At 39.8% G+C, this 144,179-nt stretch overlaps 12 protein-coding genes across 20 annotated transcripts in view; 7 read left to right on the forward strand and 5 right to left on the reverse strand.

Annotated features, from left to right (window-relative positions):
- Nucleotides 1-13,260: 13,260 nt before the first annotated feature.
- RB195_004937 (uncharacterized protein) lies at nucleotides 13,261-14,258 on the reverse strand (the record flags this gene model as incomplete). Its single annotated transcript, XM_064177171.1, has 3 exons — nucleotides 13,261-13,316; nucleotides 13,368-13,445; nucleotides 14,192-14,258. 3 exons carry the CDS (start codon nucleotides 14,256-14,258, stop codon nucleotides 13,261-13,263), a joined length of 201 nt encoding a protein of 66 aa, XP_064034296.1.
- Nucleotides 14,259-37,286: 23,028 nt separating this feature from the next.
- Nucleotides 37,287-48,216, forward strand: RB195_004938 (uncharacterized protein; the record flags this gene model as incomplete). Its single annotated transcript, XM_064177172.1, has 23 exons — nucleotides 37,287-37,383; nucleotides 37,467-37,601; nucleotides 37,661-37,771; nucleotides 37,928-38,001; nucleotides 38,070-38,198; nucleotides 38,284-38,442; nucleotides 38,508-38,639; nucleotides 39,819-39,891; nucleotides 41,440-41,519; nucleotides 41,652-41,781; nucleotides 43,054-43,145; nucleotides 43,216-43,291; nucleotides 44,761-44,900; nucleotides 44,960-45,167; nucleotides 45,572-45,694; nucleotides 45,759-45,957; nucleotides 46,036-46,137; nucleotides 46,196-46,280; nucleotides 46,347-46,462; nucleotides 46,518-46,626; nucleotides 46,683-46,841; nucleotides 47,323-47,418; nucleotides 48,103-48,216. The coding sequence occupies 23 exons, from the start codon at nucleotides 37,287-37,289 to the stop codon at nucleotides 48,214-48,216; spliced, it is 2,739 nt and encodes a 912-aa protein (XP_064034297.1).
- A 2,164-nt stretch (nucleotides 48,217-50,380) lies between these two features.
- On the reverse strand, nucleotides 50,381-64,472 carry RB195_004939 (uncharacterized protein; the record flags this gene model as incomplete). 3 transcript variants are annotated; one of them, XM_064177175.1, is made up of 26 exons in its annotated part: nucleotides 50,381-50,411; nucleotides 50,471-50,524; nucleotides 52,220-52,229; nucleotides 52,288-52,483; nucleotides 52,543-52,668; nucleotides 52,728-52,845; nucleotides 52,913-52,968; nucleotides 53,178-53,275; nucleotides 53,841-53,961; nucleotides 54,013-54,120; nucleotides 54,744-54,861; nucleotides 54,922-55,028; nucleotides 56,679-56,750; nucleotides 57,228-57,305; nucleotides 57,381-57,509; nucleotides 57,562-57,902; nucleotides 58,035-58,241; nucleotides 58,321-58,533; nucleotides 60,042-60,099; nucleotides 60,163-60,251; nucleotides 60,319-60,543; nucleotides 61,407-61,514; nucleotides 61,937-62,047; nucleotides 63,547-63,626; nucleotides 64,378-64,394; nucleotides 64,470-64,472. In XM_064177175.1, the coding sequence occupies 26 exons, from the start codon at nucleotides 64,470-64,472 to the stop codon at nucleotides 50,381-50,383; spliced, it is 2,874 nt and encodes a 957-aa protein (XP_064034298.1). The 3 variants fall into 3 exon arrangements, with proteins under 3 accessions (XP_064034298.1, XP_064034299.1, XP_064034300.1); XM_064177174.1 differs by lacking the exons at nucleotides 64,378-64,394; nucleotides 64,470-64,472 and adding an exon at nucleotides 63,711-63,733; XM_064177173.1 differs by lacking the exons at nucleotides 50,381-50,411; nucleotides 50,471-50,524; nucleotides 52,220-52,229; nucleotides 64,378-64,394; nucleotides 64,470-64,472 and adding an exon at nucleotides 63,711-63,733 and having other exon boundaries at nucleotides 52,253-52,483; nucleotides 60,042-60,251.
- Nucleotides 64,473-65,881: 1,409 nt separating this feature from the next.
- RB195_004940 (uncharacterized protein) lies at nucleotides 65,882-70,778 on the forward strand (the record flags this gene model as incomplete). The annotated part of the gene is made up of 5 exons (XM_064177176.1): nucleotides 65,882-65,948; nucleotides 66,051-66,141; nucleotides 66,371-66,483; nucleotides 70,439-70,564; nucleotides 70,708-70,778. The coding sequence occupies 5 exons, from the start codon at nucleotides 65,882-65,884 to the stop codon at nucleotides 70,776-70,778; spliced, it is 468 nt and encodes a 155-aa protein (XP_064034301.1).
- Nucleotides 70,779-71,078: 300 nt separating this feature from the next.
- RB195_004941 (uncharacterized protein) lies at nucleotides 71,079-74,710 on the reverse strand (the record flags this gene model as incomplete). Of its 2 annotated transcripts, none has more annotated exons than XM_064177177.1 (6): nucleotides 71,079-71,151; nucleotides 72,231-72,340; nucleotides 72,603-72,674; nucleotides 72,910-72,998; nucleotides 73,092-73,352; nucleotides 74,200-74,710. In XM_064177177.1, the coding sequence occupies 6 exons, from the start codon at nucleotides 74,708-74,710 to the stop codon at nucleotides 71,079-71,081; spliced, it is 1,116 nt and encodes a 371-aa protein (XP_064034302.1). The 2 variants fall into 2 exon arrangements, with proteins under 2 accessions (XP_064034302.1, XP_013298331.2); XM_013442877.2 differs by lacking the exon at nucleotides 71,079-71,151 and adding an exon at nucleotides 71,770-72,139.
- A 1,901-nt stretch (nucleotides 74,711-76,611) lies between these two features.
- On the reverse strand, nucleotides 76,612-78,456 carry RB195_004942 (uncharacterized protein; the record flags this gene model as incomplete). The annotated part of the gene is made up of 1 exon (XM_013442878.2): nucleotides 76,612-78,456. One exon carries the CDS (start codon nucleotides 78,454-78,456, stop codon nucleotides 76,612-76,614), a length of 1,845 nt encoding a protein of 614 aa, XP_013298332.2.
- Nucleotides 78,457-79,510: 1,054 nt separating this feature from the next.
- RB195_004943 (uncharacterized protein) lies at nucleotides 79,511-83,600 on the reverse strand (the record flags this gene model as incomplete). 2 transcript variants are annotated; one of them, XM_064177178.1, is made up of 6 exons in its annotated part: nucleotides 79,511-79,527; nucleotides 82,274-82,349; nucleotides 82,446-82,498; nucleotides 82,563-82,784; nucleotides 83,176-83,515; nucleotides 83,583-83,600. In XM_064177178.1, the coding sequence occupies 6 exons, from the start codon at nucleotides 83,598-83,600 to the stop codon at nucleotides 79,511-79,513; spliced, it is 726 nt and encodes a 241-aa protein (XP_064034303.1). The 2 variants fall into 2 exon arrangements, with proteins under 2 accessions (XP_064034303.1, XP_013298333.2); XM_013442879.2 differs by lacking the exon at nucleotides 83,583-83,600 and having other exon boundaries at nucleotides 83,176-83,290.
- An 818-nt stretch (nucleotides 83,601-84,418) lies between these two features.
- On the forward strand, nucleotides 84,419-86,747 carry RB195_004944 (uncharacterized protein; the record flags this gene model as incomplete). Its single annotated transcript, XM_013442880.1, has 5 exons — nucleotides 84,419-84,444; nucleotides 84,574-84,655; nucleotides 86,064-86,129; nucleotides 86,189-86,251; nucleotides 86,676-86,747. The coding sequence occupies 5 exons, from the start codon at nucleotides 84,419-84,421 to the stop codon at nucleotides 86,745-86,747; spliced, it is 309 nt and encodes a 102-aa protein (XP_013298334.1).
- Nucleotides 86,748-95,208: 8,461 nt separating this feature from the next.
- On the forward strand, nucleotides 95,209-103,471 carry RB195_004945 (uncharacterized protein; the record flags this gene model as incomplete). The annotated part of the gene is made up of 14 exons (XM_064177179.1): nucleotides 95,209-95,256; nucleotides 95,339-95,457; nucleotides 95,697-95,823; nucleotides 95,888-96,030; nucleotides 97,727-97,875; nucleotides 97,942-98,020; nucleotides 99,135-99,303; nucleotides 99,785-99,862; nucleotides 101,087-101,162; nucleotides 101,299-101,474; nucleotides 101,685-101,820; nucleotides 101,883-101,981; nucleotides 103,078-103,222; nucleotides 103,300-103,471. 14 exons carry the CDS (start codon nucleotides 95,209-95,211, stop codon nucleotides 103,469-103,471), a joined length of 1,716 nt encoding a protein of 571 aa, XP_064034304.1.
- A 13,124-nt stretch (nucleotides 103,472-116,595) lies between these two features.
- Nucleotides 116,596-130,746, forward strand: RB195_004946 (uncharacterized protein; the record flags this gene model as incomplete). Of its 3 annotated transcripts, XM_064177180.1 has the most annotated exons (6): nucleotides 116,596-116,652; nucleotides 117,497-117,642; nucleotides 119,369-119,879; nucleotides 130,007-130,101; nucleotides 130,497-130,617; nucleotides 130,711-130,746. In XM_064177180.1, 6 exons carry the CDS (start codon nucleotides 116,596-116,598, stop codon nucleotides 130,744-130,746), a joined length of 966 nt encoding a protein of 321 aa, XP_064034305.1. The 3 variants fall into 3 exon arrangements, with proteins under 3 accessions (XP_064034305.1, XP_064034306.1, XP_064034307.1); XM_064177181.1 differs by lacking the exons at nucleotides 116,596-116,652; nucleotides 130,007-130,101; nucleotides 130,497-130,617; nucleotides 130,711-130,746 and adding an exon at nucleotides 117,308-117,319 and having other exon boundaries at nucleotides 119,369-119,891; XM_064177182.1 differs by lacking the exons at nucleotides 116,596-116,652; nucleotides 117,497-117,642; nucleotides 119,369-119,879; nucleotides 130,711-130,746 and adding an exon at nucleotides 128,311-128,313 and having other exon boundaries at nucleotides 130,497-130,626.
- A 7,621-nt stretch (nucleotides 130,747-138,367) lies between these two features.
- RB195_004947 (uncharacterized protein) lies at nucleotides 138,368-138,616 on the forward strand (the record flags this gene model as incomplete). Its single annotated transcript, XM_064177183.1, has 1 exon — nucleotides 138,368-138,616. The coding sequence occupies one exon, from the start codon at nucleotides 138,368-138,370 to the stop codon at nucleotides 138,614-138,616; it is 249 nt and encodes an 82-aa protein (XP_064034308.1).
- Nucleotides 138,617-139,534: 918 nt separating this feature from the next.
- The window catches only part of RB195_004948 (uncharacterized protein), a gene marked incomplete at both ends in the record, with an annotated part of 8,331 nt that continues 3,686 nt past the window's right edge, over nucleotides 139,535-144,179 (forward strand). Inside the window, 4 exons of one of the 3 annotated variants that reach the window (XM_064177184.1) lie at nucleotides 139,535-139,662; nucleotides 140,169-140,250; nucleotides 140,308-140,754; nucleotides 140,932-142,699. In XM_064177184.1, coding sequence (XP_064034309.1) covers nucleotides 139,535-139,662; nucleotides 140,169-140,250; nucleotides 140,308-140,754; nucleotides 140,932-142,699 — 2,425 coding nt within the window. Of the gene's footprint in view, nucleotides 139,663-139,876; nucleotides 139,929-140,092; nucleotides 140,251-140,307; nucleotides 140,821-140,931; nucleotides 142,789-144,179 lie in introns of those variants that run through there. The other 2 variants (XM_064177186.1, XM_064177185.1) reach the window with 2 other exon arrangements.

Genomic DNA, 144,179 nt, shown 5'->3' on the forward strand with positions numbered 1-144,179 from the left:
GAGACAACCAAAGAAATATCCACAAAAATATAGAAGCATTTATGTACGATTATTTATTTATTTATCGAACGTAGATAAAGTAGACAACAAAAAGGCAGATAGAAAACATTTCAAAAACGCTTAACCAAGCAATATCGCTGGGAAATAATCCTTTGAGATTTTCTCCGAGGGAAGAATTATGTTCTTATTGCAGTTAAAGAGTGAAAATCAATCAATATACTGAATGACTTCCACGGAAATATAAATGTGGATTTTACATGTGAATAGCACGTGGATTAGATTCGCGTTCATTTCGACTCTCATTTCAACTTAGTTCACCTCAAACAAGCCTCAAAAACCGTGATGAATTCTCAAAACTTCACATGTTCGCACTTTTTGTCCTTATGTTTTCCTGGTTAATCACACCACTCGGAATTGATTTTCTCGTTAAAGGCAGCGTATCAAGCGAAACTGACGATGTTAGGGTTTCAGAGGATAAATATAGAGTTCGGAGTGTAGATTACGAATAGGATTACCGTAGCCTCGCTCAATTCCCTCTAATCATCCTAGAAAACGGCATGGAAATGGCGTTCTTTCGCTACGAATTACGTTAGAACACACTCTCTTGCACACGACCTCCTCAGCAGCTTATTCATTGAATTTACTTAAGAGTAGAAGCTGCTGAGGAGACGTCATCGATTTTCGACCGTTCCCTCGTAGATGCGGCGCGTGTTACAATTGTGGTGCGTTTTTACGTATCTCGTAGGAACAAATGTCGTTTCTCACACGGTTTTTAAGGACGTACCCTTTCGAGCTGAACTCGGCTCAATCCCTCCATCAAGCAACGGAACAACATCGTCACATTTCCCTACGCTGTTCTTACTTACTGGTATCCCAGACTCGGAAATTACATCCTCATAGAATCTGAAGAGAAAAAAAAACCCTCCCTCACTCTCTAACACAAAGCTACCATTCAACGAATGGAAAAATTCATCAAATAATACACCTACGCATTTTTTTCAATGGAAACATCAATCCTAGAAAATGAGAAAAAAAACAGTCCATGAGCAACGGGTAGGATTTCCAACATGAACAGACGAACATTCCAAGGTATTGTGAATAAAAAGACGTGACAAAGCTGCCGCTATTCGTCTAACAGAAATACTGTTCCGGGAATGTAAACCATTGATGGCTTAAAAATAGACTCCAAGTTTCAGCACTGCTCGTTTTTGACTTGAGATAGTTTCTACAGTGAATCGGATTTATTTTTTTACCTTTATTTTTATTTTTACCGAATCACTTCTACGTTTCCTACGAAGCCGATTATTTGCGTGGTGAATATATCTAAAAGGGCTTGGGTTTGCGTGTAATTTTAAGTAGTCGTTCACTGGAATAGTTGGTTGGACGAAAATTTATGAGCACTACGTAACTGAAGTGCTCCGAAAATTATGGGGCATGTGAACGTCCCATTTCAGCTTTATGGAGACCGAGTTCCGTTGCTTGATGGAGGGATTGAGCCGAGTTCACCTCGAAGGGGTACAATTTGATGCTTTTAAGTCTGTGTTCCTAAGTTTTTCGTTTTTTTAAATCCTAGAGTAGCAAGATTTGTCCATAAAGCTATAAAGAGCAGCAGGAGAAGATCCCACTATAATCTGTTAGTAACATCGTTGACACCAGAGAATTCGCTTTTGAAGAAATATTTGAAGAAATTTATGATAACAGGTGCACATACTTCTGTGCGATGCCTAATCATTGATCAATATCCATCAATATCTTTCAATATTAAAGTAATCTTTGTTTGGTTGGTTTCCACTCCATTGGAGGAATTCTGTCGTTTGATCTATTCTAAAAGAAAAAGGAGAAAGGGACTTGCTCACACGTTGTGCCGAAATCCTATACGATGTTTCCAAGCTTGTTGACTTACTTTGCAGTTACTAGTACAGTAGTTACGGTTATTCTCTCGAGAATACAAAAAACAAATCCGTTCTTTCCCCCATTTTCTGGTGAAGAATTATCGTGGCTGCTGTAGCTAGAAGCAGTTACTAGTAACTGCAGTACATGCCGAATGGTGTATGCGCCGCTCCAACAATGATGATGATAACGATGTGGTTAGGATGAGTACATCATAGTCTTGAGTACAATGTGTTCCACATATATAATGTATGATTCAACAGCAAATGTGCACTTTGTACAAATATTACCAATAAGTGTGCATGTATGGCGCAGTCGGTTAGGGGTCCGTTGTAGCCAGACTGTCGATGGTTCGAAAGTCGCCTAGTGTCAACCAAGCCCCTCATCTCCCCGGGATCGATAAAACAGACCTTTATTTGGTACCAGACTTGTCTGAGAGGAGAAAAGCTGACTTGATCATCGGCTGGGTCCCATTGTATAGGCTAACATGCGTTCCAAAACCTCAACGATTACGAATTGCGGTAAAAAGCGTTGGCGGATCCTAAGTGGATTGATATCATACTGACTTTATCCTTTATCCTTTTAATGATGATGGAGTGAGGAGAAGCAAAATCCATTGCTCCTTCCATATCTTCCATGCGCTCTCAGCTGGAGTAAAATCAATAATAGATTGAAGACTTCGTGGATTATTGAGATGCGCTTATAAACAATCAGTCCAATCCGCCATCATTTCGCTGTACGAGGAGATAGGCAGCACGACAGCAAATGTTTCAAGTTTGTCGTCGTGCGTCCATTTTACGCGCGTGCGTTGTTGATCGAGGGACTCGTTCTGCAACCGACCGTTGCATCACATCTTATCACTATCTTCATACATGTTTTTCTTTTCACCACATCTCTTCGTTCAGACTTGTCCGAAAGCGGAAAACCCGCCCAGCATCCACCATCTGTTGAAGCATAGACTTCCACGATAAGACTTCCACGTTCTCCCCTTTGTGAAATTCCCAAAAAAAAAATTCATTTCATTTTTTTTTCAAATTTTGCGTTGCATTTGTATTATCCATTTTTTATTTCTATTTTTTATGATTTATTTTTGATTTTTGTCTAATTTTTCTACCTCTTTTATTTTTTGGAGATATTCTATACCAGTAGATCCTACAACTCACGCACTATACAATAAAGTTGCTAATCTCATAGTAATTTTACATAACTTTCACAACTGCGTGACCCACAGGTGAACCATGCTTCAGACTGTTTCTACATATAAGCAGGTTACACGCAATTTTTCTATCATTTATTCAAGTACGCCATTACGTTGTAGTAAAACACATGGCCAATTTATTACTATAGCAGTTGTACTACACTTGATAGCAGGATAAGGATGCTACAGTAATCCATGGTCAAACAAAAATTTAGCAGTATATTAGAAAAAAAACGCATTGGTGATATCATAAAACACTTTCTTAACAAAGTTCCTTTTATCATTTTCTTTTCACTTAGTGGGCCATTAAAAATTAAAATAATAGAATTAAAATTAAAGAATTAAATTAAAAAGCAATACAGCTTGTTTACTGTCGACGAAATGGCATTTCTTTGATGAGATTTCGAGTAGCCATATACAAGTCCAAAACAATAAATAAAATATAATTGGGAAAAAAAGATAAGAGATTTATAAAAGATAAGATAATCATAAGTAGTTTCCCTTAAGTACTTAGAGGTGAGTTCACGATCGATCGTGTGCAAGTTCGAATCCGGCCTAGTACTCACCAAGCTGTTCATCTCTCCGGGGTCGATAAATTGGTACCAGACTCGCCTGGGAGAATAAAAACAGTTTTTTTTTGAATTGGGACATCGGCTAGCCCCCGCTGGTCATTGTATGGGCCAGTTACACGTTCGTAAACCTCAAGTGATTCTGAATTGGAGTGAACGTGGTGGCGCATCCCAAGCGGATTGATTAACGCCAGACACTTTATCCTTTATCCTTTGCCTTATTTTCAATATCGATTTTATCGATTTTATGAACGCTTCTGCACTTCTGGAGTGAAACTTCTCTGCAAAACTTTTTCTGCTCTCTCATGACAGCTCTGCCATTGAACTATTTGAAGGACTTTTTAGCGTTCTCATCCTTCATATTAAAAAAGTATATTTGTTATGTATTTCCGTTCCGTCGTTTCACTTCTGTAACAAACTTCAAACTTCAATCCATTCATCAAACTTTTTAAGGTAGATGATGATGAATTCTTTTGTGGAAGTTGTTTTGCAAATGTTCACCAAATTTTGAACTTTTCCGGCCAAAGTGATAAAAAAAAATTTGCAAAAAAAAAGCAATATTCTTCTCATCTACGCTTTCCTTCATTCGTTTCACTGAACTCCTCACTCAAACAGGAAATAAAATGTGGAGATAGGCTTCCTATCAACGAACTTGAACGCACTTGCGGGCTGCCTCAAAAGCATCTTCGCGAATCTGGGGTGGTGCGGATTTCAGGTGGGGCGTTCTTATACGGGGTCGTAGATTATGGAAAGGAGGGTGATTCCGTCCATTTCTTCTTAATTGCCGTAAAAAAAAACGGCTCGGAAGATGCGGCGCACTCCAATCGAACTCGTTGTAGAAGATAGCGCGCCAGAACGCTCGAAGCCGTATCTTCCGGGTCGTTTTTTACGGCAAATAGGAAGAAATAGACGGAATCACCCTTCTCTGCATAATCTACGACTCCGTATAGACATAACCCACCTGAAACCCTCACCACCCCAGATGCCTCTAAGGACAGCACCGGTGAAAATCTAAATAGGCACGAATGTCGTAATTTTAGAAGATTCTCATTAAGTTAGTAACGGGATCCTCGAAAAAATGCATGTGATGCCAGTTAGGCCTCGTGCCTCGCTTTAGATTGCGTGATAAGCATGCTGAGCAGTCGACACTACATACTTGTATACATATGTCATTCCTCGAAATTCCTCGCTTTCTCATTGTGGAGAAGTAGAATCTGTTTGAGGAACGATCGGTGTTACTAGGCATCGGTGGCACAGCTGCTCGAGCTTGCATATGGCCATCTAAAGTGATCCTCATGTATCGGGTTTTCCTTTGTTTCACCTGTTTCATGTGTGCTCCCGTTGTTCGTCGATATGCTCGAGCGGGCGCAGTAATACCTCCTTTTATGCTGATTTTACTCATATAAAATACAGTTAAGTGCCAATCTTTGGGCTTTGAGTATTTTCTCCTAATTTTCTCCGAAATGCGGCAGAGGCCGACTACTTCTCTGCTACACTGGTGAGCAGAAATTGCAGATTTCATGCTGTTGCTAGAGTCTCGTTCAGCATCCGTTTCTAATGGGAGCATTCGTCCAGATTGCATACAAATTGTACATTGATTGCATACAATTACAAAGGTTGCCCCCTAGGCTTCTGTTCTCTCGAGGGACTCGAGAAACATCGTATCTTTCCTTGAAGGATTTCGTTGACAGGTCTGAAAATCGGTGGTTTTGCTGCAGTGTATTTGATATCGCGTGGTATCCAGCCGCTCACAGCTCTGGGCTAGTGATTGTCGTTAAAACGCATCGTGTGTCCGGCTCAACTTACTCCACGTTTCCACGCTAATGCGACGGCGTCTCTAATCTTCGATCGCTGACGTAGAATAGAACTTGTGTGATGAAACGGGATACTCTTAGCATCAACCTTTCAATTGAGCATTCTATGACGCTGATCGCACCTTCTTCCTTCTTGCAAAACGCCCTGATTTTCAAGGCATTTGTTAAAACAGGAAGGGTGATGGTGTTGAATAGATGAGCACGGTGCCAGATGTTCTTTGTCCTCTTTACTACACCCTCGATGCTCCTGTATTACATTATTCGGTCAGTTCCAGAGAAATCTCTGCAACTGTTATTTCTTTAGAGTGGTGAACCAAACTTTCTGCAAGCAAAGAATCAGTCCTAATATTTCAAGATAAGCTGATATTGCAAAACCCTCAGCTAGTACACAGTAGCTGAGCATGCGGCCATGTTCATATCCACTCCACGAAATTTGTATATAATCTGGACGAATTTTTCCATTAGTGCAAATGTGAGCAACTATGCATTAAACGGATCCTGAATGAGATTCTGGCAACAGCATGAGATTGGCAAGTTTTGCTCATCACACTGTAGCAGAAAAAACAGTAAGTCTCTACTGCGTTTCGGAGAAAACTAGGAGAAAATACTCAAAGCCCAAAACTTGGCGCTTAACTGTATTTTATCTTGAGAAGTTCGACTTTCAATGATCCTCGGCATAGTTAGATGTCATACTGATCTTTGAAGAGCTGTACACGAGGTTGTTAAATAATTCGATTGGCTAACGTCTCGGCACAATCGCTTTTTTCAGAGCCTGAAATGGGCGATTCAGTTCACATTTTAAAGGCATCACACCACGAATCTGAGGTGGTGCAGATTTCAGGTGGAGTATTCGTATACGGGATGGGAGACTACGAAGAGGGGGTGATTCCGTCCATTTCTTCCCAATTGCCGTAATAAACGGTAGATGCGGGGCCGCACAAGGCTGGCGCGCTTCAGTCGAACTCCTTGTAGGAAATAGTGCGCCAGAACGCCTGAAACCGCATCTTCCGGGCCGTTTTTTACGGCAATTAGGAAGAAATGGACGGAATCACCCCCCTCTCCATAATCTCCCATCCCGCATATCAATACTCCACCTGAAATCCGTACCACCTCAGATTCGTGGGGTGATGCCTTTAAACGGCCAAATCTCTCCACACTTCATACCTATTTTTTCAATCATCAACTAAGCGACTACAGTTGTGGGGAGGTTTGGTTGTTTAAATTGTAAATTGAATCGCTTATTTCAGGTTCTGAAGAATGTGATTTTGCCGAAACGTTAGCCAATAAAATTATTTAACAAGCTTGTGTGTTTTATCTGACTAAAACTATGTTCACTGATAGATCGAACAAACTCACGGTTCAAACAATAATCTATCTCCCTACCTATCCATTTCCGATGCTGACTCTTGAATAAGTCCCTCTCAAACTTTTTCCATCACTTTCCACTTTCCAGTATTCACTTCTCACGTCGCACGCGGTATTTTTCTAGCCATAACGTGGCAGATCTCACTTTCTCGACGACACGCAATCGGTCATTTCTTGTTTCGATCTCGTTCATCATTTCTCGACTGGTTGTCATCATCTCACCGCAGCACCTCAACTCGCGTCTGTTATGAAAATTCCATAGGCTGTGGTTGTAAAGTGCGGTGCATGTCATAGTCGTTGAATTCATAAAATTTTTCTCAGTATCCTTCTCAATTCCGTGTTCAGTAGGACAACTGTTTCATTATGCTCCTGACCATAACCTCTTTTTCCCACGACTCGTGGAGTACAGCTCGTCGATCATGTCCAATTTTCTTTTCATTTTCGTTTTTTTCGGTTTTTCTTCTTAAGCTTGCATCTTGATAATTTCAGAGGAACATATGTCAGTCATGAACATTCAACAAATTCTCTTGTTTTGCTTCAGATGGCAACTGTTTGCTAATAGAAATTCAACGTAACGTAGAGCTCAATTAAACTACGTATCGTAGACAGCAATAACGTTGACGGAACCGGTTCTAAGAATTGATATCACCGGTAAAGGGCATTTATCCTATTTTTATCATCTAGGTGAAATATATTATTTTTCTAGTACACCTGATCTAAAGACATAAAGGATAAAGTGCACTGGGTTGATCAATTACTGTGGGAAGGTGCCTTTGCGTTCGACTTCAATTTAGAAACCGTTTGAGGTTTATGGACCCCAGTGCAGGCTTTCATTGACTTGCGAATGCTTTTATCCTCCAGACAACTCTGGTACCAATTCATCGACTCCAAATGGATGAAAGGCTTGGTTGGCACCGAGGCGGTTTCGAACCAACGATCATGCAGTCTTACCGACTGGAACCACTTACCGACTGCGCTAGATCGCCATATCAAAAGACATATCTCACGTATTTTCACCTAGTATTGGGCCGCCTACCTACACGTTCCTGCAATTTTTCGCTCCAAATCTAACATATTGATGGATTAACCACCAAAAATGCCATAGATCGCCGTGATTTTTACCTATTCCAGAAAATGTACTATCTGCATTGGATAGAACTAGCTCGACGTGAAGAGGTTGCTAGCAATGTAATTAATAACATACTGCTTAGCTGCATTCCTTTTTTCCACAAATAACCCCTTTTACCTTCTTTTTGAAAACATTAAAAGTGCCTTTCCATTTTAAAAAAATGGGATTTATGACGGAAATTTTGAAAAACTATATTGTCAAAGTACTGCTCGGCTAAAAGCGGCAAACTTCACGATCTTCTACTTCTAGGAAAGTGGGTTTCTTCTTTCCTGAATAAGCACTTCCTTAATAAAATAAACGATTACCATCTGCAAAATAACTAACGTCATTTCGCAGATGGTAATCGTTTCGCCCATCAGTCAGTCATTTGTGAATCCAGTCGTGTTTTCCGCCTCTAATTTTCGCCGTGAAAGCTTCGCTTCAGTCTAGAATTGGTACAATTGACTTTCGTGTTCGAAGAAAACACGTCTGCCAACCCAATCAGTGTGGTTGTTGTTTGTTCAGCTTGAATCCGACGCAAGTGAAAAAAGAAAAAACTGGTTGGAATTAGCAGCGAGAATTTGTCTTTGTGGTCAGTAGAAATGATTTTCGCTCTCTCTTTTCTACACGTATCTCCTTGTTGCTATTTTGGTTCTTAATTAAAAAAAAAACAATCCTTGAAAAATTAATTCAAACCGCTTTGTTTTGATAACGTCACAATCAATAAACTGTAGAAATCGATTATTTGTGGATGTAACCCCGCTTTTTTCTCTTCTAAAAGACTTCCTTTACATAAATTATTTTTCTAAGAGCTTTGTTCACCTAAATAAGTCAAATTAGAACCGGTAGAACCCGAACATCGATAGCATTCTACACACATCAATTGTGTGTGTCTTCAATGATAAAATGTCCTGTGATTTAATTCAATTAAATGACGTTAATCTAATTGAACATCTCTCACGAAATTAAGTACAACACATCCATCGATCGCATCTTTGAAAAAAAAAATCGCGTCAGCGAGAAAGTTAACTTTGTGAATTGTGAATGAAAGATTTGAACTCTCTTGACGACTCTTGACGACTCTGACTAACGACAGTTCCGGCTCATTCTTGTACTTCTTTCCATTTCATCTTGACTGCAACACATCAATAGGTGAAAAATTCCCCATTTCCGTGTTCTCTACAGTTGAATCACTCCAATATTTAGTTTCTCGCAATTTCCGTCATCCATCTCGGCACTGTATCATCAATATTCTGCTCATCATAGGGAGTCTTTCTGTCTCATAAAACATTCACTGAACCATCCACTCTAGAAATATTCTTTTAAAAAAATGCAAATATGGTGGAAATTGTCGTGGAATCTTTGTCGTGAATACGGAGAACTGAAAAAAAATGTGCAATTTTCTTTCGGAAAATTTGGAAGGAAGAATTGAAAATTGGAAGATATTGGAACTTGTCGTGAATAAAGAGAACTTTTGCAGTGAATATTTCTGAAAAAAAAACGAGTAAATGGATGATTAGACGAGAAATTTTGCATTTTAACGCCTACTGGAAATCATTAAATTGGACTAATGCTGCAACGAATCTGAAAATCCAGCCAGAATCTGAGTCGTTTTCAGCGATACCGTAAAAAAATCGGCCTCAACGTCCTCTTTAGAAGTACTATATGTATTTGTTCAGAACCCCCGCTAATTTACAGTAACCCCTGAGGGTTTTCGGTGCCACAGGGGGCTGGGGATCGTTGGCTGGCGATTTGCAACGTGTTTAACCGAGGTTAACCGGTTCTTCATTTGTGACGGCCAGCCTCCTTCGCCCAATCAACCACATCATCGAACATAATTTCGATCGATCTCACTCTTTATCACCATCATCACAATCATTTTAATGGAAATTTCCGGGAATTTCACTGCTTTTTCGATGATTTCCTAGCCCATTGAGTATATTTCCTTAATTTTATCCACGAATAGAAAATAAGGAAATAAATTTGGACAGGTATGTCAACAGTAAACACGTTGTTGACGTCGCCACGTTCTTCAATGTGATTTGTTCAGAAAAGCCTGACCATCTTTATTTTAGGGTGTTCTCAACCGCTATTTCTAGCCATACTATAAATCTTTGAATTAAAAAATCCATTTTCATTCACTTCTACCGTACTATCGCCTCTATCGTATGTATTATTTATACATATGTGTTCATTATGTGTCCTGTTTTATCATCGTAATATTTTTTTTTGTGAAGGAACAAGAATTATACAACAAATGACTCATTGAGGTTCTGCTGAAAACTCTTTTTGTTTACCTTTCTACAGCCGAAATCTCATTCGTTCACCATTGAGAAAAAAAAGAGTTCGCGCAGAAAAAGAAAAAAAAATTCCGCGATAGAAAATTGAACAGTGGTTGTTCTCTTCCGCACTTCCTCTCCGTTAACAGGATTACAAATCGCATCAAAGCATTAAGAAACTACGGTAATTTCCGCTCTTCCAATTGTTCTGCTATTTTTTTTTATTATTTGTTTTTATTTCTTTACACAGAAATACTTTGAACATCCTCTAAATATGTTTTCTAAGGGAACTTCAAGATTTTGTTGAATATTCCTTGGTTTCGCATATGAAACTGTGAAATAGAGGGAAATTCAAAATTTATTCAAAACTTTCCCTTCTTCTACTCATTAATTTCAAATAAAGTGAATTAGATCCGGAAAGAAAGAAACAGAAGTTGGAAGGAGCAGGTCTCGGTAGAATTAATACTGCCAAATTTTTAGTGCACTTCACTCCTTTAGCGCTGCTCATCTACTTACACACAAATAAATTTTAAAAAAATTAAAATTTAAAATAAAAGTTGGATAAGATTGAAAAAATAAAAGTAAAATTTTAAAATGGGTTTTTAAGTTAGTATTAGATCTAAATAATAAAATTAAAGTTCTAATCCAATACTAACCTAAAAACCCATTTTATTGTTTATTTCAACATTATTCTCGTTTCTTTTCTGGCTGTAGGTATGCGGCACTCATGGCAACATCCTTGAAAGGTTAGCCTCCATTGAAACGCTTTCAATTTTCCATGACCGAAAAAAAAATGAGCAGAGAAATTTCCCTCTAGCTACTGAATAATGCAGTTTGAAAAATCCGAAAAACTGTCTGGAAATCAGATCCCTCTTCAGCCCATTTGCAACGTTTTGCACGGAAATTTCTGTGGTCTTGAAATGCATCAAATATCCGTATGTTTTCATGCGTCTCCTACTTATGTACATAGATGTTTTGTGGGAATTTCTGCAAAAATCTACCCAGCAACGTGTCCAGAAGAGGAAATGCGTGTTATGTGCGATTGCTGCAGATATATGATACATATATAACAAAATGAATAGCTTTTGCTGCAAAAAATAGAAGAAATATTGTGTCGGTCAAAATTGACAGCTTTTTTTTAGATAAACAAAGCAATGTCGAAGCAATTTTTTTTACACTGTCAAATACATTATTAGTACTGTAGTAGTAATAGTCAAAGTTTAAGCTTGACCGGAAAAAATTAGTAAATAAAATTATAAAATAAATAACAATAATAATACAAATATAATAATGTAAATAAATAAATTACAAAAAAGAATAGTGAAAAAGAAGAAAATTGGAAAAATTTCTTATGGAAAAATTGTATCCTTGTCTCGGACAAGGTCTGCACCAACTGGTCGCCATGATTTTTAACGTCTGCATATAACGAACGAAATGAAACTATATGATAAATATTTCACATATTATTATAATTGAATATGCTTAAATAATGTAGTATTTGTAACAAAATGTAATAACATAATAATATAATATAATACATAATTGAAAATAATGAACTGAATATTATTGAAAATAAAAAAGAAAAAAGTATTGACATTTGACTGTTGGCTAAATTACATATTATATACATAGAAACGAAGAGATAAGCTTATTTTGAGATCTAAACGCTCCATATTTTTTTTATAAAGAGTAGTATTTTTATGCTTAAAATTATGTCGAATTCTGCGTAATTATTATTCAATTATTCTGTTATGCACCTAAAATTATGCTTTTCCTTCGTAAAAACGTGGAAAAAAAACATTAAATAAATGTACATAGGTTAAACTAAAGTACAGACTACAATACGAATTCTATGCGAATTTTAACGTTTGTTTGAAAAGGTTGGAAACAACAAAAAAAAGACATTTCCACCTGAGAACTTGGATGCCTGCGGCGATTCAGCGTGAAATATACAGTAACGAAGCTAAAGAACTACATATTATGCCGAATACTTATTTTTATGGAGATATCACGGATAATTGCAGTAAATCAACTGCTATTAAGCACTTTATAATCGCTTCACCACTGTAATGCCAACTATTCTTAGTAAAGGTACTTCTCCGGGTATCCTACTATTCTGAATTTTTCTGAATAGTCGGAATTTTTCTGAATTAATGATACATTCGGATTTTTTTCATTCGCTTCCAATTCCTTCAGCGAAATTGAAGGAACTAAGCAGCTAGCTGGCTGTCAACCGGTTCAACCTACCGCCTTCGCCGACAGCTTCATGCTTTCCTCCATAACTGGCTGGGTCTCATTATGGGAGGCTAAATCCTACTAGAATCGATTTTCTTCGGTCGGCTCATACTAATCCGTACCTTCATCGACGCTACGCTCTACCTTTTGTTCCACATTGTAAACAGCTCTCCTTTTTGTGGATTTGATGGGCGTAGGAGAGTGAGAGATTTGCGTATGTTGTCGCTGGAACTCCGTTAGACATAGGGTAGCGTAGAGAGCGGAGCCAATTTAATTAATAGGGTCTCCACACTCACACCCCTTCCCTCCTACCTAATTCAAATGTATCCAACGACACATTAATTCGCTTCCGCTTCGTGAACAGATGAAAAATTTCTAAATTAAGTGCCCATCAAATTCTATAGAAGCCGAATTCTGCAAAGCAACATTGCCACCAGTCTTCAATTTTTTCCTCCGTCGTTCGCGATTCCTCTAACCTCTCTGTTCCCTCCGTGTGCCTCTCTGCTATCTCACGTGTTTATTCAATGGGTCAGAAATCAATTTAACTGGACAATCCCTTGACGCATCGGTCACAGTTCGCAAACACTGGTTTCCCACATTTTTTTGAAAACGTTTCTACTCAGTTCTCAACACTAACTACTTATCATCACAAGTAAATCTTAATTTATTTTTTAGTTTTAAATTCCTAATCTTAAATTTCTGAACTTGCCTTGTCATTATTGATATTTCCTCGCTTATATGGTAGATCAAAGCTGATTTTGATCACTGTCAAGAGATCCATAGGATTCTTCACTATCCTCTCTTAGTCAGGAAGAACCCCACTCCAACATGGTGTGCTGTAAAATCCTAGAAGTACACCTAAAAATTAAAATTGTAATTGAAAAACGAACCAGTAGAGGCCAAACTTACCGATCGTGAAATTCTGATTAGAATGATTAAGGATTAGGAAGTGTTGCAAATCCTTTTCCAATAATTTTTGGGCTACTTCTTAAATCATAGCGTTTTCCATACTCGTCATCGTGGACACCTCTTCGAACCAAAACGCTGCGGCCCTTGTTGACACATGATCAATAGCCTGGAAAGTGTCAGGCTGGTGGTTCCAGAAAATGTTGAAGCGATATTCATTGAAGCTTTCTGTTAAATTCTATATATTTTTTAGTTCTATTATTCTATTATTTTATTCAAGATACTTTCACTGTTTTGAACATCAGCTCTAAACCACGGAATTTTCTTCACAAAAATTCCAAAAAAAGTTGATATCAATATTAGTTTACTCTTAGTATCTTTTATTTTTAGTATTTATTTTGAAAATTTTAATGACTAAGCATTCAACCTCTCCAAAATCGAGCCTCTACCCATTTATTGAACGATCGGCTGCTCACTACATAACACGTCGATATGGGAAGATTTTTTCCTCAACGTCTATTATAGCCACCATCCAGTTGGCCAGCCATTAAGTGGTTCAAGCGCCTACCAACCACCGACCAGATGGGCGCGTGCCCTCATTATTGATCGATCGATCTAACAGCTGATCGGTGGTACCTGGCATCGATGACGTCAAGCCATGTATACAAATGCAATCATTGCGTGCTATCATTTTGTTACATATGTTTGCTTAATTGCGTTCATCATCACGTCATCGGTTGGTTTACACTTCATCACAACACATCGTTTTTGTAAATGGCTATCGATTGATTGTGATGTGAATGATTTTGGCGGTGTCCGCTCGATACTTGTTACGTTGATAGCTGGATGCGAGTCGAGGACAATTATCGAACCAGTCCTCGCATCGCCTTCCATTTGTTGCCGCAGAGGACGGCGCCGAGTTGGTGGATTTCATCCTAGCGACCACCTCATCTCATCCGACCTCATCCTCTTCCTCCGAACACTAATTCATGCTTGTCGAATCGAATTCTACGCAGTTTATAACCAGCCTTTGTTTTTCGTTGTCATTTCTCATCGTAAACAATGGTTTTTTTTTGTGCCGAATATAGAATTTGCACGTTCCATACATTATTTAGTTTTTAGGATATTTTTTAAAAAAATTCTGCAAGCCGTTATGAACCTATTATTTTCTGCTATATCTGTGACCGCCAGAAAAAGTTAAACATATCGTCGCAACAGCGCATTTTTTTAAACAATGATTTGATACGTCGCCCTACAAATCAAATTATAGGTGCTATACGTACATGCGCGCCCCAAAACCTCAATCAACACCAATCTTTGGTGAAAAATCTCTAAATGAACTAGCAACGTTCAGCTAATTCAATCGCTTCACATTTCCTGTGGAAACGGAAGTCCTTGGATTAGAAAAAAGGCGGATTTAAAAAAAAGCGCATGTCTTCAGTGTCAAGGTCAGACAAATGTCACATGTCAAGCAAAGAGATAAAACTAGGGGAACTTTTTCAATCCTAGCCTACTTCCTCAATTTGAAATATTTCGGCAACGAAGACAAATGTATCTTCAAATTTACTATTTCTTTTTCTTTCTTTCTTTTTTCTTTTCCTGGCAGCTGAAACTTAAAAACTGTAGAAGATAAAGTGCTTGCTGTTGAATAATTCATTTAGAATACGCCCCTGCGTTCGATTTTAATTCAGAATCGTTTGAGGATTGTGTAGGTGGCTCGGACGTGTTTAGGTCAGTCTATGTATTGAGCAGGTGTTTTCATTGTCCGAAGCAACGCTGGGACCAATTTATCGACTCCGGGGAATAAAAGACTTGATTGGTCCAACGGGGTTTCCAGCCACAGATTTAAATTAAAAACTTTTTTCACTTAGAAGGCTCAAATAGAAGAAATTTGTATATTATTTTTCTTGTGCTCGTTCACCTCGTGCAACTAGATGTCCACGTTTTTCAAATTTCGCACGAGTACGAGGGATAATCCAAGGAAATTGAGTTAGACGAGGCTTTTCGTTGCTAACGAACATACATTTCAGCTATCGTCTAGAATTTCAAAAAATCTTATCCTCAACTCTTCACTGAAATGTTATTGCCGTACAGGAGTGATCACAAGGATTTCAAATCTCATTTTCCTCTGCCGTTTTGACTTTTCAGACTCACAGATTTCATCAAGATCGCCTAATAATAAAGGATCACCTGATTACCATTTATTCTGCTCATTCCACAGGATTTGATTTGACTCATACTGGTTCATTTTCCTCTATGCCCGAAAACTCAAGAAAAAAAATAATCCCCAGATTTATTTCCTACGAGAGATTTCCGTTATCATGGATGATGGATGATGGTTGTATATGAATCATAGCGTTCTATACGAATCAAAAAGGGAAGCACGGAAAAAGGCTTCCAGAGATCCTCGAACGTTGTCACAGGACCTGAGCTTAGGGTCTACGAGAGGTTCTCGAGCATAGCGCGATCATTTTTCGCGAAAGCGACTTGTGTTGCCTGGACAGAACCGCTACGGGTCCTGGATAGTAGAGACCTGGTTCCCGTTTCCCAATCCAAACAGTAAAGAGTTTCTTTTTTTCAGAAAAGTTTATCAGACGATTTGTGATAGTGATGGCCTTTTTAGCGCACAGAAATGCCGTATTTATATCATATTTCTGGACAATCGAATGCTATCCCTGGGGTCCGCCTATTCGCTTTCTCATTATCCTCATCCTTCAAGCTCACTAGTTCATTCAGTCACTCCTAAATATGTTAGTAAAATTTTGTTCTAGTAATAATATCAATTTTAATTTGAAGAATAATTATGTGACGCATGTAGATTTCGATTGAAAATGATTCATTCATGGTACTACAAAGTGTCCCACGTCCCACGATTCTCACAGTAGTTCCTAATTGTATTTCTTTCATCGCACACGTAGACAAATTTTTCGTGACCGTACGCGACTCAAAGAAAAATTCAACTGGTTTTCGTCGCCTACTGTGGAGTGTGAAAGCGAACTCCAAATCTGGGGCTGAGGTTAAGAGAGTCGTCTTGCCGTGCAGATGTCCAAAAAAAAAGAAATTTTACACGAATTTTTTTTTAAAATTCCAATTGAATTTTTAATTTTTTTAATTGAAATTTTACACGAAAAATTTTACACGAAATTTTACAGAGCTTGAAATTTCTAGTCAACTGCAGAAATTTCTACGAATATCACAAACAGAACCATCACATTTATATCACTCCGGTGCCGGATATTTAAATTGATCGAAATTTCCCGAACCATTTTCCAGGAAATTCCAGTGAAGTAGGACTTTTATCGGTTTTCCTATTGTTCCCTCCTGTGAATCAAATAGTGTTTCACGGTGTTTTTCATTCTTTATCTGTTTTTAAACGAAATTTGAGAAGAACAAACAAGCGAACAAACAAGCAAACAGATAAACAAGAACACACACTGTGTCCCGGAACCAGTTAATGTTAATCCCGTATCTATATGCATTCCCGGTGCTGCCGTAACGTAATCAATGAAGGAACATTAGAGATTGCTCAATACAGATAATACTCTTTATGCAGGATTTATTCATTTATTTTTCAGTGCTTATCAGCTTAGCCATGCGCGTTCCATAATCCTAAGTTATGGATCACAAGTAGAACGTATGTGAACACCATGAAACGTGAGAATTTCGATGATGATCGAAGTTCGAGACATCACCAAGAATTTTCACGTTTTCTCAGGGCAATAAGCTTTGTAATCCAGTTAAAATGTCTAGACGACTGTGAAGGCGTCTGTCGTTACAAGACGGGTCCCTAGGGTCCCTTTGGACTGACTGGGTTATTCCCTGTGTTTATAAAACAGCCTCGTCCAGTTTACTTCTATTCTATTTTCTATTTTTATTCCTTTAAATTTTTTTTCGCTGTGATTGATCTTCAAAATTTGGTCCTTTTCATTATAGACACGACAAAAGTAGATGACAAAATATTTCTCTGCAGATTTCGAATTGAGCATTGATCTCTACATTGGCTGTTTCAGCCACAGAGAAGTTATGAGGAAACCTCGAATCTTTCCCATTCTCATTTCGGAAAAACACAGAAGGAGGACCTTTTTCCTCGAAAAGCTTAGGTTGATTAGGGCTTGTTGTTCCACGCACTTTGCGTAACTTTCTCAACCTCTTTTTTTCTTGGAGCTCATTTATGAACCTGCTTCGGCGATTCATCTTTCATCCCAGGAATGTCCTTAATGTTTTGTAACCCGAGCGATGGCGACGATGTGATTTCATTTTTCTCATCGCCACAAAAGTTAAATTAAAATTTACAAATATCAAACCCAATTTGTCCACTTGTCTCGGTGTTCATGGAGACAAGTCCATAGCTGAAAATGAATGCAGTAGGTTCCATTCATACAGTCATTTGCGGAGGTATTCACGAATTCATAGTTCGTACTTCTTGTTTCTGGCGTTAATCGATCCGCTTGGGATGCGCCCCAACGTTCACTTCCATTCAGAATCCTTTGAGATTTACGAACGCGTGTAGGGCCCATACAATGATTTGCGGGGCTAGCCGATGTGTCAAGTCAGTGTTTTTATCCTCCCAGACAACTCTGGTACCAATTTATCGACCCCGGAGGGATGAAAGGCTTGACTGGCACTGGAGGGGTTTCGAACCATCGACCGATCGCGATGTCGCAGCGAAACCTCTTACTGACTGCGCCACACCTGCCCAAACCGAAGAATTAAAATGTCTGATCAAATCAGGTGTGTTTCCTCGAAGCCTCCTCATGTCTAGTATTTACACACAGAGGTCATTGTTATTCATGGGACCTCAGTTTAACACTGAATCCATCTTCCAATCCAGTACTTCTGGACTGCCGTTTAAAATCATGAAAAACACAAGATTATCACGTGACTTTCTTCTAAGAAGATCCTCAATAGCCCCTATTAGGAACTCGAAATTTGAGACGCGTCCTACTGCAAATCCAGAAACAGAAATTCAAATCGAAAGAAAAATCCAGAAACAGATTCATCCAGAAACACTGGGGGGAAATTCGATATATCGCTAAGCAATGGGCAAACTATAAGAAATAATAAAAAAAAAAGAAAACAGCTGCATTCAGCTCTCTGATGATGTATGTATGCGACTACATGTTAACGTATATTTCATCATTTGTTTCCCAGCATTCGTGCGTGAATCCGTCTATTATTGATTCGTTACCTCAACACATACGTAATAGTTGTGTGTTTATGTTTACAACGCGATAACGGTAGTTCTCACGCCGATGAAAACGTCGCGTCAACTCGTTTGCTCACAACGCAACGCTCGTTGTCGTATGTAGTTTGTAGTTTGCCGATGCAGTCTGGACGTAACCACGGTAAGAGCACTGATCGTTGGTATGAACAAGTTTTTTTCCTTGAAACGCATCAAAGATGCAGTTTTCTTGCAAAGTAATTGCATTAAACCAAAAAAATTTTTTATTTTATACGCAATTTTTTTCCTTTTGTTTGACTCGAAATGAATGATCCTACTGTAGCTACTAGAAGCACTATTAATGTAATCTTTTACATATTTTCATTTTTCTGATTTCCACTAGAGTTGTTCGGCAGAAAAGAATTACAGTATAACGTATGTATAACGAATTACTTACTACTATTTTGTATTTTATTATTATTTCGTAAATTATTATCATTTTTGCTTTTGTTCCAATCCAGAAAAACCATAATCCCTCCTAGAAGACGCCTCCTCAATTGTAATAACAGCAATTAACAGGGATTAAAGAAATTCCCTTAAAGCGTTATTCTTTTTCCAAGTGTTTTCCTATCCTTAAAATATGAGGATCCGCACGTACAATGTACTCAGCCTTGTCTATTGCGGTAGTACCGAACGAATATCCCTTCACTTCTCATCTGGAGATACAGTAGATTTTCCGAAGCAAGACGTTACACAGATATCATATCAAGCGCTTACGCTGCATCTCGAATATCTTCCGTTCGCACCCAGTTCACGAGTCCTTCTTCTCTTCTAAGCCTTTCCTTCGAGGAAAATAGCGCCAGCCTTCCCAGGGATCATATTCATGGAAAGTTTTTCTCTCTTTTCATTTCTATCATCTCTATTCATTCTCCATTTCACTGCGTACGCTTGATTTCATTGATCTTTATTGTATTTTTTTGTGTTTTAAATTATATATTTTATGTTATCCTATACTTTTTATTCTATATTTTATTTTGTTTTTTCTTGTATTTTTTTATCATTATGAACTCGTCATCTACTATTGTATTGACCGAATTCAATGAGATCTGGCAGATGTGTAAATAGAATCTCCTAATAAACCGATGAGATAATAGAACAGTCACATGCGCTCATCAACAATCAAGCTGAGAATTGTCGTTCTGGGGAATCATGTGACCTTTTTCATCTCGGGATTCCATACAAAAAAGGAAACGTTCTAATTCCACCCCATTCATAGGAATGCATTCGAACAATCCCACACGATTTCATCCTTATTGTTATGTCAAACATTGTTTTTCGCTCGAAATCGTTCATAGTTCAAACAACCTCTCTATATCCTCCTCTCTTATTCGACAACATCGACAGCTTCGACAAACTACTCCGTTCAACGATTATTTGCTCGGAATTGTTTACCGATAGGTACTTGCGTACCGATTCAAAAGTTTTTCGCTCGTTTTTTTTTCACGTGTTGCGTTGAACATACAGTACGTATGTATTTTTACGTAATTTTTACAATCGAGCCGCATAAAATCATTTTTATAGTATTTTGTGTGGGCGACAGGCCGTTATTTTATTATCTTCCTCATCATTTCGTGGCCATACGATGTGTTTCTATATGTTGGGTTGTTTCCTCCGAAAGCGTTAGGTGCCGTGAGTGAACTGAAGCCAGCCGTGTAGCGTTATTTTTGCAGAAAAGAACCTCATTAACTTGGCGATGACGTTGTAATTGGGTTCCTTCACGGAAAACGCTTGTTGACAACCCTGTTTCAGTCTGTAGCATTGGTCTGATTCACAGTCCTCCTCCTCCTCCTCCTCCTTTCCCTCCTCCTAGTGTCTCGCTAACTCTGTCTACATTGAGCCTTGTCCTTGGTGACATTTCCATGTGTTGCCGCTGCTGCTGGTGCACATCCGCGTTGCCCTTCTAGGGAAAGCGCATCATTCGCAGCGGTATTTGTCTCGTCGTTGAAAAAAAAAACGCTGATGCGCGCACAGCTGAGCATCGTCGCTGCTGCCCACACACACACACACACAGCCTTTTCAGCCAGCGATAAGCTCTCTTGCGTCCGCCGGCGGTCTTTCTTGCATATCTTTTTCTCTTCCAAGTGTTTTATTCGAAAGAAAACCGCTAAGTCTGATATGTAGCAAAGTCTTATCAGAGTACCGGAAATTTCACCGCTTTGCCATTAATTTACTATGTTTATTATGCCATAATTTCAATAATACTGATTTTGCTTTTATTGTCAAATTTTGCATAAAAATTCAGTGAATAAGTAAAGCCGGTCATTATGAGTGATACTTCCTTCTTCCGACGCACATTACACCAAACATTAAGTTTTCAGTTTTATTGTTCCTTATTTTTTTGAAATAAATTTTGAAAATATTTTTTGAAATTTTTGAAAATTTTGAAGATTGAAATACGAATTCATATCAATTCCCAAATATAATTTCCGTAATTAAAGTCAATTCGTTGAAAATATAGCAAAAACATGGAGGGACGTTCACTTCCTGTCATATCCTCTAACGATTATCTCCATCCGGAGGCCAACTAATCAAAAGTACAAAATTGCTTCAGAGATAATGTATAAGCTAGAAAGTGCTCGAAAGAAGGACAGTGCAGAAAAATTAGGGAAAAGTTAGTTTCGGCCCATATTTTTCATCAAAAATTGTTGAACAGAGGATTTTTCCGGGCGTGTGACCTCCCAACGAATTCTTAAAAGGTTGTTGAAAGGAATAGAAATGATAAACAAATTTCCAGACGTCGTTTCCAATGTCCACAATCGTGTTGTGGACTCAGAGGGCAAATAAAAGTGCAAAAAAGTGTTGTGAAAAGTACTTCAGCAATGCAAATCTTGCTCGTTTGCTTTTGTACAAAGAAATGTTTGTTGTTCGCTGATTTTGAGTTTCTGTAGCGAAAAAAGTGAACATGTGCTGGGTGAACTCGCTATAACTTCTGGCATCAGTCACTCGTCTTCGCGGTCTCATAGATCAAGAAATTTCTCCACAAGAAAAAAAAAGAAATTCATGAATTTTCAACCATACGGATGCAATATGCTCGAAAATGCATCTTCAATTCGTTTTAATGCATCTTAGATGAAATGTCCGCAATTTTTCCACGATCACGTTCAAAAAGAGCATTGCACGTTCAGCAGCTGGTCACCGCTAGTCAGCCGCCGTTTCCTGCGAATCGCCACGATTTGATAAGCTTGATAGGCCTTCTTCAAACAATGACATGCTACCTTATCGTAAAAAACCAATGGACGATTTATTTGCCGTCCTACAACTTTTCTACGACCTTCCTTACAGCCTTTCTTTGGCAAGTTTGCAAAGCATTTCAAGCGTCGCACGGAAAGAAAAGTATAAATACCAGAGAATCCGCTTTTACATGAAGTATCCTGCTCTTCCAGACTTAAAGTTTTTCCTCGAATTTCCTCCCATTCCTGACCCAATTAAAATTTGGATTACACCAAAATGTAAGATCCAAATACTCTTTCGGAACTCCATTTTCATCTCATGTTCTTCGTATGAAGCATACAAATGGCGAAAATTGGTCCCCAGAGACATTTGCGATGCGGACAAGACATGTTGCTAAGTTTCCTTCGTAAAACCTCCTGAGTTTTGCCTTCAGCTTCCTCCTGGAAGGTAGGATGCGTTTAGCGAAATGGTAAGGAATCCGCATGCTCGGTATCAAGATGGTTTGATGTCATCCAAGATCAACCAATCTACTCGCTACGGGTCCCACAAATAAATTCGGTATTTGTGAGACAGCATCAAAACATTGTCCTCATACATCGGTCGGCCCCAAAAGTAAATGTATTTGACAGACAGACAGCCGTTCGTAAACTTTCACGAAGTCTGAACCTTCTGAAAACGAACGTGTTGGTGGATCCCGAATGGATTGATCAACACATTCACCAACACTTTGTCTTCTGCGAGGAATCGGGCGAAAGCGAAACCAGTACTTTTCGATTAACCCTGCCAAGATTTTCGTAAAAGCCATGCACTTACAATAAGTACGTTGGCACAAATGTAGCTCTATCGCGTTCGTCCACAGCAAATTATGCCAGTCCCTTTTCTTCTAGCGACGCTAGGAGATTTTTCTCACGTTAACTATTCCTTCATATCTTTATTTATAAGCAACGTTATCAGAAGTGTCCGAAGAAGCGAAAGGAATGCCGATGAGAAAACCATTCATACTTTGTCAACGTCGGTCGAACGCTCTTATCTCGCTACCATCATCTGTTTAACTCTTTATCACTTCTCTGATGGCTTCTTTTCCAGGTGTGCGAACAACTGCCACCAACATTTTGCCGACAGCTGATTCCAACAAAGCTTGACATTGGGGTTTTTCGCAAATTTTGTGTACTGCACTCTTTGACTTCTGAGGAGTACAATTTTACGGTTTCCCGTCCGGTTCGTTGTTGTGTTAGTCGTCGACTGTTTAGTACGATTTCAGATGCAGTTGGAACTGTTCATACCCAAATCCAGATCTTTCTTCTGTTGAGACTGATCCAATGTCAAAACAACGATTTAATTTGTATGATGAGTGGACGTGACGCTTGCCTTTTTTAACAGTATGAGGCCGAAAAAAACGGAAACAAACATGAGTGCTTCAGCCTCCTCTTCCTTTCTTTCCGTCTTTTTTTTGTTTCGTCACCCACTTCTATAAACATCATCCCGTCTCCATAATTTCGACGTCCCACTGAACTCACCTTCAGAATTTGTTGCTTCAAATTTACGCATTTTACGTTCTCTAGTTTCTAACACAGAATTTTAGTCCAGTCCGAGGATGTCCGTATAAAACAACGAATAAATTGAAATAACCACCGACAAACCATGGACTAAAAATTTAGAGAAAAAATCCTTTTTTTTTTCAGGGAAGAGATGCTTTGAAATGGATCAAATCCTCTTAACACGTCCTCCATCCTCTTAGTAGTATTCTGTTTTTATACCGATAGCTTATTGTTCTTTTTTTCTCTTGTTTCTCGATTTTCATCCGTCTATCGACGTTCTGATCATATGCTCTCTCCTTCATTGCTTCTTCATTTTTTTTTTCAGTTCCCTTCAGACAACTGCTCTTTCCCATGACTAATTTACACATGCCCTTTTCGAATCGTTCGTGATTTTTTTTTCTGGCGCACACTTTTTGGGTATTTTCGCTTACATATTGTTCTCCACCGGAAAAAAAATAGGAGGATTTGGGACTATTTCACCCTTATCTTTGTTCCCCCCTTCTCCTCCTGTATAGAATTCAGTGTGTTTGGTTTGTTTTTTGTATGGTAGAACCTGTTTCATTTTTTTAAATTGCCTTTTCATATCTATTTGAGGATTTCTTGTTTTCAACGTTATGTCTATTTCCATTTCATATTAAATTCGTCGTGACATATGTCATCATATATCTCACGTTATTTGTGGTTGGCTGAATGGTGCACTGATTCAGGTGCTTTTTCCCAGATCATTGCATCATCCATCATTCTACGAAATCAGTTCCCACCAACTTTGTTCTTAGTAGATTCGAGCACCAGAAAATGATTTTAAACAAAAAAAACTTTTCAATGAAATATTAATATTTATATGCATTCCTTTGGATCTGGGCGAGCCGTATTGTATAAAAAGCGAATAGAAACGGAATCTGCATGACGTTCGTTTAATTTGGCTAATGATGCTTGATAATACCAAAGTAAAATATGTATGAAATATAAAAAGAATAAAAGATAAAGTCTCAGGATCAATTTACTTAGGATCCGCCAACGCGTTTTACTGCAATTCGTAATTGTTGAAGTTTTGGAACTTTTGTTTTTGTTGGGCTAGGCAATGACTTGCGGGGCCAAGCCCGTGTTTTTATGCTTCCAGAAAAGTCTGATACCAATTTGTCGACCCCGAAGGGAAGAAAGGCTCGGTTGGCACTAAGGCGGTTTCGAACCCTCGACCGTGTGGCTACAACGGAGCTCTAACAGATTGCATGAAATATAACTAATAATAGTAAAATATAAATACTGTGTAGTATATAAATGTAAGCAAAAATACTGGTATAACGAAGTAAATGTATGTATAATGGAATATAGACAACTTTAACTAAATATGAGAAGTTCAGGTATCACTATTCACATTTTTATGAAATAAAAATTGCTTAGAGATCAGCAAAGCTTTCTTTGGTCCGTCCATTAAGGACAGCGTCAGTTTACTTTAACAGTTTCTTTAAGAAGCGTAGAATTATCAAGTCGTCTTAAGTGTTTTTCTCTTCGATGAGGGATCTTCGCCCTCTGCGCTCGGACTCAACATTTCTTTCGCGATATTTAAACATTGCTAACGCGATAAGTGCTCTTCTGTAGTCCCGTTTATAGAAACGTTCTTAACTGAACACTACAGTGACCACTTAACGGCATTGAGGATTTTAAAGCACAGCCTAGTGGCCACCATTTTTTTAAGAACGGAACTACAGTCATCGAATCAGAACGATCACAAGCCGAGTGCAACTACGCAAGCGGTTGAGAAATGACCTTAAACATGGGACCTTAAAGGCATCACCCCACGAATCTGAGGTGGTGCAGATTTCAGGTGGAGTATTCGTATACGGGATCGTAGGTTATGGGTAATTCCGTCCATTTCTTCCTAATTGCTGTAAAAAACGGCCCGGAAGATGCGGCGCCGCACAAGGCTAGCGCGCTCCAGTCGAACTCCTTGTAGAAAATAGTGCGCCAGAACGCCTGAAGCCGTATCTTCCGGGCCGTTTTTTACGGCAATTAGGAAGAAATGGACGGAATCATCTCCCTCTCCATAGTCTCCCGTCCCGTATACGAATACTCCACCTGAAATCTGCACCACCTCAGATTCGTGGAGTGATGCCTTTAACTCATCCCCTATAGCTCCTCTGAAGCTATGGAAGGTCCCAGTTCTACCACAACAGTTTGCGTAATTGCAACAGGGTTCATTAGGTTGTTTTGACACAATTGTATCTGTTGGATGTGTATTTACCTCAATGTCGTGAAAAAGATAAAGTGATAAAGTGTCCGGATGTACAAATCACCTAAGCGTAAGTGAATTATTTAATAGAACTTCTGTTCAAATTAGCCTTCAATGACTCGGATATCGGCTTTGAAAACGCTTGATGAGCTGCCAAGTGGCCCGCAAGTAATCCCTGTCAACCTTCTTCCACTATCGTGCACTCCAATATTTAGTGATATGAGAGACTCGATGCTCCAAATATGAGTCCGTCTGAGGAAAAGGGCGAAGAATAAAGTATCTGGCGTTAATCAATCCGCTCGGGATGCCCCAAACGCTTTCACCTCAATTTAAAATCTTTTTTTAACGAACGCGCGCCTAACCCATATAACGACTTGAAAATGAGAGCTAGCCGATGTGTCAAGTCAATGTTTTATCCTCCCCGAGAAGTCTGGTACCAATTTATCGACGGCGGAAGAGTTGAAAGGCTTGGTTGGCTCTGGGGTGGTTTCGAACCACCAATCGATCGTGCAATCACAGCTGAACCTCTTGCCAACTACGCTACACCCATCACCCCTTGCGTTGTTCTTTTGTAAGGTTTCTAAGGTCCTCGATTTATCTGTTTGTCTGTCTTTATCCGAAGTGTTAATAAAATCACTGGCACAGACATTTCACATTTGAAGAAATATTGCTGTGTTGTTCTTTGGACAAATTGAGAGATCCTAATAAAACCGGTCCTTAGGTGGCTCTAAATAGAAATCGATCAATTTTTGTCGAAACAGATATGGGCTCAGAGCAATGCACTCGCATTGAATTCAGTATGTATAGAATAACACATCGGACAGAGAACCGATCTATTCCCATTCGAGAAAAGACGTTTCATGAGAAAAAAAAAGTTTTGCGCAAACAACACAACAAAATCTCTGCAATCAAATCGAAACCCTTTGTCGTCCTCCTTGATCGTCCTTGATGTGTTACCGCGAAGGTAAAAGATAAAAGTTTACGAAGCGAATAACGCGTAATGACATTCTGGATGAAATGATCTTTGTTTTTTCTTTGTAACCATACATTTCAATCTTATTTATGGTGAGAATTCCAGTTGTATTATTCGTTTTGTTATCATACATGTTACTATATTAAAGGCATCACTCCACGGATCTGAGGTGGTACGGATTTCAGGTGGAGTATTCGTATACGGGATGGGAGACTATGGAGAGGGTGGTGATTCCGTCCATTTCTTCCTAATTGCCGTAAAAAACGGCCCCCCTCTCCGTAACCTCCCATCCCGTATACGAATACTCCACCTGAAATCTGCACCACCTCAGATTCGTGGGGTGATGCCTTTAAAGTTGTCTTGGTAACATAACATTTCCGCGAAAATTAGAGGATGTGAGCAACACCATGTAATCGCTATCGGAATACTAGCCATGGTGGTCAGTGGAAGACCGGCTTTTCCGAGAAAAAACCTCACTATTATCGTATTTGTTGACCGTACGTACCACGAGTCATCGGTACTATCGACTGACTCGTACGTCGTAAAAGAAAAGCTGTAAAACATTTCACTCATTTTCCTGAGGAAAAAACATACTTTTAAAATAAATAATAAATAATAAATAAAGTAAATCTATGCATGATAGAATGTTATTTTAAATATTTATCCGTAGATTTCTAGATGGCAATCCTCCTCTCGCACCTCATAAATCCCCTCACATTCCGCTCATTCCTGTTCCGGATACAACGAACAAATTAATACTAGAGAAGATGATGGCGTGTAGCTAGTCCGCATGGCGTTCGTCTAAAACGTCCGACTACAATGCCGTAACGTTCGTAATTACGTACGCTCGTACAACGGCTAAGTACACGTTTCGAAGTCCTAAAATCCGTGTAATAGATCCTAAACTCCGCCGTAATACGATCATCGACGGTCAGCCGCCAGATTCCTCACAGCTGAACCTCTTCAACTTCAAAAACCGGATTCGAGTTTTTTTTTCTCGTTGTCGAACGCTTTGTTGAACCGCCTTTTGGAACCAACAAATTTTAGCCGGAACGGCTGTGTTCGATCCAGAGAATGTTTCTATTCATGTTCTGATGTACGAGAACCAGATAGGTGAATCAGACAACTTGAAACGCACCCCCTAGAATCGTTATTTCTGCAAAATTTTTCCCAAACAACCGCTTTTTATTGCTGTCCACTCTTTGATTTCAGCATTTGATGAAAAATTCCATTCAGCAAATGGATTTCCTCTTTGCTGACGTTTATGGCTAACTGTTTACATATTCTACTTCCCTTTTTTCCCACGACTAATCCAGCAGTCAAAGGGCAAAATGGAAGGTCGGACAATAGAATGTGCCAACTTCTAGCAATTCTCCACTCGCTCTCGGTTTGTCAACAAATCGGACTATTCCCAAAACGACTTAGTACATATTGCTGTAGTCCTTCTAGACTTAGTCTTTTGCCTTCATCCGAATGTCCAGAGTAGTCATATGGTCAACTCTACATTTCTCTTCAATTTTTTGTATATTTTTCTGCACTCGCACAGTATTTCGTACTCACTCCCGTTCCCACTTTGATAATAAATCTTTGGTAAAGATTTCTCAGAGAAATGTACATTTCCCGAGTTTCTTTTTTCTTGTTTTCTGCACCCTGCTCCTTTGCTCTCTCCCAACGAGTATCATATGTCGTTCTTGGTTGAACACTACAAATTCCTCAAGCAATGTCTTTTCTTATCGTCTTTTCTTATATATTCTTTTTTTCCTATTTTTTCAAAGCGACAACAGCATGCATTTGGACAAATTTTTAAGAAATACGAGTACTATGTGCGTGCAAATAACTGTAGTTAGCTATTTTAACAGTTTTTCAAATCAAACTTTCCGATGATATGATTGATGAAGACTTCTTTTTCGCCATTGGTAAGGGTCCCGTGATCATGCCGTCCTCTTTACTACCGTACTACAAACAGTTTCGTAACGGAAATTGATTCTGTACATTTTTTGACTTTTCTGTTTTTCATTGCATGTTATTTACTTGCTTTCCGCACTTCCTTTTCATAATGTCTTATCAAAGCGTCTTAATATTGGGGTACGAGCGGCATCATGCTCAATTCTTTTTAATAATCCAGAAAAGAATGTGCGTATTAGCCACCTGTGACTTCATCGCCCAACGATGCAACTTATTACGCGACAGAAGGTCAACGTACTGCCTTTAGAGTAGATATTGGGGGTGCGTACGAGCTCGAATAGACATACTATTTAAGCTATATCCACAAATTTAACTAAAAACAGCTGCAGTTTCGAAATGCCGGTAAGGCAAATTCGATTTTTTCCACTATTTTGTAGCAGTCACACAGGCACGCTGACCAAACCGGCACCGTAACCATGACATTCGTTAAAACATCAGCAGAACTGGACAGCTAAGCAAATGTTTTCACCGTTGTCGGCGGCCGTTATGTATCCGCGCAATCCCGCAATTACACGATTTCCGGTTTATAAATTACGTGTGTTTTTAGGAAAAAAAGAGAGGTGAGTGACATATGGATTAACTTGTTATGTGAGGATATTCGCTGCGTTTTTTGCGTATCGTGCGAAGATTCCCCCGGCTCTGTGACATCGAAAATTGCTGTTCTGATTCTTTTTCCAGTATTTTTCACTTTTTTTGTTAATTGCTTGCTTTCCTTAATTTGCTTAGTTGCTCAACCAATTATTGACGAAACTGACGATACTTGCTTCTCCTCAAATCTCAACCCCTTAGGATTCTTGCTAGCTTCTCCATTTCATTTTTGAAGACGATTACTAAGGCTTTCGGAAATTTTTGATCTGTTCACATATGGATTTGGTCGTTGGTTACTTATCTGTCTTTTTTTGTTGTCGATTTGCTTCAGTTGTAGTCAAGATTGATATTGAAATTCCAATATTAGTAGCTAACGTTTCGGCATTATCGTCTTATTTATTATTATTATTCATCTATTTGTTACTATTCATCCATAGTAGAAGACCACTGTTTGAAATACGATTCTGAGGGCTTCAAAATGTATCCGGCTACGAACTACAAAAAATTCTCGCTGCTTCAAAGAAGGCGTTTTCGCTTTTCTAAGCCTCCTCCTATTCTAGTCCATTTTATTGATTTCTTTGGCTGCCGTATGATACTCCTTTATCATTTTCTAACTATATATTCGGATTCTACAGGTTTCATGTTGAAATATTTGGAGCATCCTAATAGTTTCCATTTCGCATTCTCAGCAAAAAAAAAATCGAAAAAATAACATTTTCATTAGAAGAATTAGCATTCTCATGAATACACTTTTCCAACTATAACTTTCTAGCATTTAGAGAAGAAAAAATATCTTGGATTGATCAGAAGAAATTATTATGGACCGAATTATTGCATATGTACTCTACGCAATAATAATATAACAAATAATAATTTAATTACTTATAACTTATTAATAATAATTTTAAATACATACTACATATATACATAGCAATATTACACACTGCTGTTTTAAGCTGGTACTTTTTGAAAAATCAGAAACGAGAAACGATCAGAATGCCTTAGGGTGTGAAGATTAATTAAATAATTGAGCCCTCATGACAACATGAAATTAATTAATTAATTTCTAAGATATGTAGTCAAGATACAATCGCAGACGAAGAAAAGCCAAGAAATACTTCTCGGCTAATTTTTACATTTGTTTATCTGCGACTGCTACGTTTTGTTACTTAAAATTGAAACAAAACTAAGACTAAAAACTAAATTCAAGGATATTTATTATAGGATATAGGAATTTGGAAAAAAAAAACAGGCGGGTCAAGATTACTGAATAAAACTAGTGCTGAATATGTACAAACCCTGTAAAAATTGTACACTGTATTGATAATGTTAAGAGTTGACGTATTGCAAGGAAATACTAGGATTCCACTAATCGAAGTTCTGAATATCGTAAAAAAAAAAGAAAGGCAAAAGAATCTCGTGTGAGAATTTCTCATCTTCTACAGCAGAAAAATCCGCCTTTCAATTCACCACCGAAATGTCCTTGGAAGGGCCAACTTTGCTGTATGAAAACTTGGCAAATTCTAATTCCATTCTTTCCTGTTTTTGTTTTTCTTTTAGGACACACCTATGGGTGTTTTCAAATAAACAAAATTAAGATGCCACTAAGTTGTTTTGCTTTTAGAATAAACAAATCGTTTTGCAAAGAGTAAGAGATGACTAATTGTAATCGCTTCCCTCTACGTGGCTGAAAATTGATCGTTGATTTTTTTTCGGCGATCAAGAAGCAGCAGAGATTTACAATTCCGAGTTTTTCCCGGTGGTCTTGAAGTTTTGTTCTTTTTTTTTTAAAGAACAACTAAAAAAGCTGAAGAATAACAGTAGATTACATATAGGTTGAACTTTTCTGCACACGACATTTATAGATATTTTAGAGATTCTGAGATTTCGCTGTGCGACTCCAAATCTTTCAATTCGACGGGGGAAAAATCGGCGATAGAATCAAACTGAATGTGCGAATATTGAAAATATTCGAACGCATTTTCAGAAGAATAGAACGAGTCATAACGCCAAAATTATCCTGCACTTTATTCTTCAATGCATAAGAAATTCGAACGATCAATGAGTCATACGACGAGGACTCGTACATTTGGATGAGTCAGAATATCACTAAACTGTAAACTATGATGTACTCCAGTGTTGATCGTTTAAAGGCATCACCCCACGAATCTGAGGTGGTACGGATTTCAGGTGGAGTATTCGTATACGGGATGGGAGACTACGGAGAGGGGGGTGATTCCGTCCATTTCTTCCTAATTGCCGTAAAAAACGGCCCGGAAGATACGGCTTCAGGGGTTTTGGCGCACTATTTCGTACAGGGAGTTCGACTGGAGCGCGCCATTCGAGGGGTGATGCCCTTAAAACACCAGATGACGGAATTTTAGTCCACTGTAATTGGTAGAACATTGATCAATGGAATTTGATTGTTTTCGTCCCTCTTACCTCCTCAGATGGCCTCAGATTCCCTTCAGATGGCGGAATTCTAGTCCACCATCCATCCGAATTGGTACGAATCAATGGAATTTGACTGGTTTCATCTCCTCTATCCTTTTCTGGCCTTATCTTCTCAAAATAGGAGGATTTTTAGGAATTAATTGAAAATTCAGTGCGTAGTTCGTTAATAGGGCCCCTTTTCTCCCTTTCCATTCTCCTCACTGTTCAGAAAAGAACTGAACAAGAAACAAAATGGAGCCGAAAAGTATTTTCCTCTTCTTTTTTCTATGTTATTTCGTGACGCGTCATCCACTTCCATCTTCTCAAACATTTTCATCTAATTTTTCTTAGTTTGTACCACATTCCTTCAAAGCATTCTTGGTATTGTCTGTTATTTTATCTTTTTAAAATCATTTCTATTATTGTGCTAAAGAGTCAAGCTCTTTTTCTGCAAAAAAAAAATGCTCCACTTAGCATTTCTTTCATGTAAACAAATATAAGATCTTCGTAATAACTTCATATTCATATAGATGGTGTTTTCTGGTTCGGTGTGAACACACCGCCACTTCTTGTTTTCGACGACGACTACATCTGATTCAGAGGATTTGTTTTCAACTACCTCTTGACTATTTTTGTCGATCTCCTTATTAGTGGGGCCGCTTCTTTTTATTGCGACTTCGAGCATTCTCTCGTTTTTCCAGTTCAGTGCTTGTCTTTGTTCTCTGTGAGTAGCACGAGACCTACGATTGCTAATAATGCAATTAGAGATTAGCCTCAGCAGTTTTTTCTTCACACTTTCAAAAATCAGCATCGTTGATAGAGGGTTAGAAGTGGGCGTGACCGCCCGGAGGCCAGTGATCGGAAAGTCCAAACGCTCATCCGCAAGTGATTACAACGCTGTTACCTATTTTTAGCATAAGTGACAGAGTAGTAATAGTTAACTCTTTGGATTCCAACAATCCACTGATTGTGCTCGCAATTTAACAGCAGTAACCCTCCTTCATACCTCTTCACTCCTTAACCCTTCATAAAGGTTAAGAAGTGAAGAGGGTAAAGAGTCATAGGCAATGACCGTATACGAAAAAGTTAGCAGAAATGAACAAGACTTCGAAAGCCCAGTGCAGCATGCCCTTGAAGCCGAGAAATTACTGATTTTAATGGCCTCCTTCCTCAGTTTTTTGATCAATTTTTATTTAATTTTAATTAGAAACGTACATCCCAGTACACCTTCTCCATTTTCTTGCGATGGTAAAGGGAGTTTGTTTGAAAAATCACCACATCTCGCTGACTCACTGAAATCTATATCGGTTAAGAAAGAAACTGGAAGGGGACAGCAGAAAAGGTCACGAGGTGGACCCAACTTTCTTCACACTTTTATTTTATTCGATTCCAAGAATAGAACTGTATACGAACAAGAAAAAGATCTTTTGTTGTGAGTGCTGTCTTTAATACTCCATTACTTTCTCTTCCTATTCTGTTATCACCTTCTAGTTCCTTTCTTAACTAGTAAAGAATTCAGTAAGTCAGTGGAAAGTGAGCTTTTTTTTCAAACGAATTCGCGAAATCATAAGAGAATAGCAGAAAGTGCACAACGATACTTTTAATTATTTAAAAAAGCTATAAAAAACAGTGATTTCTCGCCTTCAAATGCGCGTGAAATGAGAGCAGTGCTTGATCCATTTATATTGCTTAACTACAACAATTAATTTAGGACAGTTGCTCTCTTAGGAAAAAAAAATTTATACTCACACCCTTCTAAACTATCACGTACTGTTTTCTGCGTGCCTTAAAAGGAAATCCCATTTCGCGCTTTTGTTTGTTGCTTCGAAACAAAAGCTACAATATTAAAATTATATTAAATAATTTCACATGCATACGTTAGATCTTTGCCAAAGCCAGGGGTTTTCTATTTTGTTTTTTTCTTTTGGAAATTAGAATGCAAAGTAATTCTAGAACAACAATGTGAATTTATCTATTTCCTATTATTACAAACTATTTTTTGCTCCACGAAAAAGAAAGAAAAGAAAGAAAAAGTTCATCCGATAATTCCCGAAAAGCAGTCTATTCTATGCATAAGGAAAAGATAGCGGATGAGTTTTTTCTATCCATCCATCTCGTTTTCTGCTTAATTTCACTCTTTGAAGCAATTTCTGCATATTCTACTTCATTTTGGAATCATTTCTGAACCAGGAATTTGGACGTTGACCTCTTGTTTTCCTCTCCAATCACTCTCATGCATGGTGATTATATTCTTCGTCACCCTTTTCAATTTCTTCCCAGTGAATCGTATTCAAAACCGTCTCACAGCGGATTCAGCAAAATACGAATCACATGATTACGTTGAAAAGATTTTTTCCACGTGACCTTCACAGGCGGGCACGTGGAAGAAGTCATTTCTACTTGGTAGAATTCTATAGAACTAGCTGCAGCGGGTATTTTTTATGGAATGAGATTACGATAACATGAAGTTAACTGAGGCAATGCTCTTGCGCCGTGAATGCTTAACTCCTCAGTCAGCAAATCCGGATAATCCAAAAGAAATCGTCTTCACATTTTCGTTTATTTGCGTATTTCCTCAAAACGAGAGCTGTACACTACACTCGGGTGATGAGTTGCAGGTAGAGCGAAGAGGGCTTCTGACTCTGAGGTTGTACTGACGCATTCTTGGTGTTTTTTTTTAATTTGAAGTCGTCATCGACCCGAGAAATCTCGTGAATGAGTGCTTTTCCTTTATCTTTTTTCTGAGATTCAACCTTTCTTCTGACAAAGGTCCCGCAATCATTAAAGTGATTCAGGCCTCAATCCTCATTTTCCGTTCACTTCCATTCCAAATTTGCTTTTTTTTTAAGCGAACCGAAGTTCAATGCTCCGTTTAACATTCGTCGTACAATATCGTATGCTACGTTGCTAAATGTCGCTACACCTCTTCGGCCTCGCTCATAAATCTTCAACGTGATTTCTCCGATTTTCTCCACACTTCTTTTTTTTCTCACTCTCACACTTCTACGTTGTAATAATTACAGCAGTAAATGTTAGTGCGAAGACTCGCATTGCGTTTCGTCTTTTTCTAGAACGGATCGATCAATCACCTGCTGATAGGCTTGATCAGTTCAGGCTCTTTTTCCTTTTTTTTGTTGTTTTGTTTGCAAGAATCACAGAACAATCTTAAGTCCATATGTGTTTTTGGTGAAACTCCTGAGCAATTGCAGTTGGTTAGTCAGTCCTTTTCCATATGAAAGGAACCCAGGAACATGACAACATCTTCCATAAACTTCCATTTTCACACCAAATTAATGTCCTCATGGCACTATTTTTGAATCAGTTTGATAAAAAAAAGGACAGGGTATAGGAACAAGATCGAAATAAACCAGCACGAGAATCTCTCTCACATTAGTTTGCACTATTATGCTTACAGGACGAGTTTCCTGTGGAAGAAATGTTCGTATTTCCTATTCATAACACTAACATGCTTGCGCTTGGCAGAATTAAACTCATTCTGATTGAAATGCATAGGGAACTTTAGAATTCCATTGAAAGCATGTATTTAATAACACTGATGAAAACTAGGGAAGGTCGTAGCCAGTTTTCAGGACAGATCATAAAAAAGCATTTGCTTAGAAATTAATTCCCTCATATGTATATTTTCCATTTTCTTCCACGAAAAGAGAGTGAACACATCCAATTCAAGGCTGACGGAAATTTTGAATTTCTCTCGTTGAGTGCGACTGACATTCTAAGAATTCTTCTTCAAGAAACCGCTCTAATTAATAGTTTATTTTCGTCCCAAAATCCGCGCTGTGCCTAGTTAGGTTGATTTGTCAAGACGTTCTCGATTTTTTTTCCCATATGACAAGTTTCATGCGCGAATTCTGGGACACTTGTCCTGTCCGAGAATTTTTCGACGATTTACGGTGAAAAGTTACATGTTTTCTGCTTCTATCAAATCTTCCAACTTCAAGTCAGTGCATGTTGTAGCTGATTACCATAAACCTTGCTTTTCTGACGCTGTTGGAAACCGTTCGGTGCCGTTCTACAACAAAGGCGAAGGCGCATTTGAAGGAACTGCCCATTGAAACGAAACGAATCGCTAATCTGCGGTCCAGAGGTCATCCGCTTTTTAGAGCGGTCATCACGGGTTCGTCGGGACAATCTTTGCTCACGAAAGGTCTCGAACGCCATAGGCGGTGGTTTCGTACGCAGCCGCAACGATCGTATAGACAACAGTTGTCTAGTCGCTCTTGTTCTCTCCACATCATTTGTTGATGTTTCGTGTACGACCAATTGTTAATGTTACTATCTTCAAAATTCCAAATCCAAATCGCTGCCATCGTCATCGTACACAAAAACTGCCTCTAAGACGAGTTGTAGCGGCGGAACGGCGGCGATGCGAACAACCTATTTGTGGTTTTTCCACATGTCGTGACTGTTACACGTTTATGCTCGGCAATAAACTGATCGGCAAAAACAGGCGAAGGATGCTCTGCAGCAAGATCTTCAGTCTCCCTTTGGATCCCATAGTATAATTCTTGCCTTTTTCAATAGATTAGCTATTTGTACAATATTTGAAGAACCAAAATCTTTTTCTGGATGTCACAGAATTTGCGCTCGCTTCTCAGCGAATTCTGGGAAGGACAATTATGCCCATCATGGAAATTACACTGTTTTCTCACTATTTCCATGCACTCCTCCCGTGAAATTCTTACAGTCCGGATCTTACCTTTCATAGAGTGTTATGTCCATGTTCATTCTCTCTCCTCAATCAATATTTCAAATCCAAGCAATTTTTCACCTGAACTTCTCCCAGTGATAGAGAAATTTGCCTTTTCTTCACTTCTTTCTTTTACGCATATATTCTTGAAAACATATACAATTATCTGGTTCCTCTCTTCTCAGGGAGATTAATCTTTTTTCTCTTTTTTTTCTCGTCTTTCTCCGAACTATGTTACCGTTTTTGCTTACTGTATTAACTCCCTTTATTTTTTCTTCCTTTTTGCCATTCGCTATCCATTCACGTCCTTTATTTTACATAATTGATCAAGAGAAAGCTTGGCTCTTGTTGCTCTCACATATCCATGTATTACCTTATTTTCTTCTTTTTCTCCAGTTTCTTTCCTTCTTTTGGTTCTCTTTCCTTCCATTCCTAGACGTTGCAATTCCCGCTACTCATTAGTGGCTCGCCTGTGAAAGGCAATTGGTTTATCCTCGCATTTCTGATATTTTTCCGTTATTTTCCAAGTTATTCATGCATTTTACTCATTTAACTATTCTTCATCAAGTGAGTAATTTATCTCTTCATCCACATTTCAACCGATTTGTGAGGAAAAAACCAGGAATCAGATCCAATGGTTCAACTTTAAGCTATAAATTGTCACAAGCGTCACTAATCCTCATTTTTTTCCTAGTTTTTCCTTTTCTCTATCAACATTGTTGCCTTTTCTTATCGTTCAGATATTCTAACAGTCATTTGAAGTTCGTTTAAATCGTTTGTTTATTTACTTGCAAGCCATTCATCTATTCATTCATTCGACCATTCATTCATTTGAAGTTTGTTCAAATCAGTACTACTCATTTACTCGTTGAATGAGGAACGTAGGAGAAGCACCGGAGAATCAACCAATGCGCTTTTCTATTCATCTGTGGAATAGAAAAGCGCAATGTGGTTGAGTAATCTCCATGTGATCAGCGCTTTTCGTAGGTCCTGAAACATTCCATGTTTTTCGCCGTTCATTTCGCCGCGCCCCGTTGTCGATGACGTCAGATTCAAACCGAGTACCTCACACTTTAAGGCGCCCTCATCCGTGACATGTCTTCTGAGGAGGGCAGGGCGCCGTTATGCAACAACACAAAGCGGGAACAAACACATCCAGTCATTAATCCACATTCAATACTAACGCAACCGAGTAAGTTGGTGGTTAAAAATTCTTTTAAAACGTTCAAGGGGCAATCGAAAGAATTCTCCCACTAATTCTTCTCTTTTTTCCAGGAACGAAAACAAATGAATTTCTCTTCATGATGAAATCAGTATCCTTAAAGGGTTTTTTTCGACTATGGGGCACATTTATTGGGCAGTTTCCTCTTGCATTTCTTATATCGGGTATTATTCTCTGTTCATTATCATGTAAGTCCACTATTTCTTATTTCATGAACGATTTCTGAAATGTTATACCAAATTCTTAGGCGGGATTGTAAAATTGCATTTACGGGATAATGTAAGAGACGGTTATACACCACGTACGTCACGGTCTCGGCTGGAAACCGATTTGTACAGGGAATTCCTTGGATCAGAAGGTATCTATTCTGTTTCCTTCCAATTTTCCGTGAAATTTTCTTTTTTTTTTATTATTTTTATATTTTTCCTTTCTTATTTTTCCAAAAAGAATGATCCCCTAAAAAAACACCACAATTTCAACGCAAGATCTCATATAAAGTAAGCACGTCTTACAGGAGATCCTGCGATGACTACAGTGTTAATGCTTGCCAAAGATAAGGGATCGATGCATCGATTAGATTACCTACAGGTACTGTAGTCGCACTGCTCATACATTTATCATTGCTGTAGTTTTTCTCACTTTTTTTGCAACTGTAGGAAGCCGTACAAACAATGGTGCGTATATCGAAAAATCTCTCCGCTACCTTACCCGATGGTCATACGGTCGGATACGGTAACTTCTGCGGTCATTACTGCGACTCGAATGTGGTTGTTGGATATTTTCTAGTAAGTTCACTTGCGATAAAATGCTATAAGTACATTTTTTTACTATGCTTCGAATTTCTATGCGTTACTCTATTGCTATTTTCAGCAAGCCCTCTATCAAAAGACATTAAATCCCGATTCAATGTCACTGCAATTGACATATCCCATAGCCGATCTCCGCGGCATTAAATTGCACTTGGAACGCAATTTCTACGGTGTAAAAACCTTAGAGAACTACAATGTAACGAATATAGAATACGTTAAGGTAAGAAATCTAATCATTTCGGTTCCTCGTGATCCCCCATTACTCTAATTATATTCTTTTTTCAGCTTATCTCCATGTCATTTATGGCCGAAATGAAAACGGCAGCAGACACGGAAAGCCTTGGCGCATGGGAGCTGGCGCTCTTTGATTACTGTTCCAACTATACGTCAAACCCGGACAATATGCTAGAATTATTAGTAAGTTTCGCAGCTCTCTCATGAATTTTCCCTTTCTCCTACATTATTTCTTTGTTTTTTTCTATAAAATAATTATGAGAATGCTAACATTACGACGACAAGAGTACTGAGATAGGCACAACAATTATATTTGCCCATATTCGACCGTCCTTGAATTCTGGCACGTAGAATGCATAGCTGTTTTACTCAAGGACGCTTTTTAAATTTAACCTATTGGGAATCCCTAGCTTTCCATTTGCTTTCCTAAAAACTACTACTGGTATCAAAAAATATGTGAGGAAATACTAATGAATAGCCTCTTCCTGAGGTTATTCCTATTTTTCTGCAACTGCTACGAAAAGGGAACTCAAACGTAATACCACAGTCTTACCAGGCACATGTGCAAAATTGAAATCATTCACTTGAATAAGAATTCTGTGATTTTTTATTGATTTGCTTGAGCTGTAGCCAATACTCATATTGAACGTTCTTTACTAATCACTTCACTTTATTAATCGCCATCGTCAGAGCTTGAAAACCCCAGAGCCATCAGTGATTTATCTTCACAAGCGCCTCATCGCCCTACAGAAAACATTCAGAGTATAGGGAAACTCGAAGCGCAATACAATGGCTAGTACTCTGCTAAATCTAGTAACGTAACAGACCACCACGTACCCCAAATATTATTCACAAGGGTTTTTCTTTATCAAGGGCCTGAAAAATTTTGTTTCCACTTTTTGATTTTGGTTAAGAATGTGTTCTGTGAGATGGAAACGTTTGACAATAGGGAAACATTACCCATCATAAAAGCCGTTAACATTCCCGGCCTTTTTCCGCAAAACTCATCGATAAATGATAGAATCAAGTCTTATTGTGGATTTTTACCTAGAACTACGTATAGAAGCTCCACGAAAATGAAGTAGAGCGAAAACTGATCCCTCTGACAAGCGACGATTTCTGCACGTACAGTTCCCGTCACAGGATCTGAAGCGGTGGAGGCAGTAGTGCAACTATCGCTTCAATATGATCTAATTGACACGAAACTGTGCCTGGACATTCCGCCAACAGAAACCCTAGTCCGGCTGAGAGTGCAGAGGTTTAGCAGGATAGGGTCAAGAATCACCGACCAACTAACACAAGAAAAAACCACGGTGGAGATCATCCGTTTCCGATCAACCATCGCAAAATTCGCAAATTCAGGTGATTGGCGCCGAAATCGTTGATACCGAAATGAACAAGGACGCACAGCGAATGTCGCCGTACTTTGCTACAGGTAATTTAGTTCAATTCGATTCTTTTTTGTTTGAATTCATTTTTCCAATCTTAGATCTTGTTCCAATATACTCAGAAAATCTAGAAACGAGGGCTTCCATGGAATAAAACATATATCTGGGCGGGACGAAACTGCAAATCTCACAAAGAAACCATGTACACCCTGGGCCCGAACGAAGTTCTGCACGGCACCTCAATTGATTCTTCATGAGAAAGTGGATTTTTCATGTGGTCATTTGTATTCTCTCCAGATTGTTTACGAGTATCAATTTCAGTGTTTCGGGGTCCGCTTAGTGGCTGGAATAAAATTCCCGCATTACATTGCTGCTGGTAGATCGTGGAATTCACCCATCATTTGTAGAAATTCCTTTGAGCTCACTCCTACCCCTTAGCATTTACATACCCGCAATGGTGCGTCAAAGCCGATCCATGTTTGGATTCACACACAAGTGCGATGTGATTCGATCCTTTAAAAAAAGATCGAAAGTTTTTCTTTTCTAACTCCTTTCCTATGATGAAAATAGGGTCTTATACCATTTAAAAGCACCGTATCATGAAATTGACACGGTACGGAAACGCCAGGAAAACGTAGCGTTCAGGTTGTAGATTACGGAAACGAGCGTGGCTCCATATAAAAAACCTGCCATCTTGCCACAATCTTGCCCTAATCATTAAAAAAAAAACGGCGTGGAAGACAGCGCTCTTTCCTACGAAATCAGTTGCAAAGCGACACTCGTGTACAGGGGTTCCGTCTACGTGCAAACGTTCAAAGATTAATGAAGTTTCCTCACTACACTATTTAAGTAGAACCTGTGGAAGGGCCGCTGAAAGGGATAGTAGCTTTATGGGGAGGAGGGTGATTCCGTCCATTTCTCCTAACTGCCGTAAAAAACGGCCCGGAAAATCGGCTTCCCGTTAATCTGCACTATTTTCTGCAGGGAGTTCGACTGGAGCGCGCCAGTCTTGTGGGCGCTATCTTTTTTTTACGCAATTAGGAAGAAATGAACGGAATTCTCTCCTCATCCTATCCCTTATAAGATATTTGAATATCCGTCCCTTTAGATTCGTGGTGTGTTGCCGGGTTTAAGTATCCTGGAAGGGATGATGACTTGTTCTGGATGAGGCATTTGAGAGGATATATTGCAAATGTTCTTACTTTCCAGGCTCTGACGAAGGCGACAACGCCGAAACGTTATCCGTAATAAATTTTGTTAACAATCTTGGCTGTTGCTTAAATTCGACTATCAACGAAGTTCGATAGTTCATAGTTCTAAGAACTGCGCAGAATCCATGCAATGCGTTGCCGAACAGCAGCACTTTGCCTTCTCATACAAATCCCATTGATATCCCTCCCAGAACGCATGGATATATTTAATCCCACCTCATGCAGAACCAAGGTCTAAAATTTCCTGAGCAACTTCGGCATTTCTTTAACGATCATTCTACTTGCAACTCGAAAAAAGAATTGTTCTACTATGAAATGTTGTGAACTGAAAGAATTGTTTTACCATTAGTGAATCGTAATTCGTTACGCTGAGTTAAATTTCAGGATTCTCAATAATGTTTGCCTTTGTCTGCATCACTGTATGCGGATCGTCGCTGTATTTTAACCGGCTTCGGTGGAGTACGGTAGGTAATTCATTCTTAAAATGCTTCTGTTAGTTTTTGTTTCTCGTTTCTACCTTTCACCATGCATAATTTATTTCTTTTTCGACCACATGTTCCGTCGTTTTTCATCCCAATGCGAAAGTGTTGATTCAGATAGTTGTGGCTGTCAGCTGCGCCATTGTGCCGGTACTGGCGATCATCACCACCTTAGGCCTTAGTTCGCTTATTGGGAACAGAACGAACTCGTTGATGCTCATCATGCCATTCTTGATCATGGGCATAGGTACGTGTTTTCGAAGATGTGATACGCCCCATATTTCGTTCATCTACCAACTCCCAACTTGATAAACCCCTCCACAACACTTTTTAAGGGTTATTTTTATGATTTGTTAATTTCACGAGTTTTTTTTTGTACTCAACTGGGTTATTATTTCGAATTACACACAACATGAACCAGGAAAAAGCAAAGTCCCACTCTCCAGATACGCAAAAAAAGCTCGCTGTCATCAATCGGCTAATAAATCGAATCAAATGGAATTTGTTCATATTCTATTTGCAAAAAGTAGTAGTTCCTGGCTTTAATCTGTGGTGACAAATTGTACACGACCCACTAATTCCCTTCGTTGATCGCCTAGAATGGGTCGTTACGATATAGTAACATGTACAGGTAAAAAAAAAAAACACATTTACTACCTCTGATAGTGGATCTGACAATTATGATAGTAGGAGTTATGACCGTAAAAATGCGTATTGTCGTCAAAACGTACGAAATATTACAAAACCAATGAATATTGTAAATTGAAATACTGTAGGCTATTACTTACTATACTATAATATTATTTAATATTTACTATAATATTATTTACAATAGATATAGTAAATTGAAATACTGTAGGTTGGGTATCTTACTATCCTTTAAACACTATCAACTGCTTAAAATAAATAAAAAAAATAATGCTATCTTCTTAGTTCACGAATTTAGGTCTTTTTTCTTTCAGCTCTGACACTAAGTACATGGAATTCTGCCTTGATAAGCAGTTCTTAAAAGTTTCTCCCTATAATTGGCCCCTATTCTATTCTGGTTGTGGTGGTTAGTCGTTAGCTAAGTTCGTGATCCCCTTCGCTTGAAGTTCCCCCACCCGGTTTCCTGACGGACTCGTCCGTTCGAGGTAAAGTACGTCACCCAAACCCAACTGTAGCGTTCTAGGCGGGGGAAAATAACCTCGCGTGAGGATTTTTCACCTTCTGCAGCAGAAGAATGAAGTGTAAACCCACCATGAGCTAAAAAGGTCCATCTTTCCTGTATAAAATTTTGCCGATATTCTAAAGAGCTCTGTTCCTTACTGTTCTTGTTTTGTGACATATCTATGAGTGTTCTCAGAAAAATAAGTAAATAAATACCAAACAAAGAGTGTGCAGAGTGAATTTGAACTACAGACATCGAGTATGGACCCAGAAAACGTGACATAACGCCACAGTTGCCTGTTCCACTCTAAACCCAACCGAAGTTACCGATGTCGTACATCTGACTACGGGTTTGATTCTACTGGTTCAGGCGTAAACGACTCATTTTTGACCGTTCACGCCTGGTTGCGACAACCACTACGACAGTCACCCGCCGCACGATTGGGAAAAGTCCTAGAAGAGGTTTGTCTGAGTCTACTGCTTGTCTTCTTAACTGATTTCTCAAGATTTCTTTTCTTCTGCTGTTTTTCAGGTTGGTCCATCTATCACCACAACAACTCTCACGAACGTTGTCACTTTTCTCATTGGGTGGTTAACGCCAACAGAAGGTAGTTAATAATGTTTTTTGGTCACTTCAGATTGTTTCTATTTGTTAATAATGTTTTTTGGCCATTTTACTGTTTTTTTATTCATTCATGCATTCATTCAAAACCATCCTTTTTTTGTCTTGTCGATCTATTCATTATATTATATTTTATATACAATATTTTATATCATTGTATTTATATTTATTCTATTTATTTGCTTATTAGTGGCTCTTTTAATTAGTAAACTATCGATAGAAAGATCATGCAAATAAATTGATGTTATCTTCACTTTTCATCCGCTATCAAACATTTTCTCTCCGCCCTTCCTCTCACCTTTTCCAAAATTCTATACAGCAAAGGATTTTCGCTTCTGCTATCTCTTATTTTAGCTTGTAAATTAACAAAACAACAATGCAGTTCTTAACGTTAGGTGAATAGAAAGAGTTTTTGGTAACAGCATCGACAGGTCATAAGATCACTCCCCATTCGACAAAAACAACGCTGCGTAGAGATCCAAACAAAAAGGCTTTACTGACAATTTCTCGCAAACAATGGATGAAGAAAGGGCGTTGTTCGCGCAATTGGTGTCATAGAGTGCCAGGCAGTGTTCACCGAGACCTTTTCTTTCGAACATGGTAACCAGTGATCTGCGTACTTACTGCTATTTGAAAGATCGAGTTCCGATTCGATGACATTGGTGTGGCTTTAAAATGACGACTTATTAGGATTTCACTACGATGAGGGAACTGTATCGAACTCCAATTAAAGGCAGCGTATCACGAAATTGACGGTGGTACGGAAACCAAGGAAAACTTAGACTTTGGGTTGACGATTACGGAAACGTGGCTTCGCTCAACTTTCTCCATACGTCGTGAAGACAAAAAAAACGGCGCTTTTTCCTACTGAAATCAGCTGCAACATGCCATTCTTGTGCATCCACGAGCGAGGGGTCGAAGATTAATGAGGTCTCTTCGCCAGCCTATTCAAGTAAAACCAATGGGTGCTGAGAAGACCGAAGCGTGTAAAAAAAGAGGGGGGTTCTAACGTACCTTGTAGGAACTAAAGCGGTTCTCATGACGTTTTTTTAGAACGTCTAGAGGAATTGAGCCTGGCCACCGGAATCAAGCAGAACATCGGAAGTTGCCGTAATCTACAATCCAAACTCTATGTTTTCCTTCTGGTTTCTCTATCATGTCAATTTCGTGATACGCTACCTTCAAGAAAAATTTATTCGAAATAACAAAAGCCGCACTGGCAATATTTCTCCTTCATACCCGGTACACCAGCCCGAAGGCCCCAAACGAGTGATCTGGTGATCAACTAATGTGGTTACTCGGTCCTTTCTCGCTTAATTAACTATCACAAATATAATCAGAGATCAGTCCTCTGGTATCCCTGCGAAATTATACAAGAAACTTCAGATTTTTCACACAATTTTCCTCTGTTCCACATCTCAAATCTATCATACCTTATGTGCAGAAAAATTTCAGAAATATCAATTTTCTGCTTTGGCAGTGCAATGGCGCTGGGTTTCGCCTATATTTATACAGTAATTATATTCTGTCCAATTCTCTACTACTGTTCACTCGAGGAGACCAAAGAAATCCAAGAAGGCTGTTTGAAGGCAAAAGTTTGTAGTAAAATTTATTAACAACTTTGTTTCTTTGTTCATATAACGCTGTTTTCCAGGGGAAGCACTTCTTCCATGCTATTCTGCACGGTTACAGTCGAGTGCTATCTGATCATCGTGTGGCGCTGGTGCTTTTCGTTGGTACCTTGGTCTATTGGTATTTCGGCATTATGGGTACAATAAGTATTACTGCCAAACTGGACACGGAAAAAATCCTACCCAAGGACACCCCTATTCATCGACCCAATCGACTGGTTGAAAATATAGGTGAGTTTACGTTTTGCAGCACTTGGCCAAACTATCGCTGAGACCTAATTGAGGATCAATCCGACAAACCAATCGATCTCAGATCATTTCGTATCTGGATATTCGGTGAAGGCTCTCCATAAAGTAAATAAATCGTTGAATAAATTAGCCTCAATTGTAGTCGGATCAATACGAAATGATATCTGGTGCAGTTACGTGAGTGGGATGCGTTACGGAGCGGTGCGGTGTCACGTAACAGTTAGAATCGAGGAGGACCCTTGCTAGCCTCGCTCATGGTTTCAGTTCGAGATGATCTCACCTCGATAAAAGCCAATAACTACACCGCGCCGCTTCAAACGCAACCGCTTACGTAACTCCGCCAAGCTTTACGTCGTTTTGACTCGACTATACAATTCATTTTTCAGTTTGGGCCGAATATTATCCAGTCACCATCATAGTTAACAATCCTGTGGACATTCGTGATCCCGATCGACTGCACGAAATACACTCATTTGTAGGCGAATTTGAATCGCTACCGACTTGTCGAGGTTACCGAATATTGGTCATTCTCTCATCAAGGTTCCATATTCAGAAATAAAATTCTCGTTCCAGGCGCAAATTTCACAATGTTCTGGCTGCGTGACTATATCAACTACTACTGGGGTGTCGGCGTTAACGACTTCGACTTCTACTTCGATGCAGACGAATATCCGGACGAAAAAGAGTTCGGATACAAGAAATTGGCTGGTTTCCTAGGAAATCCACTCTATAAACATCATAAGGCGTTTCTGAAACTCGACTACAATCAAAGGTGAGCTTTTTTTCAGAAATCACCTGCGAAACTATACCCATCGTTAATACTATCGCAGTAAGATGCCATTATTTTCAGTGTCTCCGTCCGTAAATTCTCATTGGTTGTCGTGTACGAGAACAACACATCGTGGGATGATAGGATCGCTTTGATGCTCAAATGGAGAGCTATCGTTGACAAGTACAACAAAAACCTCGCAGGAATTACTATTACGATGAAAAAATCCACAAATCTTCAGGTACCCTAAACTTAATGCCAGCGTATGGAACGTTAACGCTATGTTCGTGGATCAGATGCTCAGCCTGAAATCGTTAACCTGGCAGGTGAGTAAACGACTGACTTTCGTCTGACGAGAAAGATGTCCTGAAAATAGCACCTTGGTTTTTCAGACCTGTATGTGGACACTGTTCTGTATGGCTATAGTGTGCACAATTTTTATCCAAAATCCTGTCTCCGTTATCATGGCCACCTCCGCGATTGCATCCATAAGTCTCGGCGTTATGGGGTTTGTTTTCACGTATGTAGTAATGGTTTTAGTCACAACTTCGTTCCTTCTCCAGATATCTCTCTTTCTGGCATCTGGATCTCGACCCAGTATCTCTTTGTGCCATCTTGATCAGCATCGGCATGGCAGTTGACTTCGTCGCTCACACCACCTACCACTATCAAGTATTATTTCTTCACGATTTGTCTCAGCTCAGACCAAAAGAAAAATCCGAATTCAGTTATCATATCGCGAAGCACTTCGAGGCGGGCGTGAAGTGCGAATCGACCTTGTCACACCTTACGACCGAATACGAAACACGATAAGTAATGTGGCTTGGCCAATGTCACAAGCTGGGATCTCTACAGTCATCTGTATACTTCCAATTGTTGTGTTGCAGGTAGGTCATCCTTCAAGGCAACGTGACATAAAATTGACGCGTTTGGAAACCTGATGGAAAAGATAAAGTTTGGGGTGTAGATTACGAATATGAGCGGGGCTAAACCCAATTTCCCCTAATCGTCCTAACAAACGATGTCTGTTTTTACGAGGTTAGCGCCATCCTTCTACTCATTTCGGTCCCCTCGGTGGTTCGACTCGAATGGGCTCCTAAGGACCACTCATTTGTTTTCGACCGCTCGTGCGTGTACGCGACGTGCGCATCGGGATGGGGGATTCCACCCTTACATTGTAGGAACGAACACCATTTCCCAATCCATTTTTTAAAAGGACAATTATTGGAAATTGAACGGTGCCACGTTCATATTTATAATCTACACCCTGAACTCTGTTTTCCATCACGTTTCCACACTACGTCAATTTCATGATACGGTGCCTTTAAACCTTCCGGAATAGTCGCCGCCTAACTTCGCTTCTTTCAGAACTACATTCCATTAGTGTTCGTGAAGACTATCACCTTAGTAGTGATCTGGGGCTTATGGCACGGTTTAGTGTTGCTACCCTCATTTCTATCTCAGGTATGTTAATCAACTAGTTTCTATAGCATTTATTCATTGAAGTATCAACCAGTTTCTACAGCATTTATTCATTGAATGATTTGACCGGAATGAATAGGTTAGTTTGCGCTATCATATGGCGTAAGTTTTCCAGACTTTGCAAAAACCTGTTGCTGGTGAGCGCACTGGCCAAGTCCAAAACTTGATTAGTGGAATGTCTGAAGGGAGCATGGAATCTTTGGCAAAAACTATCCATGTCGTCACGCTCAGCTGCCGGCTACTGACGACTAAAATCCAACGATCTGTGTTGGCCAGATTACTGCGACATCCCCCTGCGCCGGTCGCTACAGTACAGAAAATCTGAGACCGTACGGTCATCAGCGTCGAATACTACACCATTCACTACTGTGATCCTGATTAAAAGAAAAGCAGGAGGCGAATAGTTGTAAAGACTTAACGTGTTGAAAGGATTGAGGCACAACGTCGTCTGGATGCGCCTTAATAAGACAGCGGAAGATTCCGCAAAAGATTCAAGCTAAGGGTCACAAGTGAAGGGTCTACGGAAGCCACAACAAAGACGAATTCTACGAAGAATTCAACACGCTACCCAACAAACATGGGTGATCATTGTGAGAATGAGCGCGAACCAGAAAAATGCTAATTAACACTGTAAAACTATTCGCTCTCAAAGTTTTAGAATTACAGATTCCTCTACCACTGCTCAACTTCAATTGCTACCGGATGCTGGTCAGCGTTCGGGTGGACAGCACTGGCCAGGAGATGTCACTTTTAGAAGCGGACTCTATTCGCACCACATAGATCTAAATTCATTTTGATCAAATTTTCGAACGCTTCTGTTTTCCTCTCATCAACCAGCATTCTATACTGCTAGCTCTTACTGTACAAAACGTTATGTTTCATTTTCCCGCAGTGAACTCTGGGCCCGCACCAATACACACGTGTCCTTGGAAGGATGAACAGGGTGCAAGCGTACCATTCAACACCACACAGTTGATACCTAGCGCAAAATCAGTGGTCTCGTACTTCGTTGCAGGACCTAACCTTCGGTCGGACAAACATATCCAGTGCTAAAACATCTGGATATATGTCCTCATCGTAAATTTTATTGGATAGGACTGTACACAACATGAGTTCACTCTCCAGAACGTGTTTTATCCTACCGGATAAAATATGTTGGATGCGGGCCTTGCGATAGCTGCGATACAACTTGCAACATCTCTTAGTCACCGTAGCATGTAGACGTAATGTCGCCTCAGTGGGGTTCAGTCCCGTCCAGGCAATGCTACATCCACGTCCCATCAATATCACCCATTCAAGCCTCACCTCTAACTCGAATCCCCCTCTTTCTTGTTGAAAACGGCCTTTTAATATCAGGGACTACAATGGGCATGCCCTACTTACAAACTTCGGATGCAGAGTATTATTTTATGATTCAATTTTTTTCGAAAAAAAAAATTCTTGCCTGCCTGTAGTTAGTTATTCAATTGTTGTAAACATTGAGATAGACGCTCGAAAACCTTTGCTTTGTTCACTTTTACATCGCATAATCCGTGAGAAAACATTATGTAAACACTAAATAGTTATACTCACTCCAAGAGACGAATTTCTCCATGAAGCGTTACCGTTTCACATCTTTCTTTCTCAGGGACTATGCGAGTGACCCTTTGAGGGCTTTCATTACAAGTATATTCGTTCGAGCGTTGTCACTAGTGTACTACACCAAAGTACGGGTATTGTACATTCATGTTGCATTATGTTTGTATTGGATTTCTATTAGACGCTCACAGAATGCTTGATGAACGAATATGATGGCATTTAGACAAGGGGTTACGCTACGCCAAGTCCATACAAGCATTCTTGTGAGATAGTCAGCTTTAGTACCAGTTACGATCTTGTCAACGTTGCCATACAAGGCACGGCTAATGTGCACAGGATATAAATAAAAGGTTGTAAATCTTTAAGTGTGATATTGTATACAAAAAAAGGTAAAGCAACAGCTCGTTGACTTTTTATCGAGCTAGGTGACCGCAGAATGTTTCGCTGAACCTAACAAGTAACCCTTCACCTTCCTTACTTTTCGGAAGAGCACGGATGCCAACAGTTACCCACCTCTCTTTACTCTCTGTTGATGACAGACTCACATTGCGTGGTGCACCTTACATTGCATGAGTTACCCTCAGTTTAAACATAATTAAATATTAAATGCCTTGGAAACGTCCTCATAAATTCAATCATAATTGTTCATTCCTGTGCGGACACAAAGGTGGAATTAATCGCCTTAATTTTAATAAAACGACGCATAGCTACCTCTCCTAACTCGAAGGTAATAAGACTTAAGTGTAAGTGAAAGTAACTACACTACCAACGAAACATCAGATCACCAAAAAATTCTACGAGTGATGTTGCTAAGTAACAAAAGAAAAGCAAAGGAAAGAAGAGAAGAAAATAAAATATGTCTCACCTCATCTCAAGCTGTTGTTGTGGGTTCACCACAAATTGTTGAAAATCCTTTTCGGTCAAGTCCATCACGTTAAAGGACAAGACAAACGTCACTATACCAAATAGCCTTTTCCAATAACTAAGAACACATCAGTTCTCTCTTAAAATGTGTTACACCTTTTTTCAAACATTTTACGTGTAAATTTCTTATCTTCTGGATATTTCTCAAGCACGATGACACGGCGGCAAAAACGCTATTCAAAAAATAAGCTATTCTCTTGAAAAGCTTTATTATGAATAACATCAAAAACAGAACTAGGAAGCACAACCTTCCTAGAGTATACATTCGTAACAAAATATCTAATATATAAACAGAAACTATAAGTGATGACTACATCCTAACTCGTTCGCCTCTTTCCTTCCAATCGCTTCCGCGTTGTGATTTCATCTTCTACGAACTCTACTATACCACTCCCGAGCTCTACCCGAGAAGGAACCATCAGAATCGGCAAAACTCAAGTATTCATACAAAAACGAGCTCGTGCCAAGCAAGACTTAAATAATTTTACATGAGTCAACTGTCCTCAAAGCGGATTCATTCAAAATTACGCACAATGCAATGCATATTCCTGCGAGTGCAGCTGAGCTAATATATTGAAGAAAACCTCTGATCATTAGGGAAACGTCCCAGGCGTCGACGAATCTCACATCATGTTAAGAGCCATCTGAATCTCACGCTATAGTAGAGTCAAAACGACGTGAAGCACGTACGCAACTGCGTAAACTGATTGCCTCTAGGCGCTTCGGTGAAGCGTAGCGGCTAGGAGAGTAGTGAAACACTTGCTGGTACCACCCATCGCCGCAGTTTGCACCTCGGTTCTAACTGCTGCCTCCACTGCGCCGTTTCGAGTGCGTACGCAAATGCACCGCAACTACACTCGTGATTCATGCCGTTTTGACCCGACTATACATCGTTACTCTTCCATTGAAATTGCCAATATTAATTTCTAGTGAAGTTTCCCAAGAATTCCAATTATTTACAACTTCAAATCTGTCGTAAACTTACAAGAAGATAGCTCCTTAATAGGTCTTCCACTACAGCAGTTAAAATATAAAGTAGGGTCAAAACGACATAAAGCACGTACGCAATTGCGTACGCAGCTAGGAGCGTGGTGAAACCCTAGCTGGCACCACCCATCGCTCCAGTTTGCGGCGGTCCCACATCAGTTCCAACTGCTGCCTGCACCGCACCGTTTCGAGCGCGTACGCAAATGCACCGCAACTACACTCGTGATTCAAGTCGTTTAGACCCGACTATAGCAGCTGCTTGTATTGTGAACAAGTTAGGACCGACGCAACGATTAGGTGAAATGAGCTCAGAAGTGTGGGTCTGAAGAGTTTGAATGAAGCCATAGCCGATAGTGTATAAAACGGCATTAAACTATTACGCACACAAAAGCAACAAAAATGGCCACTTCAACTTTTAAAAAATTGTATACAGAGTGGTCCACATGAAGTGTGACGGGCTCTGGAAAAATTCTTGCCCTCGAAGCGGTGTGGTGCAGCGCGATGGCCTCACTTCGATTCGAGCCGCTATCTTCACCGCGCCGCTTCGAGGGCAACCGCTAACGCAGCTGCATCCTGCTTCATGTCGCTCTGACTCTACTATACATAGCGTTTTAAGGCGCTTCAAAAAAATGAAATGGTCGAGGAAAAATGAACCGGAAATGATCGCACATCTTTAAGAATTTCCGGAAGAGACTGGATACTTGTGCTGAAGCATGAATGTGTTGTGTGAGACCTCACGTAGAATTTTGTGATTATTGAATTTGAAAAAAGATTGTTATTTGGATTGACTGGTGCAAAGCTGGGGATAGTTTTGCGTCACACTTTATGTGGACTACCTTGCATGTACTAGAAATTTGGAATATACTGAAGCAATAAGAAAGGAATTGTAGATTCAAAGTGAAAGGGACATTTAAACCATGAGGTTAGCCAAACAGGAGGAGGCAAAATAAGCAAAAGTGTGAGCGATTACTGATCAGCTTATCAAGTACGAAGTAGAAAAAAATATGACATTTCTAAGCAAACTCTAGGCACACTAAATGCACCTATTCTAGCAATTCACAAATAGTTATGGGATTTTTAAACGAGGTCTACAGCTAATGAGCAAAAATAAACTAAAATAGAACATCAATGAGAGCTCATGTAGAGATCAAGTATTACTTCAACGTAAATCAAAGCTTGAGGTGGTGAGAACGAGAATAGAATCAGTACATGACATCTAACGAAGACATATACATAAGAATAGGTCTTTAGATGTTGGTATGTGAAATTTCAAAAAAAAAAAGCCGTAGCAAACCCGGAGAGTACTGCAAACGAATACGGACTGTCATTAGTCGTCGTCAGAATCCTCAGATGAAAACGCACTTGCATCTGCATCATCGTAGACTCGATCCTTAATATCGGATCGGTGTTGTGCGGCCAACGCACGCTCTCTCTCCGTCTGTGCCGCGTTCTTCTGCGCAAATGCTTTTCGTGTTATTAACGCATCATAGTCAGCTCTTAGAGCCTCCAGCCTGTATCTGAGCATTTCAGCTTCTTTATATAGCTCTACCAAACGTTGCTGAAAAAGGAACGTCTCCAGATAAGAAAGACAAATTCGGACAGAAACTAGAAGAGTACCTCTTCTGGACTTCTTTTGAGAAGATCATCCACAACTTCGAAATCAAACGGCGTATCTTCATCCGCAACGCCACCAAAAACCTTGTACAATGCAAGCAGTCTAGTAAACAGTGCACGGAAATCCAACTGAAAAATTTAATAAGCGGAAGAATGTGATGCAGTAGTATCAAGCTTGAACAACTCACTATAGAAACTGTTGCTCCTCCGCGGATACCATCAAGAAGGAGATAGTCGTCCTGGCGTCGTAGCTTGCTTACATCGATAGCCTGCGCTCGGCGAACTATTTTCCAGTAATCGATTAGACTGGAGATCATCATACGACCAAAAGACATCACCGCAAAGGTATTAACTCAAAAGAAGAAGAACTAACGGGACCGGTAGCTGCTTTCGATTCTGCTCGACAAATCCTTCTTTGTGTTTCGTAGTCTGAACATTATTAAGTTAAGTCGAGCTTTTTTTTTTGAGATCTAGTTACTAAAAATCTTTGATGGTACACATCGCACACACTGCACAACTGTTATTGTGCGCTTAACACCTCCCACTTCCGATTTAATTAACCTTTTACAGTGTGAGAGCCGTTAAATGAAGAAAAAACAGTTACATCAACCTTCTCCTTAAAACTCTGACACCCTCACCTGATGATTGTCCAATCCACGCCATGTAAGCAAACCCAACATATCCACCATTATGTAAAACAAAACTTCAGCGCAGTCGGCTACTCGCATGATACTCTCTGAAATAGCCAAGAGAACCATGTAGTCGTGAGCAACGAGATTGACAACGGCAATTCTGGCTACACTCCACCATTTAAAGACAGCGTAATCTGACGCGGTGAAGAAATTCGCGGGAAAATTTAGAGCTAGATTTGTAAATTGCGGGATCAGCGGTGATTCTGCTCATCTCTCCTTGGTCGTCGTAAGAGACGGCGTGGAAGACAACGTTTTTAAAGAAGATTTCAGTTGCAACCCGTCACCCTTGTACACGCGCCGCATCCAAAGGCGATCGGTCGAAGACCAGTGATGTCTTCTCACCGGCCCATTCAAATAAAACCAATGAATAAGCTGCTAAGGAGACCGGAACGTGTGCATAGAGGGGCGCTCTAACGTACTTCTTAACAACCAAAGTGGTTCCCACGCCGTTTCTTACGACGATCAGCAAGAGATGAGCGGAACCACCTCTGATCCAGCAATCTACCATCCCATCTCTAGCTCTTCACACTGATAGATTCATGGTATGCTGTCTTCAAGCACGAATCAAAGAAACTGTGTAGACAAAATCATAACCAGAGCTCCACTCACCACGACCCTTGTAATGCCAACTGAGCGGTGCATACTCAATAGAACCCCGCCAATAGTTGTGATATACATATTCACCACTTGCCAAACGTAAAGGTTCCCTCAGTTCTGTGCTGACAACCACCTGAAAATTATCGAGAGTTACGTTTCTCCTAATACTTTCACATTGGCTAACCTCACTAGCATTGTCCAAGTACAGTCTGCGCGTTCTCATATCCAGGTGAAAGTGACACATGTCGATGTTTCGGAAAGTATACCCTGCCTCATATGTCACTTCAATTATCTAAAGCAACTTATTAGCATAGAATATTTTTAATCTATCTATTGGTATATATGAATAACAGGAGGACTACGAAGAAAGAAGAGAAGTGAAGAGACCGACGGAAACAGTCACGCAGGGTGCTGCCAAACATTCCAGACTACGAGATACGAAAGAGCATTGTTCTAAGAAGCGAAAACATTTCGAAAGAAACTAGATGAGAAAGAGAAAAAAAAAGAAAAAACCTCCTATACCTTCAGAAGACGTTTCTAACTACAGTAAGCACTTTTTTGCTCCAAATACTATTCTAGTTACATCGACATGCGCAGCGCGCTAGTACTTATCTTTGCAGATAAAATGTAGATGTATTCACTTAGATTCCGCAACATTCAGTGTGTGCTAAGTAGTAGACTTCGAGTAATAATTAATAAATAATGGTAAATTGTCTTTTGGATTAAGAAAGAGAATTAATTGACACTGATGCGGTAACGAGAATGAAAATCCTGCACATCTTTGTCACCTAAAAGAAGCCCTAAGATAACGATACGTGCAGTTTAGAAAGAGAAATAGATATGCTATTCAACTGATCAATAAAAATAGACAAGAAAAGAGAAAAAAACGACTAAAAACTAGCCAACTCCACCCACTGATAATATATCAGCGGCCAGACGTCCTACTGTACCGAGACTCCACGCCTTCTTTTCATTCTTTTCGGCCGAAGGTTCAGGATAATGTGTCCATATATCTTTTAAAGATGCTGACTCACTGGAAATGACACAGAATATCTTAACTTCGTGCAGTTTTCAAATACAAATGCTCAGCTACCGCAATATAACAACATAGTAGAAGAAAGTGGGAGACTGTGCAGTGGATGAGACAAAACGAGCGTCTGTGATCGTTTGGAACATACAGCTCCGACCTCTTTCCGACTGCTGAAAGAGTAGTTGTATGACTACGTTACCTAACTAGTGATTTGTTTCCCATGCAAATGCATGAAACTTCGTTTCTGGAGGAAAACTTTGGTTCTACACTGATACACGTGCACCACTGAAAATTGAGTTAGAACAAATCTCCACTAGTTTGGAGTGGGTTAAAGTTTAAGCTTAAGTCAACGAGCTCAAACTGGCCGAGAAAAACATCTAAAGTGAGAAAATTGGGCTTGATGGGTTTTTGACTGCAAGTAATAAAGTCACCTATTCTTACAAGTAATCATTCTTGCTATTGAGTTTCATAGGTATTTCCCTTCAACCGTGTCTGCACGATCGATCGATGATTCGAAACCGCCCCAGTCCCAACGAACCATTTCATCCATCTGAGGACGATAGTTTGGTATGTCATGTTTGAAAGGATAACAACACTGACGTGATGCATCGGGTAGACCCCGCAAGTCACTATATAGACTAGACACACGCTCGTGAACCTGGAAAAATTCTGAACCGAAGTGAATGCGTTGGCGCATCCCAAGCGGATTGATTAACACCAAACACTTTACTTTAGTTATATCTCTTCAGTACACAGGCCGTTATGGCGAAACATGAGGTTTAGTATAGTAAGACCGGTTCAAAAATCCCAGAACCTGAACAAAGAGGGCCACGAATCCTTTACAAGCCAGGATTCTCACTTAACCTCTCGCTATTCGCGCATACTTTCTCATCGACTATTAAGTAGAAAGAGTTGAGAAGAAAAAAGGTTGTTCCGCACAACTTAAATACACTTTTTAATAACTGGAAATAAAATAACGCATTACACATACAATTAGTAGATTAGTAAGTGGGAGATGTGAAAATAGCAATCAATAACTGATTCATTACGTGATATAAAGCAGACTAGAACTTTTCCTCTATCTGTGAACAAGAATGGTGTTGAGGTTGGGGCGTTTCATCCCCAACTGAAAGTAATAAGTAGCATGGATGCGATAGTCGGAGCCGGTGCTCTGACCCCCTTCACTTTTGAACGGTTAAGGAAGGGACCTCCTTCACTTTTGAAGGGTTGGCGAAATTAAACCCCTTCACTTTTAGGTGGTTGGCGAAAAGACCCCTTTCACTTGAGCTGCACCCCATGAGCTAAACCCCCTTCACCTGAGGAGGGTTCGGCTTCTCCCTATCGCACCTATGATAAGTAGTGAAACACCTTGTCCCTTCATTCTCTTCAATACACACAAGGTAGCCGGCTGAGTATAAGCCTTAATACACAGACACAATTAGAGGGTTAGAAGTATGCAGCTAACAGGTGTGTGCAGCTAGTCCTGCACCAATCGCTCTGGCACCACGCACGCCTTCTCAACCGCTTAGGCTTGGATCCTTCCGCTGAGGCCCAAGGGAGCTCTGTGTCCTGTTGACAACCTCTCACACACTAGTGGTTCGGCTACAACACGAACCGAGCGAGCTCCTTATATAGAGGGATTCCCCGCGTGATATCACGTGGCTGCCGAATTCAAACATACGAAATCGGAAGTGCAACATTATAAAACGACTATCTACAGTGACAGCATGTAACAAAAACATAACATTCCATATACACCAGTATACAGTACTGACAATCGGATATTTAAAAAAAGCGAGAAAATAAGATAAAGTTCCTACCAGTTCTAAAAAGTACGCCTCTTCCGGTAGGCCTGCGAATGGGTTGTAAATATCCTGCACATATAGAAGACCCTGAAAAAAATATGATTCACTTAGGAGAGAAACAGAGCACTAGCGGACCTAGGAGAAAGAATAAGATCTGAAGAAAGAAGTGAGGTGGATAAGATGCACCTCGTTCTGACCACGTTTTAGTTTTAGATAAAATCTAAAATCCAGTTTTAAGAATGTGATTTAATTTCAATGCTTCACTTTTAGTACCATTTAAAATCGAGCGTTTTTAATGTTGTTCATTCAAACACGAAGAAATTCAAAGCATGCTAAAACAGGAAGTGACGACAGATTCGTTGGGTTACTTCACTTTTCGCTTTCCGTAGAGTCCTACTCATACGAACCTGCTAGGATCACCACCAAAATCGTCTGTATCTGAATTAAGACAAATGTCCCGGCCATACTCTTCTAGAAGAGAGCGTAATAGTTTCTCTACCGTATTTAAATGCTAAAAACTAAGTGGCATAAAATGAAATAAAAAATAATACTAATCATTCATGCCTGTGTCTTGTCTTCACTATTCTCAACTACATAATACGCGACAACCCCATAACGATAGGACTGAATTTCGTGGAGAATCTAAAAGCATATATAACACATAGAATATTGCTCCAAGAAGAAACAAAAATAAAACGAATACAATGAAATCCGTACTAGCCATCGATTCAGAAAAACTTTGCCGGAAACAAAAATCCGCCAACAAAAACTCATATCAACAATCGGCATGACATCATCACATGGGCTTGGAACGAAAACTTTCCGTTCATCAGTCGATTTTTTCAACTAGGATAAAGCATAACAGCAGGAAAATAAACGGAAAGTACTAGGAACGCACCGTCGTAATGGCTCGTTTCTTCCTCTTAAGTTCCAATTGTTCCTCTTCCAGTTTTTTTCTTTCCGCTTCTCGTCGTTCTCTTTTCGCTCTCAGTAATTTCTCCTTCATTTCTTTCTTCAATTTTCTTGCCTCTCTTTTCTTCTGTATTTCCTCTAACTTCACTCTACGTTCGGCATCTCTTGTTGCTCTCTTTATTTCCCGCTGTCGTTGTTTTGAGTTTCTCACTGCTCGGAGTGCAGGACGAACTGCTTCCTGCACAATTGTGCTATCTCCCTCCTCAGCAATATTTTCCGCCACTACATCTTCAGCGGCACTCATTTCCCTGCTAGTGTGAAGATTCGCTTAAAAATTCAAAATAAATGTATCAGAAAGAGTAGAAGGAAATAACATTCAGTTAAGAAGAAAAAATAGGACAGAGGACTGCGGAAACCAGCCACATGGTCTCTATCGGAAAGTAAAGGAATAGCACTCACCTTCTTCTCGTACAGCTGACACCTCGTGACTCTTTACATTAGAGTCTTCTTGAAAATTCTTGAATATCTTGGAATCTACTTTCTTATTCACCATCTCCCTTTCGATGACGTAATCTTGTTCGCCGGGTGCTCTTTTAACGTTTACTTTCACACCCGCACTTGCAGATGCTTTCGTCATCTTCATCGACGCAAATTTAAACTCGGAATCTAGAATAAAACAGTTTCTCCAAAATATATTGCGTTAAAATGAAAAACGAACACAAATAATAGCGAACAGTGAACATACCACGCGCACATATTTTCTCACGTGATTTCTCCTGTTGCTTTTCTTTCACAATCCTCACATCTGCTACCTTTTTTCGTTCCCATGGTTGGCGTAACTCGAGAGCCACTCCATACCTTTGCACTCGCTTCACATTACGGCCAAACCTAGTTAAAATCCGAGTGGCCATGAGTTTCACATTAGTTTGTGACCCCGCCAGCGGTTTTGTACTTATGTCTGAAAAACAATCCTCCTCTATCGAATACTAACCAAGAGGCTCACATATTTGAATGGACAGAAAATCCTTGTGCTGCTTTTTCAAAAGATAAAATTCCTGCTCAAACAATTTCGAAACAGGTCTGAATTTGTAACTAACAACTACATACTTTTAAAGAATGAGCCAACTATACTTTTTCCCACGCATTCATTAAAAGGCATACTCCCAACATTTGCCCTTTTTTTGAATCAGTTTTCATTTTAGTTATTCTCTATTCCTCTATGTCTTGAGGCTGAAGGACGCGGAATGCAAGATGGGTTTCACAAATAACATTTCGAACGATGAGAATCTCCTTGCGAAAGAGGAAGCATCCGGAAGGCATTCATATCTGAACTTCTAAGTCCTTGAGAGAGAAGAGAAGAGAAAAGTCGCAAAATGACTACCTTACGTAGCACGCTTCATTGGCTACCGAGCTGAGGTTACAGACAATTTGTACCGCCAAGAGGTTCAAGCAATTTAATTGGTACCACCTGCGGTAATTTTATTTGGCCCACTTACTCCGCTTACTACTGAACTATCCACACTACTGAAGAAAAAAGCCTTTTAGTCAAATAATTACAGACACAGAAGACATAGTTACAAAAGACATGACGAAGTGATGTTGGAAAGAGGTAGACGATGGTGCTTAAGAGCTAGATCCAAAAAAAATCTTAAAAAAGCCCACGATGAGACGAATGAGGAACCCGTGTTGCTTGGGTGCAGCCGACTCTGACTGCAGCGTAGACGGCGCTATTTTAGCGCAGCTATAGGCCATCCTCATAGTTTTCCTGTGCCGCTCCATGGAATCCAGGATACTTTTCTGCGCTTTATTGTTCAAGACCATAGGTGCGATAGGGAGAAGCCGGACCCTCCTCAGGTGAGGTTTTAGCCCATGGGGTGCAGCTCAAGTGAAGGGGATCCCTTCCCCAACCGTTCAAAGATGAAGGGGGTCACAGCACCGGCTCCGACTATCGTATCTATGTTCAAGAGCGTCGAAACGACGAAAAGTATGGAGCAGTTGCGTAAGTGTCTGCGTTTGAAGCGGGTCGAGAAAGCAGCAGGAATCGAGGTGACACCATCGCAAATTTCAGCAATTAATGGTGCTAATAAAGGTCCTTCCTCGATCCTAACCGCTACGCTCTACCGTACACCTTCGATCGCAGCCGTTTACGCAGCTGCACCGTATTTCAAGTCATACTGGCCATACTGTATCACTAACAATGTAGTGCTATGATTCAACTCCACAATGCCAAGATTCAAAGAATGTCGAACTTGGGACTTGACCCTACTATAGTCAGAGATAGCTATTTAATCACAAATGGAGAAAGTTTAAAAGTCATAGAATAGAGGAGTTGTTAAAATGCAGGTGCAGCAATTGAATACAGAGTACAAATACCACACTATCTGTGCTGAACCCAACTGTAGTCTAATGCTATCCCATACTCTTGAAGAAAGTGAAGAAATGATGAAAAGCACAGGCCACACTCACCTCGCCTTTTCCTGTACTTCCTTTTTTGTTTGTTTCCTTCTTCTTTCTTCTTCGCAGCCTCAACTACCTTGCTTTGTTTTAAGAGGTTATGCGATTCGACGGACATTCCATGTTCCTTCACCTTCTTCATGGATCGCGACCTATTTAAGGCAGTTGGGACCCTGGATGTACAAACATTTTGAGTGTTCGAACCAGTTTTAGAAGTAACACCTGGAAAGAGAAAATCAAACAAACTTTTCACGAAAACAAAAGAGAAAACACGAAAAAAACACAGCACCTCGAATCTTCTTATAAGGCTCTTTCTGCTTCCTGTTTTCCTTTCCTTTCATTCTTTCGCCAACACCGACTTTCCTTCTCCCGCGAATTTGACGTCCAGCAGCTCCTTTGCACTGTTTCGTAGACTTTACAGACTTACGAAACAACGCTTGTGTTTTTGGCGTAGTGGCAAAACTGGCATCCAATTGCGTCTGCTTCGCAGTTTCCGGATGTTTGCGAGGACGACCTACAGGTAGGGAAATAGCAAAGAAGTAAAAACAAATAGATACTCAATTTTTCGTTGGGTTTTTTGGCTCTCTTCCCTTCCTCTTCTACAATGCTTCGCACAGCTAATTGAGAATTCACTAGCTATCAGACTGATACAGGGAACAGAAATCTGCACCCTGCATCCAGTGACGTGTGATGAAAATGGATTCGTAGATGCACCTCCACGTTTTCCTCGTCCTTCTAGCACGAGGTCGCATCAAAGGACCTTGGATCCTTGATCTCTTACCGTACTCTTTCCTTCACTTCTTCCAGCGGTCATTTTCCTCAGCTTAGTAGCAAATGTAGGCCAGTGTTTCCTTGGAAGTGCTTATTGCCGAGCCAACTAACTACCGATACAGCACGGGAGACATCTATTAAAAGTCATAATAAATCTTCATAGACTCACTCCCACATCTTGCATGACCATGTTAAGGTCTTCCACGGGCAAAATGCCAGCAGAAAAAGCGCAATTTCGTTGTCTACACGAACCATTTGATTGTTGTCGACCAAAACAAAAAAATGTACGAATGCGTTATCGAACATGGAATTCGGGTTAGTCGCCTATGAGAACAATACGCTTCTGAGCACGTTCAGGCCGCAAACTTATCCCACCTACTACTAGAAAGAATAAGTAACGAAAGTTTCCTCGAATATTGCTTCTAAATCTCTCAAAAGTTATAAAATGCACGCTCTCGGTAATTTTAAACATCTTTTAAACAAAGTGAAGAAAAAGCGGGGATGAGGAAAATATTAGCATGGTATATGAAGCATTAATGAAGTACAGCCGACTGTCGACTCGCAACCTTTCAATGTTGCACTGATTGTTAACGACCCTTCGCTGACCTCGTTTCCTAGGAGGAGGCTCGTTAGCGGTGAGCTTCACGACGGAGACGGGACGAGAACTGGAACTTCCGATCTTTTTGGATTTTTGCTTTTTTGAAGCGACATTTTCTGAAAGAAATTCAACAACTGCATGAGATAACAAGCGAAGGCTGCTGTTGCCACTACTTGTTACTCTATTTCTACATCAAGAGAAAGTTCAACATGAATCAAAGCATTTCACTCAAAATACCAGCGCCCCGAAGAAAATTAAAATCAAGCCAATTTTAATTTAAACGTTGCTTATCTGCTACTTATATATACTTCTGTGCTGCTTATAAACCTAACGACTATCACTCAAATGCAATTCTGTGAAGACATAGAACGCATGCACGTTTGATGCAGTAGTTTTGAAATTTATGGCCGGTCCTTTAATTTTGATCAGCAGAGGATATCAGACGAGAATATGAGGATACAGGTTTTAACGTGCATGAAATACTATAGTGCACGAATTAACATTTAGCTCATATCTCATTTCTTGCTAGAAAGTTCACCTGTTTTCGTGGTTGCTTTCACCCTTATGCTACTCGCAGCTTTCTTAATAATGCCCTCTGATGAATTCAGGAACTCGTCGTAATTCTCCTTTTTAGGGAAACTGCATTGATCTAAATTTAGCAGAATTGTCTTCACAACGAATGAACACAAACAAAACAAGAACATGGGAAATGAGGAGTAAAACAGAAATACAGAGCTGAAGCGCTTCTTTAACTGGAGGCAGATGTATCGGACAGTCAGTAGGAAGCACTCTACTTACATTTCTGAATTTCAATGTAAACTATTTAAAGGTGGCATATCACGAAATTGACGATCTTTGGGTCTTTGCGGGACAATGTAGAGAAAGGGTTGTATAATAGATTACAAATGTAAGCATGGTACCATTCAATCCCCTCGAATCGTTCTGTAAAACGGCGTGGAAAATGCCTTTTGTTCCTATGGGGTACTTTAGAAGGGTCACTCTTGCATGCGCGCCGCGTCAACGAGCGAGCGGTCGGAAATCTATGAGGTCCTCTTAGACTCCCTCAGCAGCATTCATTGGTCCTATTCAGGTAGGACCAATGAATGCTGCTGAGGGAGTCGGGGCGTGCAAAATCGTGGTGCGTTCTAACGTGCTCCATAGGAACCACTGAGTGCCCGCCCTTATTTCTCGAAGCTCTAACTTACTTTTTTCTCCTAGTAATTTAAGTTTACATGTCATAGATCTTCTAAGACTAATGTTTAGCCCCTAGGGGCCTGACTGATTTGATTATTTACTTCGAGAAAAAAGGGCGCCACTTATGCCCCCCACGACACTTTACCCCTGGAACTCTTGCTGGCACCACCCGTCACTGCAGTTTGCGATGATCCCACCTCAGTTCAACCTGCTGCCTCCACCGCGCCGTTTCGATAGCGTACGCAAATGCACCGCAGCTAGACTCAGGATTCATGTAGTTTTGACCCGACTATAGCTTTCGCGCGCGGGATAACAACGCATTTGTTATAAAGGTAAAACACGCATTTTCTCCATTCCGGATGCACTTCTTCTCATTACTGTCTAGCCTTCACCAGATGATGCGCAGGCCGCTCAGAGCAAAATTAAGTACCAAGGATTATCAGCACGCCGCTATAGAAAAGAACATGGAGTAGTGGGTCACACACATTAATAAGTAACTTCGTGAAGGAAACAAGAAGGAAAAATCATTGATAAAAATGCACTGGTTCCTTTTCGAGTCTCTATCTGTCTTTCTGGAAAGCCATGGGCAAAACACTTCTGTAGCTCCTTCTAATCCATAAAAAAAAAAGTTGCAGCTGTTACCACCAAAAACTTGAAAATATAGACATCCCTTGTTCTCAACATTGTTTATGAACATCAATGTAGTTTGCCACAACACAAACCAACGAACTATCTGTGAAGAAAAATTACTTGAAAACCATGTCTCGCTTCGAAAAAGCTTGAGAAAGAGAAATTTGAGATATTTAATAGTGAGCTATTTCCTCCTCCACGACAACTTTGAAATATGGATTTCAAAGAAAAAAGTAGAGAAAACCCACAGAAATAAGAAATAGAGAAATGCTACAGAAGCTACACTAAAGGCTACCAACATGACCTTCACCAAGAAGAACATACCAGCATCAGTAGAATTACAGCGGTCAGCCGCCGATTGAGTATCATCGAGGAGACCGTCCAGCTCCATCAACACCAATTTCCTGAAGAAATAAAAATGTTACGAATTCAGTCAGTAAGAATTCGAATAAATATGTTGTAAATGATAGAACAAAAGGATTTCATACTTGGGACAGTTCTTCACTCTCATCCTCGACAGCTCTGAAAAGAAGGGGACGAGAAAAACGAAATAAGAACCCCAACAGTGCCGTATTTCTCGTTGAACAAAGATAGCATACTTTCTCCAATTTCAAATGATCTAGAGGGAATTTTTCCGAGGATATTTTTCCTCGGCGCTCAGCACAGTTGTATTAGCCTCAGGTGAATTCATTCATGTCCACCTAAGCGGCATCAGTGACAAAGTGACGGAGGCAAAGGAAATTAACGGAGCAGAAGAAAACTGAAAAAGAAAATCCTTGCAACGACGAATACCTATTTCGTAACATGAGCAGATTCACTGGCTATTCTGTCCGGGACCCATCAGTGAGAAGTCGCCTACTTCTGATATTTTACGGATCAGAAGACGATGTTGCTGATTCACATCAACGTCGAACATCACAAACTAGAAGTAGTGAGCTGATATACTGTGAAAATATCAAGTTAGTAACTATGTTCATAAGAGTCTCAGTTATCTGTACATGAATAGAACAGCATCGTCCGGACTGTACATGCAGAACTCAGTTCATAGCGCAGAACTCAGTTGCTTCCGACTCGGATATTTATTTATTTTATTTTTTGAACTTTTTCTGTCCTACTATCTAAATTTCACAAGAAGTTTCTACAAAATGCGCTCACCTTGGAACCAGTGCCGGCTGTATGAAATCACTGAACACTTGATGACGGTTATCGACCAATGTTCATCGGACACAATTCGTGGCGGATTCTACCATAAACCTGAAGGCGGCGTATCACCAAATTGACGTATTGTGGAAGCCGCACGGAAACTTTTGAGATTGGGCTGTAGATTACGAAAATGAACGTGGTCCCGCTCAATTCCCCCTAATCGTCCTAAAAGAACGGCGTGGAAGCGGTTTTCGTCCCTACAAGGTACGTTAGAAGGCTCCACCCTTCTGCACGCCCTGCATCTACGTGCGAGCGGTGGAAGATCAATGAGGTATCCTCATAAGTTTCTTCAAATAAAACCAGTGAATAGGCTGCTGAGTGGACCGAGGCTCGTACGAGGAGCTCGTTCCAACATACTTTGCAGGGATAAACCCTTTTTTTAGGACGATTAGCAATACTAGGTAAGCACATAACGTTCACTTTTGTTATTTTGATCCCAATTCAAATGATTCTATGCACGTATTCGCTACATTTAGTGGGTAATCGTTGACATACTTGGGTTTAAGAAAACTGAAGCGCTCGTGTAAGCGGTTGTTCAAGACTGCGGTGCGATTGCAGTAGGCGAGGGTCTCGCCTCGATCGCAACCGCCAGTGACATGTGACGCTTTGACCGCAGTCACTTACGCAACGTGAACCACGTGTGCTGCACTTTAGGTCGTTGTAACTCGGCTATGTACTGTGTCACTTCATTAATTTGGTTCTTCAGCAATGTCCTGTGGTGAGCGTATGCGATTCCAAGTCCTGCCTCCTGTTTTAGTTATTCGTACACTTCCTATTTTGATTCCAAGATCGAAACCAGCTAGACTCGACTGCTTAAAATTGTGCAAAGATATTGTAATCCCCTCCTTATAAGATTAAGACGAGCAACACCTTGACGAGTTGAGAAAGAAATTTTAGAAAGCTGAGACAGACCAATGATTGGAGATGAAGACATATGCTCAAGACATCACTACTGGAAGACTTTAGTAGATTTGAAGGTTTTCCTATTCTTCAGGAATGGTCCCCCTATTCTACAGTGATACCACACTTCATTGTATTCGTTTCTTCCTATTTTTATTGATGACAGTATATGGTACAAATTTTACGGATAATCACAGATCATTACTCAAAGTTTATAGTAGGGTCAAAACGACATGAAGCATGGTGCAGTCGCGTATGCGGCTGCGCTCGAAGCGGCGCGGTGGGACTAGCGGTTGGGATCGAGATTGCACCATCGCAAACTACAACGAGGAGCGGTGTCAGCAAGGGTCCCTCCTCCCTATATTCTAACCTCGACCGCATCGCTTTGAGCGCAGCCGCTTACGCAACTGCACCGTGCATCATGTCGTTTTGACCCTACTACACTTGGACGCACCTTTCACATCTCAAAATTGTAGTTCGGTTATTTACCGTCCGTCTTCAGACAAACACATTCTACGTTTCTGGAGCTTCGGCATGAATATTTGACGACGAACTTATGGATAAGCAAATTTCTCCATCCGACGCTATTTCATCCTTTGATGACGAAGTACCCAGAGGCTTAGGTAGGTTTCAAACTCCCTACTGTCTTTTTTCATGACTTTTTTTCAGTCGAAGAAAGACATGTATTGGTCGATTGGCTGGCTATAAGGAGGACCTTGTTACAGATGCTGAAGCCTATCGTGAGTACTATGAGAAGTGTTCGCCACGAGGAAAAACGATTCTGGACAACGAATGTCAGCCGCTATTCGAGTGCAGGTATAAGGATGTCGGCAGTTTAGCTTCACGATATATCCATACGTTTCCTCTGTAATATTTGCTTGCTTTTGCTGAAACATCTCAGTAATGATCTGTATTTTCTTCTGTTTTTCCCTTTGTTCCTTTTCTTCTTTCTCCACGTTCCTTCTGTTTCTTGGTCAATGATCACTCCTTCAGTTATCAAAATGTTGCTCTGACTCTCATTTTTTATCTTTTTTAACAGTTTCAGATCCTGTGGAGAAATATTCCGCAGTTTGATGTTCTTCATTTCTCACAAGCGCACTTTCTGTCGTGAGATTCCGGGCGTTGAACTGCAAGACAGTCGGAAGCTAGGTGTACGGGGTAAGTTATGGCATCATCGTCTTTCTGATACTCTAATAACTTACAGCCTGAGCGAGGGAATTTGATTTAACACCGCAACGTTCGACAACGTGTTTTAAAACATTAGAGATAACCTGTTACAGTGGATGAGTTGCGTTATATCCCCTGCTACGCAATAATTGCTGCATTAAATCTTTATGTACGATTTCTTGGTCCTGATATCTGAAAGGATATCACTAAAACACTATTTTTTACTTAGAACTATTCAGAAGCGTGAAGAATATTCAATAAAATCATATAGCAAACTTACTGCTACCAGCCGGCCAGGTGAGGACGTATGGAGCGTAGATGGCGGTCAAAACGGTGACCATCGGCCTTCCGGCTCCAGATCACCTTGATCGAAGCCGAAATATCCGTAGATGCTATTTTATGTAGATTTTGAAACAAATTTGAAATCCACAGATCGAAATTGTTTTCGAAAATGTAGGATTTACGAAATCTAACTGCCATATTAACACATCACACAGTGAATCTAAAATATGTTGATCTATTTTCGTATCGATTGAAGAAGAAAACGATTCAAAGATTGGCAAGTTGTAATTGCTCAGCGTAATAAATAGGCTATGAGATTTTAATTGAAGTTGAAGTCTTATTTACACAATCTTAGATTTCGACAAAATGTGAGGTCAGCTTGTACATAAGTGAATTTCAGCGGTCATTCGTATATTTTATTCTATTTCTATTCTTCGCCTATAGTTGCGGTGCTGTGTAGACACTAAATTATATATGGGAATAAGTAGAATTTCTTCAGTATAATGTGGCATTTGTTCTGGTTCTCTGCAGTTTCTCCAAAGATTTTGTTTGACCGTAATAGGCATAGATGCGATAGTCACAGCCGGAGCTCTGATCCCCTTCATTTCTGAACGGTTGAGGAAAGAACCTCCTTCACTTTTAAACAGTTGGCGAAATTGCCCCTTTCACTTTTGGGCGGGTTGGCAAAAGGACCCCCTTCACTTGAGCTGCACCCCATGAGCTGAACCCCCTTCACCTAAGGAGGGTCCGGCTTCTCCCTATGGCACCTATGGTAGTAGGTTGAAAGCAGTGTCTCTAAATGTGGTTATATCAGATTTTAGTTTTTTAAAGCCTAAATCTACAAAGGGACGACTGTGTGAAATGATGATAGCTAGAATTGGGTATATCCGGGTCAAAACGATATGAAACTTGGTGCAGTTGCGCATGCGGCTGCGCCCGAAGCAGCGCGGTGGAGCCAGCGGCTGGGATGGAGGTGAGCCCATCGCGAATTGCAGTGGTGAGTGGTGCCAGCAAGGGTCTTTTTTCAAGGTGGTATACAGTAGTCTAGCAATACCCTTATTGTGATTATTAAGTGCACAAGCTGACACCAGTTTCCTCTCACCCTCCGTTTCAAAAAAACCTGTTGTTTTTGGCGGATTTTAAGCACTAGATACGTAGATATTAGAGGCAGTATATATGCTATATTATAGACATATTGTAGGCAGAATTTATGCTTTTCCCTCTTACTGCATGTGTAAATTTACTGATATTTTCAACTGACTATTATGTACGTTCTTTTCTGGTCACTTAAAGGCATCACCCCACGAATCTGAGGTGGTACGGATTTCAGGTATTCGTATACGGGATCGATTAGATTATGGAGAGGAGGGTGATTCCGTCCATTTCTTCCTAATTGCCGTAAAAAAACGGCACCGAAGATACGGCTTCAGGCGTTCTGGCGCACTATTTCCTACAGGGGGTTCGACTGGAGCGCACCAGCCTTGTGCACTCGCCGTATCTTCTGGGCCGTTTTTTACGGCAATTAGGAAGAAATGGACGGAATCACCTCCCTTTCCATAATCTACAATCCCGTATACGAATACTCCACCTGAAATCCGTACCACCTCAGATTCGTGAGGTGGTGCCTTTAAAAGGCGAATCTCACGAGGAAACTTCGACAAATTCAACGGTTACGAAAGAAGTATTGGTACTAGAGTGCATAAATTATACACAACTTTTTGTCGAAATTTCCTCAAATTTTCGTAGAATCATTAAGTTGTTCACATACATTTTATAGTTCCACTTTTTATTATGAGGAGAATCCTATCGTTCTCGTCACGATGTCGTAGTATCATTTATATCCCCCAGCATTGAAAACCAATTGAGATGGACACTTGTTACATCGTTTCCATTTTCCAGCAATTCTCGTACTCGCTGAGTAAGTTCCAAGTTCGGCCTTCTTTGAATCCTGGCATCGTAGAGTTTGATTGAGTACTACTTTTTAAGCAGAATCAAGATTGTTATTGATCTTTATTCTGGCTAACGTTTCGGCGTCGTCGCCTTTTTCAGAGCCTGGAAAAATCAAATACACGTGTAATCTACTCTCTCAAGCGCCTCGTCATCCCACAAGATATGACTTAGCAAACAGATTATTTAAAAGCAACGTCAGAAAAGCAGACCACCATAGCGCTCACCTTGATAGCCACAAAATCGTGATGTTAGCGGACCACCAGCTGTTACAGTTGCGCCGCTAGTAGTAACTAGTAACGATGCCCCCGCCCCTGACCCCGTAGGTCAAAACCCGCAAAGGTCTTGATATGGCGCCAGCTCGTCGGTCACAGCGATGCATTCTTCTTTATGATTCATAATTGGACTTTTGGCCGTGATATAAAACGTTTGAGGGAGTAGATTACACGTGTCTTTGATTTTTCCAGGCTCTGAAGAAGGCGACAGAAAATGAAGTACAGGACATTAAAAAAAACAGTGCACTCAAACCTATGACATATTAGAAATATCTGGTTTATCAGTAGGAAAGCGAAGCGAATTTTCTATAGGTGTTATCCCCAAGAAGTGTAGAAATCTAATCAAATGAACCCTTCTTCTTCCAAAAAATCGAAAATACAGAAGTTCCCTCTCAAGATACAGAAGGTTCCTCTCTCACGAATCTATTTCTCATACATACGACCAGTTTTTTTTTTTTTTTGCCTCTCTGTTCCACGTATTCATCTGTCTAGAGCAGCCAACATTATTCGTAAGTTTTACATGGAGACAACCTAGAACAGAAGAAAAACGTGGAACCTACAACAATCACCATCCTCATCCTCGTTACTTGTGACAAGAAATATTATTTTAGTAGGGCCAAAGCGACATGAAACACGGCGCAGTTTAAGCGGCAGCGCTTCGAGCGCAACCGCTTGAACTGCACCGTGCTTCATGTCGTTTTGACCCTACAATACGTATTGTCAGGTCAAAACGAGATGAAACGCAGTCCAGTTGCGTAAACAGCTGCGCTCGAAGCGGCGTAGTGGATCAAGCGGTTGGGATCGAGAAGCAACCACCACAAACTGCATTGGTGGTAAGAGAGGTCCCTCCTGGATCCTTGCTGCAACGCTTCATCGCACCGCTTCGAGCGATGTCACTTACGGAACTGCACCGAGCCTCAAGTCGTTCAGACCCGACTATACTTGCTACAAATCAGATATATGATATTTTCCGCCGAAAACTGAAAACATTCTACCAAGATTTATATTTTAAAAAAATGTGTCTGACTTTCGGAAACACCTTATTAGTTTGTGAACTATATGACAGCCTATCTCAAAAAATTTCGTAACCATTCATGGACATCTGGATCCTTTTAACATTCCTGCGATGCAACGCATGACCGGTGATAGGACACGCACAGTCAGGCTATTTGCGCAACGACGACGAACCTCCTTAGGCTACATTCACATTGCTCATTCATTGCTCACACAAGACATGATCGGAGGCGAAAATTTTGGGGAGCCTCTCTACTCGCTGCCGCGATATCGCGAGCCAATTCCTCTCTTTTCACATCACTGCTTTTGGCAGGTGTGCAATTCTTGGAATTGCTGTTCATGTGAATTCCAGCTAGTTATCATGATTATCTAACAGTTATCTGGTTGCGAGAATTTAGAAAACATTAATGATGAGAATATTTCTTAAGAACCACAAACTGCAGCGAAAGTCGGTCGCCCTCCTAAGAAACGTGGTCCAAAACCAAAGAACTCAGAAGCAGTAAAAGGTCCGAAGCCATCCAAAGTATGTAAGAAACAAAGCGGGGAAACTCTCGGTGAGTCGAAATTCCCTTTTTAGAATGTACATCACGGATGTGACATGCTGTCGACGACTTCAAAGTACTCATGTAGAAACATTTTCTATATGTTATCACTTGGTCATACTTAGCTACTTCTAATAATGTATTGTTCTATGTAGGTGACCACAGCGGAGACGTCTATATCAAGTACAATCTTCCAGATCAGACCAATCCTGACACTCGGGGCTGAATTTTTGGTAATTCTCATACTGATCCTCAAATTTATTCCATTAATTCTCATCTCCCTCACATTCCATAGTGATTGTTCGTACTTTCTCTTATTCCTCTCTGTATTTCCTTCAAAACTAAGTTCCCGCTCCGCTCCGATTTCATCCGTGCCTATCCACAAGGCATAGAATATCCAAAGTTGTATAAAGACCTCTCAAGTAAAACCCGTTTATTATTCGATTATGCATGCAAGGTTCATGAAATGCTTCTGAGATAGAGGAGGAGAAAAATAATAAAAAGCTGTACAATGTGGTGGTCAATATCATTCCAGTGTAACGTAACCGTGATTGTTTGAAAGTGCTAAGGATGTATCATGCAGTTTCTTACGTCGCGTTCTGAAAACACAAACAATGACGACCAAAAACAGAACAATTCAATGTTTCAATTGTGGCGATGAATAAGCATAAGATCTGGCAGACTAAGACATGGGGAGTTGTCAACTGACGAAACATGCTAGGATGCTGTGATCAGCGTGGGAAAACCTGGAAATTGTGTTCACCACGAGGTACACGTAATTTAGATCAAATTTCTTCTTAAAAGTGTTCTCACGTAAAATCCATCCCTTGAGTTTTCAAAAATTTAACGAAGAGTCAAAAAAATACAAATTGGTCCCATAGAAGCATTCGCAAATGCCAATTTCCAAGACCGAACTAGATCTCATCAAGGTGAAGTTCTTGCGGTAACTCCAAATATCGGAACAAAAGAGGAACAGTAGAGAACAACAAGCACCCTTTTTCATAGACGGAACGAATGTGGACGAGGAAGTTGCAGCGTAATTTAAGATGAAGAAGAAAAGTAGGAAACATGAACATTCCTCAAGAAGAATGGCATCTTTATATGGTGTCTCATAATTCGCACATAGATCAGTACCAGTTTTTTTTTATTCAACGAATTGTAGGAGGTAAATCTGTGTGTATGTTTCGTTAAAGCAATTGAAGAATCCGTCCGGTGAGTCACAGAACTTCGAAAGAACCTAGTATTTGGTCTTTATAACACTGTAGAATTCTATGGATGCTACTTCTGGACACTCCGGTTTCCAACGCTAACTGTCGTAAGGACTTGTCTGGATTCTCAACTGCTAGCGCAACAATTGCAGCTGCATTGACGCCTCTAGACAGCGTTTTTGGTCGACCACTGCGAGGTCTATCAGCTATGGATCCAGTCGCTTTGAACTTTGCGATCAGTCTGGTGACACTACTCTGGCGAATAGGCACCCTTTCAGGATGAAGCCGATTAAACTCAGCAGCTGCTTCTTCATGACTTCGCTTCGCAACTAGTCGTAGAATTTGCGCCCGTTCCTCTTCGGTTAGATGCTTTCCAGACCTGCAACTTTGTTTTATTGATCCATGCGCGAGTTACGAGACATCCCTTGCTGTGATTCTCAATTCCTTAGGGTAAATAAAAGGCTACAAACCTCCGACAATAGTCATTGATTGCTTGTCGGCATGCGGTCCAACGAGCAGCATCATCCAGACTGGAAGCAGTCGGATGCATAGTGCGAATCAAACTTTTCAACCACAAGATCTATAACACAAGATAAAAATGACTTCCAAGTTAGGATTACTGGGCTACCACCCTCATCTTAGCTATTTGCAAATGTTAGTTTTATAACCACTAAATCTGCGGAAGGCTTGCGTTTCGACAGGAAATCTTCACTTTGAAACTTCTATTCTTCTATTCTAGTGTACAGAAACAATAACAGATGAATTTCAGCTTCAATGCCATTGAACTAAGTGACATGAAAAATTGGCGATATTTGAGTCAATATTAAACGGAGACAACCTACTTTTGCTTTATCCTTGCGTGCATCGATTGGGCTATCTTTGTCTGGATCGTGGGCGAAAAGAATTCGGTCAACCTAGAATCATGAAGTAAATGTAGCTTATACCTCGTGTCCAACTTTACGATTAGATAAAAGCTTCAATTTTCCAATAAAGGAAAAGACTTCACGCATTGACAAAAAGGTGACTGACATTTTTGTGTTGACATGGAGCCCACTTTGCCGAGAAAACAAGAACAAGAACGTTATTTCGATAACAAAAGAAAAAGTCTTTTTCAAGAACTTTCGTAGTGCAACTGTGGTTTCTTCCTACCTTTCTCGCAAATGATGTAATGGTTTTGCTCTCACGCTGAATTGTACCAACGTCTGCTTCGCTAAGTTGTGGATAAGGATAATTCTGTCCTTAAAATAAAGTGTATTCTTTAACATGGACAATAGTAAAATCCAGTGGTGGACTTAATTAGCACTAATGTTCCATCTCATCCCAGAACTTACTTGGATTCTGTTCATCTGCAACCGAACCGCTCAATTCGTTAGTACTCAAATCAGCATTACTCGAAGTCGAAGGTGTGCAATTGTTCAACGGTCCCAATCGGCCTGCACGTCGTACAAATTCTTCGAGAATGAAGACTCGTCCAGCCAGATCCTCAACCTGATCGTCAATTCGGTCGAACCGAGCACGACACTCACTGCGTAGGCTTTTTATAGTCCGCAACAGTTCCGCGAAGAAGACGTGAGGCACTTCAACGTCTACGTCTGAAAAAAATCCATACGAGCATTTGTCACAGTTTTAATATGCCAAACAACAAAAAATGATTCTTTTGAAAGTACTTGACCCTGCAGTACAGGGAAAAGGCACAGGAGAAGAGTAGCAAAGTTGTTTTGGACTTTGAAATCGTCCAACAACACAAAATACATATTTCACCATGTACGATATCGGCATTACTTATCATTACTCACAACCATCTGGAATTTCAAATCAGAACCAAAGGTGGTTGAAGAAAGGTAGGGAAATACGTCTATTTCAAGGTAAAAAGGTGTTCGGGAATTAACACTACCTTTATCATATTGAATTATAGAAGAGTTATATGCATCACCAAGAAATTTTTAAACTATTTTGATAATGGATGGCCCCTCCTGATTTGTGAGAAATAATAGTTGCAATCAACATGCCAAACATTGAAAGAATGGAAAATAAGCAGTAATTGGTTGAAATCGTTAGCAACTAACAAAAAGTAGCCCTCTTTACAAGCAGATATTCGTTTGAGACAAAAAAAAACGCGCGAAAACAGAGAAAACAATGAATATTGAAGGTTCTAATGACCAAAATGATTTGGAGGTAATCCCGACTCTGGTAAACTCAAAGAAACATTTCTTGATTTTACAACATAAGAATAATTCATTGGATTCATGTTCCTCTATTTCATTTATTGATATAAGAAGGATACGAACCTTAACTAATTTGACTTTCAAATACTGCAAAATTCAATGTCCTCTCCACCGTCTAACCAAAGATAAACAGATAAGATAAATAAATTATATAAAGAGAAATTTTTTTCGTATGAGGTAAAGGTGATATTCAAAATCGAAAACAAACAGATACCTCCACTCTCTTCATCATCATCTTGCTCTGACGACATTGACGGCGCGTTACCACGACATTCCATCAAAATTTCCTCGGCGTTCATACTGGGTGGTTTGATTTCCTCGTGATCTGTTCCCAGTGTGACCTCTTGCTGAGTAACTTCTACGCTAACATTTTCAGTTGGCTCCTTTTTAACAAAGCCATCCTCAAAGAGAAGGTCCGTTTGTGCGTTGCTGCATTCGCCATCCATCTCTTCGTCAACGGATTCTTTCCTCTTTTTTGGAAGGTTCAAAAATGTGATATCGATCGGAGCACGTTGTCCTTCACTTGGCGAACAGTACTGCGATAATCGTTGACAGTATTGATCGCACTGAGCACGACTATTATGGGTGAAAATGATCGTGACATCCTGTTTAGTACCTTGATGCATCACAGTAACTCGTGAACCGCATGCAATATTTCCCTTGAGCACATCCTTATCGTTGACAACCGAATACTCTCGATCAATAGAGCACACAATCAGCCACATTTGTTTCTGAAACAAGAAATTTTCCTCTGCTTTCAAAGTATTTTAAAGTAGTGGCGAAGTTAAAAGCAAAAAAAGGAACTGAAGACACAAGAGGTTAAAAAACAGAAAAACACACGCAAAAAAAGAACTCCAATTAATAATAAATTTTGTTTTCAAAGTAGAAGAAAAATAGGACCAGTATAGAAATGAGATAGGAACGTAACGTAGTAGAAGTTAGAGTAGCGTTCATCGTTGACAATGGACAAAAATCGATGCGATGCAAGGAACGGCGCCTGGCATTCGAATGTTGTGGAAAGTCATTGGCGGCTCTTATTTGAGACAAAAACTACCTGCACTTAGGAATTTATTTTAATTGTTAAGCACGTTCGTTCCTCGCAGAGAAAGAGATTCAGTTCAATAGAGTAGGCACTCTTGAGACTCATACTTCCTCTTCCTAACTTTTTATTTCAGATATATCCTTGGCGCTGTAATATTCGTTTTTCCCCTTTAATAGCAGAGTATCTGCATTCTTAACTGGCCACATCGAACGGGATGGCGTCTTTTCAATGTCATGTGGCGAAGTAAGCGTTTTATTTCCCCTATAGTCTCGCAGATAAAAATTTAGGAGTTCAAATTAACTTTGTTAATGACTTCTTCAGCGCTTTTTCGTTCTAATTTCTATTTTCGTATTTTCTACCTTAGCTATGTTGAGCACCGGACCTCTTCAGCCGCACAGCACCTCTAGAACAAATCCAATACTTGAAACCAATCCTTCAGTGATTGAAAAGGAATCATGCGAACCTTCGACACTAGGTTACTGAGGTTCTACTGTATAATTGTTAACAGTTTCCAGAAAATGGCCTCTACATCGTTAACAAATTGTATGTAGAAGCGAAAAGTCAGGCACTTATTCATTCCGCACAACATCATATCGTGTGGCAAAACGACTGCCCAAGACAGGAATCGAACCTGTGTCGCCACGGCCACAACGTGGAGTACTAACCACTATACTACTTGGGCCGAAAGCTTTGTTGGAAACGATGCTTCATGATGGCGATGCTTCTCAAATGCCAAGATCCATACATCACACGAGCGCGAATCATCGAGCTGAAAAAAAAATCTGAACCCTGATTTTTAAGTAGAGGATCTTCCATACACACCACCGCCGAACAAAGACGAACATAAATATTTCCTTCAGTGAAACAAATAAACGACGAATAGGACTGTAGTAGAACCAGTTCTAGATCATTCTATTCGATTCCTTTGAATTCTTTCTGTCATACACTTGCCTCTTTCTAATTGGTGGACCATTGTCTAGAACACTCTTTGAACCTTGCGTTTTTGATAAAAGAAGTGGCACACCTCTTTTCTTCTAGTATCACTTTAATTCAGTAAAGATAAAATGACTATTCGATGTCAATACATTTTCATTCGTCAGTGCCTTCTCAATTTCTTCATTCAGTTCGAACAACTCCTCAAAAAAATAGGCCCTAGGTGACTTTGATGCTCAAAACCCCATTCACTGCATTTGAAGAAGTTTATTCTAGTCAGAATAATCAAATAAACATTATTTGCTCAGACTCCTACGTTGATATTTGATCGACATCACAATTTCAGCACTACGATTTTTATTATGAAATATCACTAATTGCTGAAATATAGTGGTCGGCAGACATGCAAATTTACACTCTACATTTACAAACTTAGGGTGCATGAAAACCTAGCTGGAATGGAAGAAAATGGAATGAAATATTTTACATATATTATGCAATACAATACACAGTCATGCTATCACAAACGGCTCAACAAAGTACTCGAGATGTGAAGGAGGAAAAACAGAAAATAAAAAAGTGAGAACGAAATGGATGAATAAGTATGAACACATTGTACCGTGAACATTTAATCCATCATTCCATTATGTTTTAATCTTCAAGATTCCTGAATGCGTTCTGCATAGCTTCCAACAGATCATCGTAATCTCTCCTGATCTTTTCCTCACCATCCTTGACGGGATCCTTGAACTTCATCGATGATAGTTGGTATAGGAGATCTCCCATGTGATCTCTGATGATAGCCCATGTCACCTTATTTTCGGATTGGGCCGTTGATTCAACAGAGTGACGTGCAAGATCATAGAAAGCGATCATGTTTTTCAGCATCCCCACGGTCTTGTAGAATGGACAGAATCGATCATATGGAGTATAACCGTTTTGCTGAAGAAAATCGTCCTTAATAAGCTTGGCAACTTCAAGAGTGATTTTGTCGGATTCCGCGAGTGAGGCTTTACCAACCAACTGTACAATTTCGGAGAGATCCTCCTCTTCCTGAAGAATCTCCTTGCATTTCGTTCGCAGCGCGATGAACTCGGGATAACTTTTCTCGTAGAAATCTTCCAAGGCACGCATGTATTTACTGTAGGAAATCAACCAGTTGATCGACGGGAAGTGCTTCCTTTGTGCCAATTTTTTATCCAAACCCCAGAACACTTGCACAATACCGAGAGTGGCTGATGTGACAGGATCAGCGAAATCTCCACCGGGAGGTGATACAGCTCCAACAATTGTAACGGATCCTTCACGTTCTGGATTCCCAAGACATCTAACTTTACCCGCACGTTCGTAGAAGGAAGCCAAACGGGCGGCCAAGTAAGCGGGATAACCGGAATCGGCAGGCATTTCTCCCAAACGTCCAGAAATCTCACGAAGAGCCTCTGCCCAGCGAGAAGTTGAATCAGCCATCATAGCTACGTTCAACCCCATATCACGGAAATACTCGGCCAGAGTAATACCAGTATAAATAGAAGCTTCGCGAGCAGCCACAGGCATGTTGGATGTGTTGGCAACAAGTGCAGTACGTTTCATGATGGAGGTAGTAACACCCTCGACTTCCATGGTAAGCTCTGGGAAGTCGCGAAGTACCTCAGACATTTCGTTTCCACGTTCACCGCATCCTACGTAGATAATCGCATCAGAATTTGAATATTTGGACAAAGATTGAGAAATGACAGTTTTGCCACAACCGAAGGCACCAGGAATGGCAGTGGTTCCTCCTTGAACACACGGGAAAAGAGCGTCAAGTACTCGTTGTCCACAAAGGAGAGGATTGTTAGCAGCAAGCTTCTCCGCGCACGGACGAGGATTACGTACAGGCCAGATTTGAAGCATAGTGAATTTCTCCTTTTGTCCAGCGAATTCAACCTCCAAGAGGACGTCCTCAACTGTATACTGTCCAGATGGGGCGGCGAAAGTAATAGTACCGCAAGAGTTGGGAGGAAGCATGATTTTGTGGTTGATGAGCAAGTTCTCATTTACAGTTCCAATTTCGTCACCACCAGTAACATGAGCTCCAACAAAGACACTCTTGCTTACGGTGTAATCCCAACGAGACTCACGGGATAAAGCCTTTGTAGACACTCCTTTAGGAATGTAGATGGACTGTGTCATATCCGCAATGTCTTTCAATGGACGTTGAATTCCGTCGAAAATGGAACCCATAATACCTGGCCCAAGTTCAACCGAAAGTGGTTTTCCAGTTCGTAACACCGGATCTCCGATTGTGACGGCAGAAGTTTCTTCGTATACTTGGATTGTAGCGAAGTCACCTTCCAGACGGATGATCTCTCCTACCAGTTCACCGTGACCGACACGGACCAGCTCGTACATAGCGGATCCGGCCATTTTCTCGGCGGTCACTACAGGTCCTGATACTCCATACACGAAACCGTAAGTGGCTTCCTTTTCAGACGCATCAGGATTGCTCGCAGCCATCTCAAACTTAGGTAATTAAACCTAAATAATTAAAAGAACACACTACATAGGTGAGACCAATTTTTGGTTTACACTTCGACCTTCACATGTAGAACATGTGGACAATCACCGCAAAAATCCTCGCTTTTCTACAATGTTACAAAATAATTCATTCAGGTGGAGAAGAAGAACATACAAAAGGAAACTGCTGCAAAAAAGTGTAGAAGACATGAAATTAAAAGAACTTTTCTTTTTTTTTCTTGTTTGTATAGAAACAACGATGCATTACATTCATACAAAGAGAACGTCAGAAACACGTAAATTACTGGAACTGATTCGAGTGTTGCGATAAAAATCAACTGAGCACAAGTTATGTAAACAAATCAAAGAAAAATATATAAACAGACAAATCTCCTATTCTGTAATGAAACGCTGCAAATAGACTCTCATACGACTGCAACTTCTATTCGCCTTCTATGTTGAAGAAATCAATAAAATCCAAATCGATTGCAACGAAATTCCTTCTACAATTCTCACATCTATTTTACAACGCTTCAAAGCCGCAACTTTTTTGGTTTTCCTTGGGGAACTATGTATCCTATTATACATAATATTATATATATTATACATAATATATTATAATATACATATATCTTGTATCCTATTACAACTCTGTTTCTTTGGTCACATGTCAAAGTGACCTTTGGGAAGCAAACAAGGATTACGTTTGACTGTAGGTTTTCGTGAACCTCCCAAAGGTCTATTCACTGACGATACTATTTCCTTACATTTCTCCGCTAGCACTGCTCCCACAATTTCTCGTGATAGGATATCGTCTGTTGAAGTCACCAGCTACTTCTTTGTAAATGCGAGTGCTCACAGGTAGCGCTACTTCAATGCGTTCTCGTACTTTGAGCGAGAATGAGAGCCTGAAGGAAAAGAGTCAGATATCAAACAAAGAAATGCAGAAATAACAACCTCACATAATCACTTCTTATCCTATCCGGTAATTCCATGAAGGCTCGGTAAATTTCCATGGAAATGACGTGCGTCGGAAAACTTCGACATCGGCTAATTATTGAGAGACATCGCCTAATAAAAAATAAAATAAAAAAGAAATCTAAGATCATAACAATTAGAAATGAAATCCACAAATACGGAACGTGAGTTAATCATTAGTTCTGAATAAAACTGGAAGGAGGGCGTGGTTACGAGTGGTAAATCAAATAGAATGAATGAAAGGATAGAAAACCATTGTAGAGTGGGAAAAATTCTGAAGAGAAATGACATGCTAGTGATTTGGAACATTTCCCATTAAATGAGCAGAAGTCCATGAGCAGCAGTCCCACTTTATAGTTTTTCGGCAAAAATAAACACGACGGGAAGTAATGCCAAAAACTGTCGAAAAAGGTAATTTAGAAATAAAGAATGCCCTTAATGATCAGATTCCTTGGGTGTGCAATCTTACTTTTTAGCAAATAAACAAAATGTGTCTAATGTTCTTCAGCGATGTTAACATGGTCACTTTTAAATCCATTTCATCCACTCGTATCTAAACTTACACCCGGCTGCGGGAGGCTCCGCCCCTTGGACCAATGCTAACGCGCCGCGAAATTCAAAATGGTATACCCAGTAACTACTTCCTCTGTTGCATCAGAGGAAGTAAGGTTAGAGAAAGGTAGAAAATGATTGCCTTACGATGTCTCACGTACTCTTACCTCTAAAGAAACGAGGAGAATATCACAATAAACTTTAATCCAAGAAAGAAAAGAAGTATGATCTCCGAATTTCAAACCGAGTAAGGAATGAAATTGGAACTTGGGCTTTCTGATCCTTATCAGACAGCTAACCACGGTCACTTCAGGTAACTGCATAGTTAATCTTTTACTCTTTCTCTGTTCAGTTTTCTTCTCGTTGTTCCAGTTGTTCTTACATTGATCTTCTTATTTATTACATTCACTTGTTTAATTTGAGTTTTCATCCTCATTCTCGTCTATTACATCCTTGTTATACTTGCTTTGTTTTCTTTTCATTCTATTTGTTTTCTACAGGCGCACTGCTTCCAATATAATCAACTTCCCTGCCGTTTTCACTTGATTCCCATAGTATCAAGTATTAACATAGTACCTGGACACCCGCTTTTAACCTCGCTACTGTTTTAGCTCTAGTAAAAGAAGAAGAAACGACGTTATGTTCTTCACTTTTTTCAATTTTTCCCACCACGTAATAGTATCCACCAGTGCCGAAGTGCCTCAATAACTTTGATTTGATTATCAGAGGTTTGAGGTTGGAAACTGGTAAAATTCGGAAACACAAATGAGTAGTCATACTTCCGCACAGGCAAAAAACGGATATCAAATGAAACTTTAGGATTCAGTGTTCAGAAAAGTATTCACTGTCGGCAAATTTCGCTCCTTTACTTCTATAACTACCTATAAATAGCGCTAGGCCTAACTTTAAATATGAGGAGAGTTTGGTTTCCCTCTCTGTCTCCAAAATCGGTTAAGTAGTAGCAGAAAACTGCTCTTCCAAAGAAAAAAATCTTGAAAGCAAGTCCAAAGACACCAAAAACAAAGTCGATTGAAAATATTTACAAGTTGAAACTTCAAACTCGTGTTGAATTGAAAGTCTGGAAACCTAGGTTCCCTCATGGACCGCACAGGGTTTCTTTTTTCTTCTTTACTTTTTTTCATTATCTCATATCAGTGTTGGAGCTGTATCATCCAGGATAATTTGTAAAAAAAAAGTGCTCCCTCTAGTTAGAAAAAAGATACTGGGAAAGAGTCTTTACTTTCACTTGAGAAGCCTCCACTAGTTTTTTCTATGCGAATTCTGTTCCTTTACCTTCGATGTTCTTTTCATATATTGATCATGATCATGCAGTACGCATTCGCTAGCGAGGAGCAAAGTAAGCAGCGGAATTACATGCTGGGAAGTAAAGACAGAATAAAAAACAAGGAGAGTAACGTTAAGAAGAAAGAGTGAAAAACAGAAGCAGAAACAAGAATGAATGTAAGAACAGTGAGACACACGAAAATGAAACAAACATGAATGAAGTAAAGTAAGAATGAGTGGTACAAGGTGCCATATAAAACATGTTGCATGAATTTAAAAGAAAGTTGGAACCATAAGCCTTTCAGAGGAGACAAAACAATAAAGTAGACATAAAACCAAGAAAAGACACAAAATACAACTTTAAAGGGCAGAGAAACAAGACAAAATAATCATAATCAAGACAAGGAAATAAGACAAAGCAATAAGACAATGAGATGGTAAAAGTAGAACGGAGAAACAGACAAGTAGGACAGAGATGATCCAAAATATGAAAGGAAATGAAAGTATAATTTAAATAAGGAAAACAATTCAAGAGCAACTGGAACAACGAGAAGAAAACTGAACAGAGAAAGAGTAAAAGATGTTAACTATGCAGTTACCTGAAGTAACCGTGGTTAGGTGTATGATAAAGATCAGAAAGCCCAAGTTCCAATTTCATTCCTTACTCGGTTTGAAATTCGGAGATCATACTTCTTTTCTTTCTTGGATTAAGGTTCACTGTGATATTCTCCTCGTTTCATTAGAGGTAAGAGTACGTGAGACATCGTAAGGCAATCATTTTCTACCTTTCTCTAACCTTATTCCTCTGATGCAACAGAGGAAGTAGTTACTGGATGTACCATTTTGAATTTCGCGGAGCGTTAGCATTGGTCCAAGGAGCGGAGCCTCCCGCAGCCGGGTGTAAGTTTAGATACGAGTCATTTCATCCATCGTTCAGAGTGGAAGAACAAAATGCGAGAACCAACTGAATGACCACCAACTGAACTGAATGAACCAACTTTACCTCGTCCAATTCGCGATTCAGTTGAATCAAAGGGTCTCTCACAATTCATTTTGTTAGCAAACATGGTACCTGCATCCTGAAGTAAACTATCAGTACTCGAATTAAAAAGCTAAACAACAATCTCTACCTTTTAACCACTTTCGAAACTCTCCAATCCATTAGTTAACTTTACCGAAGTAGATTCATTGAGGCCAAAGTGTTTTCCTTGAGAACATTGCAAATGTGCTGAAAAAAGTACTCACGCATAGAAAACTTGAAAGAAAAGACTTAAAACTTCCCAAAAACTCACGCAAATCAGGAGTAAGCTTTCCGTTAGATGTAGAAATGGCATGATTTTCTGATGGTAGTGTTTGTCTTAGTTTGAGCACGTTTTCGATCGAAGTGATCTTGCTGCTCGTTTCTTCCATAATGTCATCCAGATGGTCAAATCTCGAGCGGATCTCTTCCTCTAAGCCGCTGAGAGTCCTAGCAAGCTCGAGAGCCATGTCACGTGGCACCCGGATAGAACGCTCTGAAATTCCTCAAAACGTTACTATTTCAACTCAGATACCATTTTGCTCGGGCTAATGTTACTTTAGTTATGTAAACGTCTGTGCTCAAGGCGGTGCAGTGGAGCTAGCGGTTTGGATCGAGTTGGGACCATCGCGAACTGCAGCTAGCAAGGGTCCCCTCCCAATTCCAACCGGTAGAGCAGCCGCTTACGCAGCAGCACCGTCTTTCATGTCGTTTTGATCCAACTATAAGATTACTGGATCCACTGTGTTAACTCTTTTGATAATTCCACACCAAGAAACAAATTAAAGGGAAAGGAGAGAGGATGGGGTGGAAATGAAGTGAAAAACCATAAATCTGACGTAATTGGCAATAGAAAACAATGTGAAACGCATAAAACAAGAACTTACTGTTACGAGTGACACTGTTGTTGCATGGTCCGCTCGATCCTTCCCTTCCAACAACATTCATTAGATGAGACCCTGTTTCTTGTGTAGAGGAATCAGAAGCGGAGGATGTATGCATATTTTCTGATGTTCTCTGCAATTTCGCCTCAGGGACTACAGAAAGTTTCCTGTAGAAGTGTTCGCACTGTTTCCTCGAAGATCCGATGAAAATAATGACCACTTGGTGGCCAACGGTGGTTTCCACAATTGAACCACAAGAAATATTGCCGCTAGCCACATTACAGGAGGAGATTATGGAATATTCATGGTCCTTGTTCAGAACTATTATCCACTGGATAGGCATCTGAATGGAATTAGAATAAAGCGTTGAAAGACGAATACGAATAAAATGGTGGTAAATATTCCGAGACGAAACACAGCATACACATAGTTCGTGTGGAATCAAACTTAAACAGTGGAATCAAACTTAAGCAATGGAAAAAAGAAAAGAAAAGTGGTTGCTCCAGTAATAAAGGAGTTCAGTAGTGCTCTCTATTTTTCTAATCTAAGAGATTTTCTAATCTTCTTAACCTTTACATCCCGGTTGAGACAACAAAATATGGTAAGAACGGGATCAATGAATGGAAAGGAAGGTGGACAATTTCAAAAGTGTTTTCTTACGAACGATTCTGGACCTTCTTCCTGATAAATATCAATTTGTTAAAAAAAAGTGTACTAACAAATCACAAAACTCTAACTACTGCCTCGAACAGGAGCACTGTAAATTGATATCAAGGATAACGTGTAGTTAGGATAGGGACTCAACCGCGCTCTTATTTCTGGGAAATTAATAACTATATCAGTCGGCGCCTTAAATCCTAAAGATTAGTTTTAGTGGATCTATGCGATATAAGCTAAGGTTACTAAAAGAAAAAAAGAAGACGGAAATCCCAGAAATAAAAGTGCGGTTAATTGTCCCCAACTGCATTCTCCCCGACATCCGCCAAGCCCAATCCCCGAAAAAGATCCAGAAAATCCAGCCGCTGATTTACAGAGAAGACTTCCTTCTACAGAGAAGGAGGAGGTACGTCCAACAAGGAGGCAAAATTTGAAACCACATGAATTGAGGGAAATTGCGTGCTCCAATGTCAATCTTAGCGCCAAGGGGATTTAATCTACGGTTGCGCTCGAACTCGATCACATTCGCCTCTTCATTGCTTGTTGTTGCGGTGGTTCGGATTTCATCCTTGCAGAAAAAAATTCCAGCATGGGTTATCTCTGGAAAATCTCACGGTTGGTTGTAGTTTCTCAAGCATTTGTTATGACTTCTATTTGACTTTCAGGTCCAGTTACTGAGTAATGAGCCCATTGCAGGGTGATTACTGCCATCTGCTGTTGTTGTGTAGCTGTAAATATTTTCAGATTCACCGTCAAAGTCGCTTTGGTTGCAGGTGCTGTGAAGTTATCGATCGACAACAACATCTGGTCGTTGGATACGGCAAGGGTTAGTTGGCACATTATTACTAGTATTATTTACTAGTATTATTTTTTAACGCAATATTGATTGTCCACATATTTTCACCAGCACTTATTTTTTAAATGAGAATATTGTTGAGATTGAAAGGTCGTGATATTCGTTCCTTCTAAGCGAACAAATATCGCATATTAAACATGATCTATAGTTCTCGAGTCATCCTTTTCCCACCACCTCTATCTACAGTGCTAAATTTTCAGTATGGTTGGAGCATAACTACAGCGCGCAAGAGAGCTGCTTTTTGTGTATAAGCATTTGTAATATTCCACTTTTGCTGCTGACGAGAAAAATACGGAAGATTTTTGTTCAAATTCATTTTTTAGGTAGATTCATCATCCTTTTTGGTTTTCGTCGTTTATCCGTTTTTAATCACCTTACTTTCTCTGACTACGCTAGTTAGCCGATTCTAGTGTTGCGCTTTGCAAAGTAGTCTCATTTCGATTCTTTTTAACCCATTCACGACAGAGCACGTTTTTGTGTTTGCTGACAAGTGATGCCTATAAGGGTGGTTTCATTTTTCATTCGCAGTAGTATGGGTTTTCTTTTTTTTTTTTATGCGTTATATAGGGTCAAAACGACGTGAAACACGTCGCAATTGCGTAAGCGGCTGCGCTCGAAGCGGTGCGGTGGAACGTAGTGGTTAGGATCGAGGAGAACCATTGCTAGCACCATTCTTCGCCACAATTCGCGATGGTCCCTTTTCGATTCCTAATGCTGTCTCCACCGCTCTCGTTCGAGCAAACGCTTACGCAACTGCACCGTGTTTCATATCGTTTTGATCCGACTATATGTTGAATCCATGCTATGGAGACCTAGAAATACACGTTTCTAATCAAAAATCAACGTCTTCTGATATGGTTTTAAACGATTCCAAAGCAGAAGTTCAGATAGATTCTGTGATGAACATTTTCTACAGTCCCTACAGCCTGCGTGCTTCAAGTAGCCAAAAACGCGTATAATTAAATGTTATTGTTGTGACTAACATGTGCTCACCTTCATGTGAGATTCTCCAGATATTGTTTTTGAAAGAAAAATGATTGAAAGCAGTGTCACCCACTTTTGAGTGTTATTGACGTAACGTGTGAATTTGCATTTTCTTCACCAAATCAACACAAATCTCATTTCTGAGTTTGCAAGATTCCACCTTATTCGTTACTTTAGTCCTAACGCAAAGATTTACCAGCAGAAACACTTTCGATTCTTCGTTTTCTTTTCTAAACAGTAGTATCCTTATCAATTGAAAGTATGCCCTTCAATTACTTCGGAAGATACGGTTCTTTTTTGATTTGAAGAAAATGAACTGAAATTATATATGCTGTTTATCCAATATCCGCTGAGAATTGAGATTTTTGACCTACTTAGTTTTTTTCTCTTCCAGGGTGCTGACTTATATGCCAAACTGAAGGAATACATTATACCAGGAACCATAGTTTATCCCGAGAAGGTATATTTTTTTGCTTCCTGGATACATGTTCTATTTTTAATTTTTCTTCTGAGCTTTAGCTTCCTTCCGTGGAAGAAGTGACAACCGACGTTGAACGGTGTTGGAACAAAGGAGTTGACAAGGTCAGAGTTATGACGTGTTTTTGGTATTCCTTATGTTATTTCCGGAGAATGGATTTTATTTCTTGCGTTCCTCTTGAAACTTGCTATGCACCAAGTTTATATTACTTATAAGTTTAATTTACTTTATCTTTACCTTTTTTTGTGCACCTATGCCTATATAATGCTTAGACGACTTACATACTGTTATACAATCAAATGAGCGCATGAGAGACATTTCTCGCGTTGCCTTAAGTATACAGTACTATTCTTTTTCGAAATTTCGTAGCTAGGACTAATACTTGAGAGTTGTTCTTCACTTAAATTAAATTTTGAAAGGATTAATTGCAAAGTTTGTATGATTACTTTCCTATGATTCTAATTGTACTAGTCATGTTTTGTTAACTGTTACCAATCTTTTCTATGTTGTTTAGCTTACTCTTTTCAGGTGTTCAGTACCATTCAAAATGCACCATCCAGCTTGAATACGGTTGCTAATCGAATGATCAACAACAAGTGAAGTCGAAATCGGCCCTTGGCCTCTTTGTAGATTACTTGACTAGCACATCTTTGTCTCGTTATTGGAATTGCGTTTTATTGGTATGGACCGTCTTTTAGGAACAGTATTTATATAGATTATTTAGATTTTGTACGTACATTTGTGACGGTTATTGAAGAGCCGTGTAGGTTTTCAATGATATGTGAGATTTGTGAATGCTCAAACAATGAATATGAATCGAATTGTAACAGCTAGAAGTAACGATATCTTGGGATAATGTCGTGCACATTTAGGAGACGTGATGCTGTGCAGTGTAATAAAGAATAAGGATAGTGTATCCGGGGTTAATCAGTCCGGTTGGGATCAATTCAGAGACCATTTAGATTTACAAACGCATGTCTAGCCTATACAATGAACTGCGTAGGTTGGCCGATGTGTCAAGTCAGTGTTTTTATCCTCTCAGACAATTTTGGTACCAATTTGTCGACCCAGGAGGGATGAAAGTCGTGGCTGACACGAGGGCGGTTTCGAACCATCGATCGTGCAGTTAACTCATACCGACTGAGCCACACCCGCTCAAAAAGGATGAAGTGTCTGGCGTTGATCCGTTTGGTGCAGTACAACACTAAAGAGAAGTACAGAAAATCCGAAATTCACTTTTGAACACCGATAATTTCTTTACTACATCTGTGGCTTGCTTTATTGCTAACATGACGTTTTGGTCAACACATGTATGTGGTCGGGTAAGAACAGTTGCGTAATTGGCGAAAACGCTCGGGGCGGTGGAGCGTAGCGGTTGGAATTGAGGGGACCCTTGTTAACACTATTCATTGCTTCAGACGGAATGAAGCTAGAGATGGTCCCACCTCGATCTCAATCGCTAGGTCCACCGCGCCGTTTCCAGCGCAGCCGCTTACGCAACTATAGTCAGGTCAAAACGGCATGAACCACGAGTGTAGTTGCGGTGCATTTGCGTACGCGCTCGAGACGGCGCGGTGAAAGCAGCAGTTGGGACCGAGGTGGGACCGTCGCAAACTGCAGCGATGGGTGGTGCCAGCAAGCGTTTCACCATGCTCTTAACCGCTACGCTGCACCGAAGCGCCTCGGGAGAAGCCGCGTACGCAAATGCACCGTGCTTCATGTCGTTTTGACCCTACAATATGCTGGTCATCACCCCAATTAATTGTTAGACAAAAACGCTGTAGTCCTCATGACTTCAAATGTGAAAATCCAGAATTTTGCAAAAGAATTAATTCAATAGGATTGAGTTAATGAATTGCCATTGAGTTATTAGTATTGAAGTAATGAAGTGTGAATTTCATTTAGAACACAATCTAATTTTCCACGGGGAACTGAAGAAACAAACTTGAGGCCGAATAAGACGAAAACTTCACACTGATATGGTTGGAAAAGAAGCGGAAGCGTTCCTTTACATCCTTTTATCGTTTTTCTGATACATCTATTCAGTACAAATGATGAGGAATGATAGATATAACTGAAAAAATATGCAGGAGGAAAGGAACATGATAGAGCAAAGTGGAAAACTCGAAGGAAGAATTAAATGAACACCAATGAAACCTCGAATAAAAATCAACTATCAGTGAAACAGAATTTAAGAAAAAAGACCGCAAGTATTAGAATTTGAAGCTTGATCCATTTCTGGATAGCCAGAAAATATTCCTGCCAACTCCAGAATACAGGTACGGACGGTTATATTTCGGAAGTGCGAAAGTTCGACCTTCCTTGAATCTTGGCATAAAGATTGCAACTTGTCGATATTTCGTTTTACCCATATTATGTTCTAATAATCTTAGGATCATCCTCATATATCAGGAATCTGGCAAGAGTTCTTCACTCATTTCCATGATCTAAATCTAAATCGCTACGGCTCAGCTAATCCCCCTGCGCCTCATTTTCCTAATCGTTAAAGGTCATGGCAGGACGACAATGCTCATCGCAAGCTTCCACTAATTACGGCCTCCTACAGGTGCCCTTGCCGATGGTTGCCATACGACGGACGACCTCACGCCTTTTTTTATCCGCAGCGTTTCACAGGTTTCACTCTCTCTTTTGTATCCGATCGATATATTTGTCGGTTTATTGATGTTTACTAAGAATTTACTAGTTATATGAATATTCCACTGTCTTCTACTGATAGAACTATCGTCTTCTTTCTCCAGCAGCACATTCTTTTGAGTAAAGAATCTCATCAGGGATTATCGATTAACCATGGGTTAGCAGCTACCTCGACGATTTCAGATCAGCGCGCTTTTAGTGGATTTGAGAGGAAAAATTACAGGACGTTCTCCCGAAAAAGCCGAAATTCTACTTCTGCTAACAACTGTAAAATACCTAGAACCCTTTCAAGTAGATAGAATTGCGCACCTAGTTTTGATCTATCGTCACTTTTTCTTGGAGGAAGGGGAGGGGGAAGTGACGTGAGGGGAAGGGGAGAGTGAAGGGACCTTTCCACTTCTAAAATGAAATATTTGCAAAAATGTGTACCTTTCTCAGCAAAAAGGGCATATTTTTCCATTTAGAAATGAAGGATGATCTTCAATCTTTTAAATGTTTTTATCTTTTTGGTCTTTTAAGCGCTCAACGACTAAAAAAGGAAGAAGTAACAAAAAGAAAAAAAAACAAAATAAATATAAATGCGTAGAATGTAATTAATGTGGATTTTTTTTTGGTAAGGAAACAAATATAAATACAACGTACTCAAGTAATTCCTAACATATCAATAAGTTCTACTTACGATAATATTTACGCACAAGACAGTTAAAAGTTCGTAAAAATTCGTTGTCTTCATGCTATAATCTCCGTGGTTACGTGTCTGTGTTAGACGAACCTACCGTACGCAACAAAAAATTCTGTCGTAGAAATAGAAGCAAAAAAATAAGGAATAAAATAAAATAAATGAAATGAAATAAATCCATAGACTCGAAGTCGCTGGTTATAGTGACAATCGGATGGGAAAAACATTTAATTATTAAAACATTTAATTTAATTATTAATTATTATTTAATTATTATTATTTGACAAAAAAAGAAAACGTTTTCAACCTGCGAAAACGAGTTTGTACACGCAAAAACGAAAAAGAAGAGAGCAGTTACATCTTTTACGTGCCATTTTACGCCATCTTGCACTAGAAATCAAAAGAAAAAGAAAAAGAAGAAATCAGGGAAAATTATAACTCAACTGTACCAGTGTTTTTTCCTACTTTTTCTTCATTTGAGTCATTGATGGAGGAGAAGAGAAGTAAAAGATTTTTCTATTTCTCAAATATATTTGATTTTTTCAAAGATTTGTCCTAGTACAATAAGTGAACAATTATTTGCGCTACATATATTGCATCCAGCTGTGAATAATGACTGCTACCTTCGTTTTTTTTTTTTTGAAATGAAATTAACGAGAGGTTCTGCAAGTTATTACCGAAAAATGGTAAAAATTCTTCTTTATGCATCTTTTGTGGATTTTTACATTTTTAAAGAAAAGTTTATTTTCTATTTAAAACGATAACTTGGAGCACGTGTTGGAATGTTTTTTTGGTGTTGAATGTTGTTTTCTTCTTACATCTCTCTATATTGTGCTTCCAAAATTTCATAGTGTCACATTACGGTAGAAGCTGGTCCAATCCCGAATCGGAAGCCGTCGATTTGTAGCAATCAGCAGGTGTTATCAGCGGCTCATCGGCAGGTGCTCGCTGGCGGTGCGAAGCTTAAGGGTGGTATCCACGGAAATAATACCTATTACTATTTCCAATGATTCTAATAGAACGAGCTAAGCCTAGCATAATTAGCAGGTGGAAATCCCTTGAAATAATGGAAGACTTATAGAATGACTGTCACCGAGGGACTAGAGGTATCAGTTCTGAGCAGTGTGGACGAGTTTTCGCATTTTTATACGTTCCAATACGCAAATACGTAGATACATAAATTAGGAAAATAAGTCACGGGCTTTAAAATCGTCTTTAGCGTTAATCCAGCGTTATATTTTTGAACGAAATTTAACCATATTGAAAATGTTTTTGTGCAGAATATGTTTATACTCTCAGTACAAAGTAAAACTCGTCCAAATCAGTCAATAGTCCACATTTGCTATCTCTCCATTGGTCTCCTTTCAAATCTCCTCAATTCTGCACTAATTTCACCAGATAGTCACAGTATATTTGTCAAAGCTAAATTCCGGAAGTACATTTAAAATCAGCGATTCATTTGGTTTCGAATAATATTATTGAAATTTTTATTTTTCCCTCCACTCTTCGGGTACCGTAATCAGTTAGTTTGATTTCACAACTGTCCGCTTTTGGGAACATTTCAAATTTGACCATAACCTGCAGACAGACATTTCTAGAAGCGCCTATCACTTCACCGCTGTTTTAATTTTGTCCTCTTCCTAAGGAGCGCGATGGATTTGTGATGGATTGGAGAGGTTGGAGATGGATTTCGGGACAGAAGTTCGAAGTCGGTGTTGTAATCCTGCAGCAATAATATTACGCGTACACCGCGTATATTATTGGCACACAAGTACACAAATTGACATTGCGGGATTATCATGGGGGAAATGTTCATTCATACGTGTAGGTATGTGCACATTTCAAGTGCCTTTATCGCTTCGAACACGATTAATCTGAATTTCATACACAGACACGCGCACCGACACGCGCCATTATCGTCGGCCACACGGCGGCTTTGTGTCTGCGTGTGTATGTCCGGACGATTGTGAGTTTCACGGGTGGTACCTTATATTGGGCGAGGGAGGTCCTTCACTCGCGCTCGCTGCTCGCATACTCTCAATGTTGCTCAGTAAACATAACCATCAACGATGAATGAGAACGGTGGTCATTGTTAAGGCAGTCAGTAACACGAGACACCTCCTGTCGAGACCTTCTACCCTCGCGGTGTTTTGGAGCTGGCAGAGCTACGAACACACGGTTCCTGTGTTCACAAATGCCACAATTAAGCTAAAAATTCTAATCCTTGCTTCCCCTTTTCTTCATCTCTTTCTCCTTCTTTTCCCTGTCTTTTCTTAAATTTTATCCCTCTGTTAGCCGATTTTTATATATGAGGTCCATTCCTGTTCAATTCCTTCCTGCTTTACCATTTCGCCCTGTCGTCCTCTTTTCCTCACCTATAGTGTTAGCTGTTAGTTATCATACCCCATCATTTCCACTGAATAAATCTATTAGGGGGTGTTTAAAAGTGATTTTTATTAGTGACATACGCTAATGGTGCACCAAAGAAAAAGAAAAAACACAACTTCTCAAAGTCAGAACATTTCCAAAAAAAACTAGGAACCCAATTTTTTTGTCAGTTGAACCTGGTGCGGTCTTTTTCACGGCAGATAACATGTCGAACTACTGCTACTTCCTCAACTTTTATCTGCGAAAATTTTTCATTTTGCTTCCTTTTTTTGTCAGAGAAGAATTTATATATTATATATTATAAATGACAACAAGAAAAGAAACATCTTGTGGAGCTAATTTTAATTAAAACTGTATGATTCATATGGAACTTTTATGGTGATCAGTGACATTAATTTTGAAAAAGTTTGGTCTCCATTTCTGTAATTTCTATAACCCAGCGAACATTTGTTCTATTGCAACGGTCCGTTTTACCATCCTTTTCGCTCTCATCACCGCATTTTAGGCATTTCCCTAAGCAATGATTCAAAAAAAAGAAGAAAAAACGGCACAACTTTACTGGTGAGCTTTGTTGCTTCCGTGGATGTTAGACACACCCGTCTCACCTCTCCAAAAGCGACAGAGAGGTGTTCTTACTCGTGGCTGTCTACTATACTATATATCGAAGTATATTTGAAATCAGCAGCTCATTTACTTTCGAATGGTATTTTCAAAATTTAATTTTGCCCATTTCCAAGAATTCCGACGGTTTGCGACGGATTAACCCGTCGGCGACGGATTTTGGGACACACGTTAGTAGCGGTGTTGTAGTTTATTCAACGATTGTCTTGATCTATGTCCATACTCTGCAATATTTGATTCCAAACATACGGAAGATCTGCGATGGAATCGCACCATACTTGAATGCCTGCCAGTGATCGTGTTACTGTGGGAAAACTGGCTGAACAGCTCAGATGTGAACTATGTATGGCTTTTTGCTTTGCTGCAGAAGTTCTACAAATTTTTGCTTTTTAGTTTTATCACAGAAAATGTTCCTGGAAAAAATTCAAAGCTGAATTGGAAATGAATCAATCGATTAAATCAGTGATGAGAACCGTATAGTACTTTGGAAATCGAACGCCTTTTTGTCATTACAAATGTGGCGCTATTAGCGAACTTGTTGAGATTTCGAAGCAAATCGGGACATTAGGAGAACTTTAGTTTCCATTGATTCTCAGAATATTTAAGATTGTTGGAAGCACATTTACTGAAGACAGTAAGAGATTACAATATGTTAAAATTAATCAATATCAATATTAATCAGTAATAAGAGTTAGAAAGTTCCTTTCCAATCATATAGTTCTCGCACCGATATTATATCTATATCAACTTCGGAGAGAATACATACCTCATTTGTATTACCTTACATTAGTATAGTATTACAGTATTAAAAAGGTTGAACTTTATTTAGTATTACTTCGTTTATTTATTTACTTATTATTATTTATTTATCGAACTTTATTTATTTATTTATCTTGTTTTAGTTGCTCCTATTTATTTTTTTTATTTCAAACTTTTCATGGCGCTTCTCAAGTTACGGTAATGACGAAAATTCGTGAATTAAAGTTTGAAGTCTTGCTGAATGCATCTTGTTCACCGATTTGCCTCTAACAAACCTAAACCTCTTCCCAAACATTAAAAAACACCTTTGCTCGAAGAAAACGACATATGGCTCATGTTCTAAAGTCATAGCGATGAAAAAAAAAATCCGGAAAGAATCGCCTACAAGGAAGAAATGTAAGGATTGGTGCATCAAGTGCAAATTCATGTCTCTGTCTCAAGGCCACATTGTTAGGAAAAAAGAAAATAAATGAATAGATAATAAAAACAAGTAGAAATATAGATGGCAGATAAGTACAATTATAGATAATTACTAAATAGAAATATAGATAATGAATAAATAGAAATAGATAATTCATTGAGAAATGAAGTAAATCCGTTTGTTATTCCTCCCCATTTCCTCCATCTTTCCCTAATCCTTTTCCTTTTTTCCTCTACTTCTTTCTTTCTCTACTTTCAATTTCTGCTGCTGGGGTGAAATTTTCCAAAATTCTATCACCATATTTTTCTGAGCCATGAATAGCGCTGTCTGAAATAGTTCAATTCGTTTTTTTTTTTTGACACCTCGTTGTATCTTTCATCAAATCGTTTCAAACACGCTGGGACCCTCCTCATTTTCTCGCGATTTCCTCGCCTTGAACCCCACAAAGGCGGTGTCAATTTCGCGCGTTAAGTGCCCGATGAGCTGATCGACATCGTTTTTGCGGCGTCCTCTTTTTGTCAGCTGGTCGGCCACTCCCATACTCCCCGTATGTGTGTGTGTGTCTTCATTTCTGTATGTTTTTCTCATTGCACATGCATAAACAAACAAACGCACACAGGTATACTGTGCTTTATTTAGCCAGCTGTGCCGACGCCGATGAGGTCAGTCAGTCAGCAGCCAGGCGCGTAGGCGTTTACAGGTGCTGCTATTCTGAGAAAGTGGACACCAAGTGGTGAAAAGATGAGAGAAAAAGAGAAAACGAGGTCAATCTCCGGGCTGACAGGGCCTGAACACCTCTTGTGACGGATTTGTGGCAAATCTTATGTGGGAAGCTTGAAAAAATTATGTCACAGAGAAGAAATAGGACCGTACAGGTTGTTAATTGTTGGTGGATTCCATGATTAGCTCATAGGCCTGCCCAGAATTTTAGTTCCTCTGATCATTTGTGTCTCTCTAGCATTTATCTGAAAACTTTCTTCTATTCCTTGATAATCGAGAAGTTTCTGGGACATTGGAAATTTTTCGTGCACTGTCGAAATAGGAACTAAAATGTTTACAGATTCTCGAAAAATCCCTCCATCTATATGCCTCCACCTCAGACTTCTCCCTCACATTTTGGACGGGGAAAAACTGTTAAAAAGTAAAAGAAATTCCCTGATGTTTTCTACGGGAGAATACTGTCCGGAAAATAAAAAAAATTCCTCGCGTTCTTGACGGCGAAATCTCTAAGCTTTTATAATCTTAGTTTGACCACGGTTCTCACGAAATTGCACCATGATTCCACCACCCAGTTAAATTGAAATTCGTACTGTAGTGGTGAAATCCGAAATAGTTGAGCGGAGCTTAGTTAGCATAAATCGTTTGTGGTGGTCGGTGAATCTGCTGGTTTCAGTGTCACTGCTAATTCGGCAGCGGTAGTTTCATCAGTTCAACCGACATCACCTTTTCCTACCGTAACCGTCGTTGTCGTTCACGCTTTCCTTCTTAAATTCACGTCATAAATACAGTACTTTTCATTTCAGATCGAGGTACAGACAATGATTCTCCTTTACATTGTCCAATTATGGTTAACAGTTACTTCACAAGTATGTTTTTATGACGGTTTGCTTGCTGTGACGTGTAGGAGAAGGATCTCGTCGTGTGTTGCCTGATTCAAGCCAGTTGCAGATCCTACCAGACAATTATCGATTAGATAAACGAGTTGAAAATGAGGTGATTGGAACACCGGATGTACAATGTAATGAGGACGCAATCACATTTTCAGTACGGACGTCAGCACCTTTTAGGTTTGCGGCACCTTTTCAACTCGAGTCCTCATTTTTTGTTTTCCTCGGAAGATTTTTCCTGTATTCCCCAAATTTTCTGGTTTTCTTATGTTAATGACGAAATCAGTGGACACTATGTGCATTTCTTCCTCTCGCATTGAAATTTTTATCAATATTTTTGGTTTTCTTAAATTATTTTTTTAGTTTGATTTTTTTAAACCTCCATCTCGGCCTACCGTTTCTAAAATATTGATTTACAGAGGGAATATCTACGTAAAAGGTCATTATGGAATTGAAATGTGCCGTCAAGAGTACTACGGTAACGATTTTGCTGGAGCAACATTTGTAGTTCGTATTGGTGACTGTGGAATGAGAAGAATCCGACAGGTGAGCCGTTTTCACCGCACGATCGATAAATCAATAAACACCGGCTCGATTCGCTCGATTTCAGTTACAACCACATGGTATGAACTATGTGCTGACGTTTGTCACGAATTTTCATCCACATTTTATGACCAAGGTGGATCGTGCCTACAATGTTCGATGCTTCTATGCATATATTGATAAGACCGTGAATACGGACATGGAAGTGAGGTGAGCGGATTGGCAAATCGATTAGGATCAATAATTACTTAAAGTATCTGTGCTTCTGCACGTCTTCGGTTTCCTCTAAAACCAGGAATCCTTTCATCTCTCTTGACCCCGTATCCAATGAGATTTTTCCAGTTGGATAAACGTGCTCCAACGAAAAAATACGCCCTTGCCGGATAAATCCCTAACAAATAAAAATTCGTCCGCGGACAAACGTACCATGCAGCGGAAATATAGCGACATGAATCACGAGTGTAGTTGGGTGCATTTGCGTACACGCCTGAAATGCTGAGGTGGAGGCAGCAATTGGGACCGAGCTGGGACCGTCGCAAAGTACACCGATAGGTGATGCCAGCAAGGTTTCACCACACACCTAGCCGCTCCACCGAAGCGCCGTGTACGCAACTGCGTACGTGCTTCATCTCGTTTTCACCCCACCATACGTTCCCACTCATTTCAGCACTGAAAATGTTTCTGCAACAAACGGCTAGGTCCCCCAGCGAAGTGCCCTTCCACAAAGATTTCGTCAGTGAAATAACAACTAATATTAAGTGGCAGGATTGGAAGAGGAAGTCGCCGATGTTTTCGATGTTTTTTTTTTGCTTTTTGTTTTCGCTATCGTATTTTTCTCCCCGAAGACAAATACATTGGACACTGCTGGTTCTGACCATGTGCGAAAGTTGCCCAGTGGTTCTTCTGCTCGTGAGATACGGGGAAATCACCATATTTTTTAAAGGACTTCGTGGAGAAATCCTATAATCAAATCGGCGCGCTTCTTTTAGCACATTTTCATACACGTGGGACCCAATCGCTCACAGCTTTGATCCAGTAATTGTAGTTGGGACGCATCAAGTGGGCGGACCATCTAATCTTATAGATATTCAGATTTGATTCTGTCGGAATCGCGTTCCATGGATTTCATGACATTATGAGATTTTTGAATTTCGGAAAGGTATTCCTAGAATGGTATTTCCATCTTCTCTTAGGTGGCAACGAGACAAATCGATCTGGCTGTCGAGTAGAATCTTCCATTTAAAAAAAAAACTCTCTCTCCCTTATGGAGTGGCCGCTCCTGTTGGGTCCCGGAGGGCGATCAGTTTCCTTTTGTGGTTGGGAAATGTACACTCCCATCTTCCAGCCTCCGTTTTCTACTAGGGCTCCTCTCTCGTTAAAAGTTTCCTGAAATCTCTTTCCAAAAGAACCTCATGAGCTCGTACGTGAACGTACGGTTGCCTGCCACTTGTGCCACATTTTCGCATACCGGGTGGAGAGTTTCCGGAGACTTCGGAATTCTTCGGTAGCTCTCAGGCTCTGTAATTTTTTAATGCAGATGTTCTGCGAATTGAACATATTCTCCATCAATTCTTCGCTCGATGGCTTCCCTAAATTCGGTTAACGGACGAGAAGTTCCCAGTTGATGATGAAACTTCGCTTTGTGGATTTCGCAGCTTTTCCTCTATTGAAAGGAGAAGAAACCTTTCTTGAAAAAGGCAATGGTCCGATTCTGTATGAAATTCCGAGATTATAGCGGGATCCTGATCCGTAATAAATTCCAAAAAAATCGAGGACTTCTTCACTTAACTACTAATTTCCTTTGTTGATTTCCCAATTTCATAGAAAGCGTAATTCTGAAATGTCTAAATTTGCTATTAGGATGCTCCATCAGTGTTAAAATACTAACTAAACTATGGAATTACAGTAACCTTCCATCCGAATCACTGGAACAACAAACAACTTTAATGCCGGAATGTGAGTATTCGATTCGTGAAGGTGCGCCGGATGGGACACGAGTCAGAACGTCCACCATTGGCGCAAATCTCGTACATCGATGGGATTGCCGAACAAGCAGTGAATGAGCCTCAAATTCGTAACAATTCTTTAAATCTCCTACAAAAAGCTTTTTTTTCGTTGCAGCTCGATACGGGATGTTGGTGCGAAACTGTAACGCCATAGATAGTACGGGACTATCCATACCGATAATTGATGAGAGAGGGTTAGTTCGAATAGCCGTGTGATTTTTGGCTTTTTTATTTTTCAAAATAAAATTTTGTATGTCCATTATATATTATATTAATATATATTTATGTATTATTCCAAATTATTTCAAATTTCATGTATCAAATTTTATAATTTCATTCCATTAGACAAGAGGAAATTTCCTAACCAAGCGCAGTCGACTATTAAGTTCAAAACCCTCCTGAGCCAAAAGTGCGATTAGAAACTTATTAAAACTTAAAATAAAAAAGAATAAATATTAGTTTTATGTGTATAATATAAATAATATAAATATATAACTATTATAAGCACATAAATAAGATAACAAAATAAGGTTAGCAATAGGATGATAATTGCAAATAAATTAATAAATGTAGTAATAATAAACAAGATGTAAATAAAATTTACTAAATTTAGCCCTATGGTGATCGATTATTAAGAATTTAATAAGTCATGGTTAAAAACATAACTACTCGGCAGAGAGAGAGAGAAAAAAAAACGTGCTATGCACCCCTTGTTTCCCCACCGATCAATAGTTAGGACGTTCGCGAAATAATTTTATGGTGGATACACTGGGACCTTCAGTGCCGAATGAATAAATATGGAATGGGAAATGATTTTTTTCTTGACAATGAGTCGAGTTTTTGTCATTGAGAGCGGAGACAGAGATCAACAGCTTAGTTTGGGTCCCATTGCTCTTCAATTCGGCAGTTCGCTTGAGAACTCATAGTTTCTAACGAAATTTTAATGTTTGCTATGGTAACCCACGTTTTCATGTAAAGACAACGATCAAGGAAAAATGGATTCGATGTGCTTTTGACCGTGTAGCTTTCACGTTTTTCGTTCATAGAGAGAAAATATCTCCGTATGTGAAAATATGTGAACGCTACTATCTTTGGACGATTGTAGCGCCATGCACAAGTATCCGATAGATATGTGGAAACAGAAGTAGCAAAAAAAAGGGGCGCAGTACAAAAATCGAACATATTTTCTTGTTTTCTTGAAAGAAAAGAATAGTGAACGTTCGCTACAAATCTATTTGGGCGAAGATTCGACTATTGCGGAACTGAAAATATTGATAGATTTAATGGATTTATGTGAATTTTATCCAGCTGCCCCGAATCGCTACCCGTTCAACTTCGACCAATCGTCTACGATCCGTCCCTCTCATCTGCGTACATGATTGTGGAGGCGTTTGTGTTTCCGGACCGTAGTAACGTACAATTTCAATGTCAGGTGCAGATATGCGATCGAAGAGACAATGAATGCCTTGGGATTACGGTACGTTTGTTGAGGAGTCAATCAAATGTAGGAGATATTTCTCCAAATTTTGATATTCAATTCTCATTTATTTTTTCATTCATTTCTATAGGAATTGAAATTCAGTCGCGCTTCATCGAATTTTGAAGCTGGAATGAGGAATAGTCCGGATTTTTGTAACCACAAAATATTTTTTGAAGAATTTCCCGTAGAAAATGACGATGAAAATGGGAACATTCTTGGAGAAATCCTTCACATCTATGCTTGTTCCTCAGATTTCCATGAGAATTTTGAAACCAGGATGAGCATGGAGATGCACAATGACTTCTGCTGCAGCAGGAGGTGAAAAAATGTCTACATTAACCTTAGGTAGTTCAGACGTATACTGTAGGGCCAAAAGTACGCCACTGTTGTTTTAGTGGAAATAGGATCTCATCAAAAAATGTCCTTTTGCCTCTGACCTGAGGTGTGGCCGTGATTTCACTAATTTGCCAAATTTTAGCCACCAAATTGTCCGCTCATACCTCGCAGTGAGTTCTTGCCGAATTCCGTCGTCGATCCATCTGTTAATCCAACGCAGGTAAGCAAAAGTTACGAAATGCTTGAGAGAGTGGATCCGCAAAAAAATGTTCGTAATTAGATGTGTAGTTTATGTCGGAGTTAGGCATCGGAGTCAAATCCTACTTATAAATTTCCTTACATCAAATTTACCTACGAATTACAAATTTAAATACCATACCAGAAATATGAAGATAATAGAATTTTGAAACTAAAAAAAGTGTGTTATAGGTTCTAAAAAGACAGACTTAGCCACAGGTGCACTTCTTACCTGCACTTCTTACCTTAGGCGCTAAAGGACAAGGATACATGCATGATTGCAGTATTGCTACTATCGTGTGTCCGAAAATCCACCAGAAACTTAACAGGCGACAAAATTAAATTTTGTTAAAATTATATTAATATTAAAAAAATAAATTATTAAAGTCACAAATAGAAGAAATAAAACAAAATAGAAAAAAACAAAAAATAAATAGAAAAATAAGAGAAAAGATAAGAAGGGAAAAACAGATATAAATAGAAATATTAAATTATTAAATTAATATTAAAAACACTCATCGAGAGATAATGAATCGTTGATGCCAAAAATGTCTTCAGAATTGAAATTTATTTAATTGATGCTCTGAAAACGAGCGAAGATCCACCAACCTAATTACATTCACATCTCTTTACTATCCTTCGTTATCCTGCCATTGGCAATGTATTCGCGGGATATATTCACCGTGTAACAACAATAAACAACTCCAAGAATTCCTTCTTGAAAAAAAAGAAATTTTAAAAAAGTAGGAATGAGATTTTTAACTTCATCGTTCATCACAGTTCATATTTTATGCTTGACACTGATATGAAAAGATCAACAGGTACAATTTTACGAATCACGAATTTTACGAATTCAAAAATAGTAGCTTTGTTCAAGCGTTTTTTTTTAAAGAAAAAAACCCCTTTATCTAAAAAATTAATAGAAAAATAATAAGAATAAAAGAAAAGAAAATAAAAGAAAATAAGCATTAGAGTTTTAATTGTAATGAATCTGTAATGTGAAGATTACAGCGTTATAAGTGAAAATACAGACCCAAAAGAAGAAAAAATAAATCTTGAAAAGAAAAATATAAAAATAAAAGACTAGGTAGAGATTCCGATGACTTTTTGCATCTACCGGTTTATGTTCCATCGTCACTATTTGAAGTTTATCAATGGTTCAGAAAAGATCTATTTCATTGATTTATTGATCGTCACAAATTTCAAGGTGATTGCCACGTTCGAGGGCACCCTTCGATCATCAATGGGCAGTGCCGTGCTGGACGGGACCCTTCAGCCACCCGGTAAGCTTCTCCACACCTCGCGAACGATGCGTGACAGTAACCCTCCTTTTTAAGGGGTCCATCAATATACATAACTGTGGTTATTTGGTCCACATAGAGGGAGAAATTAAATAAAGTAAATTGATAATAATTCCAGTGTACACACCTGAATTCGAAGCAGGGATCCCGTGGCGAAAAGAGCAGGACGGTATGAGTGAAGATAACAATGACACAGAGACAGCACAACAGACAACCAGCGTACCAACGACGGCAGAGACGCAGAGTGTTGAAGCACGGCATACAACTCTAAAAATGCTCACAACTGAACCGCCAGTAAGTTTTCTGAAGGTAAAATTTGCTTTCTGGTCAGAATGGCGGAGGTAGGGCTCACTATTCGTTTATCCTGAGAACTTTCCTTGAAGGGGAGCGTGGGATTCTGCTGTTTTTTCAATTCTTAGATTTTTTTTTCAATACAACAAGTTATTCAAAGGAGACGAGGAGCTTATGGAGAGACGCTCAAAATCCCTTAAACTAACATTTCAGCCAGAACAATCAACTATCGACTGGGTCGGAACCACCGAGACAAACGAGCTTTTCTGGAAAGTTCCCGAAATAAGCCACGATCATCCGCTGGAGATTTTCGTAAAAAGCACCAGCGCAGCTCCGATCATTCGACCAGGTAGAAAAAAAAGTCGCGACAAACTAAACCAACTCCACCAATACAATATTGATTTTCTTAAGCATCTGAACGATCTGGTAGACGTCTCGCTGATCAAATTATTGATGTAATGACTGAGGAGCTGACGCTACGACCTGTGGATGATCCCTCAACAGCTGAAGGTAGGAAGCGGGGATGGGCGTAGACTCGAAGTATGAACATGCTATATTCCAACATTCACGAGCCTCTCCTCAGAGTTAATCTCGAGTACTGTAATCGGGAGAAGTCTCCGCTTCAAAGATCGCGAGGATCAATCGAGATGGAAAATGAGCGGTTAAAGCGTAATTTTTGTATTTTAATGATAGATAGGTCACTTTTTATAGCCAGACTTTAAGATCTTTGTCGCCCTCATGTACAAGTACATATAGTCAAAGGCTCACCCGACTTTAAAGGGTTCGAGCTTTGCCGGTTACCGTGCTGAGAAATCCACCGCGACGAGACTCACGCAAGCGTCTCAGGAAACCTATGGAAATCTATGAACACTATGAAAAATTTCTAATGGAAATTTCCGTGAATCAAATTTCCAGAAACTAAAATCATTATGACTTTTTGTTAACTTTGCATTATTCATAGGTAATAAAGAACTAAAAACGATAGCTCTGGGGTAATTTCTTATAACACAGGAAATATTATTCCTATTATTAATATTTTCTGTTGACTGTACTACAGTGTCAATCGATTAGTGAATGACTTATAAGACAAAATAAACGGTCCCATAAGAAGTATTTTGTATTGAATTTGTTTGTTTTTGTTTATTTTATAGCACCAAATAAATCCAATATCAACTATTCACATCTTTTTGGGTGCACTATATGATTAGAAATTGATCGAATAGAAAATAAATAGTCAAATATTGAACCATCAGTTTATTTGCCAATTGGATGAGTTACAAAACTGTTGCAACTTTTAATAACTGGTAAAATTCCTATACATAGCTATTCTATTCGCAATCGAGTCAAAAAGACCTGACTTTTGGCGCAGTTGCGTAGCTTGGGACCCCTCGGCAACCCTATCCGTGTCGTGAAACTACGCGAGGGTCCCACCGCACCACATTGAGTGCAACCGCCTACAAAATTACATCAGGGGTCAGATCGTTTTGGCTCAAATTTAGATGAAATGATAGTGAACATATGAATGGAATTCCCAAAGAAATGGTAGACATTTCTGATGATGTTTAATGCGTGACTTTTGGGACACACATGTAGTGTTTTTTTTCAGCTGTACACGCCTCTGCAATGCCGCCAACATCTCAGCTCACGTGTTTAAATCAAACAGCTCTATTCGCCTCATGCACCGCTTTTGCGACATTGACAGTGTTGTGCATGGTGTTGTTCGCGTTCATTTTCCGCGATATATGTCGGGGGTGAGTTATTGATCGATTGCTATTGATTGATGGGAACCATGGAAGCGCTGGAAAAAAACAGCAGTCTTTTTTTTCAGGATGAAACGGTCGTCAAGTCAACTAGAACGTTTGACAATTACATCGCTACGCTCTGGCTGTAGCTCGGAGTCCGGCGACAGCGTAGGCATCGATCGACGGAGTGATCTGCCGATCTACGCTCGACGACTCGGTGATCCTAGCTATAATATGATGACAGCAGGGAATTACTAGTTTTATCTAGGTATCTATCTATCTAAGGGCCCATTGAAGGGTCCCATACCTCATTAGAAATATTTGCCAAATGTGCCAGTGTGCAAATGTAAATTAGTCAGCGCTAGCGTAGTTATGCTGCACGCAAAAATGCAGAAAACATGGATTCTCTAACCTCCTGACCAATCAGTGGCCTTCGGATCAGTGTACTACCACGGCTGAATTTTTCTGATTGTGTCAAAGATGCCTATTGATTGGAAGTTTAACTCTATCTACAAGATATTAGATGCTCTAGCCACATAGCTGTTTAGTTGTAATCGTATTTAATTTCGCCTCGTGTTGATCGATATTGATTGAATCGTCGCCACCAATGTGCCAGCTAGTCGTGTTGTAATTAATGTTAAAATGTAATGTAATGACCATTCATTACTTTAAAGGAAAGACAATGAATTATTTTTTTTAGTGAAGGTTCTGGATTTGCTCTAGTACAGTAGTGTACCGTATTCCTGATCATTATTTTCGTGATAAGTCCCATATTTGATGACAGTATTGTTTACTTTCAACCGGTAAATAATAACTTTCCTGAATGTATACTACTTGTTCATTTTATACTATGTGTAATGAATTGTTTTAAACAAATGTGTTTTCATTTTGGTTATAAAAAGAGAGTTTGAGATAGAGAAAACGGATTGTGCAGAGGAAAAGATGAGGAAAATGTTTGAAAAATTTAGAAAGTAATAAAAAACCGAAATATTCTCCGCGCCAAATATGAGACTGAGGTTTAGGACATGGACATGTTCTGGACATGGAGAAAAGCGGATTTTGTTTTAAAATCAAGCCACTTCCATAGGAGAAACAGCTCAAACAACTGCTGCTGCGGTTGTACCGCACCTTCACACCTCATTAATCTACATACATTAAAGGCATCACCCCACGAATCTGAGGTGGTGCAGATTTCAAGTGGAGTATTCATATACGGGATGGGAGACCATGGTGAGGGGGGTGATTCCGTCCGTTTCTTCCTAATTGCCGTAAAAAACGGCCCGGAAGATGCGGCGCCGCACAAGACTGGCGCGCTCCAGTCGAACTCCCTGTACAAAATAGTGCGCCAAAACGAATGAAGCTATATCTTCCGGGCCGTTTTTTACGGCAATTAGGAAGAAATGGACGGAATCACTCCCTCTCCATAGTCTCCCATCCCGTATACGAATACTCCACCTGAAATCCGTACCACCTCAGATTCGTGGGGTGATGCCTTTAACGATTCCGAATTGATGCGCCCACAGATGCGGGATTCCTGGTTGCATCAAGCAACTGTTGCATCGTACATGGACGTGATCTCTTCTTTTCTCTATTCTTTCTTCGCTTTTTTCACTATGTATTTACTTATTTACTTTAGCTAGCGTTTGTAAAATCAAAGGAACATGTTTTTTTTTATTAATTTAGGATTTTATACTGTCATTGTTATTGTTACTGTTGTTTTATCATATAGTTTTATTTTATTTATCGTTCGTATTTATTTGTGTTTTACGTTTGTTTATTATTATATTCATATTTCATCATAATGTTTTTATATAATACAATTGTGAGGGGTGGATGTGGCACAGTCGGTTAAAGGTCGGCTGTTGCCACGCGATCGATGGTTCGAAACCGATCCAGTGCCGACCAAGCCCTTCATCCCTTCGGGGTCAGTAGATTGGTAGCAGACTTGCCTGGGAGCACAAAAACACTGACTTGATCGTCGGCTGGCCCCCACAAGTCATTAGGCCAAGACGCGTTCCAAAAACCTCAACGATTACGAATTCCAGTAAAAGGCGTTGGCATAAAAATCGTTTTATGCTTCTTAAATTTATTTTCTAGCACAGAGCTCAAAGAATTCCTACCTTCTGCATGGTACAAAAATTCTGCAAGGGCGAAATTTTGAAAAAAAATACAAAAAGAAGGGAGAAAATAGAACAAAATAATAACATGATAGTGTAGATTCATAGGGGAAAAAGATGAAATGGAACAAAAAAGGAAAAAGCGAATGAAACAAATATTAGTGAATGCTTTTACAAATAAACAACCATGAATGTAAACATTCAAAAATCAACACTTGAAAAATGATGAAATCCAGAATAAGTGAAGTAATTTGCTAATTTTTTTTTTAAACAGATTCAAGAAATTTGCAGTGAGAATTTCCGAACTATCAATTTCGTGACTACTAACTTTTTTTCTGGATTAGTTTCATAAGTTGAAGTTGGATATTCATGCGCATAAATCTCCATCTTTAATTAGCTGTGGATTACATGGTATAAAAACTAGTCAACAACCTTTTCCTGGGAAAATTACGTGATCAAAGTGTGATCGAAAAACAGAGAATGGGAAAGACGGAGGGAAAAATTATGGTTCCAGTTTGTCAACCTCATCCGGCCTTGCCAGCATCTCTGTCGAGGACTAATGAGCGCCCTCAACGATCACTAGGAAATTTCCAAGAAGACGTTCCAAGCATCCCTTGAAAAACCCGGCAAAAGAGGTTCGATCACCATCTAAAGCAACGCGGTCGATCGTGTTCGAATCGATAGATCGGGATTGCTTGAAATTTCGTCGATTCCTAACAGAAGAAAAACATCGATTGATGAACGGAATCCTCTCTCATATAGAACTTAATTAGAAGTCGAAAAAGAGCGATTAAAGGAACAGAATACCAATTTCTCCATGATTGATATTTACGCACTTGTCGAGCAATTTTCGCTCGCAAGTTCGGTTTTGTTGCTCCACAACAAGCCGAAAGAAACAAATGATTTGTCATCCATAAACTCAATGCGAAAACCGATTTCCTTTCCGATCAAATCGAATTCTCAATCTCAATGTTTAAGAGAAATCTGAACAGATTTTCGAGAATTTACGCTTCATACGATACAAACACATACACAGGATGTCTAGCCACTGAGAGTTAGAAAAAAAAGTTCAAGTCGATAGTGGGAATTTTCTTCGGAATGAAGGAGATCAAAGAGAAACGTCCCGATTTTCTTCCTTTTTTCTTTAACCACTTTTTTTCTGTTTGAAATTCCTAATTTTTAAAATAGTGAAGGTGTGGAAGAGAGGAATGGTGAGAGAGCCGAAAGAATTTTTCTGCAGCAAATGGGGCCCTTTATTAAAAGTTGTAGGTTTTGGAAAGGTATAATTTTTGAGAGGTGCATCCATTCATTTAGTTGTCGCTGCAGGACCCAGCACTTTTTGCATTGAATTTTCATTTATTTCACTTTTTTTGCTTCTTAATTTAACACTCACCTGACGACCAAATGAGGAGATCGCACATAGCAAATAATAACAAAAACTCGCCGTGAAAATCTTATCGGCAACGAAAAAAAAACTAAAAATGAAGAGAACATCCGAATAAAACAATAACTAAAGTGTTGATTTCCATAAAATTCCTATTAGCGATAGATTTTCCGCTTTTTGTACTGTAGAATTCGACTGTAGATTTATTTTTTTTTACTGTACATTTGAAACTCATCACAAACTTCTGCATACGACGTGAATATAGCGGTAGCGCTCGCTCCATGTAATAATCCTGAGAAAAAACACGTGGAAACGCTTCCCGTTTCGCATTTCTCTCATCCGATAGGAATTGGAATTCGGTTTTTCTCATAGCTCATAGGGAAACCGGAAGTGTTCCTGGTTTTGCACAATGTTTTTGTGTGGCTTACTGGAGAACTTTAAGATGGGGAATTAATCACAGTTAGATGCATCGTTCTAGGAAAAGAACGGAATTCTTCGACGAATTGTATCGTGAAGATTTTCGTTCAAAAAGAAATTCACCCATTAACGACCGATCGATTCAATTTGACGATCCGTGCCACGAAATACTCAAAAAATACTATCAAAAACAGCATGATTTATCATTATCTATCTATTTTTGGGGTGGGTATGGCGCGGTCGGTTAGAGGTCCGTCGCAGCCACACGGTCGAGGGTTCAGAACCGTCCTAGTGCCAACCAACCCTTTCATCCCTCCGGGGTCGATAAATTGGTACCAGACTTGTCTGGGAGGATAAAACACTGACTTAATCATCGGCTGGCCCCCACAAGTCATTGTGTAGGCCAACACGTGTTCCAAAACCTCAACGATTACGAATTCCAGTATAACGTTTCGGCGCATCACAATTGGATTGATTGAACTTTTTTTTCATTGTTTACTATTTCACGAATGATGGGAACGTTGAGGTTTTACGGTAAACAAGATAAAACAAAAAAGAGAAAGAACTTAAACCAGCTTCTTCGCAGGAAGAACAGCGGCGCCAAATCGTCTTGAGTACAACAATTTAGATCTTTTTGTGTAATTTCGCTCTATCTCACATGAATCCAGAATAATCCTTGCAGAAATGCTTCAGATAACTAATAGGGTTTCACAGATTCAATTTTCTATTTTATTTATTATATTCTATTTTTTACTATTATATTTATTGTTCATCTACATCACGATGAAGGATAATCCCTGCTGGAAGAGTTGTACCGAAAGTGAAGAGGTGGGAAAAATCGACAAAATTAATTTTTTTTCAAATTTCTTCCAATATATGTCATATCCATGGTCAACATATGCACAAACTCTAGCTGGGAAGATTTCCTTCAGGATGAAGGTAGGGGAAACCAATAAAATCGATAAATGATGGGAATCACCGCCTAACCATGTGGTGATATCCACAATCAACACCGTTCGGTCCTCCTACTCTAACAACTAAAATTCCATAGAATTAAAAATCAATAACTAAACTCTGAATAATTTTTTCGGAAAATTGATGAAATAATTTAATAAAATAAAATACCAAATAAATTCAAATAAAAAGTCAATAATTTTAGTTTCTATCTGTCTCCTCATCGGTATTCGATCTTGTTATCCTGTGGAGGATACGGAACAACACCATGTGGTAGATCCAGCAGCAGGCAACAAAACTGCGAAAGTGCAGCTTTAGTTTCCAATTTCCATTTGCGGTTTAACGTGATCTTCGAATTTACGTGAGAAATTTGGGTCCGCTGGAGCGAATCATGAGGCAACAACTGCATAGGATTGCTACAAAACCACAGAAACACTTCACTTTCCGAGATTATCCTGGATTGTGAGCTGCTACCATAATCTAACTCTAATCTAAGCACCTAAGAAACACCTGTACTCCATGACTCGACATTTTCCGAGATCTTTCGGATGGTCCAAAGGAAGAGAGAAATTTCAAAGGAGAAATAGAAAGGTTACACAGAAACATATTAAAAATATTATTAAAATTATAAATATAGGCACTACAGCTCAAGCAAATCAGTAGAAAAAAGCTATGTAGTGCTTATTTGAGGTTATTTATGGATTGATCAAAGAAAAAATGGGTCACTTTTTCTTTCTAATTTCCTATGGAATGGATTCAAGAGATTTTTTCTTTGATCATTTTGCGGAATTGCTGTAGACCTCGATGATACTAAATAAAAGATAAAGGATAAAGTTTCTGTCGTTGATCAATCCGTTTGGGATTCGCTTCGCCCCCACGTTCACTTCAATTCAGAATCGTTTGAGGTTTAAGAACGTGGGCTATAAAATAACTTGCGGTGGCTAGTCGATGGGTAAAGTCGGTGTTTTTATCCTCCCAGACAGTGCTTGGTACCAATTTATCGACCCCGGAGGGACGAAAGGCTTGGTTGGCACTAGGGAGGATTCAAACCTCCGATCGATCGTGCAGGAAGCGGAGCCTCTAACCGTTACACTACACCCGCCCTGGATGACATTGAATATCCAAGTAAATGTTGTGGATAGCAGATAGCTAGTTTGCCTGCCAGTTCATGCAATCTCAAACTCTGCAATCTTTGCGGTGCCAATTACATCGAACGAAGCCACACTGGACGCACCACGTACACTTTATGACCACTTATAGGTATTTGCATCTGCATAGACTGGTCTTCAGTAGACTCTTCAACCCTTTAATGCAAACCTCTTCCAGAATTCTACGACCTTCGACGTACTTCTGCCGTTGGGAGAAAAAAAAAAGGAGGGGAATCGTTGAGCTAGAAGATGCACCACTTTAAGCTATGTTTTAGTGTCTTGAAATAAATCGTTATGAGCTGTTCTTCCGGAAACGGGTCAATCAGATCCACTTAACACCTTAATGAGCGTGCGCTTTTTAATTTCCGTGGAATATGGGGCAAGAAGACAGTGTTTTTTTTCTCTTCAGATCTTTCGCATACGATCATTCGTAAATCCTTCCACAGACAATTTTTTAAGGGCTCTTTTCTTCTTTTCAATAGTTTTTTTTATATTTTTTACATATATTTTATAATTTCTCAGATATTAGTAGCTAATTTCCTGAGTTTTGGATCATAAACGGGACTAATCCCTGCTCATTCTAAACTTTTGCTGCTTTTTCGCCCAGTATTTTCTGTATTTTTTGTATTCATACTTGCTACATCCTGTTGGCACGTCGTCGAGCGTAATAAATAAATAAATAAATAAAGTAATAGTGAATGAATTCCTTACGTACTATTCTCCTACGCTTAAATGCACAGCAAATACAAATTCGTACAAAAATGATCCACCTTCGGCATCGTATTATCGTCAATGGATTAATATAGAGTTGACATAAGTCTCCGTTGGCGGCAACGGCTCCGATTTGAATCAGATTTTTTTTGGACTTTGAATGGGATGCGTAGTGTTTGGAAAAGAGAAGGAACATACAGTAACTCATAGAGCTATGGGGTTTCTGAGGAGTTTCAAAAAAAAAATTAAAAAATGGCCTCCAACATATTTTTCACCGAACCGTTGAAGTTTATTAATTTATGAATTTATATTTTTATACAGAATTAATTATTAATTTATTAACTTACGAAATTATTATTAAATTAAAAGAATTCATTGAGTAAATTAAGTGTAAAATTATTGATTAAATGAATCAATAGAATATTGTGGTTGACATAGTCAACGTATTTAAAGTGTGCATTCTCCGAGTAATAACCTATCAGATTTTTTTTTCACTGAGGAAACCCTGGCCTCGAATGATCGACGACTATCTGCTTAGATAAAAGCTGGAGAGATTAGGGATTATTAATGGTAGGTAGATCTACTTTGAGAGCGTAGTTCTTAAAGACTGCTGGATGCGCGAAGTTTCCAGATTTCATCTTATAATTAGCCTTCATCTCATCTTCAAGAGGCTACTTCTGATGAAGACACGCAGACGCGAATTTTCCGTTTTTCTTTTCTCTACAGCTTCAACACTATTACCTTAGGAGGTTAGAAGTTATTTTGCCTAAGAAATGTTTTGAAATTAAAATTAGAATAAAATTGCTCTAAGAAATAACTGCAAAATAACTCCAACCATAACTCAAATTTTCGAGGTCAACCCGAACAACCTGAGATCAAATTGCAATTATGTTTATGAAATCCGCGGTAGTCATCCGCAGAACTGTAAATGCCAATCCAGGGAAGACTACAGTCTCTTTTTTCAACGCGGAAATCTCGTATTTTTTGATATGAGCGCAGCTTGCAGGGTTTTTTTTGCTGGGAACAATCACTTTCGCTGGAAAATCGCCTTCAAGAATCAAAAAAAGAGTTATGGTTGGCGCTATTTTGCAATAAATATACTTCCAGTATAGCAGAACTAACATTGCGCTGCGCATTTTCTCTGTCTATTTATTTTATTATACTATCATAATGTTTGTTTTTCTTGTTTATTTGCATGTTTATTTATTTTATTTCACATATCTCACACGTTATTGGCAAGGTGCCAAGTCATTCGCAGAGAGATCCGTTAGCGACCTCATGAAGAGCGGCAAAAAGAGAGAGTGGGGAGGAGTTCCAGCAATATATTTATTTAATTTATTTAAATAAACTATATTGCTGGAAATAAAGAACTTATCCATGAAACAATCTCCGGTGGAAATTTGAAACGTAATTTTTATATTGTCTTCAATTCGTAGATAGATTGATGCTCTTCTAGAAAGCAGTCCACTTTTCGAAACAGTTTGAAGTTCGAAGAAATCCATGAAAATCCGATTTACGAGCAGAGCACAGCGGGGTTTCATTTTATTTCCATAACCGGACGGTGCTATAAATACATGATTCACATCCACGGCCACGGTCCGCCGGCAAGAAGAACAGGAATCTTTGCGAAACTCATCATTTTCTTAAATTGCACCGCGGCAAAGACTGTAACTGTATTAAGCATGCACCAAAATGCGAAACGTGAAGAAAAAACAGCGTTTGCATCCCATAAATTTTTACAAATTAAATTCTAAAAGAAAAAAAATTAAAAAGCGCTTGTTTTTCAGCTCTTTGAAACAAACCTTTCTTTTTGAAAAAACCAATAAGTGTTTATTATATTATATTGCTGTAATAAATTTTTTTGCTACTTATTTTGGTACTGTGGCTCTAAGAAATATTTGCAAAACAACCACGACTATAAGTGAATTTTTCAAGCTTCATGAGAGAATGGATTACTGTTTACTTGATTCTGATTGTAGACTACTGCACCAGCAAAAATCAGAGTCAGTTATTTTTCAAAATCAACAGCAATCGAATCAATAAGTGAGTGTGAGTAGAGCTAGGACAAGATTTCGAGGAGACAGTGCAAGATGAACCGAGTTAAGGTGAAAGTGAGGAAGATTTACTGAGAGTAACTATTTGTTGGCATGAACTGGGATAGGCCTAGGTCGTCTGCTAAAAGCATCAACCCATGAATCTGAGGTGGTAGGGATTTCATTTGGAGTATTCGTATACGGGATCGTAGATTATGGAGAGGTCAGTGACTCCGTCCATTTCTTCCTAATTGCCGTAAAAAACGGCCCAGAAGATACGACTTCAAGCGTTCTGGCGCGCTATTTTCTACAACGAGTTCGATTGGAGCGCGCCAGCCTTGTGCACGTGCGCATCTTCCGGGCTGTTTTTTTACGGCAATAGAAAGAAATCATCCCCCCTCCCTCTCCACAATTTACTATCCCGTATACGAATACTCCACCTGGAATCTGTACCACCTCAGATTCGTGGGGTGATGCCTTTAACGGAGGAGGCGAGAATTGAGGTGAACTGATGTGAGACGATGGAAATTGCAGGGAAAAACATGAGAAAAGCTGCAAATTAACAAAGCGATGTTAAGTGAACAGAGGGAAAATTAAGGAGGTCGGAACTCTTACGAATTTACGAAAGTTTCACGAAAGTCAAAAGGAAACGAAGCGATGGCGTGACAGCGTGAAAAGGATTTGTGAGTAAAAAAAACTTGTAGCGCAATGTACACCATTAAGGAAAAATAATGACCTCGTGCGAAAAGTAGAATTTCATGGGAAAAAATTAACAATTAAAACAAAAAATATTAAGTAAAATTTTGAAGTAAAAAAAAATCAAGTAAAAAAATTTCTTTGCAAAGTTTTAATTTCAGAATCGTAAAGAATCTACTAAAAAACAGTGAGATAAGTATAACATCTTAAATAGGAATATGAAACGAGAGAGCAAGACTTTATGTAACGAACAGTCGAATGATGTCTCGAGAACTTTTACTGGGATACGGTAATGACGTGATCAAGCCGGAATAAAACCGAGATCCACTTTTCTTGTAGCGCAGAAGACATCATAAGCAAATCATACAGAATCCATAATTCAGTGTTGTTGTTTTTATTGATTAATATATTATCCAATAAAATTCGAGCAGGCAAAAATTCAATCCGTTTTCATTAATGACGAGATTTGTATCGCGGTGACGTAGTGCAGGATTCTTTTCCTCGACGAAAAAAGACCGATGGATGTTTGAAATCTGTGAAACACAAAACTACGTCCGGAATCTTTGGAAAAGCCCAACACACGGTAGTCACTTTTCTTGGTTCTCTGGATAAGATCGGTTCTATGACAAATTCTCTAAGGATCATTGACTACCATATTTGAAGTAGGGTAGCAGGTATCGTTTCTTCCTACCACGGCGCTGTTGTAGAGAATACTGTATGTTGATTGAAAAAGCAAGGCTAGCGATAAACCGAATGTAAATTCATGTTTTGCAGGATCTCTGCTATCCACCAGGCGTTTTCTTTGCACTATGAATTATCGATTGATTTATTTTTAGTTCATGCAGACACCACAATACATGCAAATGTAAAGAAATTCAGAGCGCAAAATAATATAGTAGTACAAAAAAAGCACGGAAAAAAATTAATAAGCCCGAAATTTCTTCGTCAACCTACGAGAATCCTTGAACTCATCGATGTTTTATTGCTGTCGTTGTTATTGTTGTTGATTGTTTTAGGATAGAACTTGCAAACAAACATCCATTCAAATTCAATTTTTCGAATTTTATGTGAAACAAATTTAAACATTTCAAAATCCTCAACATGAGTGCAAGATACAGACGGAAACTACTAATATTAATTATTTTATCATTACTACTTTTTAAACTTTATCATTTTTTTAATATTATTATTTCTTTGTTCAAGTACAGTTAGTAAAAGTTAAATGGCGCCAGACATGGAAAAAAAGCGCGCTGTCGACAACGAGTTTAAAAAATTAATTTTTTTGCACTGATCCATTGAAATATTAATAGAATACATATTCACAAAGTGAAATGCATCCAAAGTATCCAGGAAATTACAGATGAGGAAAGGCTGGAATTTATTCGGCGCATCCAGCTCTGAACGAAGAAACTGGAAGAGAGAGAGGATGTTGATTTGTGCATTGGCGTTACAGCACAACTCTAGCTTTAATTTTTTCCCACGCTAATTCAGTGAGCAATTATAGAACAGCGTTAGAAACTAAACGTATCAACTTTTTTCTTACACAAAAGATTCTGAACAGATTTCTCAAAAGACAGAAAAACTCCCTACTACGTTCTCGTTTTTGTTCTCATTCGATGGATTTGCGGCCTCTTTCGATTCGCGAACGTTGTCGTTTCTCCTCCACTTTCTTCTGATTTCGTTGATCTGTTAGAAGAACGTCTCTAGCCCACTTGAACAGCTACGCTTATGGGGCGGGTGTGTGCTGTGTATGGGCGTAACCGAACACCTCAATTCTCCAGGAGAAGGATTTAAACGCGGCTGGATCGCATCGGAACAAAGAACGGCAACGTTTCTCCATCCACACATCACACAGTAGCCGGATCATGGTGAGTGTGTTTGCAAAGATTCACATTTTCGTTTACTTTCTGCTTTTGACACAGTTTTCGTTTCTGGTTTCGTTGAAAGCGTACGCTTTGTCTTTGGATGTCTTCGTTTCGGTAACCTATTCAGAAATTTACTACTGACTATTCAGTAATTTAGCACTAGTAATTTTAACTAAAATTTTACTCATAAAGTAAAATTCTAGTCATTTTTTTCATACCAAAGTAAAAACAATCATGTGGTTGATGAGGTTCAATTCGCGTCCTTTTATCTAAACATATGTCTATAGTCGGCGTCGACTATGTTCAAACGAGTGAGCTCTATCCGCTTCCGCCATCGTAACAAGGTCGAGTAGATAGTGAATGTTTTCTTTGAGCCACTTGTGAAGTGATTTCATTAGAAATTTCAGTACGATTGATTAGCAGAAAAAGAACATGCGTTGCGGCGGATGCGTTGCGTACATCCGGTTGAACACATTTGGCACCGACTATGTATTCCCCTATTTGCAATGCTTTGTAGAATTGAGTATATAAAAAGAATATTATAGTAAAAATTCACAAATTACTATATCAGTGGAATTTTGTGCGCTTCTTAATGGGCTTCCAAAGCTATAGAGTTTTTCTTGCATAAAGCTAAATTTGATTGTTAGGAATGTTAGGAATGTATCCTTTCCTACGTTCCACAAAATTTTTGAAGTAAGACACTTTTTGAGTTTGCAATAAACAGTATTTGAACAACTTCAACGATTACATTCTTCTTTTTTAAAAAAGTGCTCTTTGAAGATTTGCCGTGCTACCATACTACAGCTGTTTCTACTTTCATCCACTTCTCGGATTTAGTTAAAAAAAGGTGGTATTAATTTTCAATGAGCTGTTCACGAGGTTGTTAAATAATTTTATTGGCTAACCTTTCGACAGAATCACCTTCTTCAGAGCCTGAAATGTCTGATTCAATTCAAAATTTAGAGGACCAAATCTCTCCACAACCAAACAGATGAAAATATGCCTTCTTTTCCAAAATCATCTCAACCAACACCTCAACCTCAACCTACACTGAATGCTCCTTTTGGATCAGAGAGCTTCATTTCAGGCGCTTGAAGAAGGCGATTTTGCCGAAACTTTGGCCCATTAAATTATTTAACAACAACCTTGTATGCAGCTCATTAAAAATCAATATGACCGATAAATCGATATGAAATATATATATATATATCAACAATACTGTGCCGAGGTTCATTGAAGTTTTGAAAATTGAAGGCGAACTTTTCAACTGTTCAAAAAAAAAGTGGAGAGAAGGATCTGCTTTTCGCGAGCAGTATTGTCCAGCGTTTTGCGTTGAAACCGTCGAAACTTGAGACCGTCGGAGAAAAACGATAATAGGTGAATTAGCCGCGCTTTCACCCATTACTTTGTTTTTTTGTTCAACGTATTCAACAAATCGTCAACAATGAAAGAGAACTTTGAACTAGTTGAGCGTAAAAGCTTAGCAATTTTATTCTACTACTTTTTTCCTGAGAATCCTACACAGACTAGAACGTAATCGTTTCTAATAGACGGGCACTGTCTGCGCATACGTCGCTCGTCCATACTTCTCAACTCTTTTTGCCGCTCACGTAGTGGAATGAGTGGCTTTGTGAACTTTGAGGGATTACTACGGTGGTAGAGTGGTGGCCTAATATTGACATTTGATATTTTTACCATTTAACTGTAATTCTTCGCAATTGTCTCAAATTTTGAGAAATTTCTAGCTTTTTCTTTGGTTTTTCGTTTAGAGTTAGTTTAATATACGTATACTAACCCATTCCGAAACCGTATTAGAATATTTCCTTCTCTGTTGTCGCTATGTACGTTTAAGTCCAGAAAAATGAGGGGTTCCCGTATTTCAATCTACATGCTTTCATCGATGAACAAAATCGTGACTCAAAAATTTGACGTATCCCTCAAAAACTGACGTATCTGTATAGATACGAACCTCCGTGATCGTTCACATTTTGATCATTTTGAAAGCGTCGAACCTCCTCAATAAATTGACCTTGGACCTCAATCCATTTTTTTATATCATGCTGAGCAAATGCGGTTTGATCGATCTCATATTTGCCCTGTGGCGATTCCTTAAGGTACTTTTATCCGACAAAAGTTCACGAATACGAATATCCAGTCGTTTTTCCACTGCATCCATGTCTTATTCGAGGTAGAGGGTCCCGCGATGAGTATCACTACACCGTATTTGCGCCAGTAAATAAATTTAATTATACTGGATAGTAAGATTCAGGGAAGGAAGTCGGATAGAAATGATTTCTACTGTATTTCTGCCCATTACAAAGGAGAGATAGACAGGATGTCTGCAGAGGAAAAAATTCACGCTAAGAGCTGCCGATTTTAATTCTTCAACTCTAAAAATTTTACGAATTGGAAACACATGTGGATTTCTCGGGAACGAGGACAAATCTCGTTTATCTACATTTTTTTCATCTAATTCATCAGTATACTCTAGAAATTTAAAATCGCTAAGGCCGCAAGGGAGCCAGATCAAAGATAAAGCAGGTCAAAATAACTCTATAATGAAATTGTCAACTATTTAAGCATAAGGTAAACTGCCTAGCGTTTGTCAATCCGCTTGGGATGCCCCACCGCATTCACATTGATTCGGAATCGCTTGCGGTTTACGAACGGATGTCTAGCGTATAAAGTGACTAGTGACTAAGAGGGTTATCAAGTCAGTGTTTTTATCCTCTCAGAGAGGTCTGGCACTAATTTATCGACATAGGAGGGATGAAAGTCTTGGTTGGTACCAGGATTGTGCAATCACCTCGGGACCTTCTATCAACTGCGCTACAGCCACCCTATCAACTACTTATTTCCAGAAAACAACCTAAAATGCATAATTCAATAGTTTTAGCCGAAGGCAGCAACAATTATCATTGCTATTTTAATTATCACCAACTAATTACTCGAGTTCAGATCGCTCGCGTAGCCATACTTCTCGTGATCGGCGCATCGCCCGTACTCGCGTGTTTCGGAGGAGGACTAGGATTAGGAGGAGGGATGTGCTGTCCGCCGCCATGCCCAAGTCCATGTCCGATTGGTGGCGGAGGAGGTGGAGGCGGGTAAGTGTGAAACCGACTAAATTTCGGCGAGTTCAAATTCCAGTAAACAACTAGGATTCACCGAATCGCTACGAGTTGATGTACGAAGTTAGTAAAAAAAAATAGGTGGATCAATAATCTCTATAGAATGTTAAGTGGATATTCAGACAGAATTCCTACATCACTAAACTCTAGATCTCTAGAGTCTGAATATACAATTAACAATGTTCAACTTTCATTCAGTTTTATTAAATTTAAAATTTTTTATTTCCTATTACATTAAATTTGATTAATTAATTAATATGTGGTAATAATTCAATTCATTTCGCTTAATAATCTCGATAGAAGTTTTTTCTTTGACGAGCCGGAAAAGATTCATAATTAAAGTTATTCCAGGAAAATTTTAGGTCATAGCTCCTCTTTGAATAAGTTCTGAGGTTTCGGCGTAGTTTCCACTATTTGTCCGTCTAGAACGAACTTCTTTTGATGTTCAGCGGGGAAAAAAAAATTAACCAGAACCTAGTACTGGATCTCTTCCATGATCCCCCGCCACCTTTTTTCTTTTCAAAAGAGAAAAAAAGATACGACACGAATGACAATAAAATGGATAATTGGCTCCAGATTTGAATGTTTTAAGCTGCGATTTGTAGATGAAACGAGTTCTTTTTGCAGGAACAGCGACAAGTGGATAATTTTTCTTAGAGATGTTGCAAATTGACTGGTTTAAAGGCGACTGGACCACTCTAATTACTTCCTAATTTTCTTTTTCTTCTTCCAGTCACGAAACGACTTCAGCAAAACTTATTCCGTTGGCCGCTAGACAGGTTTCTTATGCAGCATACAAAGAAAGTCATAAAAGTACGGTGGTTGCGCGAAAAGTTTTAGTTTTAGTGAGGTAAAAACTTCTAACTCGTCCGTTAGCTATGCCATCAATGTGGTGTCGTTGCGGGAATGTCGCGTCCATACGTTGAACACTTTTTTCCGGAGTTAGAGGATGGTCACATTAAATTAGCGTATGCGTGCACGTGAAGTGATCAAAAAGTTTACGAGAATTTCGCGACGACCTTCCAAAAGTTTTAAAGATTTTACGAGAGCACTCAGGAATTATAGACCGAGGACCAGACACAACTTTTTTTATTAGCAGTTTCAAATAGCTGACTTATGCAGCCTAAGGTTGATTTACTTTTGCGGTCCCCTCGACCGCAAAGCTTGCGATGGGACCCCTCCCATTCCAGTTAACAGACACTCTTATTTACCAATACGGTTTACAGTAAGACCAAAATATTATTCAATTAGACCGAAATAATTGCTTCGCATCGCGAATGTACATTAAATAAACATTAAGCAGTAAAGTAACCAAAATGAATTGAATTATTACCATATATTAATTAATCAAATTCAATTTAATAGGAAACTATTTTAAATTCAATTAGACTGAATAAAAGTTGAACAATGTAAATTGGATATTCAGACAAAATTCCTACATCAGTAAACTAAAAGTAGAAGATTAGAAATAAGAAGAATAATATCTTAAAGTCAGGAATTTAGAACCAACAGAAAAGACAGAGCCGTTTTTCTGTGCTCAACTCATTGTGAGGGATTGAGCACATCGCGTGAAAATGAGGACATTAAATGATTACATGATTTAAACTTCTAAACTCTAGGAAAAATATATATAAAATTAATGAAAAATAAAGAAGTAAACAATAAAATGTTCACTCTACGTACGTCATCTTACTTGTTTCAGTTACGCCCTACCACCGCCGGCAAGCGGTTACGCAATGCCACCGTCTTACGTGCCACCTCCTCCGTCATATGCTGCGCCGCCTCCAGCTCCACAGCTACCTTCTTACGTGCCTCCACCACCAGCACCGCCACCTCCGCCTCCACCACCGCCACCACCACCACCCGCACCACCGGCACCCTATGAACCTCCACCGCCACCTGCACCTGCACCACCGGCGCCTTATGTAGCTCCACCGCCACCCGCACCTCCGCCACCTGCACCTCCACCACCTGCACCGTATGTAGCTCCACCGGCGCCATCGTATGTGGGTCCAGCGCCGGGTCCAGCTCCACCGGCACCATCGTATGTGGGTCCAGCGCCTGGTCCAGCTCCAGCTCCCGGTCCGTCATATGTGGGTCCAGCGCCGGGTCCAGCTCCACCTCCAGGTCCGTCATATGTCGGTGGAGGTGGAGGACCTTCCTATGCTCCCGGTCCCGTGGCTCCACAGATACCACCACAAGCCGGTTACCAGGTTCGCATTTGAATTAAATAGAACTTTCATGCTCGTTGTCGTGAAGCCTGATGTTACGTAGCAAGGTGAGCCGGCACCAGGTCCATGGCCTGGAGTTAGTTACAGCGAAGGTGCATGACAACAGGCAACACTATATATATATATATTATATATATATATATATATATATATATATGTATATATATATAATATTATATATGTGTATATGTATATGTATATGTATTATATATATATATATATATATATATATATATAGTTATGCACAGTCAGTGAAAAAATGCTATGGGAATGCTATGGGCAAAATAATAATTTTCAGGAGAGCCAGGGATTTCCAGCTTCAGCAGATACGGGAAGGTCAGGTTTTTCCGAAGTAAGTTGTAAAAAGAAAGATAGAGAAAGCTTTGGTTAAAGTAAATTACCTGAAATTGCCATAAAATTTTGCTTCCAGGTTTTGATGAGGAGGCGGTTGCTTGCCAATTAGCATGATTCTTGTGTTTTCTGGAACCGTTACAAATGAGGATGTAGGTGAAAAATGTCGATCAATCAATGATCAATAACGATATGTTGCCTGTATGTATATTTGAAAAACCGATTAACGATAATTCATAGCCCATGAGACGAGTAGTTGAATCAGAAAAATCGACAAGACTAACCACTTAGTTGTTCAAGTTCTCATAAAATGCAAATAAATACTGTAATCATTAGTCTGATAGCACTTGTTGCAATTTTCACACATTTAATTCATTGTAATAAAAGATGGAAATTTGTTTGCTTTACATTAAATTCACCTCCAACTTCGAAGCGATGGCTTTATTCGAATAACATTCATGATAATCTAATTGAAGGAAGCATAAATATCAGGTTGATCCTAAAGAAATCCAGGATTATTGTTCCGCCAGTCACAACACAACATAGCAATAAATTAAGAATTTTTTACCAAAGTATTATATACATGGTTTGGGTAAAGCCGGACCCCAGACTTTTCTGGTGTTCGATTCGCTTGCCTTTGTCGATTAATAAAAATTAACAGCTTTGACGTTTTCTGTAAAATTAGAATTATCTCTTCTTCTATCAATGAAAGATTCCATAGTTTTCCTTCTAAACGCATCAGTTCCACGTTAAAAGGATAAAGGATAAAGTTTCTGGCGTTAATCAATCCGCTTGGGATGCGCCCCCACGTTCACTTCAATTCAGAATCGTTTGAGGTTTACGAACGTGTATCTGACCTATACAATGACTTGCGGTGGCTAGCCGATGTGTCAAGTCAGTGTTTTTATCCTCCCAGACAAGTCTGGTACCGATTTATCGACCTCGGAGGGATGAAAGGCTTGGTGAGCACTAGGGCGGATTCGAACCTCCGATCGACCGTGCAGGAAGCGGAACCTCTATTTTATTTAAAATAGGGCGGGTGTAGTGTAGCGGTTAGAGGTTTTTTTATTTTTTATTTTTTAAAAAAGGACTGGATTTTCTTGGGTATTCAAGCAAATACTGAAGTGTTGGCGAAACGCTTCTCGGCCCATGCCTTGGCGAAACAAGAAGACCACCGTGTACCCGCATCAAGGAGCACCTAGATAGACTCGTAAAATCAAAAATATCAACCCCCTTAAGTGCTCATCGCAGACAGTGTCATGAAAACACCCTTTTCAAGATATCTGTCACGATTTTGACACGTGAACCAGATGTTCTCGCGCGAGAAACATTGGAAGCGTTTTATTCCAATGTATATTTTATATCACGGCAGAAGTCCAATCATCAATCACAAAGAACAATACATCGCTGTGACCAACGAGCTGGCGCCACATCAAGACCTTTGCGGGTTTTGACCTACGTGGTAGTGGCATCGTTACTAGAGTTACTACTAGCGGCGCAACTCTAACAACTGGTGGTCCGCTAACATCACGATTTTGTGGCTATCAAGGTGAGCGCTGTGGTGGTCTAGTTTTCTGTCGTTGTCTTTGAATAATGCGTTTGCTAAGTCATCCCATATTAGATGACGAGGCCTTTGACAGAGTAGATTACACGTGTCTTTGATTTTTTAGGATCTGAAGAAGACGATGACCTCGAAACGTTAGCCAAAATAAAGATCAGTAACAATCTTGGTTCTGCTCAAAACCTAGTGCACAATTATAGATGATGGCTTGTAAATTTGGAAGTATACATTCATATAAAAGTTTATTTGCGCTCACCAACATATGACAGAAACTTACTTGCCTTAGCAAAGACAACAATGCCGCATAGATTTGGGCAACGGTCTAAAGGTAGAGTCCCCGCCTATCAAGTGCTTGGCCATGGTTCGGTCCCCACCGGTGTAGACTTTTGCGTCATTATGGAGTATTTTCGTGACACACAAACACATGCACACACGGAATAAGCGCGTTGTTATGTAGCATGATTGTTGGAAGTTTTATTTTATACCCTTTCAGAATACGTATATGAAATTTAACTCATGTCGCTTTTTCTAAACTGTTTAGCAGCTTATACAGCGTTACTGAATCAAAAAAGATGAAATGTAAGTACATGACAACTGGGAAGGTAACTCGGCTGGCAGGAATTTAACTGAACGGTCTGACGGCTACTCTTCGCGTGGGCGCAACGATGTACTATTGACATTTTTGATCTCATAACCTTTAACTATCTCCGCTATATTTTTTCTTGCCAATCCAAACTGAAACATAAAGCACCGCTATTAATTACCCTCCCAAATCCACAGTAGAACTTACATTATTCGAATTTATTCAAAATTGAAGACGGCAACGGATGGACGAGAAACGTAGAGTGATTATATGGATTCGATGTCGAGATTGACAACGCCAAATCCGACACTAATCGCTTTGTAGGCTTTTGAATGATCCATCATTTATAGGGTATCTAGACGAAGACATAGTTTAAATTAGACATCGGTTATTTTTCCAACTATCAACCTTTAGACACGAGTACTGGAACATGATTCATAGTTAACGTCCTTGATCGATAACTCATGGATTAAGACTCAGGAATAGATCGTTCCAAGGTTGCATCGTTCGTTTCAATATGAGAGGTTTAAAAACGGATTACACATCGGACTCGATGATAATGTTGGTAATACGGTGAGAACAGGATGAACCTCACATTTTCGCTTTCCAAGTAATAACTAAATACAGTACTAGGCATGAACATTGAAAAACCAACGGTGAGTGACGGTGCGGCACAGGCGGCCACCGTCGCTTGCTCTTAACTTGTCATAAATGAAAATTTAAGAACAGGTTGCGTATCACTAGACTTCCCGCTTTAAGATCTATCCAAAGACTGCTATATCATTGAGAAAGGAGCAAAATGACCCTAAATATGCGCCAACAAGCAATAATTGGAATCCAACATAACCTAAGGCCGTAGTTAAAAAAGTGTTCAGAGACTCAAAGCTTTCCATTTAGTGAGAACAGCAAGAAATGGTTGGAGGCAAGGATCTGAAATAGTTGATTGTTTTTCTTTGTAGTCAATTGTGCGATTTTGATTATTGTGTAAAATTGCGATTCGCCTTTGTTTGGAACCTTTGTTGCAAGGAAACAAGGAATCAAAACGGCCATTAAAATTGCACTTAAGCACAACTGCTTTTGTGATACAATTGAATTTTGTGAGATTTGTATTGCATACGGACAGACGAACTCCGTTCGTATATTGGAGCAGCGCAAAGCTTGAAACTGTTTATCCTAGCCCAACAGATCGTAAATGCTAACGGTTACATTGCTACCAGTTAGAATTTGTTGTTGTTCGTTGTTAACTGTACTGTATAGGCGAAGTCTTAATTTCGTAGCGAGAATATGCCACATGCCACGGTAGATGGCTGAAAATTGCTCAACTTCAGCTTGCTTCTCATCTTACGTCCCTCTCACGACTTGAGTAGAGCGATAAGGGCTAGTCTGGTAAGTATGACGATTTCGAGAACCATATGAGAGTTGTGCAAGTACCTCCCACAAGTCTCAAAAAGCAGCTAATTCGAAATGGAATGTACGATCTCTTCTGTCTAACTCCAACCCGTGTGACATGCCTATTCGGGAAGCCACGCGACTGCATGGTCTCTGATAGAGTTTATTTGATTTTGTGGAAAACCTGGGGAATAGCACATTGGTAGAACAGGTCGACCCCTTGTGTTCGTATTAAAGAACATCTAAATGGGATGAAACACTCGAATGCAGCAGCTCCCCTCGCAGCTCTTCGCAGGTAATGTCATTTAAAATGTTTCTTCATGCATAGCTTAGTCCTATCGTACGAACCCAAAATTGCAGCTCGTGAGACCATGGAGAAACGCTAAGGGTCCAAAAATTAATACGAAGGGAGGGTGCCTTAGCCTACGAGCCGTGACCTACAAATGACTATGCATCAAGATCTTTGCGGGTTTCGATCTACGTGGTCACATACGCGTCGCATCCGAATTAGAGGTAGCCGAGCGATTATATCGTGCGGTGCTCCACTAACATCACGCAGTAACGCCGCTACGTATGTAGGTAAGATTCATACAACGATTTGAACTCTTTTGGTTTCGATTTTGGATGTAGCATCTTAGGGAATGATGACTTGTTCTGGGTTAGGGAAAATTGAGTGAATTTATTACAAATGTTCTGACTTCCAAACTCTGACGGAGGCGACGACGTCGAAACATTAGCTTTCATTATGCTAGAGTTCAAGGATGATCGAACTAGTAGATCTTTTAACGGACAGTATTTACTTCTAATTAGTTTAGAGAATTCTGGATAAACTCACAAAAAGGCACAAAGTCTGTGCAGAAGCAGCTCATCAGGTACAATCTGCTCCATGACTGTTCAGGGGATTTTTTTTTGGAAATCTCTTCGCAAACTAATTTCATTCTTGCCCTTCTGCAGTTTTCAACATGTCGTTCCGCATCCGGGACCTTCTTTCTTAATGTCCCTCGTAGCTTAACTGCAAGGCTGTCCGATTTCATCCTTATTGCGTCTTCTGCAAGAATGATGACCGCTATTAACGGTTAAAAAACCGACTACGCCAACACGTGAAATCAAGAAAATTCCAGTTCTATGCAGCTAATGATTAATTATGAACGATGTCATTAATTATCTTGCGAATATTAGGACGTAAACGATTGCAAACGAATGGACCTGCATCGGTCATCGTTTAATTCAGCTTCTAATCAAGTTTTAAAAGAATCAGAAGTGAAGAACCGTACTAAAAACTATCGTAGGCGTGTCGTTGAAAGATCAGGCATCGTAATCACGCGTGCAAACGTGCAACCTGTTCTCGTTTTTGCTAAATACATGAACAATACGAAACATGACAGAAAAAACTATGAAAAACGGTACAGCTAATAGTCCACAAATTAACTAGTTCTTGTTCTTTTAAGGGCCCGAACGCTGACCGCGGCAACAGGATTCGAGGAGGATTCGTGCAAAGCGTCGGAGACCGTAAAAAAAACAATGAATCCTGTAATTTTCCCTATGAAATGATCCTAATCGTTGCGTTAAACGTTTTAATTTCGTAGGCTAGTACACTGAAGATTTACATAACGGTAGTGCTATTACGATCTTAACGCAAAAGGACAACGGATAAAGTGTCTGGCGTTAACGAATCCGCTTTGGATGCGCCCCCACGTTCACTTCAATCCAGAATCGTTTGGGGTATACGAGCGTATAGCTGGCCTATGCAAAGACTTGCGAGGGTTGACCGATGTGCCATGGCAGTGTTTTTATCCACGCAGACAAATCTGTTAACAATTTATCAACGTCGGAGCGGTGAAGGGTTTTGTTGGCGTTAGGGCGGATTCGAACCTCCGATCAATCGTGTGCAGGCCCAGCAGAACCTCTTACCGACTGCACTACACCCGCCGATGTGAACGTACTGATTTTTCCATGAGCGGTACCTCAGGTTTTTAGTTGATTTTATTGAAGGGATAAACAAAACAATAATATTTACAGAGCAATAGATAACGACGAATAGGTAGTATTTAGCAAATTAGAAATAAAATAAAACATATAAAAATAAACAAATTAGTAATGAAGTATTTACATTTCATGCATCTTGCTAATGTTTTCCTAAAACGTTTGTAGAATTAATTTCTTCAATGAGAGAAAATCGATTAATAACCTCGTGTACAGCTCATAAAAAAATCAATACGACATCCTACTATGCTGAGGTTCACTGAAAGTCGAATATTTCGATGTGAACGTAGTTTAAATTGGAAAAAACCGCAAAAAAGTCACATAAGCATTTTAGAACAACAGTAGACAGCCAGATGAAGCCTAAATACTACTTATTCATTGTTATCTATTTATCTGTAAATATTATTGATTTTTTTATACCTTCAATTATGTTGTCGGATGTAATTAAGAACGCCGAATGATTTAAACTTTAAACTCAACGCAAACCTTATATCAGGGGGATCAACTGAACAAAAATCACTTAAGATAAGCGTACAAGGAATGATATAGTTTTTAATATCAAATAATTTTTGTAACATATCAAAATTAGCGTGAAAGCAGAAAAATGTGGAAAATTGAGCGTTCAAACGTTAAATGTAAATAACGAATCCAAGATAACACTGATGACAAAAACAAAAGTGAGGGAGCTCAGCCCAGTGTGCGACAAGAATAAGTTGATAGTAGAAGATGATGTACTACGAAATAGCAAATTGACTTTTACAACATTTCTTATTTTGATATTTTTTCATTTTTCACTTTTTATTTTTCCCGTTTTTATTCTTGATCTTTGTATCGTACGACCATACTTACGAACGCACTGAATAGCAAGCGGTGTTGTTATGTTATTTACGCTCTTCATTGGACAAATAACGGATTGATATAACAACAAAAAAAAAAGAAGGAAACAAGACGATATGCGACCGATGCGACAGCAGTGACGGGAACTGTGGCATCTGCCCGCATCGATATTGACCTATATCCAGAGATCAAAACATGCAGAGTTGAGACGTGAACTTTTCTCAGCAGAAAAATTAATCACAGAATAATTTGTTCTGGTTGCCATTCTTTGAATTTCTATCAATTTTTGTTTTAATTTAATTCAATTTAATTTTTTTTCTATCAGTCCGTCATAACATTTTCAGAGGCCCATATTTTAAAATGTAGAGGATATAATCGTTACAACTTCAGCGTCCTGCAAAAAAAAGAAGAGAAAAAACTGAACTCCTGTCCAATTTTTACATTTCGTACCCAAATGGCTGACATAAGAAAATAATTTTAAACACGGGTCACACAGCCTTCTTCCTCTTCGAATTAGTAGGAAAAAATGCGCAAAGCTGGTCATACACCTGATACGACTGATTTTTCTCTAGATCGGCACTCAGTGGAGCCTACATACCTCATTTATTATGTAGCAAATTTATTTATTTATTTATTTATTTATTGGAAACACCTGCAGGTGTGCCATAAAACAAAAATGCCATAAAACAAATTACTAATTACAAATTAAAAACACTTTGTTAAATTTCCGGAATGACCCTTCCGACAAGCTATTACTCGCCCCAAAAATTAAATAAGCAAATAAGTAAACAAACGAATTAATAAAATTGCTGAATAAGTCGTTCATCACAAATCACTACTATAGTTGATCTAATCTGTTTATGTTAACGATTTGTTTCTGGAACCATTCACTTTTGTTTGAATAGTGGAAAGCAGAGAGTAAATTTGATAAATTTGTCATTCTTTCAAACTTTTCGAACTCAAGTCACATATTGATTTTTTCTTGTAGTTATTCTTCTATTTTGTAGCGGATAATTACATAGTAACATGCACCACTGAACATCTTTGATCAAAGGATAAACAATTTTCTGAGAAACATCAGAAATTACAGTACCACATTGAATCATTTTAAATTTTTCATTCTTCTTTTATTTTTTTATCCTAATACTGGAAAATTTAGGGTTGAACAAGAAGCATTTGGATATCCGGAATAGAGCCTCTGGAATCGTTAACATATGAGAGGCGGTCAATTCGATCGATGGGAGTCAATACAATGGAATCAGTAAGCAATCATTTACGTAGGTATTATTCTGTAAATAATAAAATAAATTATATAAAAATAAACAAAATAATAATATAAAATAATAAATAATAATATAAAACGTAAATGTAAACAACTTAAATGAATGATAATATAAATAGTATAAATAAACATCTAAAAACAAAAACAAAAAACAAACATATAAGTTATATAACTGAATATCTTAACTTTTTATTCTGTAGAGATACAGTATTTTCTATTCGATGACAGTTGGGAGAAGGTGAGCTATTTCTATAATGTCACGAATCGTGGATTCTTCAGTTTCCAGCCAGTTATAGGATATGGGCGTAACCGATCATCTCAGGCGGTTAGAGAGAGGATTTAAGGAGCGTGATCGAGGGTTTTGGCAGTCCATCAAGCAATTTTCCGCTTCTGGTCGCTTCCATATTTTATATTTAGAATCTAGAATATGGTGAGTGCTCTTCAGTTATTTCTGCTCTAATGATCGGTTCTAAGAAAACAACATTTACGTTATGAACAATTTACATATCGTTTAATGCTTGGGTTCGATGTAGGCGCCTTAGAGACTTAGCAAGTACTGTCGATTTGTTGCGTATGCGCTTACGTTTGCAGTAGGACCACATCGCCAGTTCCAATCCTCAAACTGAGCAATGGTCCCACCGCAGTAATTCACATCCCAGGTCGTTTTGACTCCATTAACGTTTCTCAAAATATTTAAGAGTGGAAAAAGCGTCTCGGTTACGAGGATTTTGATAAACGGACCGTTCGTCCGTCCCATATCATGTCTAAAATTTTTTATTACATGCTTCTTTCGAAGCGATACGTTACCTCTGCAGAGAACCGAATCAAAAGTAAGAAAAGTAAGCAAAAATTGCAATGAAGTTTAGGAGACTTCTTTTCCTCTCTAAGCAATGCCTTTTTTCAACGGTCAGAGTGAATAAAAACCTTTTCTTCTACTTTTTACAGTGCACTGTGCAAGAATTAACGACGATAACGGACTAAAAGTTGACTAAAAGTTCAGAAATCGATCACTATTTATACTACGCGACTTATGTTTGCCCGAACATCCGCTATCCACCGAGGAAGGGGAGGAAAGGGCAGAAGGCAGAAGGGTAGGGTGTGTGCATGTAGGAAAAAAACACCAAAGTCGGCATTTTTACAATCATCACCTCTCTCATGGTCAGTTTCACTTGTAAAGATTGGGCTGCTTTACCACAATCGGAATGTGACGATGGTGGGACAGTTTGTCCCTTTATCCCTTTCACCAAACACAAGATAGCCGGCTAATTTTTATCCTTAACACACCAATACAACTAGGAGGTTGAAAGTATGAGTGGGCAAACGGCAAATCAGTGGCAATCAGCGTTACCGCTCCAGAACTCCGCGTTGTGCGCCCTAACTGCTTGTGCTTGGTTTCTCCCGCTCTGACCACAAAAAAGGTTTGAAACTTACGGACGACTCGTCGCTCAATGTGGGCCGAAAAACCCCTTCGAGACGCTACTGCCTCAATCGCACTCTGGCACTCACTTCCTAGGGCCTTGCCTTCGGGTCGAATGTGTCTTCCAATCATTAGCGATTGAACCTCGGCTCTCGCAATGAGGTATATAGTAGGCTAGACGAACTGACGGGCTCCCTATGACATCACGTGGGTGGCGTGCACTTGACTCCTCCGTAGAGTTCAAATGAAACGACTACCTACAGTAACAGCATGCAACAGGTAACACTCTACGTATACTGTGTGGGGTGCTGAGACTCTTGGGATCTTTGCCCGAATCGTTCCAGTGAATAAATGGGTGGTTCAGTGAATGTTTATTGTCACAACTAGACGACCCCTCGTGAGCAATGAAGGCGAAGTATAAGTGAAGCACACCAAGCAACAGCTAGCATAAGCGGGCCACGCCCATGAACTACTTGAGTTGCAGTGAGGTCACGATAAGTGACCATCATCGCTTGATGATATATACCAGTACAGGGTACCGAAACATTTTCCCTCTGCAACATGCACGGATGAAGAGGAACGAATGGTGAATTAGGTCAAGTTGCTTTTTTTCAACCACTTCAATACTATGAAAAAGAATTGAAAACCACTATATTGTTAGATTTAGGATTTGATCCAATAACATTGATCTGTAGATTGATTTCAGACTGTTCGCGCTTTTCTGATTCTTGTGGTCACGTCGCAGCCAATCTTGGCCTGTATCTTTTGTCCTTGCCCTCAGTGTCCACCGCCGGTAGGAGGGTTCGTTTACAGTTCATACTTCTTTCAGTTTTTACTGCTTTCAAACAAGTTATAAGAGAAGAACGTAACGTATAGTTATGTGCGGGATCCTCTCGCGACTTGAAAAAACCAACCGGTTGGAATTAGATCTTCTCCCCTTCGAAAAGAGGCGAACGTCAGAGACGTAAAAGCAACGGTTCCCAGTTCTTGGAAGTATATCATAAATTGTTTTTTCTCTTTTTGTTATGACTATGGCTACAGGTAGTCGATATGATTGACGTAAGTCATTTGATTTTTACGCTGGAGTGGGCACGATAATTACTTTTATGTTTCCTTGGTCGAGTTCACCTAAACACTACATGCAAAATTCTAGGATATTTTATGATATATGAGCTTTTTTATTTTTCTTGTTTTAGTTGCGGTTTCCCACCAGTCGGTGGTGGTGGTTACCCAGTAGCACCACCACCTCCTCCTCCATCGTATGCAGCTCCACCTCCATCGTATGTGGCTCCACCTTCTTACGGTGGTGGAGCTTATGTAGGCTAATCTTCTTATGCTGCTCCCAATTCTTAGGTTCAGATTTTGCTGGTTTGCCGTGTTATTTGACATCTAGAAAAGTTTTGTTTTCAGGATTCTGTGGCGGACTTGACACTGTTTTCTTTCTAGCAGCATCACAACCTCATATGCTGCTAATGAGCGTATTAGTAGCTTGAAGGATGATATATTTAACTGCTACTTATATTTATTTATATCTGTATCTGACAAATAAATGTTATTTCACGGCAATTAACCTATTGAACCTGGAAATGATTACTTAATTACAGGAGGATAAAGGATAGAGTCACTGGCGTATCAATCCACTTGGGATGCACCAACGCGTTTTACTGCGGTTCGTAATCGTTGGAGTTGGCCTATACAATGACTTGCGGTGGGCAGCAGACGATGAAGTCAGCGCTCTTATCCTCCCACACAGGTCTGATACCAATTTATCTACCTCGGAGGGATGAAGGGCTTGGTTTGCACCAGGGCGGTTTCGAGCCGTCGACCGTGTGGCTACAGCGAACCTCTTGACGGACTGCGCCACACCTACCTCACTTGACTATTAAATTCAATAAATTATTTGGTATCAACGATACAAAAGCCATTTATCTGCTGTTTCTTCCTGCAATAAAATTTGGAGCATGCAAGTGTAAATCACGCTAACGTAATTCTGCAAGTGTTTAGCGGATTATTTTTAAAAATTACTTAATACGCCAATATATACACTGTGTCGAACTATAAGTGTTTCTCAACGAGGAAAAGTTCTAGCTTTAAAAATAGTTCATATCAATATTTCTACTGGATAACTGTAACGGATGAATACTGGGCGCAGTTGGTAAGAGGTCCACTATGGCCGTAGGATCGAGGGTTCAAAACCACTCTAGTCGCAACCAAACCTTCCATCCCTCCGGTGTCGATAAATTGGTACCAGATCCGTCTGGAAGGATAAAAACACTGACTTGATACATCGGCTTTGAAGACATACTAGACACGCTTTCGTAAATCTCAAACGATTCTGAGGTCACGCCGGCGGGTCCCAAACAGATTGCTTAACCCCAGACACTTTATTTTAACAAGTCATAAGACATCAGTAGACAACGTATGCTCTGCCGCCATCTATACCTAGGGGAAAAATCTCACGCGAAGACTTCCTGCCTTCTGCACTTGAGGAGAATGACCTGCATCACACGAATACAGAAAAAAGGTCATCCTTCTTCTACAAAGTTTAGGCAAAGTTCTGGTGTGCTCTCTTCTTTCCTGTTCATGTTTAAGGTACGCTTTTGGATGTTTACAAATGCATAAATTAAAAAAAACAAGCAAACAAACAAATGAATTTCTTAGTGCTCAACTCAGTTACAATCTATAACTTCCTTATTTATTATTAGACCAGTCAGAGCGTACGGCTAACGACGGACTTCGGACTTGTTGTGCTTCCCTCTTCGCTCCTGTTCAATTATCAATAAAACGTTAAAGCAGGAGGACTTCTTGTAAATTTCTAGACTTGAAACCTCTTTTTCGAACAACACCTCTTTCGCTTTGTTTAAAGGCAGCATACCACGAATCTGTGGCGGTACGGATTTCAGGTAGAGTATCCATATACGGGGTCGTAGATTATGGAGACCGGAGTGGTTCCGCTCATCTCTCCCTGCGTCACTGCAAACAGCCGCCTCCAGAATACTGTTCTGTACGACGCCATCCATTACAACGCTCCACCCCTTGCGCCGCCTCCGCCCTGCGATTCGTCGAGAATCAATTCGGACTGCCCCGATAGGCAGTAAGGAACGCTACGCGTGCAAAGGTTATTTCTCGTAACTGCACGCCAATTCGACCCCCTAGGACCCGATCCACCTTGTTTTATCGCGTTTTGGCGCCATGCACCAATTCGAGGACCTGTTCCACCATATTATATCGCCTTCTGGCGCTGGCGAACTTATTTCAAGCGGTTGGATCCGTCTCGCTGTTTTCTCGAATTCCGTTACACACATACACACGTAACAGAATAAACCCGTTATTATATAGCACGATACATAGGGTTTGTTCTCCTTAACTAAAGAAAATTAATTTCTTCCTGATAAATAAGTGAATAAATTTTGAGAATATTCGAGAAATCTAAGAAAGCACAAATGTTTACAGGTATGTAGCCTATGAATTTCCCAAGCGTTTTATTACCAGTTATTTTCGTAGTTGTAGATTTTTTTTAAGAAAAAAAAAGCAACTTTTTTGAGGAAAAATCAATCTGCAGTATTTTTTGTCTCGTATCGATTTCTTATGCTTCGCTCTTTTGCTCACATATATCATTCACATTATCATATGGGGCGGGTGCAGTGTAGCGGTAAGAGGTTCCGCTTCCTGCACGATCGATCGGAGGTTCGAATCCGCCCTAGCGCTCATCAAGCCGTTCATCCCCCGGGGTCGATAAATTGGTACCGGACTTGTCTGGGAGGATAAAAACACTGACTTGACACATCGGTTAGCCACCGGAAGTCACTGTATAGGCCAGTTACACGTTCGTAAACCTCAAACGATTCTGAATTGAAGTGAACGTGGGGGCGCATCCCAAGCGGATTGATTAACGCCAGACACTTTATTCTTCACTATCGTATATTTCTTTCTTTGTATATCCATATATTGATTCATATTAGCAATCTCGTCTGGATTTCGTCATATTAGCAATCTCATCCACAGATTTTCTGACGTTGAGTTGGACTAAAACAGAAGTACCAGCTATCAATCGTACAGCAGTTAAACCTTGAAGCAAAATCGTAAAATTAAGCATATGGGTTAGAAATAATGAAAAGGTGGATTGGTCCGCTTTTCACCTACAGTCAGAAGTTATTCGCCGCTTTTCAGTAGTAATACCGGATTGTTGAAAATTTCTACCACAGGTCTTGACGCCTTCGTTGGCGAGTGTGGCGCAGTTGGTAAGAGGTCGGCTGTGGCCGCAGAGTCCATGGTTCGCCAATAGTGCCAACCAAGCCTTACATCCCTCCGGGGTCGATAAATTGAACCGATACTCAACTTAGCCAAGCTGAAAAATACGAAAATAGAAATCAGAGCCTAAAAACCGCGCTCTTTCAATTGATACCGTATTTAAATCTTACTTCTATGAAATTTGACGGTGGAATGGTTCTACAGATGCTGATTTAATTTTACTCACAAGATATTTGACATTTTACGGTATCCAAGGAGCCGTAAGCTTATTTTTTAATAGATTGCATGGAAAAGTTATCAACGAAGTTAATTTGAACTCCTAAATATTTATCTGCGCGACTTTGTGGGAAATGAAACGGCTACGGCCACACCACGTTGAAAACAAGCCATCCCGTCAGATCTGACCAGTCAAGAATAGAGTATGGGGTGAATGAACGATTGATGGTTCGAAACCGCCCTAGCGCCAACCAAGCCCTTCATCCCTCCGGCGTCGATAAATTGGTAGCAAACTTATCTGGGAGGATAAAAACACCGACTTGACCCATCGGCTAACCCAGCAAGTCACTCTATAGGCCAGTTACATGTTCGTAAACTTCAAACGATCGTGAATTGCGGTCGAACGCGTTGCCGCATCCCGTAACGGATCGATTCACGTTAGAGACTTTATCCTTTTTCCTGACGCATTCCCAATAATAAGACCAATCAATACTGGTTGGTTAGGCTGAACCCCGGTTGTGTGCTATGAACCCCTCTCGCAACGATTTTTCGTGTTACCTGCGCATGAAATCCGAGAAGTCAACATTCCATATCATTTACATATAGGCTTAGAGATGTTGGTCGCCGCTTTTCAGTAGCAGCACGGGTTTTTTCTTTTCTGCGCACGTGTTCATTTTCCTTGATCGTTTGAAGTAATCGTCGATTAGATACTGCTAATGGACTTTTTTTCGAGGACTTTGAGTTTAAAAAGAATTGCTGGAGGCGAAATTTTATTTATTTCTGTATTTACATCACTACAGTACGTACAAATTACCGGTATTAAAAAAGTTAAAAATTACTTTGAAGAACTCCTGAAGGATGTCACACATGTTTTCAGCACTTGAAAGATTTGAAAATACTTTAAAGAACTCCTAAAAGATTTTTTAAGCAAAAAAAATCCATTACTAAAAAAAAAAACAAAAAAAAATCCTCCAAAGAACCTTTGGAAAAATCGTTCATGATGATGGGATTTGCGAATTAGTTTAGTTTTCAAATAATTTGAGAATTTTTAATTGTAATTTAAAGTAATTTTCATTTCCTTGCATTCAGTAATATACTACCAATTATCCCATTATTCTCCGCATTATTTTTTGAAACTCTTTCCTTGTATGTTCCTCTCACTTATACATATTCTGTAATGTAACGATAAAAATCCAAATAATAATAATAAATAATAAAAATTTCGGCAAGAAATGCGTTCAACAAGTCTGAGTGTTGTATACCGCGATGATCCTCCTAAGGAGGTGTTTATCCAGTTACTGCGAAGTGTAAGTTTTTTTTTTTTTTTTTTTTTTTTTTGAGAAAAACATTTCCGTTGCACTAGCAGACATTCCTCGGCGGAAAAAAAATCAAAACTGACCTCCTTCCTTTCAAAGGCGTACGCAAGCGATCTTTGGTCATTGGCTGAGACGGATTTTTGTATGTGGAAGAGGGTGTTCGGCCGGAGATTTCATATGCTTGTTGCCTACGATGAAGGTATGTGTTTGTTTGTTTTTGTTGCCATTATCCCAGTCAGACGCGTACGTATTTGTGGTTGTTCAAGGAAACGTATGAACTGGAGCCTGTAGATGATCCGTTGTCAGATTTAGAATCTAATTTCAAAATTATTGCTAAGAGCTACTTTAAAAAAAAGATAAGAAATGAACTATGTGTACATAAAGTCATCTCAAAGCACGTAAAAATTCAACTATATCAACTGTTAATGGATATATTAATATTTATGGATTTTACCGTGACAGTCGCGCCGTCTCGAAATTTTTTTTTTGGATTGACATCTTCCACGAAGAAAAAATCCAGAAACTTCACTTGCTCCTTTCTTTATAGAAATTTGTGAAAAAATTCACTTCTCGCCCAATACTTTTCTTCAAGTGCTTTCAAACTGCTTCAAACGAAATTTGGTGCACATTTTGGGGAAAAAATGTCAGAAGTACTTATGTTAGCAAAACAACATCACAACTATTTCAGTGAAGACTTCCTGAGTTTCATGAAACTTCTCGTCCAGTTGTTTCTATTTATTTTTACTTCCGAAATTTTTTCAAGATTTTCATACTCTTAGCTCTACGCATGAAGCATTTTCGTGGGCGCAACTATTAAAAAGAAAGTACATTTAAAAGATCAAGAAATAAAAAAAAAATGATTAAATCACTTTCCACGTAAAATTACACTGCGAACATTTTCACCAACTAACATCGACTACAGCCGCACATAGTTGAGTCTTTAAAGGCGTCACCCCACGAATCTGAGGTGCTGCAGATTTCAGGTGGAGTATTCGTATACGGGATGGGAGACTATGGAGAGGGGGGTGATTCCGTCCATTTCTTCCTTATTGCCGTAAAAAACGGCCCAGATTTATTTTCTACGGGGATTTCGACTGGAGCGCGCCGCACAAGGCTGGCGCGCTCCAGTCGAACTCCCTGTAGCCGCACAAGGCTGGCGCGCTCCAGTCGAACTCCCTGTAGAAAATAGTGCGCCAAAACGCCTGAAGCTTCCGTGCCTTTTTTTACGGCAATTAGGAAGAAATGGACAGAATCACCCACCTCTCCGTAGTCTCCCATCCCGTATACGAATACTCCACCTGAAATCAGCACCACCTCAGATTCGTGGGGTGATGCCTTTAAACTGTTAAGGCCTTCGCAGTACTTAGTTTTTTCGGCACTTATTTATCCACAGACGACTCCCAACCTATTACGCCGAGCTGACGCGTAACTTCCTCGACGCAGTCAGGCGCTATCTCATCTCTCTCTCTCTGCATTCACTGATCAATGAGACAATAATCGATAGGGTACCAGTAATTACTCATTTATCATTTTATTGCTGTTTTCACTTGTCGTTGTTTATTTTTTATTATTTGTTTGTTATCTACCTATTGTTGTTTATTTGTTACTCATTTATTCAATATTAACGTTTTAGAATAGCAAAGATAAAAACAAGTGAGCAATGTTGAGTGATAGTAAAGTAGTCAAAATCTTCATAGTTCATTTCCGTCCATTCTTCGGGTACATTCGATTAAAATTCCTTCATAGCAGCAAAATTCAAATCTGGCATCGCTCTATCGATTGTCGCCTTATCGATCGGTGATTGCGCGGACAGCGTACCAGTGTCCGACTCCGACGAGAACGTAACGGTTCAGACCGAAAAAGAAAACACATTCTCTGACGCATTGAATTAAGTTTTACCTAACGACATTCGTGAGAGAATGAAAATTGTATAAAGGAAAAGGAGAAATTGTATTGATTGAATAAATCATTCATAAATTTGCATTTAATTACTTAATAGCGCTAGTTTTAAAACTCGATCTTATTTTTGTTGAATTTAGCATCGTTTTACCCTATCGGATGCATTTGTTCGGCAACTTACAATCACAGAAGAAAGAACGCAAAGACAACAGTGCTTGGTTTATACTATGTGCGTAAAGAATTTCGGTAAGTAACCGTGAAAATCTTGAAGTTGGATTTTTTAAGTATCACCATTTTTTACTCTTAATCTTACTATTTCTATTTCTATTGTTCTATACATTTTTCATTTAGTGGAAGAGGGATCGGGAATGAATTGTTCAGAAGAATCATATCCAATAAAAAGGACCACAATTTATATTTGAACGGAAGTGGGTTACTAAAATGATTTTTTTTACAATTTTTTTTATTTATTGCGAGCTTTTATTATTTTTCCAAAATATTTTTGCTATATATTATTGCTGGACAGAAAGTCTTGTCACCATTCGTCTTTTTTTTCTGCTTTATTTTTTTTTACTCAGCTTACTGCTTAGAAATTAATTAATAACATAATCATCATCATCGATTACAACAGTGTCCCACCTGATAGGCAAGTCAGCGATCCCTTTCTTCCAGAACTGGGGAGACTGGGAGCCGAAGAAGTCGGTGACCTACCGTTCGACTTCTTCAAACTTGGTGAAGATTTTCTTAGCTAGGAAAGCCTTGAGGGGCTGGATCAAATGGTAGTTTGAAGAGACAAGGTCGGGAGAATAACTAACTCCTCCAGTTTTTCATGCGTTCCCTTACCTACAGGGGCCAAGCATCGTGGAGGAGGTGCACCGAAGTTCGTCTTGGCCGTTTTTCTTAAACGGCCGATGCGAGTTCCTGGAGCTGAATTGCGTATATGGAACTGGTGACGGTGTGGCTTTGTGGCAGCAGCTCATAAAACAGAACTTTCTAGGCTCTGGCGAAGACGATAACGCCGAAACGTTAGCCGTTGTTTAATAAAGGTGACCAATACCAGTCTTGGCTACAGCTCAGGGAAATCAATTAAAAACTACGTTTCATAAAACAGCATTCACTTCGAATCCCGGAAGCAACAAAGGGGACATTTCTCGGGGTGGAGGTCCGATTTGATTTGCGACGGTGCATCTTCTCCTCGAGAGAGCCACACGGCACGGTACGAGTTAGAGTCGTAGAGGACCCAACTCTTATCTCCAGTAATAAGATCTTCGAGAAACTCCTTTCGATGAGGGCGAAGAAGGAGAGATTGACAGATGGATACCCGGGTAGACCGGGAGCCATTCGCCAGGGTGTAATCGAGTCTGAAGGCGACTGACGACTCTTGAATGGCTACACCCGAGTCTCCTCGCAAGACTGCGCGTGTTGGTCTCCGGATCCTCTTTGAGAGCGTCGAGAATGGCGGAGTCTTCGAAGTGGGGGCGTCCCGACCGGGACTTGTCTTCGAAGTCCGTGTCTCCGCTTGCGAAGCGAGCAAACCAGCGCTTGACAGTCTTGATGGTAGTGGTGCTCTCGCCCAATCTGCTGCTGATGTTGCGGCCGTTGCCCTTGCTTCAATCCCACCACGCCACTCATAGAAGATGATAGCTCGAAGCTGATCTTGAGTAACTTATATCGTGATTAGAGTTAGGGAAGGTCCCCGGCTATATATACCTATTACGGAGAATCTTCGAGAATGTTCTACAACTACAACATGGTGCAACATGGGCTCCGCCCAAAAATGAAAGGTCCTGGAAATTTCGAAATATGGGTGACAAGACTTTCTCTCCGGCCTAATACTTTTTGTTCATTTCATATTACGTACTGCATGAGAGTCATCATCTTTCTTTAAAGTTTATATGAATGTTTCGAAAAGGGCATAGAACTTAAATTCATAGTATTTCGATAGTATAGGATGCTTTTATGCCGGGTTGGAAATATAAGGACCATCTGTCGACGTCCTCCTGATTCAGTGCCACAATGGATTACTCTAAAAAGATCAATTTCTGCTCAACTTTCATAAAGACGACCTAGTAGGGAAAATAAGGGCCAGTCTGGTTAGATGTGGTCTGGAAGACAAGGTGAGAGTTAAGGAAGTATCTCTCACAAATTTCAAGAAGCAGTTAATCGGAAACAGAATGTACTCAAAACAGTGTGATATGCTTTTTCGGTAGGGCAGGCAACCATATGGTCTCTGGTGTAGCTTATTTAATTTCGTGCAAAACACGTCACCAAAACATCGACAAAACAGGCCGACCTCTTTGTGTTCGTATTAAAGGCATCACCCCACAAATCTGAGGTGGTACGGATTTCAGGTGGAGTATTCGTATACGGGATCGTAGATTATGGAGAGGGGGGTGATTCCGTCCATTTCTTCGTAATTGCCGTAAAAAAACGGCGCGGATGTGACGCATGCACAAGGCTGGCGCGCTCCAGTCGAGCTCGTTGTAGGAAATAGCGCGCCGAATCGCTCAAAGTCGTATCGTCCGGGCCGTTTTTACGGCAATTAGGAAGAAATGGACGGAATCATCCTTCTCTGCTGCAAATCCTACCTCACGCCTCAAAGCGGCGCAGCGGTGGCCCTGGCCGTCGGGCAGCTATGGTGGCGAGATTTCGTCTCGGCAGGTTCAACCATGCCACAAAGGTGTCCGGCTAGTAGCCCGGTCCTTGGGCCAAGGCAACAGGCTAGCTAAGTGAGAAGGTAGTACGACGATTCCGGTGCCAGGCTGCTAGCTTGCTAGTGCGACAAGCCGACCGAGGACAACACCCCCGTCGCGTCATACTGCTAATGTCTACTATGTGTTCTTCAGAAGCTAGGGCGTACCCCAGAAGCGACGCGCGTTGTCCTCGCCCGGGCAATGTGGCAAATATGCGAGGGCTACCGGCTAGAGGACGAAGCCGGCCAAAGAAGTTAGTCCGCCATCGCCAGCAACATCCAGTGCGCTTGGCAACACTTAACGTTGGGACGCTTACTGGAAGAAGTCGTGAACTGGCAGACAGTCTCAGAAAACGCCGTGTTGACATATGTTGTGTACAGGAGACTCGCTGAAAAGGCTCCAAGGCAAGGGAATTAGGCGATGGCTACAAGCTGATCTACCACGGCACATCAAATCGCAATGGTGTTGGTATCATATTGAACGAGTCGTTTAGAAATAGCGTCACAGCGGTGGATCGACTATCGGATCGCTTGATGGCTGTAAAAGTAGATACAGTAGAAGTGGAATTGCGAGTCGTCTCTGCTTATGCGCCACAGATGGGCTGTAGTGAAGAAGAGAAGGCGTGCTTTTAGGAAGATCTGGAGCAGTACTTCCAATCCCTGGAAAGCGAAGAAGTACTTTTAATCGGAGGAGACTTCAACGGACATGTCGGTTCCCGGAAAGACGGATTCGAAAGTTGTCATGGTGGATACGGCTATGGAGCTCGTAACGACGACGGGTTGCGAATCCTGGAGTATGCTGTTGCAAGTGACTTGATCATTGCTAACACGCAGTATCGGAAAAGAAAATCGCATTTGATCACGTGCACCAGCGGCGGTCGTGAAACACAAATAGATTTCTGGATGTTACGCCGACGAGATCGCCGACTTCTGCAGGATTCAAAAGTCATCCCTACAGACCATGTCGCTGCCCAACACCATCTGCTCGTTATGGACTTGAAAATCTCCCGCCCAAGGAAGAGACATCCAAGAACTGAAACACAGCGCATCAAATGGTGGAATCTGAAGGATCGAAAGGAGGTATTTTTCGCGTCCGTGGCTCCATCTACACTTCCCCACCCTACTCGTAGTGTGGAGGAAATGTAGTTGTCTACTTCCAGCGTTATACGCTTGACCGCGGAAAACACTCTGGGAAAGACGACTTTAGGTAAGCCAAAGGTACAAAAGGCTACGTGGTTTTGGAACGAGGAAGTTCAGGCGGCAATTCGTGAGAAGAAGTCCAAGTATAAGCTCTGGTGGAGGACGCGTCAGCCTGAAGATCGGAGTGCTTACCTAGCGGCGAAGAGGGAGGCTAAGAAGGTAGTCTCCAAGGCGAAGTCGGACCGCTACAAGGCTGTGTACGACATGCTTGATACCAGAGAAGGCGAGCGGGCAGTGTGTCGTTTAGTCAGAGCACGTCCTCGCTCAACGTTGGATATGGAGCACACCAAGATCGTTAAGGGAGCTGATGGAGCCGTTCTGCGCCGCTCTGGTCAGATCCTGGAGAGGTGGCGAGAGTACTACAATCACTTGTGCAACGAAGAGTTCTGTCATCCTCCCATCCCAACCGTTCCCAGCGTCGAAGGTCCTGTTCTACCAATTACTGCCGTCGAAGTCAGTGCTGCCCTCGCAAAAATGAAGTCGAACAAGGCAACCGGTCCTGATGACATACCTGCTGATATCTGGAAGCTTCTAGGAGATCGAGGGTCCATGTGGCTCGCAACTCTATTTAACAAGATCGTTGCAGAAGGACGGACTCCAGACGTTTGGCAAACTTCCGTGACCGTGCCTGTCTGGAAAGGGAAAGGAGACATTGCTGACTGCACCTCGTACAGGCCTATACGACTGCTGTGCCATACGATGAAGGTTTTTGAGCGTGTCCTGGAAGCTCGTCTGAGGAAAATTGTTAGCGTTTCACTCAACCAGTGCGGTTTTATGAAGGACTGCAGCACTATAGATGCTATCCATGCTGTCCGAATCCTCCTGGAGAAACATCGAGAGAAGAACCGCAGTGTGCATCTTGCTTTTCTCGATCTCGAGAAAGCTTTCGACCGTGTTCCACATGAACTGTTATGGATGTCCATGAGGTCGCATAGAGTACCAGATGAATATGTGCGGTGGACGAAGCTACTTTATGCGAAGCCTACCAGCGTTGTACGATGTACTGCTGGAACAAGCAGGCCATTCCCTGTACAAGTGGGGTTTCATCAGGGTTCATCCCTCTCACCTCTGCTGTTCATACTGTGCATGGACACGATAACGAAGGAAATCCAGAAGCAGCATCCGTGGACTCTACTCTTTGCCGACGATGTCATGCTCGCGTCGGAGTCTCGAGATGATCTTCAGAAACAAGTGCAGTCTTGGAAGGATCAGCTGCAGCAATATGGATTGCGCCTCAACACATCAAAAACTGAGTACATGGAGTGCGGACCAAGGATAGAGGATGGTTCAATTCGTGTTGATGGCACCGAATTAAACAAGGTAAACTGCTTTAAGTACCTTGGATCCAAAGTGACTTCCACAGGCGACATTGATCAAGAAGGTCGAGCACGTGTTAATGCTGCATGGATGAAATGGAAAATGGCAACAGGGGTACTGTGCGACAAGAAAGTTCCTCTTCGACTGAAGTCGAAGATCTACAGGACGGTTGTGCGTCCTGTTGCCCTTTACGGATGCGAGTGCTGGCCGACAACGAAAGCCTTGGAAAGAGTGCTGCACGCTATGGAGATGCGGATGTTGAGGTGGACGATAGGTATAACGCTAAAAGAGAAAGTATCCAACGACACTGTGCGCTCCATCTTCGATGTCGTTCCGATAACTGAGAAGATGAAGGAGGCGCGACTGAGATGGTTTGGTCACGTCTTGCGGCGGGAGGAAGATTCTGTTGCCAAAACCGCTCTGAAGCTCGACGTTTCAGGAGTGAGGCCGCGCGGAAGGCCAAAGATTCGCTGGTTAGACCGTGTGAAGCAGGATATGATAGATGCACGTTTGTGTACGGCTGATGCAATGGATAGAACCAAATGGAAGACAAGAAGCAGAAAAGCGGATCCTGCAACAACGCGGGACAAACGCTAGGAAGAAGAAGAAGAAGAGGACGGAATCATCCTTCTCTCTATAATCTACAATCCCGTATACGAATACTCCACCTAAAATCCGTACTACCTCAGATTCGTAGAGTGATCCCTTTAAAGAGATGGGATGAAACAATCAAATGCAGCAATCCCTCTCATCGCAGAAAGTATCATGAAAATGCTTCCTTCTGCATAGCTGTCATCGTACGAACCCCAAACTGCTTGCAGAACTTTCGAGGCGTTTTGGACAAACGCTAAAAGTCCTAAAATGAATAAAAAGGAAAAGTGCATAGAGAGCCGTAACCAACGAGCTGGTTCTGTATCAAGACCTTTGCGGGTTTTGATCTACGCGGTCCCATCCTAATTAGTATTAGCGAAGCGATTTTATCTCACGGCAACGGCTACTTAGATAAGCACAACGACTTGGGCTCTTTTGGTTTCGGTTTTGGATTTAGCATCTTATGGAATGATGACTTGTTTTGGATGAGGCATTTGAGAAGATATGTAACAAATGACCTGACTTTCCAGGCTCTGACGAAGGTGACGATGCCAAAACGTTAGCCGTAATAAAGTTTGTTGACATCCTTGGCTCATGCTTCATTTGACAATCAACAACTTCTCCTGACTTATTTGTCCTTCTCCACATCGCGATACCATTGCACGCCTCGTCGACGAAGGCCGCTGGTGACGTGGCTTGATGACTCAAAATTAATCATAAAGACGTTCAGAGGGACCTTAAAGCAATATCAAGGCCGCCGAATGAGACCATGAGCATGTCAGCCACACAGGGAATCTTTAAAAGGACGATCCGAAATAATGGAGATAGCATTAACAAGATTGCATTCGACCATGAATTTCCCAGCAAAAAAGTGAAAAGTACTCTGAAACGTGAGATGGGACGAGGTAGCTTCCGTCTTTACAAAAACAGAACAACTTGTGAAGAAGGATCGATCGTGTGCAGTAGAGAAGGTGCTTTCTCCGATCAACTCACCGCCTTCTCCGGTATGAATTTTTGAAACAACCGGGAAGATTTCTGGTGTTGAAATTCCCCGCATACCCAATATTTCATCCGGAGGAGACTACCTTCAGGAAACCATGCGCCCACAATCAGATAACGTTTCACTCCGTTTCCAAAGTTTGCCATGCGCTGGAGTGAATTTTGAAGAAAGAACCTATCAAAACAATATAAAGGTCAACTTGCAAGTTCATCATGAATTCTCTGCTTCAGTAACTCGATGAAGACTCCAGAGGACGCGCTAGTGCTGCCGGCTCCCGCCAGAAAGACAAAGTCGATCTTTTCATCTTCGACGAGGTTTTCCAGAATTCGGAGCAAGGATTAACAGTCATCCAACACGACTGTTCTGAATCCATCATACTATAGTAGGATGGATTCAG

This window comes from Necator americanus, chromosome I (genome assembly GCF_031761385.1).
Source record: "Necator americanus strain Aroian chromosome I, whole genome shotgun sequence".
Taxonomy (NCBI): domain Eukaryota; kingdom Metazoa; phylum Nematoda; class Chromadorea; order Rhabditida; family Ancylostomatidae; genus Necator; species Necator americanus.